At 42.4% G+C, this 115,029-nt stretch overlaps 2 protein-coding genes across 2 annotated transcripts; one reads left to right on the top strand and one right to left on the bottom strand.

Annotated features, from left to right (window-relative positions):
• Positions 1-17,570: 17,570 nt before the first annotated feature.
• On the bottom strand, positions 17,571-89,944 carry LOC138805554 (inter-alpha-trypsin inhibitor heavy chain H5-like). Its single transcript, XM_069990311.1, has 14 exons — positions 89,796-89,944; positions 80,281-80,325; positions 68,399-68,562; positions 66,986-67,087; positions 63,355-63,605; positions 51,500-51,669; positions 50,182-50,298; positions 33,588-33,756; positions 30,764-31,073; positions 28,742-29,301; positions 26,961-27,014; positions 24,704-24,820; positions 23,433-23,810; positions 17,571-22,254 (listed from the first exon to the last, which is right to left on the bottom strand). The coding sequence occupies exons 1-14, from the start codon at positions 89,883-89,885 to the stop codon at positions 21,923-21,925; spliced, it is 2,859 nt and encodes a 952-aa protein (XP_069846412.1). The 5' UTR covers positions 89,886-89,944; the 3' UTR covers positions 17,571-21,922.
• Positions 89,945-101,995: 12,051 nt separating this feature from the next.
• Positions 101,996-104,571, top strand: LOC138805535 (golgin subfamily A member 2-like). The gene is given in 4 exon segments (XM_069990295.1): positions 101,996-102,445; positions 102,448-102,594; positions 102,626-103,189; positions 103,381-104,571. Coding segments are annotated over 4 exon segments (2,352 nt in total).
• The last annotated feature ends 10,458 nt before the right edge of the window (positions 104,572-115,029 follow it).

A 115,029-nucleotide genomic window follows, 5' to 3' on the forward strand; every position in this document is an offset into this window, starting at 1 on the left:
ACTACTGGAATTCTCAAGGGCTTGAAAAAGCATTCCATTGGTCTTCCTTGGGGTAAACTTTGCATGAAGTCTGTTTGTTTTTTAATTTTAATTTTTATTCTAGTCTCTACCAAAGGAGTGTGTCTATCATGTTGACCCTATGAGAAGCTGTAGAGCCTGTACCCAATTATCTCATTTGATTGAGGCTTGGCTGAAGTTGTGATTGACTTTCTGACATCCATGGGTACCCATGTACTCTTTGTCCTTCTGGCTTCAAAGGGTTTTAAAGTGAACTTCTGAAAAGTTATAAAAGTCCTATGGAAGTTTCAATGGTTCTTTTCCAATCCAAAGCAACCTTCACTAATGATGAGTTTTTAGTGTAGAACAGGTTCTGGGCCTATCAGGTGGCATTTTCTTTTGAGTTTCACAACACTTCAGTTATATATATTATATACTATACTATATGTACTATAATATATTTCTATGTAATATAAATACATAATAAGTTATAATTGTATGTTATATGATATAAAATACATAATATAATAGAAATATATATAATTATAATTACTTAATTATATATAATTACATAGTATATAATTATAATATATAATAGTTTGTAATATATAAATTTATAATTGTATATAATTATAATATGTAACAGTAAACCAGCAAATTTATTGAAAGTGAAAATGTGACTCTCCTTACAGAAGGGTCCCTGAACCTCAAGTCCCTTATTTCCATCTTGAAGATGAAGAAAGACAGGCTCTTCCAGACTTAGACATATGGCCAGAGTTACAACACAAGGGGTCCAGACTTCATGGCCCTAATTCTAACCACTGTGCCATTGTTTCCAATTTAGACTTTTACTTGAAAACTATTAGTTCAAGCTCCTTTTGAGTTTGTGGCCCTTTATGTTATTATGAAAAACAAAAAGATAACAGAGTGCTCTAGAGAGTGCCTGTAGATTCACTGCATCCTGCAGTAGATAGTATGCAGGAATTCTCATTAGTTTCAGGTAGGCACTAAATACCTGTCTGCATAGGAGTTGTCTTCTTACCTTAGGTGTTGAGCATTCCTGTTTCTTACATTTTAGCTTCTGCTTTTCTATCTTTCAAGGTTCAGCCCCATCATTCTTAGACTTTCACTGGCTGCATTAGTTCACAATATTCTTTTCCTTCTCTGAACTTTTTTTTTATTGGGGGGGAGGTCTGGTCATGGGACCTGAACTCTGGGCCTGGGCGCTGTCCCTCAGCTCTTCAGCTCAAGGCTAACACTCTACCACTTGAGCCATAGCGCCACTTCCGGCTTTTTTCTTTTTGCTTATGTGGTGCTGGGGAATTGAACCCAGGGCCTCAGGCATGGAAGGCAAGTGCTGTACCACTGAGCCACCTTCCCAGCCCCAACCTTCTCTGAACTTTTATGTACTTTTATTTATTTACTGATGGAGCCCTACGTAGACACTTTCACCTATTACAAGTTGTTTTCTTTTGTGTATGTTTGCCTCTCAACTGGTTAATAAGCCCTAGGTATTTTTCCCAGTGCCTTCCACAGAGTGGCATTCACTACATGGCTCTTGATTAGATTATACATTCATGACATCACCATACAATTAGTCTTCCTGGGTTACATACCAATACGGAAGGAACCTGCAGCCCTATGATTTATTATAAGAATGTCACAGCTCACTTAAGTGATCTGTTGCCCTTCAAAACCAGACAATAAATGTCAGATTTGTCTTGGTGTTTTGATCTTCATGCAGTTGTAGCATTGTACCTCTGGGGATTCGAAGAATTGGATTGTTTCATAATTGCTTAGAGGTAGACATACAACACTGTGGCATGTAACTCTGTGGAGGGTTTTTAAAAAGGGAAAGAATTGGGGAGGGAGAGGATGAATGGAATCTGGTTGGATGCTAGTTATTTGCTCCCTGTGTGGGAGAGCACAGATGGTGGAAGGGTAGATGAAATGACTATTTCAAGTTGCTCTAAAAACTGGGAGTGGGTGGGAATAAAGTCACCATCCGGTCAAGTAAATGCTGCTCAGAGTTAGCCAAGCAAATGAGGGTGAACCTTGGCATTTAGTTCTTTGGATGGAGTTTAAAAATCCTCCCAACAAAGCACTCCAGCTCCCTCTAATTCAATGCTTATGATTTGTCACAGACAATTTCCGTTAACTTACTGAAGCTCCATTTTCTCTGTGGATTGAAGGTTATATCTTTCTAACTCAGGATAGTCTATTGTGGAGAGAATGTGTTTGTTCTCCCATTTCTTTGTTGTAGAACCCTGTTCTCCAGCTGGCTTCAATAACGCCCCATTACTACCCTACTACTACAGTGTTTAAAGAATAGGCCCTGATCAGATGTGCATAGGAACCAGAACCTGGTGTTTGGCAGCCAGGGGCCTTTGTAGACAAACAGGGAAAGGACTGAACACCTGAGTGGTTGTTGCTACTCTTGAGTCATAGAGGAATGGAACCGCAAGATCATTTATCCAAAAGAGTTGACGATCCAGCATGTACTTCCTTTTGGTTTAAAATGTGATGTGTTGATTTCTTGTTCAGATTATGTTTTATTTGGAATTACAATGTCTGTGCATTGTCTAAAGCTTACACTAATTTTTTTGCCAGTAAGTGTGTGAGGGAGAGATACAAGATTTTACCTTCAGCAACTGGCCATCATGTACCTACCTATCCATACACAGTATGTGTTTTTATATCTGTAATTGGTAAATAACAATTATATTATTTATGTGAAGATGAGAATTTTTTTATTCTTGCATGAGATGAACACTCTTTCATTCCCTCCACATTTTTTTTTTTTGGTGTGTCAGTATGAGGGATTGAACTCGGGGCCCTGTGCCCTCACTTGGCTTCTTCTATTCAAGGTTGACTCTCTACCACTGGAGCCACACTCCACTTCTGGTACTTTACTGATTAAATGGAGATAAAAATTTTAAAAAGATTTTCTGCCTGGGCTGGTTTCAACCGACGATCTTCAGATCTCAGCTTCCTGAGTAGCTAGGATTATAGGCATTAGCCCCCAGTGTCCATGCTCCATATTTTAATTTTTTAATTTTTGTTTATTTATTTATTTATTTGTCGGTTGTGGGGCTTGAACTCTGGGCCTGGGCGCTGTTCTTAGCTCTTCAGCTCAAGGCGAGCGCTCTACCGCTTGAACCACAGCGCCACTTCCCATGCTCCATATTTTTAAAGGTAAGATTATGGTTCAAGGAGAAGCTCCATTGGATATTTTTCAATTTTTTTTTTTGCATTTTGTATTGGGGATTTGAACTCAGCCTCGTACTTGCTAGACATGTACTCTACTCAATTTTTTTTTTTTTTTGGCATTTGGTATTGGGGATTTGAACTCAGCCTAACACTTGCTAGACATGTACTCTACCACTTGACCATGTCTCCAGTTCTTGTTGCATTTTGTTCCTTTTTATAGTCTAACAACAACTTGCCCAGCCTGGTACCAAATTATCCTCTTTTTACCCCTACCTCCCTAGTAGTTGGGATTATAGGCATATGCCACCATTCTGGGTGATATTTTATACCTCTACAGACAAACTCATTGAAGTCAGAGATGGTGATGTCTGATTAGAAAGCTCCATGGCATGTCATACAATGTCACACTTACTTAGCAAGTCCGTGAGTGGCAGTGACTCGATAATGTCACATGCAAGGAACAAGAAGACAGTTTGACATAGATTCTTTTCCTTATCTAAAAGACAAATCTATATATTTAGTTCAGTCAGACAGAACTGGATGAAGCTATGGCTCTCACTCTTTTTTATTTCCTATGGCTGTGTCTATGGATACAGCCCTTGGCATCTGCAGAAAACAAAGGACACAGAGGGCCACTCCATGCGTGTGCCTGGCCCTTTGCAGTCACGTCCTGTGCACACACAGCTGCAGGGGGGAGGGTGCTGTCCATGTGTTGCTATGGCACTGAGCTGTGTTTACATAACACAGTCTTCCCACATGTTTGCAACCCGCTTGGATGGTTTACCCTGCACGATGCTAGTCAAGCTGGAAAGTGATCAAGGCCCTTTGGGACTGATATGCTGAGTTGGGTGTGTGTGAAAGTTTAGCCCTGGCTAAAATCAAGCATGAGCACAAGCACAGACCCAAGATCTAAGGAGGGAAGTACTGCCCACGCTCTAACTCCTTTCTACTCTATTCTATTGGGCTTTTGTGAGTTTGCTGGGTGTTCTGTTGCTTGGGCTGCAGATTCCTGTGTCTGTGGGATCTAAGTAGATACAGGGAGTGGAAAGGAAGAGAGGAAGCACTACACTCATGGAGAGTGGACTGGCAAGAGCTAACTTGCGTGGTTCTAGATTTTAGAAAGTGGCTTTAAATTTCAGAAGGAGCATGGCCTCCTTGATTTCAAACTTGGGCCACTAGAGATTGTTGTCTAAGTAAGACAATAAATCTCTGTTATCTTAAGCCCACACTTTTTTTTGTACTTAGTAATAATGTAAGCATATCTAAATATACATAATGTGTCATAACTATATACATAGATATACAAACATATACAAATATATTCAAACATATGTATACACACATATAAGACATTTTTATTCTTTGGGTCTATTGCTTATTATTGAGACATAGTGTTTGTTCTGATGATTAGTAATGATTTAATGATGAGTAAGTCCTGTCTAGAAGGAGATATTAAACATTAACATTGTTCCAAATGGGAAGTTTTTGAAATAACATTGGGAATCTTAGTACTGAAAGTGAAAAATTAAAAACTGTTATGTATTGTGAGAATTCTGAGACTTTCCTAGGACGCTGTTTCCACCTATCACTTCCCGATTCCTAGCACTGAGATTCTGCCCTCTGTGGCATATGCACGAAAGGTTTTGCATCCCAGCAGCCACGTCTCTCCCTAATTGATGGGGGCTTGTGAAACTTAGTGGGATATAATTGGGGATAAATAAACTCCATCATGGTTAGAGTCGTGGGCCACATTAGGGTAAAAGATAGCCTTCATTCATTGACTTGTGGCAATGTGTGGAGGGGCCTTGAAGGACGGTGGGTGGAGTTGGAAAGGGAAAGTGCCCGTGCCATGTTCTATTTCACTTGAGTAAATCAAACAAGGCTAAAATAGTGAATGACAATCCAGAAGCCAGGAAGCTTCCTAGGGGAGGTGATGGTGGTCCCATGGGCTTAGCATGAGGCCTCACTCTGGAGTGTAAATAGGGATGCATTTCATAGTAGCTAAGCGTCAGGAAATGTGCTTTTAATTATCACTTAAGATGCCACCTGTCAGAGGTGTTAGTATCACTTGTGTTTAATGAAAATTGATTTTCAGATTACATTACCCAGGAACCCAAGGATAATGGAAAGCTCTGGTTCTTTCCTGAAATCTCTAGTCACCACATGTGTCTCTGTGCGTATGCTCACCGCCTCAGCAGCCATCGGATATCTGATCTGCCCACATGTGGCCCAGGCAGAGGCCTGCCTAGCCTTAAAGTGATTTCTGATGAATGAGATTCCTTAGAGCCGAGCGGGGGCTTAGAGGTTTCATTGCACAATGAGAGAGCCCCAGGGACAGCTAAGGAGGGGTTGAATTTTTTCCTCCAAGGCCCCCTAGGCTGGCCTTGTCAGTGCGGAAACTCTAGGTTGATGGGAGAAGCATCTGTTTCAGCAGTGCCCACCACTGGCTTGTCCTTTCTGAAACAGTGAAACAGCCCATGAAGAGCCAGGTGGGAGTACTTGGATGCACAAGGAACACAATGATGTGTGATAGTTAAATGTGTCCTAAACTTAAGTCATGGTTAGATCGTTAGTGCTTCCTTGTCTGTTTGTTTTGGCAATAATCTCATAAAACCTTGACAATGATGTGCTCAATATTTTCCTCAAAGCTGACTTGTTTAACTTTGTGACTTTGTTTTTCACATTTAAATCACTATAGTAAACAGGTTAGTCTTACTGATTGGAAGGTACCACGTCTTTCAGTGGGGTTTTATTGAAGCTTCAGCTGTTAGATCAACACTAAGGTAAAAGTTCAGTGTCTTCATTTATGCAAAAGAGAGGGTTGAGGTATGCGCACCCCAAGGTAGACATAGGGGATGGGGTACATTTCCCCACTCAAGCTTTGCCTTCTTAGCCACTCTTTTCAGAGCTAGATAGATTTTTTTAACCTCTGCTGATTGGCAGGCAAAAGGCTTACTCAGTCCTATCACTGGATCTCAGTTTCTCCTGCTGTCAACAACAATATCATCTGGAACAATATGTGGGGATAGAGTATCTTCCACGGCTCTCGGTATAGCAGGAAGATATGTGTTTCCATTCTCTCGAGAGGCACATTCCAACTCTTTCTGGCATAGGGACCTGGGAGTCTCACCCTTCCCACTCAGCAGAGCAGAAAGATAGGTATATAGGATGAGTCTTACTCCATGCACCCACAATTTGCACAGCCCCCCATTTCCTAAGAGGCTGATAGCCTGGGATAGGCAGGCTCATGGCATCAGATGCCAAATCAAAACAAAACAAATGGCTACTCAGGAAAGAACGTATCACCCCTTGTTATTATATACTTTCAGGAAAGGAAAGCCTCATTATCCAGAGGCTTTGGTCATGACTCAATACCTTCCACACATTTGCTTTGGACAGAAATCCAGCTCATTGAACATGTGTTGGCTAGAGAGCCATCTTTTTTTGAACACTTAGTATATGGTAAATCAGGCTCCCTCCTTACATTAATTCACTGATTTTTCTGTACAAGCAGGGAACAGCCAGTGGCATCTGCATTTTACAGATGAGGAGTACTGCTTTCAAGGTGTTTCATGACTTTCCCAGGCCAAGTAGTCAGATATTGTTCAGATAGGACCACGAAGCTGTCTGCCATTGCTCAGTGAGTGCTCTTATCAATATGATGCCACATTGTCTAGTTTGAGGGCTAGACATTCAGTAGTGAGGTCCTGGACCCAGATTTCTGTAATAAGGAGACAATCCAATCATATTGGACTACTGGGATTTCAATCTCTTTCTCAATGTTGGCTAAATCTCACTTTTTTCCTGCAGTACTGAGGAGTGAACCCAGGAGATCACTCAAGCTAGGAAAGCCACTGAGCTCCACCCCCACCCTGAATCTCACTTCTGAGAAGACTTTTCTTTGCCATTTACTGGCTTGGATTACTCAAACTGTCAGATGAGGTGTTCTATTTCTTGTAGATAATCCCTTGGAAATGGATCTCTATTGAAAACAAGTTTTCCTTGTAAAGCACCTAAAATATTCTTTTGAATCAAGTGAAAAATAAAAAAGAAATCTATTCCCGCTGTCTTCTTTATCTTTTCCAAGATTTTCATTTTTTAAACAAAGAATATGTATTTTTGCTGTTGGAAACAAACTGTGCTTTGTGTGTGTAGTGAAAAATGGAAGGCTATCAGCCCAGCTTCAAATGAAAGAGAGCAAATTCCTTTCCAGCAGTTAGTTGTTGAAATACACAAATAGGAATCTGAACACATCTATAATTTTAGAAGAAACTTTTGAATCTCATCTCATAGACTTACTTGGACCCAGGATCATCTCAGTTATCTTATTAAAATGAAAAATAAAGACAGGGGGACTATTTGGGGTGTATGTGAAAACATTAGGAGAATGGAAGATGAATGTTAAGGATGATGAGGGGGGAGCAAGTGAGATCAAAGTAATTCACATGCATGTGTGAAAATAGAATAATGAAACCTATTTAAATTGTTTTTTAAAGGCATAGGATAAGAATGAGTAAAAGAGAGTGTGAGTTTATATGCACATATGGAAAGATCACAAAGAAACATCTTTGTACAATACACACATATGTATGCATATATATGTATATAGAGAGAAATGTTATAATTCCCTATATGCCTGTACTAGGTTATATCATGTCCCCTAAATTAATGTATTAAAAGTCCTAAGTCCTAGTACCTTAGAATGTGACTGTATTTGGAAAAAGGGCCTTCAGAGATTATATAGGTAGGCTATATGTGACCAGTGTCCTTAATAATAAGATATTAGGACACAACCAACATAGATTGAGGGACAGCCATGTGGTCACATGTTGAAAAGGAGACCACCTGTAATCATGTAAACCTGGCCTCAACCACTAATGGGTGCTAGTGGTTCACACCTATAATCCTAGCTATTCAAGATGTTGAGATTTGAAGATCATGGTTTGAAGCAATTCCATGCAGGAAAATCCTTGATACCTTTATCTCCAATTAACCACTCAACAGCTGGAAGTGAGACTGTGGCTCAGGTGGTAAAGCACTAGCCTTAAGAAAAAGCCTAGGGACAGTGCCCAGGCCATGAGTTCAAGCCTCAGAACTGACACCAAAAAAAAAAAAGGAGGAAAAGAAAAGGGGAAAGGAGAGGTAGAGGGAGAGGGAGAGGAGGATTAAACCTTCCAGTACATTAGTCTTAGAATTCCAGCCCCAGAAACTGAGAGAATATTGTCTTGATTAAGAAAATAAGAAATAAATGAAAAGAAGGAAGGAAAGAACAGAAGAAGAAAGGAAGGAAAAGAAAGGAAGGAAGGAAATAAGGAAGGATAGGAGGGAGAATGGTGATGGAAAATACATTATTCTCAAAACCTGACAAGTTGAATTTTATAGCTATTTAGGGAAAATAAAAAAGAGAAAATCATAAATAGAAGGGGTAAGAGAAAGAAAGGAAAGAACCCAAAGATATAAAATGGGAGAGACACTGATTTGAACAATGAATGGTTTGTTTTGACTATATTGAATGATGACAAAGACCAGCCACTGGAAAGCTTTTTCCTCCAGGTTTAGATTTTGCCATGTGTTTGCAGACAGTGAAAGAAAGTCCCAGGAACCCATCAACAAAGACCCATTGGAACTTTTGCTTCACTTAAACATGTTGGTGCAGGTGCTCTTTAGACATGATCAGAAAAGTGGGAATCTAAAACAGGATCCTCCATGGCATATGTGCCAGCATTCAAGTGACTTATCTAAAAGGATAGTGACAATGTGACATGGAGTAATGATTAGAGGAGAAGGAGAGGAGAGACATCCACCTCATCCCACAGAGAAGCTAGGTGCTTCCTTCTATGATCTGAAGAGGAGTTTCAGCTCTGTAATGCATTTGTATGTTTTCATTTCACCCCTACCTTTCAAGGAAGTGTTCAACATTACCTCTATTTAAAGCTCAAGGCCCCAAGCTGAGGAAGTGGGGTCCTCCTTCATTCACACACAGTCTGGACAAATGGTCCCTGCTTCTGGGCCAAGCTAAACCCTGAGCCTCAACCTCAATGGCCTGAGAGTCCCTGGGACTCTCCCTGCCCACTCACTGCTGGAGAGGCTGGGTGGTCCTGGAAATACAGCCCAGGTCATGGTCCTGCCCTCCATACCCAGCCCTCCCCTCTTTACTCTCCATACTGCTCAGCTCTGGGGATTTCCTCTGAGTAAAGAACTCAGAGGATATAAACAAATCCAAAACAAAAAAAATCGTGGTAAAATCTGCACAACATTAATGGACTTTAGTCATTTTATGTATTATTTTGAACGTTGGTAGAGTATGTTAAGTAATATTTAATTTAAAAATTTGCATCCATGCTCATAAATAAGTTTAATCTATCATTTTATCGTTGGGTAATTTATGAGGCTTGATTTTTGCTGTTACTCTCAATTCCCTCACTTTTTTTTTTTTGGTTGGTCGTGAGCTGTGCACTAGTGGCTCACTCCTGCAATCCTGCCTACTGAGGAAGCTAAGATCTGAGGATTGAGGTTTGAAGCTAGTGGAGGCAGGAAAGTCCTTGAGACTCTTATTTCCAATTAATCATCAAAAAGCCAGAAGTATAATGTAAAAATAAACCACTTTCTGTGTGTATGTGTGTGTGTGTGTGTGTGTGTGTGTGTGTGTGTGTGTGTGTGTGCGCGCGTGTGCATGTGCATGTGTGCTGGTACTGGGGCTTAAACTTGGCACATATTCTCATTTGAAGGTAAGTAAGCAAAGTAACAGGATCAAACCATAGATCTCTAGAATTTGCTCATCTTGCAAGGCAAAAGCTCTGTACCCACTAAACAACTCCCCTTTCCCTTCCCATAATTCCTGGCAAACCACCACTCTATTTCCTTGTCTGTCTTACCGCTTGGGGATAGATGGGAAGTCAGTCATTCAGTGATTGTCTTTGTGCAACTGGCTGATTCTACTTAGCCTTCTCACCTCAAGATTTGTCAAATGTTGTAGTGTGTTGTCATGGTGTCCTCTGCTTCTATGTATGCAACACATCTGGTTTATCCATTTACCCATGGATTGACTTTGGGTTGTTTCTACCTCCAGGTTTTTGCAATACTCTTGTTATCAATATATATGACATACAGACATTTCTCTAACAAGCCGCCTCAACTACCCTTCAGTGTGCAGTTCAGTTACATTAAGCATAGTTACAACCTTGCTCCTAGACAGCGATGGAGACTTACCCCAGAAATCTGAATACCACGAAGGGTGCGCTCTCAAACACCCGAAATTGCACAGGGAAAACTCAAAAGAGTATTTGTAAGGCTGCTGACTAGGCTAGCCCAAGCGAGGGCTCTCTCTAGCTGATCTTGGCAGCCAAGTGTCCCAGGATGGTGGTCAATCCACAGCCCCTTCCCTGTGGGCCCTTCCTGAGCCCTACAGGACAGGACCCCTGTTAGGTCAGACCCCCCGCGGGGCCCTGCACTAGCAGGCTGGCCTCTCTCTCTCTCTCTCTCTCTCTCTCTCTCTCTCTCTCTCTCTCTCTCTCTCTCTCTCTCTCTCTCTCTCTCTCTCTCTCTCTCTCTCTCCCCCTTGCCAACGCTATCTTCTCACACAGCTCCTCCTGTGCCCTCCCCAGTCCCCGGGGTGCTAAAGTTTCCGGCCTGCATGAGGGGTGTTGCAAAGTGCCCCCCACCTCCCCCAGCTTTATCAGAGCTCATCTGGACTGTCTAACAGCAGGCGCCGGGCTGCCAGCATCGCCTCGACTTGAATTTCAACCCGTTTTCTCTGCTTAACACCTCTCGGCCCCCCTCTCTACCCTCTACATAATAAGCTCCATTCTTTCTCAGCAAGCAGACCAGCGACAGCCACCTGGGGCCTACCGTGTGGGGACAGGAATGGGTTTCTTACTTAACCTGCTGGGGTTTGCTCTCCCTTTCTTACCCAGGGCACCGAGCTGTAATTCTAGTCATCCAGACTAAAGAGGGGCGCCAAGGTGTTTACTTCTAGGAGAAACCATCCAAATGGAGCTGGGAACTGGTTGTGTGGCCAAGTGGGGGTCACTGCGGGGGAGGGGGGGAAGGGGAGCTCCCACTGTGACCCTATAAATGAGAAAGAAGAGGCTCACCTCCCCTGACCTCACAGGGAGGTCTTGAGAATGGTGGCGGCTTAAATGCTAAAGTGTTGGGGAGGGAAGTAATTGAAGAATTGTAGGGGAAAAAAAGGAGACAAACCCAGAAACAATCCTAGGTATTGTGCCTAGAATGAGGCTCTGCTTGCTAAAAGGGACTGGTATGTGGGGGCACCATGGTTGGCGAGGGTTATTCAAGGGCTCTGCTGTATGAATTAGGGTTACATCTTGACGCAGGGCTATGAAGCCGCCCTCTGAGTTCGGCTGCTTCTGGAATGTGCTGTGGGTAGTTTTGGTAAAAAGATGGCATGGTGAAAGTCCTTCACCTGGAGGTTAGCTTGTACTTTGGAAGGAGAAAATCTCTAGATTTGGTTTGAGATGTTTAGGGTATATGAGATTTGAAGCATCCGGTGTCAACGTTCTTTTCTGCCACTTTGAACAACAGCTGATTAGTGACCTTAGTTGTTGTGATGCTGGAGTTCTTTGAACTCAGCATCTTGTACTTGCTAAGCGGGTATTCTGTCTCTTGAACCAAAACTGCCCACCAATTTTGCTTTCATTAATTTTCAAATATGGTCTTACACTTACGGTCCATCTAGCCTGGACCATGATCCACTTATTTATGATTCTCGAGTAGCAGGTGGGGGGGGAGAGGGTATGACAGGCATATGCTCTCAGGCATAGCTGACCTTGGGTTTTGCGAATGGTTTCTGAGCTATGATCCTCCTGATCTCTGCCTCCCAAGTAGATAGGACTATAGACATGAGCTACCATGCCTAGCTGTCTACTTGCTTCTTTCATTAACTTCCCCTTCCACGGCAAACTCCTGAACCAAATCACCAGGAGTGGAAGCAGCCAGAATTACTGGACTCGAATGAGCAAACCAACAGAGCAATTGAACCTGCCCTCTCCCAGGAAAGAGATATGGAGCAAGGGACTAGAATCCACCTACTTTCCCTGGGAAATCATAATCAGGGACCTTCAGCAGATCCTCAGAAATGGGTTACCTTTCCTAAATCTGGGGATTCCCAATCTGATTTTGTACCACTCATCTGAGTGAGCTCTGGTGATCGAGCCCATGCCAGGGAGATTGACATTTAGGAACTTATTTCTTCAACTATTTTCCTTTGAGTTTTCATCTTCTCTGCAGCCATTGGCACTCACTCTCATTACCTGTGGCTCCATCTCAAGTCTATATTCACCTCCTACTTTTCCTACTCCCTTCAACACTTCTACAGACTAGCCAGATGTGGTAGTACACACATATATTCCCAACACTGCAGAGGTGAAGGCAGAAGGAGTTTCAGGACACAGCCTGAAAAGGTAAGGAGATGGTGTTTCAGCAAAAACTCCTAAGACTTGTCCAAAGGAGGACATGTTCCCTGGCTCAGCAGCCAGTCTGTGACAGGGAAAAAGGAAGTTCTGCCTGCCTTCACCTCCTGAACCTGATTCTGTCTCCATCAGGTGCTCTGAGGCTTTCCAGCTGGCTCATTAATCTTGTCACTAGCTGCATTGTCTTTTGTTTTGTTTTGTTTTTTTTGCTTTTTGCTTATGTGGTGCTGAGGAATCGAACCCAGGGCCTCATGCATGCAAGGCAAGCACTCTAGCACTGAGCCACCTTCCCAGCCCTACTAGCTGCATTGTCTAGGCCTCTCCCAAGAAGAAAAGTGACATTTAAAATTCACTCATTACACATATGAGTTTTGTCTCTGTTTCTATGTTTAACCTCCAGTTGACTTTATAACCTGCATCCCAGCTCTGTTAAGTGTTTCCACATCCTTTTTTGCTATTGTTGTTGTTGTTGGTGGTGGTGGTGGTGGTGGTGATCATGGGGCTAGAACTCTGGGCCTGGGCGCTGTCCCTAAGCTCTTCAGCTCAAGGTAAGTGTTCTACCACTGGAGCCACAGTGCCACTTCTGGTTTTCTGGTGGTTAATTAGAGATAAGAGTCTCACAGACCTTCCTGCCCAAGTTGGCTTTGAACCATGATCCTCAAATCTCAGCCTCCTGAGTAGCTAGGATTATAGGCATGAACCACAGGCGCTCAGTTGTACCTCCTTCTTAAAGAGATCGGTTTCAGGAAGCTACTGAGTTCAAGATGTTTCCTAAGATGTCCTCCCTCCCATCTTCCTTCCTTCTTTCCCACTCCCTCTCTCCTTCCTTCCTCCCTCCCTTCCTTCCTTCCTTCCTTCCTCCCTCCCTCCCTCCCTCCCTCCCTCCTTCCCTTCCTTCCTTTCTTCCTTCCTTCCTTCCTTCCTTCCTTCCTTCCTTCCTTCCTTCCTTCCTTCCTTCTCTCCTTCTCTCCTGCCTTCTCTCCTTCCCTCCATCCCTCTCTCTTTTTGTACTGGTACTGGAGCATGAACTCAGGGCTTTGCGCTCTCCCTTGGTTCTTTTGATCATTGCTGGCATTCTACCATTTAAGCTATGCTTCCAGTTCCAATTTTTAATTTGAGATAAAAATCTTTCAGATTTATTTGCCCAGGCTGGCTTTGAATTTCAACCCTCAGATTTCATCCTCTTGAGTAGCTATGATTATAGGTGTGAGCTGCTGGTTCCTGGATTTAGGATGTTATTCCTAAGGAAAAAACAAACAGAAAGAAAACTTGGAGTAGGCCCGTGGTCTCCAGGCCTCCTGTGAGATGCAATTGTTTCTAAGATGATTTATAGATGATATTCTAAGATATTTATAAGATGATTTCTTTGTTGCTTTTTATGTCCCTCCACCAAGGTATACCCCTGCTTTCACTGTATTTGATGTTGGTATAATTTGTGGAGGGGAAGGGAAAAAACAAATTGTTTAAATAGGGATACAGGTGGACCCATTGCAACAATGAGATGTACAAATCGTTATGTGGAAAAACGAACTTTACAACTTTGGTGGGAGGGGGGAGGTGTGGCGGGAGGGGTGGGGGAGATGGGAAGGGATGGGAAGGGGAAACAAAGGAAGAGGCAACAACGCTTGATAAGAAATGTACTCACTATCTTGCCCATGTAATTGTAACCCCTCTGTATGGTATTTTCACAATAAAAAAAGAAAGGACATCTTATCATCTTCACATACTTAATGCTCATTAAATATTACTCTTCAGGGGATGGTCCTGGGATGTTAAACTCAGGATCTTTACACTTGCTAGCCAGCTAGCCAATCACTCTCCTCCACTTGAGACACACCTTCATCCTTTATTAATCTTAGTTGTTTTCAGATAAGGTCTTGCATGTTTCAGCCCTGGCCAGTCAGGAACTATGATCTTGCTACCTCTGTCTCCCAAGCAGCTAGTATTTTAGATGTGTGTCATCATTCCCAGCCCTAAATAATTACTCTTGAAGAATAAGTTAATGTGTCTGTTTTGTTATACTTCCTCTATCATGAAAACTGTGTGAATGACAGATGCTCTTGTCCTTCAATAATGAATAAAGTTTTATTTTATGATTTCTTTATAAGTTCTAAAAATATTCTACCTTGATTTTTCAGATAGGTGGATGAAAAAAAATGAAAGGGTAAGTAAGTGCCTAAAAGTTCTAGGACTTTTAGTTTTTAGATTTTTCCTAGGCTGTAGCCTACACTGTCTTAAATTATTTTTGCCTTTCAGTGGAAAAGTTTGTTTCTTCTGTAACTTTCCATATGGACCTTCAGAATTGAAGCTGGACTTCAGCATTGGTGATCTTCTGTTTACTTTTGCTTACTTTTTAACATTTATAGAATCTTGTTAACTCTGTGCCCAAAAGATCAGAGACTGTAAAACAGAGCTCCATTAACAAAATACATGGGTATGTGGTTACCCATTCAAGGCTTCACTGATGCTCAAGAATCTGAAGTGTTGTATTTTTTACCTTGCTTGTATACATTTCCTATAAATTTTATTTCAAAAGCACACTAAAAAGCCAGGTGCTGGTAGCTCACATCTCAGATCTCAGGAGGCTGAGATCTGAGGATCACAGTTCAAAGTCAGCCTGGGCAGGAAAGTCCATGAGACTCTTATCTCCAATTAACCACCAGAAAACTGGAATGGGAACTGTGGCTCAAAGTAGTAGAGTGCTAACCTTGAACTGCAAAGCTTAGAAACATAGCCCAGACCCTGAGTTCAAGCCCAATACCGACAGTAAGAAAAAAAAAGAAAAGCACACTAAATTATAACTTACAATAAAATTCACACTCAGAGTTCAAGATAATTTGTGTGTGTGTGTGTGTGTGTGTGTGTGTGTGTGTGTGTGTGTGTGTGTGTGTGTGTGTGTGTGTGTGTGTGTGTGTGTACTAGTTCTGGGCTTGAACTCAGGGCTGGTCCCTGTTAGCTTCTTTTACTCAAAGCTAGCATTCTACTTGAGCCATAGTGCTGCTTGGCTTTTGGGGGGTAGTTTTTTGGAGATAAGAATCTATGGACTTTTTTGCCCCAGCTGGCTTGGAACTGCAATCCTCAGATCTCAGCCTCCTGAGTAGCTAGGATTATAGACATATGCCAACAGCTCAATCATATTATTTAATGAGCATACCAATAAAGTGAGCACATTGGGTCTTCTTTTGCACAAACACAGCTGTTGTTTTGAAAAAAAATAATGCAATTAATTAAGACTTTTCAAGAACAACATTGAATCAATAAAAATTAATTGGAAGTTGGCTTTCTGTGAAATAGATTCCCCCTCCCCCCACACACATACTTTCAACTTTACTTGTAACATCAAAAATAAGCTAGGCTTGGTGGTGTAGGCCTGTGATCCCAGCTATGAAGTAGCAGAAGAATCAAGAGTTTGAGGCCTGCCTGAGACTGTACTTCAAAACCAAAATTCTGGGTGGTATAGTTCAAGTGGTACAGTTCTTGGCTAGCCAGCTTGAGACACTGGGTTTCAATTTCAAACCCTAGCAAAGAACAAAGGATAGGATTGGAATTTCTCCTTCCTTTCCTCCCAGATCTCCAGTCTCAAATACCCATATCTGTGTAGATACTTTAATGATAGGAAGTTTGCTCAATTCCCAAGTATAAGGCCAGAAAGACATGTCCACACATAGGAGCCACCTTTGTATGCAGAGGTCCTCCTGGAAACCATGAAGTGAGCAAGGTTACTAAGGAAGGGATGATAGAAGAGAAGAGCTTCAATCCAGGAGTTAGTGAGAAGAAACTCATCAAAGGAGAATAAATAAGAATCATCAAAAGGAAGTAAAAGGACCCATTATTATTATTATTATTATTATTATTATTATTATTATTATTGTTATTTTGTCAGTCATGGGACTTGAACCCAGGAACTGGGCACTGTCCTTGAGCTTTTTTGCTCAAGGCTAGCATTGTACCACTTTGAACCACAGCTCCACTTCTGTTTTCCTGGTGGTTAATGGTAGATAAGAGCCTCACAGACTTTCCTGCCTGGGCTGTCTTTGAATTATGAGCCTCAGATGTCAGCCTCCTGAGTAGCTAGGATTACAGACCTAAGCCACCAGCCCCAAGCTAATATAACATTTTATTTTAAAAAAAATAGAAAAAGGAAGAGGCCACCAGAGTCTACAGTAGAGGCTGTAAACAGGCAGCCAGAATTGAACATGGGGATGTAAGGCATTGTCTAAAATATGGTTCCATGCACGTGGTAAAGACAAGCTGAGTCTGACTCCAGCAGTGGACTAGTCTAAAGTGGCAACAAAGGAAGGGTCAGAATATATGCCTGAGAAAAACTTTCACACTGAAAAACTCACCAAGCAAGACGACAGGCAATGTGTGCAAACGAGTGATCCAGTAAGAAAGTGATAGAAGTTTGGCTTCCAGAGTCCCTACATACTAATGCATCAGGGCTCAGGACTTTTCCATATATTACATATATATCTATAAGGGCACAGACAATGGGTGCTGAAAATCTGCTGTTTTCTGCCATATTTTCTTCCTTTAATACTGGTCTCCAAGTATGCTGCTTACAAATCATCTTACGTCCATCCTGTGTTTATTAACCATGGCATGCACCGGAGAAACTAGCTATAAGGTGGGTTTGTCATTGTGTGAACATAATAGAGATACATAGGCAAACCTAGCCAGTACTGTTTATTATTATACATGGTGCTACATAGAATATCCTGTTATGTCTAGAATACAACCTTGTACCATTGTAACATGCTGTTTGTTGTCTGTAGACCTATCTAAACATTTTTAGAAATACAGCCAAAAATACTAGGCAGCAGAAAAATTTCAGCTCCATTATAATTTTATGGGACCACATATATCTGGTCCATTGTGAAAGAATGTAGTTATGCAGTTCAAGACTGAAACTCATAAATTCCTACAAACAAGCAATGCCATTCGAATCATCAAGTTTTATTCTCAGTAGCCCCGATTCCATTTTCTCTCAAGAAATAAACATACCACATTGTTTGTTTTTAGACAGCATTTTCTTACAAACTTTTGTTTAAGAAAGATGTCTCTTGAAACATGAACTCTCTTGCACTCTACTTACTATTTAAAACAAATATTTGAAGTTACATGTCTCAGTATTTGGTTAGCTGTGTTGTTTCTTTATTTTGTTGTTTATCTTAGCTGGATTGTGTTTCTTAGGGTTCCAAGAGTCCTTGAAATTTGAATAACAACATTGCCTGTATATATTCTGGGAAAATGAAAGAAAGGAAGAAGAGTTCATAGTTGGAATGATTTTGTGTCTTAATCAGCCTGATATAGTTAGACTATCATAAACTAGGGACATAAACAACAAACATTTATTTCTCACAGGTCTGGAGGTTGGGAAGGTCAGGATCAAGATGAGAACAGATTTGGTGTCTGTTACCAGTTCCTGGTTCACACATGGCTATCTCCTGTGCTTACACAGCAGAGAGAAGAGAGTTTAGTTTATCATTGCCCTGATTCTGCTCTAAGGGTTCTAATCCATTTAAGTAAACTCTGTCCTCAGGACCAAAAGGTCCCACTCTCCCATTGGGAATTTAGGCTTTAATGTGAATTTTGGGAGGATACGAATTAGGAACAGTTCTGTTCCTAGCCCACTTCTAAAATACCCATTCAAGTACATATTGACTATTAATCCTGATGGGAAAGAAAAAGGCACTCTTGTCCAATTCCTGGTTCCCTTCATCCTCAGGATGGCTGCCTGGCTCTGACAGAGAACTGGAATGATTAATTCTCCCAATTGCCCCCCTCTCTGTGGCTTGAATGGTAAATTATCAAAGAGTCAGATGGTGGGAGACAAAGCACCTTACAGGGGTGTGTGGGGACTGTTTATATTATTTGTGGAAACATGAAGCTTGTAATGAGTAGACATTTAAAGGTGACCTACTCAAAGGCTTTTCTTCATCGGACAGGGAGGTGTTTGGAAGCCAGAGAAATGGCTAGCTCAAGATCCCAGTTAGTCCCTTATGACACATTAGCATTAGCTATGATGATACCAATGAGATTTAGTGACTCTAATTTCAAATTGTTTTCTTAATTCCTTTCAATTACTCATTTAGTGTATATACACTAAATGTGTGTGTGTGTGTGTGTGTGTGTGTGTGTGTGTGTGTGTGTGTGTGTGTGTGTGTGTGTGGTATATATGCTTAAGGAAAATAAATGATTAACCAGATGGTAAAATGTCAAAGCTACATGATGAATCCTACTGATTTATCTTAGCTCTGCTCTAATCCTTTTATGAAATTTAGGGACATCACTCAATTGCCCTGTGCCTCACTTTCCCCACTGAGAATTCTTTCTTGTGCATTTGCTTTAGACAGCTTACTAGCCAGAACACACAGGACTGATTAAAAAAAAACACCACTCCATTTTTCAGTCAATGAAAATGTCTCTAGTATAACATTGGAATGGGACTCAGTATTCACAGATATGTTTACAACTAAAACAGAAAATTTAACAATTTTTTTGAAAAGTGAGAGAGCAAAGGGTTGGAGAGGAGATTTACAACCACAGGACAGGTAAAAGAAAAGTAGTCTATGCCTTAAGTAAACACAGAACTTATTAAAATAAAACATCGTCTTTGATACTTTTTTGGTTCACTTTTTTTCTGAATTTAAGAGCTATTAATGGATACCCTATTGAAGTAGAAGTGGAATCATAGTAACTAATTTTGACTAATAATATCCTTCTCCCACAGAGCAAGGCCAACACCTGGAACAACATATCCTTGCTTCAAGTGTGCCTTAGAGGACTGGCCTCTCAGCTGCAGGGCTGCCTATCTGCCCAGCTGAGATTTATATAATAGGAATGACCCAGGGAGCCAGACCAGGCCCAGAACTGGCTATCTCTGGATCCATTTCCTCCTTTCTCTGAGCCCTAAAATATGGAACATCTGTCAGCAGTATGGGATGGTCATCTTCGAACTTTTGGCATGAAAACAGACAACTGAGATTGGGAGGACAGGATGGGCTGATGGGCCATGTCCTGGTGGCTTCACCCAGTAAACAGAGATGGAGACTCAGAAAGATTCCACAGACATCCAGCCCTAACTGGCTTCCCAAGCTGCTGGGTCCAGCAAGAACATGTGGAGGTCATTCACTGCTCCCATGCTTCCCACGGGAAGGTAAGCATGATAAACAATTCTCTCAGTGCCGATCTCTCTCCAAGTGCTAAGCATGCCTTCTCATTCCATGGAGAAGCTGCCTGGCATTTTGCAAGGGTAAAAGCTACAAGTGAGGACAGCTCGAAAGCCTTCCTCTCTGGCCCACATCAGAATACTCTTCCGCTGACCACACTCTTGCTTTTCCTGCTGCTTGGCCCCACCAAACCCGGGGTCCATCTGCTTCCTACCAGGCACCTCACACATGGCTTTGAGAAGACACAGCAAAGCAGTGACCAGGAAAGAGGGCGAGAATGGAGGCCGAGGGACCATCAGCAGCCTCATTTTAAAAAATAAAGTCATCATTCATTGACTTTTTGAAGCCCTCTCCCTCCCCTTTATTTTCATCTTTTCCTAACAGATCAGATTTGTGCAAGTTCCAGAACCAAAGCCCTTTGCTCACTCTGATTTCCTGGCTTTTGGGCATCTGAGATGTGGGAAGTCTTTTTAGATTTTCATTTATTTATTTATTTTTGGGTCCGGTCGTGGAGCCTGAACTCTGGGCCTGGGCGCTGTCCCTCAGCTCTTCAGCTCAAGGCTAGCGCTCTACCATTTGAGCCACAGTGCCACTTTCGGCTTTTTTCTTTTTGCTTATGTGGTGCTAAGGAATCGAACCCAGGGCCTCAGGCATGCAAGGCAAGCGCTCTACCACTGAGCCACCTTCCTAGCCCTCTTTTTAGATTTTCTATGCATAAGCAGTCTCCTTGCTGAAAATAAACAAGTGGGTTCAAAATTCCTATAGGTAGGTTGATGGGCTCACTTGTGCACCCTACCTCCCATATCAACACTGTGGTCAGCCATTTCCTGGAGAAAGTTATGGGAAAGGCTTTAGAACATCTTGCTTAAGATTTGTCATTCAGTTTGGCTTGCTCTCAAGCACCAAGACCAGGCAGTATGGCCATCCACATGGGGTGACTTTCATTAAAAACACTTAGCTTGGGCTGAGAAATTGGCTCAGTGGTAGAGTGCTTGCTTTGCATGCATGAGCCCCTGGGTTTGATTCCTTAGCACCACATAAATAAAAAAAAAAGGCCGGAAGTGGCACTGTGGTTCAATGGTAGGGTGCTAGCCTTGAGCTGAAGAAATGGGGGACAGTGCCCAGGCCCAGAGTTCAGGCCCTACAACCGACAAAAATAAAACAAAAAACAAACACTTAGCTTATTGAAATCAATTGGAGAACAATTACCAGCAAAGTCAAGTGTTCTACAAAGCCTCTTAGAAAAGACATTGGTATCTAGGATGTAGTTTTCTATTTTTAACCAATATTTCTAAAGGAAAAAATAAGTTTTGGGGGTCTGTTTGTGGGGCCTGAACTCTGGGCTTGGGTGCTGTCCCTCAGCTCTTCAACTCAAGGCTAGTGCTCTACCATTTGAGCCACAGTGCCATTTCCAGCTTTTTTTTTTTGCTTATGTGGTGCTGAGGAATCGAACCCAGGGTCTCAGGCATGCAAGGCAAGCACTCTACCACTGAGCCACCTTCCCAGGCCAGGAAAAAATAATTTTTAAGGACATGATTCCACAGCAGAAAAAAAAATCCTCTTCTAAGAAAAGAGCCAATCATTTGCAATGACCCAATTTATATGCTGTTTGCATGACCAGTGGCCTGGACTCCAGGGAAGGGTCCTTGAAGGAAGAGGTTGGCCACACATCTGGAAAATGAAACAGTACTAGAAAGAGAGATTGCTATGTGTGGGCATAAGGCACAAAACAGAACATCCAAACTTGGCCATTTCTACAGAGCAAATTTCGCAGCAAGCTTGATTCACCAGGAAGAATTCTAATCAGCTATGAGATGGGCAAGCCAGATGTTTGAAGATATAAATTCTCTTGCTTTTAACTATGAGCTTTCTTTCCTTGGCATTATCATTTTTCTCTACCATAAATGGGGAACTGAGGGAAGAGAGGAAGAGGAAGAAGAAAGAGAAGGAAATAGATTCACTCAAACTTTCTGCTCCTACTCCATGCTCAAGCAGACATTAGATCTCCTCTCCACCACGGGAAGGCTATGCAGTGCCTCTTAATGCAGAGCTGAGGCATACCCAAGCAACAAGAAGAGCTGTATGCACTGCAGTGTCCCCAAAGTCACCTCCCTTTCATGGACTCCCATCCTTATGGCTGCCAGTTTCAGATCTCCTGGACATCCCCAATGTCGTTTCTGTGTCAAATGGATGAGCTGCCAAGTAGTCTTTATAGTCCCCATCGATCAGCTTGGCTGCATTGTTCTTGGCAAACCAGCAGTCTATCTGCTCTTCCCCATTGTAAATCTTCCTTTGTTTCCAGACTACTGGGACATGGTGCCCTTTCACCTTTAGAACAGTTTCGGATGTTCCTCCTCCTGCCTGAGGGTGGAGAGGATTGACGGTATGATTTCTGCTGTATGCTGTAGATTCCTCTGTGAGTTTGGCCTCCTGGTTCAGGAATTGACCTGGCAGGATCAAAAAAGACATTGGTGTTAAAGACAGATGATTGCAATCTAGCGTCAATGGTATCGATGCTGTGAAGGCTTTGCACTAATACAGTCTGGCTGGGATTCTTTCTGGAGGCACAGAGGCATTCATACATCTTTCAGCCCAGTGATGGACCCTGGGCATGGCAAGAGGAGAGAGCTGAGCTTCTCACAATGGTGCAGCACTTCTGGAAACCACTTCTTCCTCATTGCTAATACAGGGCATTCCCCTAATCAACAAATGGAAACCACTGCAGTCTTCTACTGACCCAGGACAACAGGGCACAGATGACTAGAGCTTAGGGTCAGGTGTTTCCCCTCTCCTCCCTGGTTATGGGTACTCTTCACACAATCTAGGTGATGTGTCTACCAGGGTGGGGTATGGAAAGCAGTTGTTTCCCTTCATTCCTAATGCTCAGCCCCAGATTTCTCCAGGCTAAGTGAGGACATTGCTCAGGTCAAAGGAGCACAGATGTACAGCTATAAAATGGAGCTCGTGCTTGGCAGTCAGGCAGACAAGATGTACCTAGGTCAAGTGCCAGGAAATCCTGCCTTCTAAATAGAGCCCTGGCAATGACTTGCTGGCTACTTCTGGGCGAGGCGCCCACATGAAATTGCATGTTAAAAAAAGTCAGCCAGCGTGGCCTGCCTGCTGGTCACAGCAATGCAGATGTCTTGTAGGAAAGGTATCCACTTGTTTGGGTGCTAGGCTTCAGACATCAGCCTTTAATAGCCACAGATTCTGTATCTGTGGGGTCAGGAAATTGCAGATTGAAAATACTTGGGGGAAAATTTACCTCTACTGATTATATACAGAATTGTTTCCTTGACATTATTCCCTAAACAGTAACAGTATAAGAGTAATTTGCAGAGTATTGACATGGTACCAGGTATGAAAGTACCCCCAAAGGATGTATGTAGCATTTTTTCCCAAAAGCTACATCATTTTGTCTTAGTCATAAGTATCCTTAGATTTTGGTATTTTTCAGGGATCCTGGGACCACAGCTCCAGCAGATACTGAGGGATGATTGTACATGTAAGGACCACATTCCTGCTGAGTTTTTCAGTCAAGCAAATAACAATGGCAGTGCGGGGTTTCATGTTGGAAAATCTCATCTTGTCATCTAAATTCAAGGTGAGGGTGAGAGCTGCCTACCCAGCAGTCCATGGCAGTTTCTGGAAAGGCCTTTACTGTTGGAGATGTAGAAGCCCAGGTGGTTTCGCTGGAAGGGTGCTGGCTTTTTGTAGAGGTGAATAAGGATGACAAAGGCAATGGTGCTCTGGATCGTGATGGTGATGTTGGCATTGGCAGACACAGACACCTCCAGCCCCCGGCTCCCCACCACCACACTCTGGTTACAGGGGAGGACCAGCCTGTCTCCACCATCCAAAATGACCCTGTTTGGTGTGATCTCCAGGTAAGACCTCTGTGGCTTGTTGATGAGAATGGTGATGGTACGGAAGTAAGTCCGTTGTTTCTTGTGACCATTTGGAGGAGCCGGGGCCCCAATCAACTCTCCATTGACTGTCACTCCTCAGAGGGCAAAAGGGAAAAAAACAGTAGTTATTAAAACGGCACTTTCTGGCTAAAGGTTTCTGTCATGGTTAGAACCAGGGAGGGCCACAGTTAAGTCTCTAGTCTTTTCTATACCCTTGGAAATTAGAAACATTTGCAAGAGAACAATATGGTTGATTCTGGAGATCCTAGGATCAAACCTCATATAATAACATCATCCATCCATACATGTCACCCACTGAGTCAGTCTCTGCAACCTGACCCTCTTAGCACGGAGACATACCAGAAGGTCTCCTCCAAAGCTATCCTCACAGCTGTGCTGTGTGTTTGTCCATACATGGTCCCCCATCAGTGATACCTGCATTGGACTTCAAGAGCATTTTCTGTCTTCAATCTTTTCCTCCTCTTCTCCCCCCATACAGACCCACAGGACCAAGCTCCTTTTGTACATATTCATGGCATGTAGAGCTGTATGGTTAACATCTGAGCTTTTCATCTGAGTCACAAAGTAACTGAGATCCCAAACTTAGGATTCTGGCTCTCTACTGGATGGAAGGACAGTGACAATATGTCATGAATATCTATAGCACTGGGTGCTTATGAAACTTTTCCATGTTCATTCCTTATTTTAATGGATATAGCCCTATGAGACCAACAGAATCATCCTCATTACTACCTCTGTTTCTCACGAGAGCACTATAGTTCCTAAGGTATGTGCCCAAGCCACACAAATTATAAGGCATGGGTCTGAATGTGTCTGTCTGACCCCAGGTCCAGGAACCATTTGGTGTCCTCTCAGTCATTACTTAGAATCTTCTCTGAGCATCTAGGACACATCTCTAATGAACTGACCATTCATTTGCAGGGCAGAGGATGGCATAACTCCTCCCGGGTCCTCATTCAGAACTTACCAGAGTCCATATGATCAGAGACTAGCTGTAGGATGTCCCCGGGCTCTCCATCAATGTTAAAGCAGACAGTGAGTTTGTTCGAGGGGAAGTCCACAACAAAATGAGGATCTCCATCCACTGATGGGAAGGGAAAGGAAAGGAGAGAAAAAGACACGTATTGATTGGCTGCCTTCTAAGTGTAAGTACTGATTTCTATTTTCACATGGATTATTTATTGAATTCTAACCACAATCCCATAGGAATTGTATCCCTGATTTTTAAATGCAGAAGATGTGTGGAAGTTACATGGTAAAGTAAATGTTGACTTCAGGTCTTCTAAATTCAAGGACAATGGTCTTTTCATCAAAACAAAATTAAACATTTGACACCTAAGCTTTGAGAGGCAAGAGGTATATAAAAAGGGAAGAGAAATACCACCAAATGCTCTCAACTACCACTGAGTCCACAATTTTCTATTTTCTACGTGGTTTCTCCATGTCATTGACTCTGTCTTTTAACTAGAGGACAAGCCAGGAATATGCCTGTAATTCCAGATACTTGGAAAGAGATAGGAGGACTATGGGTCAAAGCTGACCTGCAGAAAAGTAAAAGGGAATGAGAATCCCTCCACAATCTCCAAAAACAAGCTAGATATATGGTTCATGACTGTAATCTCAAGCTACTCAGGAGACTGAGATAGGTAGATCATAGTCTGAGACCCTATCTGAAAAATAACTTAAAGCAAAAGTGCTGGGACATGACCTGGGTGGTAGAGCACTTGCTTATCAAGCATGAGACCCTGAGTCTAATTCCCAGTACTACTGAAAAATAGAGAATGAGGATTCCTACTTTGTTCCCAGGAAACCATAGACAGTCTCACAAACATTCATAGCAGCAGCCATATGCAGTCCTCATTCAGCCACTAATGATCATTCCTATTTCAAGGCAGCAACAAGCAGGACATAAAAATTACTAGAAAATCATGTAGCACAATCAATGATGACATGGGCCCTTTGTGTCATACCAACTATTGGTTTCCATTTTCCAACACAGATGAGACCATGAAATTCATCTGGCCCTGATTCTGTCTCTTCTCTGATAAAGAAGGACAGCTTCACCTCTTTCTACATACACCAGATATTTCCCAATATTTCACTTCCATTTTGTTATTAGATGGGAGGTTTACATGCCAAACAGAACAAGTTCCAGAATGCCTCTAATGTATAAATATGTCTGTGCAGAAGTGTGGGGTGGGGAGCGTTGGGTCAGGAGAAACTCCATTTGCTCAGTTTGCTCAAGCTAATTCATGTCTTGTAATTGCTGAAACCACTGATTACTCCTGGAGTCTCTTGGAAGAACACCTTAGCTCCACAAGTTCCCTGTGAATGAAGAAATATAATACAATCTGTCTTTTGGTGATAGGGGGAAAGATAACACCCAGGGGAGACAAAGTTCTCATCTATAGTTTTGGCTCTCTGAATAATTTATCTGACAGTTCTCCGAGAATTACTAACCACACCACTTCTGCTCAAATCATCCACATATTTTACAAGGGAAAATGTTGCTTTTTCCAGAACTGTGAAGTACAGTCCAAAAGTCATTACTGCGGGAAGTATCCAAAAGGAAGGTTGGCTTGCATTCCACAAAGCACATGTGGAGAAAGAAATCACATTCTGACCATGGAGACTGAGTCCCCGCCTCCCCACCATGGCTCATCCCAAGAACATTCCCTTTATGAACTTACTGTACAGTACATCAAGAGACAGGCAACACTAAACACTTAGAAGGGAAGATGCAGATACTGGAAGAATAAAACCCAGCCCCTGTACGTTGCTTTTCCAGCCAGATTTTAACGATAATCCCAGGAGGATTTTTAACCTGATTTTTCCTTCTTCAAGTCAAGAACTCAAAAACAACCAAAATGAAAAATCCAGCCTGTCACTCCAGATACTTGTGTTTCCTAACACCACTTAAGAAAATGTGACACCAGATACTGGGATCCTATAACATCTTTTTTAAGCTCAATACTGTTCCAAGTATGCTTGCACCCTATCTCTTCTTGTCCCAGGTTCTTTCCAGGCTGCTTGGGGGTGTTGTCTCCACAGTGTAGATGCACTAGCTTAGCGATGATCTTCCTAGCACAGGAATATATATGCCAGGAATGTGACACTTTTTTTTTTCTGAGAGATATATTTGAACTGGTTTCAGCTAAGTCTTGATCATTTCCTCCCCCAATACCCCTTTCTTCCCATTCTTACAGCCATATGCCTCTAATTACCTGAGGTTTTAGAGATTTTAATTCTTGGGTCATGTGGCTTCTTGAGTGAAGGTTCTAAAAAGGAGAAGGAAGAGGACACTGTTGTTATTGAAGAGGAGGATCAAGTTGACATGAGTGGGTTATAGATGCTTTTAGAAATATTGTACTAACTTGAAGAATCAAAAAACCTTCAACAATTTCAAAGGACGATTAAAACATCATCAGAGCTTAAAGAAAGCCAAGAATTATCTTGTGTGATCACTGATGCTTCAGGAAAATCTTATTTCAGAAAACTCCTTTCATGTGTGGGACACACTTGTAATTCCAGCTGAAGCAAAAGTTTGAGGCTAGCCTGAGCTTTACAGTGAGGCTCTCTGTCTCAAAACAAAACATGAAAACACAAAACCCAAACCAAAAAGCTCATTTGAGCAATCAATGAGTTATTTACTTGTCTTTGGGTCTTATATCATTTGTGTTGGATCTGTCCTAGCATTAGAGTTGAATTGTGGACATATAATCAAGACATTTCTCAAAAAGTCACTTATTCCTGGATGTTGCGTGGATTTGAGACGGGAAGGAACAGCCTCCTGCAGCTTGATTTTAACCAGAATGAAAGCCCCCTGGCTTTGCCAAGTCAAGCTCTACTCTCTTTAAAAACACCAAGGGATTGTGTGCCCCCTCTACATTAGGGTCTGAACTTGTCGATGCATTTCCAGGTCTAACCTCTCATAGGTCAGAGAGGACATCTGATAATTGTAGGATTCTTGGTATTGCCTAAGACTGCATATTTGACTGGAGGAGAGAGGTGCGCAGGCAGGGTAGGAACGACCCACACAGCATTTGTGTGAAGTTGGCCTAGAAGACCCGGCTGCTCCAGTCCCCTGCTCTAGGAAATGGACACTTCACAGAACCCCCTAGCAGTGCTACACACAAACCCTTGCTACTATCCACACATGCATACTGAGAACCAAAGACTCTGCTTTGTCACAGCTGCCATTCTCCTGTCCCTTTCCCAGATGGTTCTCCTGTCAGGTGTCACTGAGACTGGGACTGCTTCTCAAGGCTCCATAAATCCAGAATCTGCTCCTCACACCCTTCCTCTAGCATGCACGCACAGCAATGCAATTCTGAAAAAGTTAAAATATAAGAAACTGAAAAGCGAACATGTGTGTTTATTCATCTCTGCATCCTCTATTGTGGCTGAAGTTGATTGGATGTGCCTACTTCACTGGGCAACATTTCTCAGCCAGCTTCCATTTTTGTCATTGTTCTTGAGAGCTAGTTTATAACAAGTGTAATAATCTAAGAGAGTTCCAGAAGGCTATGCACTGCCTCTAGGGTTCCTGTTTATAAAAAATAATAGTCCTTGCCTGTCAGGGACTCACTGACAGTGAATGTGAAAATGTGGATTTCTTTTAAATATGATTGTTTTAAAACCCTATTTCTCTAAATAAAGAAGTATACACTTAAAAATAATAATATAAGAAGCTGAGATCTGAGTATCATGATTCAAAGCCAGCCCACATAGGAATGTCCATAAGTCTCTAATTAACCACCAAAAAGCCGGAAGGGAAGTTGTGGTTCAAGTGGTAGAGCACCAGCCTTGAGTGAAAAACTTATGGGACAGTGCCCAGGCCCTTAATACAAGCCCTAGTATTAACACATAATAATAATAATGATGATGATGATGATGATGATATAATAGTAGTAGTAGTAGTAGTAGTAATACATCTTCCTGCTACCATGGCCTTAGAAGGCATTAAACCCGACAGCAAGGCTCACTGGCATCAGGTCCGCATTACCTGGCTGCATGCCCGTTCCCTGCAGGCTCTGCACCACCGTTTCAGGCCCTGTCGCTGCAGACATGCCTCGGGGGTCATCCAGTGTGTCTGTGTGAAGGTCTGGCTTCCTCAGCCTCATGGAGGTGAAGGGGGTGAGGAAGCGGTAGCTCATGGCCAGAGCCTGGGCCTTCTGCCTTAGTTGTTCCTTCTCCTGCCTGTTATTGCTCTGCAACCAGGAGCTCAGCAGCTCCTTCACAGTGAGGTAGCTCCAGAGACGCTCGATGTGGTTGGAGTCCTCTTCACCGTCACCCTTGGGCCTAGGGCTTCCTGTGATGTCATTCCCTACCTTCTGAGGCTCCACAGGCACGTCTGTCTTCAGGATGAGGAATTTCTTACTGTTGCTGGCAGTGACTTCCACATGCAACTGATCCAACTTCCTGTCCACCAGCTTCCCAGCAATGACAATCTCAGAGCCATTGAAGTAGTTGGGGAACAGGGTTTTGGTAGCATGCTCTACTAAGGCAGGGGGATAGTCAATGTGGATGTCGGAAAGCAGGGGCGTCCTGATCTCATCATAGAACCTGAAGTAGAAGGAGAAAGAGAGAATGAGGTCCTGGCCAGGCTGGGAGTGGGGAAGTCCTCAAGGGATCTTATTCTCACAGGGGTGGCTCTGTCTGTAGAAGTGATCAAGTCCAACACTACACTTAGAAGAATACTTGGATGTGAGGTCAGAGCAACTGGAATCCCTTTGGGGAGAGACCCTCGCTTTCCCACAAGGCAATAAAATAACGTAATGTGGACCCCTGAATGACTTCATGGAGCTGAAACCTAACTAGTACAGGAAGGAGAAATAAGCAGTTACCTTAGTGCAGTCCTTGCACTCAGAAATCTCACAGTATGCCACTTAGCTTCTATCTGAACACACCTGTATCCCAGAATTTTGTTGTTGTTGTTGTTGGTCTTGGGGCTTGAACTCTGGGCCTGGGCACTGTACCTGCGCTCTTCAGCTCAAGGCTAGCACTCTATCACTTTGGCTTTCTAATGGTTTATTGGAGATAAGAGTCTCATGGACTTTCCTGCCTGGGCTGGCTTTGAACCGTGATCCTCAGCTCTCAGCCTCCTGAGTAGCTATGATTACAGGCATGAGCCACTGGCGCCCAGCTTTGTTTTCTTTTTTGGTGTAGTGGGGCTTGAATTTCAAGCCTTGGGCCTGTTAGGCTGGACCTCTACCACTTGAGCCACACCTCCAGCTCTTCTCTTAGAACATTTATGAAGTTCAAATAAAGCAATGGTAGAAATGGTCTGGCATATTCACAATTCTCAGTAATGTCAGATATTGATAATATTTTTGATAAAATTACAGTAGAGTTGATTTATTTCCATGGAAGTTAATTGCTTTTTCTTGTAAAGCTCTTATTGTATCTCAAGTGTGTTTTCACTTAAATCTTTCATAAAAGTCCTGGGAGAGCAATGGTGGGAATTTCATGGGTACCATACCACCTGTCTTCTTAGAAGCCTTTGGTGAAGTCGACCATTGACTATACATTGACTATACATGATTATACTTTCCTTGAAGGAAACTATACCTGTTGTAGAAGACCTAAGTTGTAGTTTCTTCTCTACCTCAAACTAATCATCTGAGTCTTTCCCCTTATAGTGGGCATTTTGCTTCACAATCACAACATTGTCATTTATCTGGTACTCCACATACCAAGAAGTCAGTTATAAGAGCTCACTGTGTATCTATAGCCATTGTGCCACTAGTTCACATAGGTTTTCGCGTTAGTCTGTTGACCAAACACAATTCTCATTTTAAAGATCAGGAAACTAGGCAGCCTTAAAATCTCACTCAGAGTCACAAAGCAAGACTAGAATTTGAACCCTCAAATGCCGGGTTGCAAAACACATCATAACATCTGCCTGTGTAATGAGTTAGCATCATTGCCAGCAAATCTGAGGGTAAGACAGCCTCAGCTCTTGGCTTCTCACCAAATCCAGCCCTCAGCCCCCCTGTGCTTAGCCTCTGCTGAGCAAACAACAAACCCAATGAGCTGTGCGCCTGCATTCTCCTCCTCGCGGACCCGCCGGGTGAGGCCACAATTCTCCAGTGAGAGTTTCTCCAGTAGTTTGTAGTCCACATCGTTGCCAATGCCAACTGTGAAGATGCAGATCTGACCTTGGGTGGCCTCCTTGGTGTTGCTGAGAATCTTTGGGGTGCTGGTCTCCCCAAAGGTGGGCTTCCCATCTGTGAGAAAGACGACGAGGGACACGCTCCTGTCTTCAATGTCGTTGTGGGTCACATAGTCATTGAGCAGCCTGATGGCCGTCTGAAGAGCCCCATTGATGTCTGTGCCTGTGGGAATCACATATGAAAGCTCATTAGCATTTGTGCCAACCTTCCAACCCAGAATGCACATCCCAGCTTCAATACCCTTCAAATGTGCAGGCATTGATAGGAATGAATGTGTGGGAGCAGTCACTTGCACATGTCACATGGCCTGTCTGGAGCCCTGACAGGTGTTGGCTAGATGAATATAAGTGACACAGAATGATCCCACTACAGAACCCTTCTTCTGAAGGTATCTAAGTGATATCTAAGCTAGGATTCCACCCTGCTTTAGCCTTGCTCACCTCTATACCCTGAAAATAGCTTTGAATCACACAGAAAGGAATGGAATACAGGAATCTGAAAGGAGAGAGGGACTGTGGTAAGAAAGGCACACAGAATGAGGAGATGAAGGGCAAAAGGCGCCATGGAGCCCCATGTTGCCTAGGTTGAATAATGCTGTTCAGAGAACTAGTTAGTTAGCTTCACTATCTCTACTTTGCTTGCCTGCTATCTCTTCAGGGTTATCACTACTGGTCAGAGCTCACAAAGAGAGAAGTTGTTACAATGTGCATCTTCTGGCCCAGCCTGCCATTTCTCCTCAGAGTAGCACTTGTCATCATCAGTTGTGATTAAGTGGGGCGACGGTGCTTGTGGCAGGCACTTGTTCCCTGTTCCTAGGTCTTTTCACTTTCATTAGCTTTTGAATAGGGTCTCATAGTTATGACCAGGCCAACCTGGACTATGGTCCTCCTATTTATATTTCCTGTGCAACTGGGATCACAATGGCTTGCCACCATGTCCAGTTTTTTTTTATTGGTTGAGATGAGTGTCCACAAATAATTTGTCCAGATTGACCTCCAGTTGAGATCCTCCAAATCCAGGCTTCTCAAATATATAGGCCTAAGTCACCATCCCTGGCCTAAAAAATGGTCAGAGTTCTTAATATAGCTTAACTTATATTTCATTTAGCTATTTTTTTCCTAATGGTTTGAGATAAATTTTACATATACAAAACATTTCCCATTCTAAGCATCCAATTCATTATTTTTAGTAGATGAGAGTTTGGTAACCTACCTTCCAGACTCCTGCCTAGAGGAATTTTTAGCTACTTGTAAAATGTACTATGTTTGAGACACCCAGAATATTTCTCCCATTGCTTTATGTGATCCAGAATGTTTCTAAAATTTTTATTATTAAGTACTTGTACAGAGAGGCTACAATTCCCTGTCAGGTCATGAGTACAATGTATCTTGATCAGGATCATCCCTTCCAGTGTTCTCTCCTGTTATTCCTCCTCCCACCCTTACCCTCAAGGTCCATAGTTCCAATAAAGCAAAAATAAAGGCCAGATCTGATGCTTAAGGAAGCTTTCCTAGATGTCAGGACCACAGTCCTCACCTGTAGTATTTTAACTTATTTCAGGACCACAGTCCTCACCTGTAGTATTTTAACTTATTTCAGTCCAATAACAATTCTACTCTATCACTGCCATTTTACAGAGAGGACATTGAGACATAGAGACATTAAGTGGCTAATAGAAAGCAAAGCTAGCTTCAAACCAGACAGTCCGGCTTTAGAAACGATGATGTCAAACCCAGTTACATTTCTTATAAAGGAGCAGATTAATCTGCTGTTTACTGGTAGAGGTTGGAGTCTTGAAGTGTTGAGAAAAAAAGTAAAATAAAACCAATAGAACACCTGAGATTTAAATTCCAAATGAACAGCCACCTACTTCATCCTCCTCTTCCACTTTCTCCTTTAGCTCTTTTTCTTTTTTCAATACTGGAGATGAAACTCAGTATCTTGCTTTTGAGCCATGCCCATGGACCTTTTTTATTTATTTATTTATTTATTTATTTATTTATTTATTTATTTATTTATTTATTTATTGTGAAAATGCTGTACAGAGGGGTTACAATTACATGGGCAAGATAGTGAGTACATTTCTTATCAAGCATTGTTGCCTCCTTCTTTCCTTCCCATCCCTTCTCATCTCCACCCCCTCTACCTCCCCTTCTCCCCTCCTCTTCCCTCCCCTCCCTCCCCCCCCCCCCCCCGGCCAAAGTTGTAAAGTTTGTTTTTCAACATAACGACTTGTACATCTCATTGTTGCAATGGGTCCACCTGTATCCCTATTTATTTATTTTCTTTTTATTTACAGCAGATCTCATGCTGACTTTTCATAAGCCCATCTTGGACCTGAATCCTCCCAAACAGCTGGAGGTATATACATGAGCTCCCATGCCTGGATTCGCACCTGTTTTCTAAAGCCGTTTATCACATCCTCTAACACACAAACGCACATCTTTCTGATTCTAAGCAATACTATCGAGCATAAACTTCGTTTAACAAATATTCATTGGTATGAGTTACATCAGGCACCATGCTAAGGATTAGGGGCTACACAGAAGAGGAATCTCTCCCTTCCCATAATTCCTTTCCTTCACTTGCTTCTGGCACCTTCAGTGTTCACATGCTCACTTCATGGCAGAAGATGAGCTTTTCTGAGATGTTGTAAAAGGAAGGACCCATTCTTACCTCCTGTGGGTGACAGATGAAAAATGTAGAGCTTGCCGTCCCTGACATTCTCAGGAGTAACTGGTATCAATCTGTCCTTCCACACTTTAATCCGATTGGAAAACCCAATGATATTAAAACGGTCCTGGGGTCGGAGGTCATGGAGAATTGTGACCAGGGCTTCTCTGGTCTAGGCAAAGATAAAACCAAGACTAGTCACATCCAAGGACATTGTCCACTCATTCCCTAACTCAGATTCTGCTTACCAAGATCAGATCCAGTTGCTGCTATGTAAAGGGCACTTAGCACAATGCCCAGGAAATTGTCACCTAGCTGGTAGAATGGCATAAATAGGTTATGATTGCACGAAGACACGAATAAATACTTTCATGCGTCATAGGCCACATGGTGCTACTGGCTATGGCATAGCAGGCCCCTGTATCTTCAGAACTGCCATTCTCTTGTGAAATGTTTCCCTTGTTCATTACCTCATTTTCCTCTGACCCCAATCCAAAGGCATAGGCCAAATGCTCTGTGAAACTTTCTCCCCCTTCTCCAGAGAGAACAGAGAATTCCCTCCATGAAGCTGACCCTTTCTTCCCCTGAAGTTCACATCAGAGGGATGATGATGGCGCATGTCACTTCCCCTTACTAGATTTTAAACTCTCTGTATGTGTCTCATCCATCCAGAGATTGTAATTCAAGTTTTTTTTCTTTTACTCTTGTTCTTAATTGTAAAAAGATCATAAGAAAAACATAATGCTCACATAGGTACATTTTATGAGAGACAACCAATATTAAATGCTAGTGTAACTCTTACACCTTCAGAAATTGTGTATGTGTGTGATTTTAAAGTAAATGAATTCAGTTCATATGTATAGTATGCTGTAGAATTTTTATTTAATATATCATACAAATCTTGGCAACAGATGAACAGATGCCACATCATTTTGACAGTGGCACAATAGTCTTCTGTATGTTATGGCACATTTTAATATTTATGAGTATTTAAGCCATGGTGTTATATTTATGAAGCCCATTAGTCACACATCTTTTGTGCCCATGACTTTTTCCTTAAGATAAATTTCCATAAATGGAATGAAAGTAACACAGACAGAGCTTGCATTTCTGGAAGGTCTTAGTTTGTCTTCATCTTGCTGCCAAGGTTAGATTTTTTTTTAACCTTCCTCAATTAACCTTTTCTGGCTCTTTACTGCTGTTGGCATAAAGTTCAAACTCTTTTCTCTCTCTCTTTTTAAACAAGATTCTCCATAAAAATAAATGGCTCTAATTTACCTTTCATAAATTTATTTTCTTCTATTCCCATCTCCACCATAAGCACCAAGGACTAATTTTCCCTTACACCCAGCTTTTCTGAACATCTCTGCTTTTCATAAGTTCCCATGTGCACAAAATCTTCCCTTCTCTTCCCTCATCTTCCCTTGTCTTCCCTCCTCTGCCCTCTCTCTCAACAGATTCTCCTTCTGGACCCACTTGACATGTCACTTCTTGGTAAAACCATTTCAATCTTCACCATGAAGACAGTAATGGCTCCATCAGCTGGTCTACCACTTGATACCCACATTCACAGCTTTTTGTGTCCTTTAAACAGGATTTCTTCTCCAACCTTAGATCCACAGCACACTCAGTCTACATAGCCACTAGTACCCCCTTCCTTTAGTGCTGAAAATTCGTATTTTCTCCTTAGACAGTCCTCCTTGTCCCTCCACCCCACTCCAGTGCACTCTAAATCATGGCCTCTGTGCTCTCCACACCAAAGAGAATTCAGTTCCCTTCTCCATCTGCCTCAAGTCTGCACTTTTGATCGCAGGAACTTTGCATATATCTTTTCATTCTATCTTTAATTCAATAGCGCCTAGTTTTATATGTGTAAACGATACCTAATAAATGTTTTCTATAAACGGTGGTGGACAAATTGTCTGCCTGTCCCGTTAGATTGGGAGCACTTCAAGACTGTTGCCTTCTGGCTTGACCTTACCCACCAACAGAATATTTTGTGGATTTTATGTGTATTGTATATCTGTTGTATTAGTATATTGTTAGTTATAGTACAGTGTCTTTTATTTTGGAAAATAACATACAGAGAGACAGAGAAAAACAGAGACAGAGGTAGATGACTGAGAGAAAAGAGAGGAGGGAGAGGAGGCTCAGAGAAAGAGAGAAGGAGGTATGATTCTGTTATATGAAGATGTAGGAATATTTTTGGTTCCCAAGGACAAATGACTCTGAGACAGACTAGGTTCAGGAAGCTCATGGCTGCTGTAGGAATCTGTAGTTAAGATCCTGTGCTCATCAGATGTCAGTGAGGAACTCTAGGACCCATACAGTGGCCTGAGCTAGTGGCCTGAAACATTGCGTTTATTACCCTTCCATCCCCAAGGAGAGAGCACATCCCCTGTGTGCATCAGACAGGCTTATGCTCATTCTGGGTGTCAAAGCATCCAGAAGGTCTGTCTACAGACCCTCAGCTGAGGACAACAGCAAGCGATGGCTTCTGAGGAGCTGATCCCAGCTCTAGGGCTTGGCTGGGCCCAGAGCCCAATGTAGTAGGGTGGAACCCTTGTCTGAGATGGCTGCTTATTTAATTGCTGGCATTCCCAGGGCCCCTTAAGTAGTTTGCTATAGACCTTCAGAGGGATAGGCCTGCTTCCTTGGCTGGTAGGTTTCCCACTGTGATAGATAATTGTGTTGTAGGAATAATTTCTCCCTCCGCCCTCTTCTCCTCAGCCCAGGGACAACAGATTCCTTATGACCTTGTAAGGCCTCAGCTGAGATTTATCCTTGAGCGCACTGAGGGGAAGCCTGCCAGCAGCTCCCAGTTACTCCATTCCCAGTTGCATTAGTGCTGCCTGAAGACTCTTCCATTCTCACCCTTCCTGCAGGCACTCCCCACCCTCCATCAATCCCGACTGTCTCCTCCCCTACCCTTTTTGGGGCTGGTCATCTTCAGAGTTCTGCCCTCCATACAAGGCTGGAGAGGGAGCAGAAGGTGAGTGGCTTAGAGCAGAGTTAATACAAGTGGGCTTACACAGATTTTTCTGAACAGAGTGTTTATATACTAAAGATTAAAAGAGACCTAATCAGGCTCTGTCCAAGAGTATAGTCCAGAAGCCAGAGTGGTACATTCCAGGAAGATGAGAGAAGACCCAGAAAGGCAGAGAATGTGTAATCCAAGCTTGTCTCCAGGCCTACACTGCCTGAAGGCAAAGGGGGCTGGCCCAGGTAACAATACCAGGGCCCCTCTCAAATAAGACGAGTTTAGACTCTTCTAGTACAGGAGGATGGGCAAGGTGAGTTAACGCCCACCCCCCAATTCCCTTCCAGCTGAGGTGGCCTGAATAAAAGTAGGGGAGACCTTTGGGAGCCATGTACCTTGGACTGCTCTCTCTATCCTTAAAACTCGCTCTCTTTCTATACACATTGGAGAAAGGCTAAGGAACCCTGAAACATGCTAGTTGCCCCAAATTAGTTTATTAACAGGTGACCACAAGGGACAGTAGAGATTATAAATCAATAGTTCTATGTATTCCATAGAATTTTCACGGTGAATAATATTGGTGGTGTCAGTTGTCTGATTAGTGATGGGTGCTAAAACTCCAACATCAGCAATAGAGAATATCTGGATTTGGGGGATATAAAACTAGTTGTCAACAAGTCATTGGCCTCATTCATCGTTATGTTCCTGGACAGGACAAGGTCTTATTTGGAGTAACAGCAGAGCGGAGTGAGGCTCAGTCAAGCCTAGCAACGACAAGGCTGTGAGCAGGTAGGAGGGGCCCAGGAAAGCCCCAGGGGAGTGGGAGAAAATCAAACCCTGTGCTTAGATAAACAACGAGGAGTATACTATAGGCCTGCTGAAGAGCAATGAGCATTCTTCAAAAGATCGACGTGCAAGAGGTTCACTGGGATTTCCCAAGAACACCCATTCATGTGAATGAAAAATGCATGCCGGAATGATCATGCATGCATTCTAATCCATACGTAGTGTTATCCATAAAGAAGAGATCTTGAAAATTCCAAATTGCGTTTGGACAAAAGGGAGATAGAAAGGTCTACAAGGACTATAATCAGTAAATGTGAGTATAAAGGAATGTTATTTCTTTGGGTAGTGCAGACGTTGCTTGGCCTGGATGCAGGCATTACACAAGATCGCTTCTAATCCTAGCTAGTTAGAATCACAAAGGATAGGGATCATTCTCTACTTAAGACTATTTTATGGTGATGGATTCCTCATCTTTTGTGGACTTTTCTTGGATTAAAAGAAGAAAGAATTATTTACTTAAAAAAACAAACAAACACAATTTTAGAAGTCTATTCCAGTTCTGCCTTAAGTTTAATCTCACCCACTGAAATTCCCCCAGGCACAAGGTAGGACATAGATAAATGAAAATCTCTGCTTCGCATTCCCCCAGGCATTCAATATGACTAGCAACAATCCTCCTTGTTCCAGTTATCTTTAGAAAGAAAATTTTCAACACCTTCCAATGATGGCTCTGCAGCCCCAGACCCCTCCATGTATGGTCCTTGTTCATTTTTCACTCCTGGGAAAGGACATGTCCAGGGGATAGCTCTTCCCTGTGTACTTTGGGTCCTGAATTAAGCTACACTAGGGACAAAGGATGCAACCTCTCCTCTCTTCTTCATGTCCCCTAAAACACTGCAGCTGTAGGCTCTTGGCACAGCCCTCAAAGAAACGTACGAGCATTCCACTGTACTAATTACCATGTCATGAATAATAAGTCAGTGTTTTCCAACTAGGAAAGAGTTGTCTAGTGAGATACTCAGCAAGAGGAGTCAGCAGAGCTCAAGAAAATTCTAGCCATTGCTCATTCCTCCCCACTGCTTCTATCAGAAGAGCTGTTGACACAGCTTTGCTCAAAAAAATCTGTGTCTATCAAACTACACCCAACAGGAACTAACTATGACACAGAAGGCTTTGTCCTCCAAACCCTAGCATTGGGCATGAGATGAGGGGATCCCATGACATCACCGATGCATCCAAGTTCAAGGGAATTAGTTACTAGCCATCCCATGTTTTCAGCACAATGGCCGTGCTATTCTTCCCCCTGGTCCCATCACTCTCCCCATTCTAAAATGTTTACCAAGAAGTTGACATTTTCTTTCTAGTTCCACACAATCCTTTTGAATGAAGATCTCCTGAGGGGAAAAAAAAATAACCCAACAAAGAAATCAAAGACTTTCTGAAAGTCTAATTAGAGTCATGGAAGAGGACAGATACTATGAAAACATTCCTGTGTTTCTAAGAAGTAACTTTGGAAAATAGAATATGCCCAAGACAGACTGTGGCTGTGGGTAAGCCTTCAGCCTTTCAGAGGGCGCCAGGGATGATCACCTCCAGAATGGAGAGAGGAAACCATGTCTATAAGACTTATTTCCCCTTAGCCTGTTAGTCCTTCTCTGTCTTCCAGGCAGAAAGGAAGTTCTTAGGGCTCAGGACATCCTGACCTTTCAGTGGAGAACTGTCATGGAATTGAAGGGTACACAAACCTGAAAAATAGCCTGTGATTCCAGGAGAGTTTGCAAATTTTTGGACTGCAATCTTAAGGTGTATCCAAGGCTTCAGTGAGGAGAATGGAAATGCCCTCTGTGTTCTGTCAGCCTTCCTGCCAAGCTACCACACACGTTGCCTCAGTGCTGTGTTAGGTAATTGATTTGGAATATCAACATAAACATACATGGCCTAAATTGGAATAATTGGTAAACATATTAAATTGGGACTAAATTCAGCCTTAATCCTTTTTTGAATAAAGATCTTAGGGATGAATAGATTTAGATATCAGATTGTTTTTTTGGGGTCTGAACTCTGGGTCTAGGCGCTGTCCCTCAGCTCTTCAGTTCAAGGCTAGCGCTCTACCACCTGAGCCACAGGGCCACTTCTGGCTTTTTTTCTTTTTGCTTATGTGGTGCTGAAGAATCGAACCCAGGGCCTCAGGCATGCAAGGCAAGCCCTCTACCACTGAGCCACCTTCCCAGCCCCTCAGATTGTTTTTTATGAAAAGTAAACATAAGTAAATCTCATTAGTATGATTGCTTGTCTGCTATTATTCCATTTTGAGAAGCAAACTGTGTCTCATCTTCACCTTCTGGCTCATGTTAAGATTATTAGTACCAACTGTTTTGATTTTGTTTTGACAAATGTATCAAACATACACCTAATAATAATGTCATGGCACATTTTTCTCTAACCATCTTTGCCAATAGTTCTTTGATTCTTCACAATATAATGGGTGCATCCATTCATCATACTTAATGTGCAAACAACTGAAGCTGAAAACAGCTTTCTTCTTTTTTTTTCACTTCTTTTCATGTGGAGGATTAGAACCTTTGCTGATCTCATCTTTCTCATTCTATCCACGATTACAACTTTACCATATGACCTCAGTTGCCGTACCAAGAATACAGACTAGGTCTTTTGTGGAGTTTAGGTGGTTCCAGTTATGGCTTCTTGTTTCAATAGGAAAGAGAGGGTACTGACCAAGAGAAGTTCCTTAGTGTACAGGTATCCCTATGACTGATACCCTTCACCCATTGTTCTGACACACTTCATGGCTAAAATTGTGGTGTTTTTGGTCCTCAGTGTCGGGTGCAAATCCTGAAGTTTATATTGACCAACTGCACATCTGGAATCTGGAGTCTTTCCTTTTCCATTCTACAGATTTTTGGTGTCTGACTCGCTGATTGCCTTTGACACCATTCCACTGGCCTTTAATCCATTCAACTTTCCCTTCAGTCTGAGTTCTCATGATTCCTGTTTCCCTGGCCTATTCTTACCCTTTGATTTTAAGTCACCAGGATGCATCATGACAAGTTATCAAGAACTCAAACATTGAAATACAGGGAGGCTGTGAAAAAGCCGGGCTAAATCTATAATTACAGAACAATCATGTAAGAAGTAAAAACAGTTTAGTAACAATGTAGATTGCAAACAAAACATTTAGAAGAAACAGTCTTCTCCATCAGGCAGAGTTGCATGTGACTAGATAGTGAGATTTTTTTTGTTGCAGATGGGAAGGGATTATAAAACCAGATGAAGTTAATTTGGAGGAATGGGTTAGTTTTTCTCACCTTCCCTATTTGTGTTAGGAAATTTAATCCAGATAGCTAGAAGGCCCAGAGTAGAGAAGGCAGGGATTTCCTCAGACATAGAGGGAAGGAGGGCCATGTGAAACTGTGTATCATTTCCTATGTTGTCTGGCTCAGTGAACCCAGGTGGGACAAACATCAAGGCAAATTTCTGAGTAGTAATTCAAGTTAGCCACCAGCGGAAGTCTGGAATAGTCTACAAATCCCAGAAACCTGAGCTGGTGGACAGGATGCTAAGGGATGAATAGTTCTAATATCTTTAACTTAATCTGACTTCTGAAACCCCATTCTCCCACTCGGCCTGCCAAACCCAGTTCTATTTTCTTCCCAACTAACAATTTTCTCAAATCACCCTAAGCTCCTTCTGACTATTTCAGAGTCCTCTGTTCCTTATACCTTCGCGCTGGCTTCCACCTAACACACGCTTAGCACTCCAAATACAGCCCAGGTTCTTTCCCCTGGGTGTCTATCTTATTTACTTGGCCTTGTAGCCTTTCTGTTCTAGTGGTAAATCGAAAAGGAAATGGGGAAATCAGCTGACTTAACATTTAGTTCATCAAATCATTTTCTTGTTACTTAAGAATTTAACACAGCCTGGGCATATGCAATTCACTAAATATTCGTGTTTTCCGAATTGTTGCATTATGATCATACCCAAGCCATAGCAAGATTTTAGAGAATTAAAGAAATAGTGTCAAAAATCAGTCATTATGAAAACTCCCTCTCCTTTACCCCAGCTCAGAGAAAGGGCCAGCCTAAATAGGGGGCGGGAGGCCTTGGAAATGAAGAATACCAAATGCCAAGCACGTGTCCAGGGAATTGGCAGCTTTGTTTGCACAGAAGGAGATTTTCCCAAGCCATACTCAAAAAAAGGATTGTTCCATGATTGTTAACTCATAATGTGACTGCTCTAGGAATGGGTGGAGACCCTGACTTCGCCATACCTGGCTCTCTTCACTTGAAGATGGTGATCTACCACTTAGAAACTCAGAACCTGATTCCCAGCAGGGATCGCTAAGTTTTCTCCTCTTGCCCTCTCCCTAGCACTAGGTATGTAGCCAGCAGACACCATCTCACTCAGGTGCTGGATACCAGTAAATCTTGTGCCACAAATTCCCTGCAGTGTACAGAGGTGGCCTTTAGGGGTCCTGAGGTGATCACATGGAGGGTGGTCCCCCCTGTGCTGGGGATGGCCATACACAGGCTGACCACCACTATCACATGGAAGCTTTACTTGGCAGAAGGGAATTTAACTCTTGTGCTAAATCCTTTCAGTGAACTCTTTCTTCACTGCTTGTAGAATTGTCCCATGTATATCTCGCCTTGTACCTCCTACCTGAATCTGGTATACTTGGGGGCTTCCTCCTTGCTGCCTTATTCCCTGTCTCTTCCATTTAGTTGTATGAGTTGTGGGTTGTGAATGCCATCTCAAAGAGCCTACATCATGCACAGCCTGAACTTACAACCATGTTCCTGGCTAAGTACTTCTGGAATAATACTAGCCCAGAACTCTGGTATGGGTAGGTTATCAGAAAATTTCTCAATCACCTAGTTGTATAAATTCAATCACCAACCTAATGTCTTCTATTTTATTTGAGTCACATGGTGATAAGGAAAGTGTTCCCCACCCATGCTCAGGCCCATAGATGCCCACCATGAACAAACTTCATGCTCTCTTCCCACAATAATGCTCTTCTTTCACTGAGGAGGTGAGCTGTCAAAACAGCCTGCTCTGGGCTAGTCTCAAGCTCAACTTCCCACCTTGCAGGACCCCATGTGGCATCTGTGCTTCTCACAGGGGCACTAAAGCCTCAAGCATAGCAGTCATCAGCTCACTCAGGTGCTTGCTTTTCACCTCCTGCTTCTTCTGCCATTTAAATGGATTGATTGATGTGTTGATTTATTTGTCTTATTTTTGATGCATGGAGGAATTTCACAGAAAAGGGTTTCACTGTGATATTTTCATCCAAGCATCTAATTTACTTGGATCATCTTCACCCTCTCTCCTGCCTCACTCCCTCAATCTTGATGTTCCTCTCCTGAGTACCAGCTCAGCTATACACTTGAGAGACTATTTTTATTTTTTACCTGCCTTTCTATATGTTCATATCAAGAAAGTCTTCAAGTCTTCTAATCCAGATATCCATAACCTTCAGACTATAACATATTCATGTTTCTTTAGGACCTTTATTCAGGTTTCTCCCCAACTAAGAATTCAGTCATTAAAAAATATTTATAAAGTTTATTAAGTAGTTGTACAAAGAAGTTACAGTCCCCTATCTCAGGTTATGAGGATAATGCATCTTGATCAATATCACCCTTTCCAGAGTTCTCCCCCATTTTCCCCTCCCATCTCTACCTTCAAGTTATATTGTTCAATTTTTGCCTAATATAGATTGGAAATAATGACTGCCTTTGCTCACCAAGCAGGGAACCCAGGGGAAAAATCAGGTGTCTATGCAAGACAAAAGGGGGTGGTTATGCTTCTTTTTCTGCCAAAAAATGATATTTCATCTCCAAGAACAAGATCTTTCCATTCTAGCTCCATCATTAACCTTTAGTTGCTACAGCGTTTTCTTATCCTGGAAATTCCACTTACTTCCATGACAGGATAGATTTGAACAAGCTGTGATTATCTCGTGCTTATTTTCCCAGTGAAATCTTAACATCCTTTATTAGTGATTTACCTAGGATGCTTGTTTTCATTTAAAAACCATGATGGGCAAGTCACTAATTTTGCACATGCTATCCATCACTGTGTTGGCATGGATTCTCTTCTCTCACTCATTCCATCTACTCTACTAATTTCTAAGACACCTAGACTCACTCAACTATGTCCTCCTGTGTGTTGCTCATCTTCCACCCCCTCATGCAAATGACCCTTCATGCATCTCTATCACATAGAGCACTTTACATACAATTTTTATATGACTCCCATTGTCTTCCCTGAGCTTCTGGAGAGAAAAGGCTAGGTCTTATTTATCTTTGTATTCTCTTCTCCATGCCACACGCTTCTCCCATGACATGCATTCAATCCTTGTTTCACTCTAGGGGACTCTGAAGTCTAGAGTCAATGCCAAGAAGGGAACATGAGGAAGAGTCAGATGTCTGAACAAGAGAAAGGGGGTGGTTGTGCTATCTGGCGTTGGCAGCTCTTCAGCATTTTACCCAGTTGTAATTCCAGTCAGGCGGCCAAGGCAATGCTATTCTCAGAGTAACAAAGCTTTCTAACATCCTGATAAGCACTTCCACATTTGTTATCTCATTTAATTCATTCTAACTTGCAGGGTTTATCACACGGTCACTCGTAGCAAAGTTTCCTTCCAGCATCTATCTAGCTTTTTCCAGAAAAACTTCGCCAATCTGAGACATGAGAGCAAAATCAACAAGCCAGAAAGGGAGAAGCCAAGCTTTTCAGTTACTTAAAGATGCCATGCTTCTAGATTTGACCACAGCCTGCAACCTAAGCAGGTAACACAGGAGTGTTCAACGCTCTACGTTGTCAAGAATTTCCTTATATGACAGCCATATGGTTTAAAATGACTTCATATGCATAAATCTTTTTTTTTTGTAGGTTGTGGGGCTTGAATTCAGGGCCTGGGCACTGTTCCTTAGCTCTTTTGATCTAGGCTAGTACTCTACCACTTTGAGTCAGTTCTACTTCCAGGTTTTGAGTGGGTAACTGGAGAAAAGAGGGTCACAAGGACTTTTCTGCCAGGGCTAGGTTTGAACCACAATCTGATCCTCAGATCTTAGCCTCTGGAGTAGCTAGGATCATAGGTATGAGCCACCAGGGCCCAGCTTTATAGGTAATCTTAAGTGCCTCAACAACAAATTAATGAGTGTTTTCATTTTATTTAAAAATGATCTAGATTGTCATTGTGAGAGAGCATATTTTTCTTAAAATCCAAGTTCTCACTCATGGCCTAGAGGAAAACATCCTGCCCTCTGCCCATCATTTGTTAATCATACTGTGAGTCAGAGATTTTAAAAAAAAGACCAGTTTTCCCTAATGTCTCCTGTACCTTACCCCATGTCCTAGATCTTTGTTTTGAAATATATTCTTGAAACACATGTCTACTAGTGCTGATGGTTTGATAGAGGGAGCTCATTAGACAGAAGATTGCCAACTAAAATGACCTCTAGTCACATGCCAGTTGGTCACTGCCTTCATGAGTCACCCTACCACTTGGGCCATGACCCTAGACCTCTTTTAGTTTGTTTTTCAAATAGGGTTTTCCGCTAACTTTATTGGGGCTGGTTTGGATGGCGATCCTCCTACCTGTGCCTCCCAAGTAGCTCAGTCTACAAGAGCACACCACCACACTCAGCTTGATTCTTTGGAGATAAAAGTCTTGCTAACTTTTACCTGGGTTCGCCTCAACACATGATTCTCCTCTCCGCACCTCCTGACTAGCTGATATTAAAGGTCTATGCCACCCTTGGCCCAAGGAAGTTTCATTGGAACACAGCAGCACCTAACATTGTGACCCATAAAAATGAGTGAAGTAGTTATAACAGAGACTCCCTAGCCTGAAAATAGTGTTTGTTTCTTTACAGAAAATTTGCCAACCCTACTTTAAAAAAAAATCAGAGAGACAGGCTTCAATTGTTTGTTATTTCCTGGGGCCATGTTACAACAATTTCCCAGACTTACATAGGCAATGTAGGTGCACCCCAAAGCTTAAAAAATTTATTTTTGCATGACTAACATATATAGTGCTTATCTTTTTGTTGTAGTGCTTCTCTTGTAATCCCCCCTTCTTCCTCCCCACCCCCAGCTTTCAAACTGCTCTCACTTGGTCTGCCTGCATCCCTCCTCCCTTTGTTCAGAGAGCTCTATCCTCCTGACCAGGCCTCAAGTGTGGGAAGCCCTTCCAGACTCACTGCCCATGCTTTACATTCTGCATTCTTTCTCATAACGGTGGGGACCCCACGCTACCTCCCTCCATTACTATCGCCTTACACCTACTTTTTCCATAGCCTAGCATCTTGCAGAATCCCCCATTAGAAATATGGCAGGTCCTTGTGTTCACGAAGACAACTGCTCTACACTATGGGACCTCGCTGGACTTCACAGTCACCCACATTTCCTCTCTCTCACCTCTGTTGTTGGATTCAACCTGCCTCACCCCAATCGTGACAGGGAAAGAAGCCCACATTCCCATACATGCCAAGGTGGGCCTCGTTCAAATAATAAAAAGTTACTCACTAGTCCTCTGGATCAGAGCAGAAAAGCTCCTCATCTATGTTTCACATCACCTGGCTGCTGGCTGAAGCCTCAGGGCAAGTGACTTCTGTTTGCTCACCTGAGCTACTCCAGCATCCTACAGCACAGGATTTGGCCCCAAGAGTGGGTAGAGACTCAAAAGCTTGAGACATAATTTGAAGTTGGATCATCATTCATGACTAATGGCATAGTGAGGAGCTTCAGTCTTGACTTGAATCCTAAGTTTCTGTGCACAGTTTTGTGTATTTCAGTACAGTTCCAACACTTTCCTGCCCTTCACATCCCACCTCTGAAAAACAAATAGCCATATCTATCTGCTTCATTGGATGGATGAAAGCAGGAATGTGGGGGGCTAGGAAGGTGGCTCAGTGGTAGAGCACTTGCCTTGCATGCATGAGGCCCTGGGTTCGATTCCTTAGCACCACATATGCAGAAAAAGCTGTAAGTGGTGCTGTGGCCCAAGTGGTAGAGTGCTAGCCTTGGGCTGAAGAGCTGAGGGACAGTGCCCAGGCCCAGAGTTCAGGCCCCATAACAAAAAAAGAAAGAAGGAAGGAAAGAAAAGAAAGAAAGAAAGAAAGAAAGAAAGAAAGAAAGAAAGAAAGAAAGAAAGAAAGAAAGAAAGAAAGAAAGAAAGAACGCAGGCAGGCAGGCAGGCAAGAAAGAGGGAATGGAATGTACCAGTAAGTCAGTTGTATTTACTGCACCTTCAATGATGCAAGGTAAATTCTTGTTTGTGTGCTGGTGGATTTTCAGCAAAAATATTATTATTTGCTGAAAACATCAGGTATTGTGCTGAAATCTGGAGATATATAGCGTAATGATCAAATACAGGATTCCTACTTTATCCACCCCCAAATCTATGCACCTGTAAGGTTACATTTAAAATATTGAAATGGCTCCTGGGAATCCAATTTTCAACAGTAAAGAAGAAACTGATGTCCTAAAGCACAAAATAATCCCACAAAGAAAGCAAAAGCAGCATGAGGATCACTGTCCTGCAGTCTATCCATTCAATTTGCTTTCATGTTAATTTCCCAGTGACAGGTAATAAACACTGTCTTTGATTTTTAACCCTTACTGTTGTTGGCCAAATTTAATGGAGAAAGGAGAACAAGCTACACAGAAATACAGGATTTGCAGAGAGTAGTAAGATTGTCAAAGAATGAGTGTGGGCCCAAGTCTGGAGAAGTCATGAAGACACACCCAGGAAATGACTCTTTTGTTGTCAAAGAAGTCCATAAGCCAAGCACATTAACACAGAAGGGAAAGTAGTAGATCTAATTATATAGATTAAGGAAAAGAACAAGCGGGCTTTGATCCAGCAAAAATGTATTTAGTGGACCAAGTATTATCATTCATGTTCACAACAACATGCATATTGGCAAATGCTCATGCCTTAAGCATGGAACTAACCAGAAAACAACTGTATTGTGATCCCACTTCATTCCTTTCTGTTCCTCATCTTGGCTCCCATGCTCACTGAGTTCTACAAGCTCAAACCGCAAAGCTGAAGTCTTTCCTGAGCCAGCATCAGAACCATCTCTCAATGTATTCATCTATGAAGTATGTGGGAGTGAAACAGCCAGGTGCCAGCAGCCAACGAAGGCCCTGTGGCTGCTCCCAGACTGGGAGAGACCTGGCTGCCAGATTTTCAGCCCCATCAGTTGAGACAAGAGCCAGAAAATACCAGATGCAGGCAGCTTTCATGGCTCTTGAATGCTGATGCAGCCTTTATTGACTATGCTCTTTTTTTTTTTTTCTGGTGGCACTGGGTTTGAACTTAGGGCCAAGTGCTAGTGCTTTCTAAGAAAGCTGCCTATACCACTTTAGCCATACTCCGTTTTTTTCTTTTCTTTTCCTCTTATTATTTTGAAAATAAGGCTGGATCGTGGTCCTCCTATTTATGGTTCCTAATCAAATGAGATGAGGCAAATGCCACTATATCCAGTTTTGTTTTGCTTTTTTAATTGAGAGAGGTTCTTGCAAACTTTGGGCCTGGCTGGCCTTGTACCATAACTTCTTAATCTGTCCCTCCTGAGTAGTTACAATTACAGGCCTGAGCACCATTACTGACTCTGAGTATGCATTTTAAGGTTGAATGATCATTACATCCCCTTACAAATCATCATTAATGCAATTATTGAATATCAACTGTATGCCTAACATTGTGAGAAGAAGAACAGAACTATTCAGCCTGGCAAAGACCAGGGAGGCCAAAACTATTCAGAACTACAGAGAATGACTCTTTCAGGATCCAAAGGGACCTGTGAAAAATGTCACCTATTTACAAGCTATTGTTACTAGTGAAAGCCTGTGCTGAGGGGTGATTGCCTGCTCCACTTATTGACACAGCATCATCTTCGAGTCTGTGAAGAGCCAGCCACTCTTCATCCAGTGCTGGGGCTTTCAGGAGGCTGCAAACTGCTCAAATAGCAACAGCGTTCAAAACCACTCAAGACAGAAAGGGACTATAGAAATTGTTCAAACATGGCTTTGGCTGGTCCAGGGTGGTTCTCCTGGAAAGAGGCCATAGTGTAGCTGAGAAGCCAGCAGAATGCATGCCAAACTCTCACTGACTCTCAAAGAATGGGATTTTAATAACCAGGAATGAAGGAAGAGGGGAAACAGCAAACGGCCCCACATCTGTCATTACACTGCTCTGGCATAAAGCAAGGAAACCCAGCCTTCAGCACTGCAGGCCTTCTCAACTCAACGCGTGAGTTCCCATCTTTCCTTCTCTCAGCTGCATACAAGAGTGCTGACTTATCACACTGCTTCTTACTTGGAGATGTCATACCATCGTGGTTTGGTGCAGGGGCTTCAGATTTGGAGCTGAAGCCTGGCTCTGCCATTGACTCTGCTGAGTTATCTAATGCTGCAAATCTTTAGTTTTGCCATCATTAAAATGGGACAACAACCAGATGGTTAAAAAGGCTAAGTATCCCAATATTACATAATTTGTGCAGTGCCCTTAGGACAATAAATAGCATGTTGAAAATGCTCCCTGCTCTATTTTTAAGAGGTACTCAAATCATCTTATGATAAATTAAGGAGCACCTGTTTTACTTTATTGGTTATCTTCTTCTATATAGTTTAGGACAAGATCTGTCTTCCTTGAGGTTATAATCTTTTATCAACTTTTTAAAATTTGCAATAGATATTAACATTTTTATGTATCTAAATTTATTGAAATTTTTCCTTTTAATTATTTCCATTACTTTTAGACTTAGAAAGATTGTTATCTGTCAAAACTAGTTAAGCATGTGTCTACATTTTCTTACATATCTTTGAATATGGTTCACTGATTATACTAATCTATTTGGAAAACCTACTCTAGCAACCAGTTATATGTTAAAAATTGAAACAGACTTTCCAGGAAATGCTTTTGTAGTAAGTAACAACCCCACAAATAAATTGGGATACTTCTAACTTTAGAAAATGACTGGACAAATAGTCAAGTTTTTCTACATGAAGACAGACATATAATAACAGAAAAAAAGGCCAATAGCCAGATAATGATGACTCATGCCTCTCTTCCTAGCTCCCCAGGAGGCTGAGATCTGAGGATCACAGTTCAAAGTCAGTCCAGGTTGACAAATATAATATTTTCAGCCTAATGTCCTTTCCAGCTTGGAATTTTAAGGCTCATTGTAAATTCTATGAGAACGTCGGGACTGAATTATTAGTACCTGAACTTTTGTTCTAAGGATATTCCAATCTTCCTCCTCCATAGTTCTCAAAGGAATTATCATTGGGCAGAATTGTTGTTGAAAGTAATACCACTGAGTGCACTGTGTGTTTGTATGTATCTGTCTTAGTCGTTATCCACTCTAGTGTCCATTGTGAGGACATTTCTATTCTATCTGTTCCCTTAAAACCACCAAGGTAAGCCTAGTGCCAATGGCTCACTCCTGTAATCCTAGCTACTTAGGAGGCTGAGATCTGAGGATTATGGTTAGAACCCAGTCCGGGCAGGAAAGTCTGTGAAATTCTTATTTTCTACTTAACCACCAAAAAGGTGGAAATTGAGCTGTGACTCAAAAGGGAGAGCACTAATCTTGAGCCTTGAGCCAAACCAAACCAAAACTCACCAAGCTAAAATGATAGTTTCGATCAGTAAAACAAATCAATCAGGGATACTTTCTTTTTATTGGAAGAGTTGGGCGATATGTTGTCATTTGGCATTAATTGAATGTTATTCACAAGCTAGATCATTGTCCCAGGCAAAAGCAAGAGGGAGAAATGAGCATTGGCCCTTACCTGCCGAAGTTTGGCTCCCACCATAGAGGCACTGATGTCTAGCACAAAGACCACATTCTTGGGTAAAGGAGGAAGGTCTTTAGGAGCAAAGTAGTGCACAAAATAACCATTTAGAACCTGGAGTGGGGAAAACCAAGGAAAAAGGAGAGAAGTGATCTCAAGAGGACAGCCCATAGAACTTCTAAAACTCAGAGACAGTATATTTCTGGTACATTTAACAGACCTATATGGTCCTGATACCTCTAAGAGAATTAGTTGCTAATTTATCTAAAGTAGAGGTTTTGGAGGATGTGTGTGTGTGTGTGTGTGTGTGTGTGTGTGTGTGTGTGTGTGTGTGTGTGTGTGTGTGTGTGTGTGTGTGTGTGTGTGTGTGTGTGTGTGTGTGTGTGTGTGCCAGTACTGGGACTAAAACTCTGAGGTCTGGCATTGTTGCTTGACTTTTTCACTCAAGCCACACCTTTCTATTATCTGTTATAGACAGAAACATTAAAATATATTGATCATCAGCTGAGGGTGTAGCTCTGTGATAGAGTGCTTGCCTGGTATGCATGAGATACTGATGTCAATCTCAGTACTATATATGTATGTGTGTGTGTGTATGTATATATATATATATATATATACACACATATGGCGTATGTGTATATATATGTACCATATGAATATGCATACTATATATGTGATATATATACATATATAGCATATAAAATATATAAAGTATATATTGTATATGTATATTTTTACATATGTATACATTTTATATGTATGTTATATACCTATATATTACAAATATACATATATTTTCCATATATATGTTGCTTATGACAAGAAATTCAACTTTAATGACCCATCCCCCTCTGACCTTGCTAATTAAAAATCCTGCCACTTTTATTATCTAGTTTTTGCCAAGCATCTTCCATGTTAAGATACCAAGATTATCTACACTCTAGATGTACATTAATATATTATTCCCACCTTGTCTCTGGAATAATAAAACCTTAAGGGAAATAGGCTATGGAACCATCTCTTTTAATTAAAAATTGAAGATAGACTAAAATTTTAACCTCATCTAAAACACCACAGGGCAATATATTATGGATTTAATTTGCTGTCCAGATTATTGAAGCAGGAAATAGGTACCCTCATTGGCTAGCAAGGGAGCATCACTGGTCCCTTTGATGACATATTTTGGGTTAAAATAAACTTACAAAGAAGCAGAAACATCTTTCACCCTTAGGTAAATACTGTAACCCACAGTTCTGACTCCACTGATAAATACTAAGCTACCAATATGAAACAGCAAGCCAGGACCCATTACCTGGATGTCTCCAATACTCTGCTCCCTCTTGACATCATACCGGATGATGAAATCTCCTAGAATTCCATTCTGGGCAATCTTGGCTTGTTGTACCACACTGGGCTTAAAAACAATGTTGGCAAAAGTTTCATTTTTGTTGATAACAGTAGAAGGAGGAGGCCCAGAATCATCTGAAAATAAGATATTAACATAATAGCTGAATGAATAAATATTCTGAAAAGAAATCAGAACTCTAGCCAGGATTACCAGAATTTTGAGACCTGCAAGCTTTCAGAGGGAATATGACAATAAAAATAAGAATTCTTAATTTTAAGTTTATATGGAGGCTTTTCATCTAAATATTGAATCAAAGTCAGGTTTTAAATTGCTACAGATCATCTGAATCTATCCAAGCTGATAGCATGAATTAAGGGCCAGTAATTTCTCAGATCTAATTATAAGAATGAAAAGGAAATGAGACATAAAACAGTAATCAATATTTAGAAATAAACTTCTTTCTGCTGAGGGTTTTCTAGATACTAGAGCAAGAGGGGGTTTAAACATTTTCTTCAGCAGAACAGTTATTTCCAAACACAATTTAGGTGTGACCTTTAACAGGAACCACAGGATACATGGATTTTTCAAGTATTTGCACATAAAAAAAGGGCAGGAGTTTTGGAAGTAATCAATGAACTTACAAACTAGAAAACTTTATTTCTGCAGAATGTCAGCTTCTACCTGATCGCCTCATATGAAGGAACTGAGAAAATTAAGATGGTGCATTGATGGCTATCATGGTCCAGTTCACCAGTATGGGTGAAGAAATCTTGGAACCATTAGACAGGATGAAGAAAAAGAGGGCTGGAAATAGAATGGTCATTGAAAACAGGAAACTCCTCCATCATTGAGCTGCCCCCACCCCCCGGACTCCGCTGCCTCTGCCTTGAGCCTTCTTGCTTCCCCCCTCTCCATCCCCTCCATTTGCCTGCCTTCTCCCACAGGCTGTTGAGGAAATGGAATCATACTGAATATCTGTTATCTAGAACCTCCACTTTTTCAACCCCTTTACTGATGCAAGTAAGGGTAATGCCCTGCTTCCTGCTGGCACTGAGAATTAGAACCACTTAAGAACTCAACATAGCTAAGATATGGAACCAACCCAGATGCCCCTCCATAGATGAATGGACCAAGAAAATGTGGTATAGATACACAATGGAATTCTAAGCTTCCATCAGAAAGAATGACATTGCCCCATTCTTAAGGAAATGGAAAGACTTGGAAATTTTATATTAAATGAAGCAAGCCAGGCCCAAAGAAACATGGGCTGCATGTTTTCCCTCATTTGTAATAACTAGAATGTGTCTAGGATATTCTTAGCAGAGGATCACAATAGCTCAATAGCTATGTGCATATGGCTATATAAAATAATGGTTATCGAAATGAGCTCCCAAGAAATGAAATTGAGAGGGATTTTTTTAAGTGTCCTTTTGCAGTTCTTTCTTTCTTCTTTCTTTTTTTCCCTTTAGTTTATTTTCTGTTGCTCCAAGATCAAGCACAAGGTTTCCATGGAGAAATAGATAGAGCAATTTGGTTCCTTTGGTGGCTGGGTACTGACAGAAAGGACACAAAGGAAAGTGGAGGAAATGTCCTATTTCTATATGGAAGATAGTTGGTTGGGATATTTAAATGTAAATACTCATCAAGATATACACATAAGGTTTGTACACTTTATTCTGCGCATACACTAATTTTTTTAAATTCACACTTGGGAGTTGGAGAACAGAGTAGGCAGGATTGGCACTCTCTGGCATGAAGCATAGTGATATATTTTGCCAAACTGGCCACTATCTCTTCTTTCCTTTGGGATACGTGGATTTGTGTAGGAATTTATATGGGGCTTAAGTATATCCAGAATGATTCCAGCAGGCAGAATTAGCCCAAGGATAGAGTTACTGGGAAGTACTTTTAAGAAAGATGTTCTGCTGTACTGGTAGCTTTTCCCAAGTCCTCTTGTTACAAGTGTTCAAGCAAGCCCCAGATTAGTCACCTGCAGGATAGTGTGGGTAAGAGCCTCACAGTGTGGCCTTGGTACTAGCAGCATTAGCATCACTTGAGAACTTTCTAGACTTACCCATTCTCAGGCCCACCCCAGACATCCCAAGTCAGAAACTCTGGGGTCCAACACAGCAACATGTACTTTAAAAATTGATTTTTGCCCACAGAAACTGAAAATGTGCCACATATGTGGTGTGTGTGCCTTACATCTAGGAAAGAGTAAAGAAAATTGGTTGTATATAATTAGGCAGCACTTAGATTATCTCTTAAGCTACTCCCATAATCAGATTTGATTCTTTGTTGTTGTTGTTATTGTTGTTGTTTTGTTGGAGGTAGGTCTTGAACTCTGGGCCTGGGCACTTTCCCTCAGCTCTTCAGCTCAAGGCTAGCACTCTACCACTTGAGCCACAACACCACTTCCAGTTTCCTGGTGGTTAATTGGAGATCAGAGTCTCATAGACTTTCCTGCCCGGGCTGGCTTTGAACCGTGATCCTCAGATCTCAGCCTCCTGAGTAGCTAGGATTACAGGCGTGAGCCACTGGTGGACAGCTAGATTTGATTCTTTTTAGTCTGTTAGCATCTACCTACTTTGTTTTGCTTCAAATAACTCTTATGAAAATGCTTTTTTACAGCTGCCGTGAGTGACTGTATTCATGGTCAAAGGAAAGAACTGGGGGTGAAAAAGTATAATTTCCATCTGTATCCTTTACTTGACTAGGTTTTTTGATATGGACCATGAGAAAGGATAGGGTATTGTTATCTTGGCTTCCTATTGACCCTGTGTGTATTTGTTCTTGATGAAAATTCATGAGAGTCTTCTAAATGGACTTCTTTTACATGCCCACAGAGGGAATTCCTTCTCCATTTGGTTCCTCATCAGGAAGCCAAGTTCCTGGTCCTGGTTTCTACCCACTATGTGCCAGACAGTTAATAGTAACCCCATGAATTAAAAAGAAAAAGAAAAAAATCTATGGGGAACAATTCCAGAGAGTAAAATCATCTTTTCATTAGAGGAGAAGAACAAATCTGCCAGTCAGGTTAATATGGGCTATTTCAAATCTACTAACCAAAATCCCAAAGCAGAATAATGCTTCTTAGTTTTCCTTACTGTGAGCTGGGGCTCAGACTGTATTGGGAGGGTCATCCACTATTTCATAAGCCCATTGAGCTGTATCAGCAGGCCCTTGGTCATGTGATGTGTTCTAAAGACAATGAAGACTTTGGGAGCTGACCAGAGGAAGGAAGCATCTGACCTACTTTTCTAATGAGAGCCCACGTCTCTTTTTCTCCTCTCTGTTTTCGTTCCTTCTTGCCCTCTTGGATAGGGGGAAGGCATGAGCTGTGGAGCTGCTCCAGCTGGGGGAGACTGAGACTTCTGTCTGAACTGAGGCATTGCTGGACTTACAGAAGATTCACACAATTGCTTCTAGTGCACACTTAGGGCCATTTACTAGCTGCTTTCTCTACCCATTGAGGCCTGGACCCCACACTTCTCAGGCCACCAGCTGAATTCTACACTGCTCAGTCTTTTCAAGGAAGAGACTCTGTGTTGCCTTTGGAAGCCACACAATACCAAAGAAAGGGTTCTAGAGTTTGACAAACTTAAAATGACTGGCTTCTTTCTGAGTCTCAGTTCATTTCAGCAGTACAATAGTGCCACAATCATCAGACCACTGTAAGTATTTAGTGGAACCACACTGTCAGGATTTAGTGAGCATGGTGTCTGGCACATAGTAGGTAGTCAGTTTATATTTATCCCCAACCCTCCTTCCCCTCAGAACTTGCTTCTTGTACTCCTCTAAGGAACAGATATTTTTGGAGAACACACAGTTTGCATTTGTCATCATGGTTTTCTACATATCACTGAGAGTTTGATAGAAATAAAATCATTATTTGAAAAGGGAACAGATATCACAATGGACATCATCATAGGGAATTCAAGAGTGTTTATATGAAGAACCCTCTTAATAACAAAGTCAGCTTCTGCCTGAAAGCCTCCCGAAACAATATGCAGAATCATGCATTCAGATGCAAGTATACATTTACCTTTTTCTCAAGAGAGAGGCTCCACCTTTTTTCTCTATTTTCCAGGAGTCTAAAGAAACTTAAGAACTAAAAGCTATTACATAAGTGTTCCTTTGTTTCTTTTCTCAAAATGGCAAAGCAATAGATGTACTGATCATGAAAAGGTGAGAGAAAAGAAACATATCTGTAGTTTCAGGCTACAGCACACAGGTTATTCGCAAATAAACATTCTCCTAGCCAACTGCTTTGCAAAAACGTTTCAAGGTGGGCAGGTTTAGGAATAGAGAATTAGGTTCAAGGACATCAGCTGGAAGCTATTCCCTGTGCCTCATGGACAGAGGGATTTCCTGGCCTCTGCTTCCTGTGGGCCTTAGGTTTGGCTATAGTCAACCTACAAGCAGCCAATACTTGGGGCTGTTACAAAAGGGTTTCCAAACAAACACTGCTTGCTCATTTCCCCTTGCAAAGGGGATAAATGTTCTTTGCCTGTTTATATAACCTGTTTTTCTGTGATCCAAGGCTGTTTTTTTTAAATTTAGTGCAGACAAAAATACTGTGAGCCAGGTACTGGTAGCTCATGCTTGTAATCCTAGCTATTGGGAAGCTGAGGTCAGGAATATCACAATTCCAGGAGAGCCTAACCAGAAAATTCTCAATGGAGGAACCTGAGCGCTGCAGCCGGCATCTGGCACACCAGCTACCACAGAAAGCCTAAAGTAGGCCAAACATGGTCCAGGAAACAAGAACCTAGCTCAAACATAACCAGTGCCAACAAATAGCAGGGCAGCTCAGTGGAAGAACCTCTGCTTATCACACATGAATCCCTGAGTTCAAAACCCAGTACCACCAAAAACAAAAACAAAAATATTGTAATTGGGCCACTACCCATAAATTTGGAAGGAAAAAAACTGCTAAAGCTGAGACAGTGAGGAGAAAGTGTATGGACATATTTATAAATCTTCATTACATAATTTTCTTCTGGGAAAGGGTTTTCTCACTTATATTGATGTCTGTTATTTAAATACTTGGGGGAAGCAGCATCCTATTGATAAAATAGCAACCTATGGCATAGGATAACAATGCAAGTGTATGGCTGAAGGGGCTCAGATTCAGTTTTATTAAAGGGATGTTTGTCCGGATTTCTTAGCAAACTTGCTTGCTTAACACTCATGCAATGATGTTTCTTCCTAAAGTAACAAATTACCTTGTATCAGCTTTCCATATTTGATCAACTTCCCTGAACACAAATGCAGCAGCTACCTCCGCATCATGCATATTTCCTTACAAGTTAGGTCCTAAACTTGCATGTTACCCTTTGCTGATATCATCTATGTCTTCTGAAAACCCCAGATACAAGCTGCTCTAAAGATTATTCACAATAACTAGTATAAGTTTAGGACAAGCAGAAAAGGTCAAAAGCTATGTACATATGACCATATAAGAGGACGTTAAGTGAAATGAACCCCAAGATAGGGACACAAATGGTTCTTTTCTTTCTTGCTATTGTTTTTTAATGTATTTATAATGTACTATGTGATTTTTTTTTGTATGTTACTCCCCCATGGTATAGCTCCTGTTTTCACTGTATTTGATTCTGGTGCCCTGCATCTTATATATACATTTTTCTAATTTGGGGAGGGGAAGGGAAAAAAAAACAAAATGCTTAAACAGGGATACAGCTTGACCCATTGTAACAATGAGATATAAAGACACTATATTGAAAATGAACTTTACAACTTTGGCCCCAGGGGTGGGGGCAATGGTAGTTGGGGAGGTGGGGAAGGAAGGGATGGTAGGGGGAAAACAAAGGAGGAGGCAACAATGCTAAAAAAGTACTCATTATCTTACTCATGTAACTGTAACCCCTCTGTACAGTATTTTTACAATAAAAAAGTCTTTAAAAAATATTTAATGTGGGGCCACAGGAAAGCCCACCAGAAGCAGTAATAGTACTGAGCAATAGGAGAGCGGGATATTTGTGCTAAATTCCTTTACATTGTCCTCTTGCAGGAGGAAGATCAGTACCTAATCATCATTAATTTGGAAAAACCGGGTAGCATATTATAGATTCAATCCTTTGGTTCTAGAAGACTCTGGTTCTAAAAGTCTACAATGGAGCATTCTGTCCTGCGATTTCCTAAATCTGGTATCTCTCCCTTACCAAAGGGTTGTGCATTGTGACTATGATTTATTACAAAGCCCCCCAGATCTACATTCTTCCCCCAGTCCCAGTCTTCATTCAGCAGCTGGAAGGACATGGCCTTGTTTGGCCTCTGAGGAATCTCTGAACATTGGCCAGGAAACGATCCAGTTGTTATGTGAGGGTTTCCAGCATTGTTCAGCACAGAAGTGACTCAGGTGTGAGTCATATGGCCCCTGGGTTGGATTTGTTTTGTTTCTTCATGCCAAGATGGAAACCCCACAGGAGCTTATTTGTTCTGAAATTGATGGTAGTTTGATTGGGGTCTTGGTGGGGCAGGATGGTGGAGGAGACCCAAGAGAGTGCATCAGGCTTCAACATTCCATCAGGACTGAGAGTGGGGATGGTCTTGGTCCGTGGTGTGAGATGGCTGTCCTCTGGGTGTCTGACACTGTTCACACAGCTGTGGCTGGGACTAGCGGTGGGTGCACAGATGTGGCGCAGGCTGCCAAAAGCATCTGTCACAGCTGCCCAAACACTTTCAGGATGAAGCTCTTCAGTTCCATTTGGATTTCAGGAAAATAACGAATAACCTATCAGTGTGTCTCAACTATTGAATGGCACATTTTTTTAAGTCTGAAATTCAGATAAGTGGGAAATCCAATATTTTATCCAGATGATTTATCCAGATCTGGGGGACTGAAGTCTTCTAGAACCAAAGGTGAATTATTAATTCTCTCTTAACCCATTTGTAACAAAGTAAGCCATAGAGACAAAATCTGGCCTAAGTTACCAAGATCAGCCAGGAATGTGTTGATAACCTAACAGCACTTTGATTGCCAACTGTTATTTATTCCTTAATTATTGAGCATCTGCTGCGTGCCAGGTACTGCTCCAGGGCCAAAGAACACAGCACCAAGAGCAAAAGACAAAGTCAGGAGGTTAATCCACCAAAGAAAAACATAATTAAAAATTTAAAGCAGATGCCATACAGTTCCTCGTGTACTGAAACACAGAGCTGGTCTCAAGCCAATGATGACTCCATCTTGCAGAGTCCATGACTGCTCACTCATTTCTTTGACAAGAGAGGAACACCAGGGAGAATGAAGTTGTATTCTGGGAGCATGTCATCTTTCCAATTAAGTTTTCTCACATCTTAGAATTACTTGAAAGTCAACATTTTATAGGAGTTGAGGTAAAATGATGGAAGGGGTAACACTGATCAAGATGTACTGTACACATAAATGGTCATGTTGCATCAAAACCCCTTTGTATGATTATTTAAAGATAATTTTTAAATGACAGAAGGCTTTCCTCAGGGCAGTGTGATTAAAAACACAAGCTATCAAAATATCAATTTCCACCTAAATCCATCTTTTGCTTTCTCCAACTCCAGCTCCTCTGGCAAAGAGCCACAAAGCTGGGCATGAGAAGAGTTATATCTATGGGGTGTGCAAGTAATTCTGTGCCAACAGCAAAGTCCTGTCGAGGTAAAGATGAACAAGAAACACTTCAATAAGGATCTAAAGTCAACATATTCTGAGGGTCCCATGAAATACAGGAACAATCTTGTCTAACTCCAAAGATGCTTCTGAAGGCCAAAGTCTTCACACATTAAGATCTCTAGGTTCTGATGGGCTGTCCAAAGGATAGTTCACATGCTAGTATGCTTTTAAAAGGACAAGTGTTCAAAGCCCATATAGATATATTGGGTATAGATTAGTGGTGTGTCAATTAAACCTCAACTAAAATGTGTTTTTGAGTCCAAATAATACATTGAATAAAAATATCAACTTCAACAAATGCCTAATTGAACAAAAAAATGTTCAGCATTCATTTCTCATTTGACTAACAACTACAAATTTTTAAAACACTCATCAGTTTTTACTTTTCATATAAATTAACAGAAGGCTAAAAAATAAAATATAAGTTGTAAATTTATAGGAGGATGCTATACTAATATATATATATATATATTGAAATTTTATGGAAGGGTACTATACTAAAATATAGATGGCTTCTTACACTGTAGTTATTTTCAGTAACTTATAATGCACTTGACTTGGGCAGGATTCAGCCATCGGGATTTCTCTTTCAATGACTCAAGTTACTATGGGACATGAGTCAGGTTTGAGAGTCACTGATATAAAGCCAAAGGGGGAATGACACAGGGTGGCTATGTTCTTGCTCACGTTAGCTCATTTTGTTGTACCACTTGCCATCAAGGATCTTGCCATAAATAAAAATTTTCTGCACTTTCAAAAGTAGGGATCAGCTGGAGACTGGGGGTTTGTGCCTGCAATCCTAGTTACCCAGGAGGCTGAGATCTAAGGATTGCAGTTTGAAGCCAGCCTAGGCAGGAAAGTGCATGGAGACTCTTACCTCTGATAAACTACTCAGAAAAGGCCAAAAGTGGTGCTGTGGCTCAAGTGGTAAAGTGCTAGCCTTGAGTCAAAGAAACTCAGGGACAGTGCCCAGGCCCTAAATTCAAGCCCTAAAACTGGCACAAAAAAAAAGTAAGAATTATCTAGTTGTCATGGACCAGAAGTAAGCTTATGAGAGAAAAATAATCATAAACCCAAAGAATGGAATATTCAGTCTTGAGCACAGGAATAGCTGGTCTACCTGCAGTGGCCTGTCTGAACAATCACACAGCCTATTGGTGATCTGGGAAAGGCCTTATTTCAAATACAGCCAGTTATCCCATAATGATATTTTGGTCAATGATGGGCCACATGGATGACAATGATTACTAGAGATTTAATAGCTGAAACATTCCTATCATCTTGTATGGGCTTAGCTGTCCTAACTCCTTACTCCATTGCTGGTATAAATATACCTACCATGTCACCAGTCACATAAAAGTCTAGCCCATACAATTATGTACAGTTTGTAACATTTGATAATGAAAATGAATGACCGTTACTAGCCTGTGCATTGATTCTTGTATCTTTGTCATTTTTTAAGAGTGAGTTCTTCCTTCTTACAAAAGAAAAAGGTTTCTATAAAATATAGCTGCTTCCCTGGGCAGCAGTTTCTTATATATCTCTTCAATGCATCAAGGCCAGTCGACCTGTGCCACTCAAAGATGCTCTGTGCTGTTTGAAAATGATGAAATCACCTACTGTCACAGATCTCACGAGGAGTCCTGGTTGCTAAGTGACACCTGACTGTATATACTCTGCTCCACTGAACCCACAGAGCAGCAGCTTTAAGGGAGATAAAGTAAAGGAGCAGACAGCAGGGAGCCACAGGAAACACAAGAGTCTTTTTTCTTTGCTGTATACCAACAGACAGGCCTTTAGATTCTGAACCACGTTCATGTGTTGACTATTTTATTAATCCAGAATTATAGTGCTCTAGCCACTAACTTATATCGCATGGAATGAGCTTTAACATTAGGAAGGAGCCCATTAATGAACAATTCAATAGGTGGTGTCCCATTTTGACCTACCAGACAAGTAAACTGAGGCAAAGGTAGATTATATTGCTTTTAACTTTCTTTTCATTTTTATATTTAACCATCTATTTTTATATTTAACTCATCTATTTAATGAGAAAGTAGGAGAGCATAGTGGTGCAGAGCAGAAATTTGGAGTCAGATGGATCTATACTAACACTGTTTCTATTGGTAAGACTTTGTCCATATCAGGATGTCTCTATAAACCTTGTTTGTTTTTTTGCCAATACTAGGACTTGAACTCAGAGCCTGGGTACTCTCCCTTAGCTTTTTTGCTGTACCATTTGAGCCACAGTTCTACTTTTGGGTAGTTAAATGGAGATAAGAGACTTGCAGATGTTCTTGCTCAGGCTGGCTTTGAACTGTAAACATCAGATTTCAGCTGGCTTTTAGCTAGGATCACAGGCACAAGCTTAAACCTGGCTTAAACCTGGCTTTTTCATAAGTAAAATGAGGGCTGAAAAATGTGATCTGCAAAGGTTATTATAAAGACTGAAAGAGAAAACACTCTATTCAAAGTGGTTAGTCTGTCACCTAATACATACTAATCCTTGCTCTTAATTTATCTGACCCTCAAGATAAAAATGGGGCCATCAGACAACTCACAGCCATTTAATTTCTTAACCATAGCCACATCTGTCAAAGCCTGTCTGTCCATAGGCCACATGCTCCAGTTATGGCTTGCATTCTGGTGTAAGCCCAAATCTCATTTGATCTTAATGGTGTCCAGACAAAATCACAGCACCGTGTACCTCTTACCGGCTAGGGCTGCCACATTGCAGAATGTAAGGACTGAGCTCGTAAAGCTGGAATGGAAGAATGGTCAGAATGGTCTCTTGCACCTGACTCTGGGAAAGGCTTGTGAAATCCCCATGCTCTGGGAGGCCAACCAGCTGCTTTGGGGCAAAGAGCTAGGAAAACAACCTTCTTAAAACTAAACAGATCCCAAGAGATCAATGGTCTGGAAAAATTCCTCTGTGCTATTAACAAGCCCTGACTGTAAACAGTAACCAACTTTCCAGCTAATTCTAATCATGTCCAAACACACAAAACACACACACACACACACACCCTACAACACGTCCATCACACACACACACACACACACACACACACACACACACACACACACACACCCTACAACACGTCCATCATTCTGAAGAGCCACTGTGGTCCTGAAAATGAGGCAATGCATGGACATCTCAGTACCACCGCACCACTGCCCTCTGAAATTCCTTCAGACACATTTTCAAACCTCGTGTGTCTTCACAGACTCTTGCCCTCGCTGCCATCTCAAGACTTCTTCTCCTTTAATGAAAATTTCATCCGTGCAGTTGCACAGAGAAAAATTCCCCCAAGTTATAACTAGAGGTTCTTGGTTATTATTCTTGGTTATTTCTGTGTTTGTTTTTCTTCTCTGCTGTGAAGCCATTTAGTTAGTGGTGTGCTACTTAAAGGAGGTATTGGAGCTGGGCAACAGTGTAACAGCTGTAATCCTAGCAACTCCAGAGGCTGGAATCTGAGGAACTTGGGTTGAAGCCAGTCTAAGCAGACACATTGAAGAAATTCTTGTTATCTCCAATTAGACAGCAAAAAGACAGAAGTGGAGGTGTGGCTCAAGTGGTAGAGCATCAGCCTTGAGCAAGACAGCTGAATGAGAGTTCAGGGCTCTGAGTTCAAGCCTCAGTATTGGAACATCCCCCTGACACACACACACACACACACACACACACACACACACACACACACACACACACACACACACACACACACACACACACAGGCATTGGGTTAAATCCTTCAGAGACAGAAGTTAATAAAACACAGACCCATCATCAATGGTACTTAGAATCTTATGAGATTTGTGGAGAAAAAGAATAAATAGAAGGTTATAATCATCATCATTGTCATTATCATGACAGTAACAATTATTAAGCATTTACAGGGCTGTAAATGTCATTTTGCCAATATTTTAGATGTTGTATCTCAAATCAGTTCCCAAAAGTGCGATTTTGTATTCCAAGAATCTTAAACATTGCATTAATCTCCTAAGAGACCTAGTTCTTTAAAAAAAAAAAAAAGCACAATTTTTGTGTTGTGACTATTTTTCCAATTTCCACAAAGTTTAATTTTGTACAAAAGGTGTTTTGCTAATTTCTCGGCGTTACCTCAGATTTATCTGGGAAAGTACTTACCTTCCCCCTTCCCACTGCCCTTTTGCCTGCTGTTGAGAAGAGGAAGCACCTCCAAGGATGTCAGGCCCGACCTCTCCAGGATATTCACGTCCACAGTCAGCCTCCCGGCAAGCTGCTGGGGTCTCACACTGATGACATGTTCATATTTCCCAAGCCGTCTCTGCAGGAGTTCTTCATAACTTAGGAAGAAGGCAGCCTTGTCCTTGCTAGGAATCACCAAGGAAGCTCTGAATGTGTCAGTCCCCTTCTCCCTACCAGGAAGACAAAAAAGAGGCCACAGGGAATGTTCAGCTGAAAAAAAATCAGGTTTCCTCAGTCCCCTCAAGACACCTACCCTGTGCTTGTAACAGCAATCTAGGGAGAGTGGTGGGCAGGGACGGGTGAGCCCCTTGGGAAGAAAATAAAAAAGCAAAAATTACTTTTGGAAGAAGTGAAGACTTGCACTTGAAGAAGAAGACAAACTTTAGGTGACAGAAGGAGGTTTTAACTAGGTAACCTGCTAGGAGATAGAGCCTTGGAGTCAAATTGAGAACTGTGTCCTCCCCCTTACTGGGAGGGCCAAATAAAGCTGACATTTTACCTGAAGAGCTAATTCATTAGGTTCTTGTACCTTGGTAAAAATCTGGTGGAAATAAAGAACTTTCAATGTTCATAAAGATGCAAACCACTCTGAATGCATTGAGTCCCTGGAGTGAGGGTTCTCAGATTCAACATGGCAGACTGTCTGAGCCAGATACGATGGATGATGTCTGTAATCTACTTACTAAGAAAGCTGAGATTAGAATCCTTGTGGTTCAAGACCACCATGGGTAATACAGTAAAGCTTACAAAAGCCCCATCTCAGCAGGAAGAAAAATAAATGGGTATGGTCATGTACATCTGCCATTCCAGTTATTCAGGAAATGTAAATATGAGGATCACAGTCCAGATTAGCCCAGGCAAAAAGAGGGTAAATGTTCTGTGACAAAGCCACAAAACAGTAACTGTTTCATGCATCTAGAGATGTTGCCTTTTAATAGACTATAAATGGCTCTGAAATCAGAATGTCTGCTGATCTGAGAAGTTTTTCCGTTGCTGTTGGCCAGGCATCAGGGGTGACATGCACGTCGCTCTTGGCAGAAACATTTTGTCCTCATTTCAAATGAATTATGTGGCTTGCTATATGTTTATAATGATAGAACTAAATTCTATGTCATAAAAGAGAGGCAACTTAAAAACTCCCAGAACTGACATGTTAGAATCCAACTAACCTAAATGGCAGCATGATTCTGAGCAATTCTGATAGAGACAAGTTGGAACCCGGCTATAGCTCAAGAAATTGAGGCGTTAATAACTTGCTGCACACAGGGAGACGGCATTCCAGAGGCACTGCAGGCATCTCTCCAAACAAAGGAAGACACGGGGTTATTACAGGATTGGGGGAAGGGTGGACTGTAGGTAAAAGTTCAGTGAAGCAGTGTTTGGACAGCAAAGGAAGTATGTTGTGTGTAAAGCCATTAAAATCAGCTTGGACTGAGAAGACTCAAGCAAAGGAAAGAATAAGATGTTGCATCCTCACTACTCACTACAGGATTTCCAACAACAAAAGTTCCCACTGTCCATGACTGTAGAGAGCTACCTGTCTCAAAGCCATACTCATTCATTCATTCATTCATTCATCTATTCATTTTGCCAGTATGAGGGCTTGGATTTTGGGTCCTTCCCTCTGGCCTATCTTTTTAGGACTCACACTCAGGCATGGCTTTTTTAACTATGGCTAGCTCTCTATCACTTGAGCCACGCCTCCACTTCTGACTTTTTGCAGATTAGTTAAGAGATAAAAATCTTGAAATTTGTCTGCCAACTCAGCTTCAACCTGAGATTCTTAGATGTCAGCCCCCTAAGTAGCTCAGATTATAGTTGTCAGGTACTTGGTGCCCAGTTATGTCCAGTTATTAATGGACGTGGTTGGGTTTACAAGGTCCCACTTTATTATATGAATACTAAAATCACTTTTCTGCAAAGGGAATGGAGACCTTCACCTTCAACTTGCCCCTGGGAGAAGTTCAGTCTTTGAGTACTTGATGACTGGACATTTAAAAAGCCAATTCTATATATGGGTTTTTCAATGCATAGATTCAGTATAGACAAAATAAAGAGTTCAAGTGTCATGACAGACCAGAATTTAAATAGTTGATAAATACGATAATGTGAAAGTAAATGATTACAGAAAGACAGGTACATAAATAAATAAGGAGAGCCAGTGTAAAGAGTAAGTAAGCAATAGTACCATTTAAGATGGAAACCATAGTCTCAGACTTTATTTAGAAGTATAATAGGATACAACTTTAATAGTGCTGCAAAAACTTAGAATCAAAGAGAAAGTAGGGCAGGGTGCCAGTGGCTCACACCTATAATCCTAGCTACTCAGGAGGCTGAGATCTGAGGATTGTGGTTCAGATTGCAGTTCAAAGCCAGTCCAAGCAGGAAAGTCTATGAGACTCTTATCTCCAATTAACCACCAGAAAACTGGAAGTGGCGCTGTGGCTCAAGTGGTAGAGTTGAGCTGAAGAGCTGCGGGATAGCACCCAGGCCCAGAGTTAAAGCCCCATGGCCAACAGAGAGAGAAAGAAAGTGAGAGAGAGAGAGAGAGAGAGAGAGAGAGAGAGAGAGAGAGAGAGAGAGAGAGAGAGAGAGAGAGAGAGAGAGAGGAAGTAGTATTGTCATCACTGTGATAGCTCTTTTTGCATAACAGATTATTGTAAGGTCCGGCTCCTGGATGGTGAGCAGACTCCACCCTCCTCACAGCAAAGTCTCCACCCAGTACCTGCATTACCTAGGCAACTGGGACACCTGGAAGAGGTCACATCTGCATCCGCTGAGGTCACATCTGAATTTGATGTGGTCACACCTTTCTCCGCCCATACCCTAGATAAGGCCTAGCGCAGGCCCAGACGCTCTCTCTCTCTCTCTCTCTCTCTCTCTCTCTCTCTCTGTTCTTTTCTTGCTCTCTCTGCTCTTTTCTCTCTCTTTCCTCTCTCTCTTTCCTCTCTTTTCCAGCTCTTTTCTTTCCAGAGCCGTGTGGAGTGCCAACCTTGCCTGGTCCCAGCAGGACTACTGAATAAACCTACCCCTTACCTGAATACCACATGCGTGGTGCAGTTCTTACTTGGCTACCTCTTTTAAAAACCTAACAATTATCATCAGGTTCTCTTCTTTGTATTAAGAAACAGAAAAATCATGGAAAATGTCATGGCAAAATCCATTATTTTGTATGTACTAAAGAGATTTTTTTTAATTAAAAAAGGAAATCAAGAGAAATCAATATCATCATTAGGGAAGTATCTACCAAGAAAACTAAAAAAATAGAAATATTAGTAGAGATTTCTAGGAAGAGCTGAGGAACAAGTATAGTAAAATCTTTTTATTATAAGTGCTTCCTTAAGATATAAATCAGACTTTTTAAAAAATTTTTTCCCCAGGGCTGAGGACTGAACCCAGGGCCTTGCGCGTGCCAGGCGCCCTTCCGCTGGACTAAACCCCCAGCCCCTCAGACATATTTATTAGTTTGCTAAAAAAAACAAGGGGGAAGAAGCAAAATGTGGCATTTATTTAAATGAATTTCTTAATTCCTTATTTAAACAATACTTACTCATTATTGTCTGTGGTGGTATTCCTTTTTTCATTTATTCTATCTCTACTTTTCTTTTCTTTCTCTGTAATTTCACCTTGATACACGTTGTCTCCAACAATCCTAAATCACAAGAGACAGCTGTGTTACCACGCTTGCAGTTCCAAGACAAATTAAATCGTGGATAGCAGAACCATGACAACCCTAGAAAATATTTTTGTTTGCCTTTTGGATATGCAGATCGAGTGCATTCCAAACTAGTGCACCAGCCCTGAATCATTCATTTCATCCTAGGGCAATTTTCAACAGGTCCAAAGGTAAGATCCAATCCAAGGTGTCTCTGTTTCTCCAGGAAAAAAATCTCAAGACCTGATCAAACTTCCATGAAGGTTTACCAACTGAATTTTAACCAGAGCAAAAATTAAATCCAGGAAGTGGAGCCAGTGGGTCAAGTGATAAACTGCTAACCTTGAAAAAAAAGCAGCTCCGTCACACCACCCAGGCCCTGAGTTCATGCCCCAGCACCAGCATAAACACACACACACAAATTAAACCCAAGAAACTACCCTGTTTTGTTTTAAATATCTTTAACTTTGGATCAGAAAAATGAAATACATTCCATCTTGTATATTAAATGTTTCATGCTGTCTCTATCACATCTCAGTCACAGCCGACTTGAAACTACCTCTCTGATTTCTCTACCTAAGGAAGTCCCTTTTCCAGGATGTGGTAGTGAATGCATGTAATTCCAGCACTCAGGAGGCTAAGGAAGGAGGATTGTGCGTTCAAGGCCAGCCTGGGATGCATAGCAAAAACTCTGTCTCAAAAAAAAAAAAAACCCTTCTTAGTCTTCATGCTGTAACATTTACAACTATCTAAAATGATCTTATTCATTATTTTGTTATTTATTGACTGCTTCTTTTCCCTGGACTTCCTGGAGAAGACATCTTTTGGAGCAATGCTCTCTTTTTTTCATAGAACTATATCAATGCCTCAAAGAATGTTTGGCCCAGTGTGGATCAGGAAGGAAAGAAATGAAAAGAAAGAAAAGGAAGGAGGAAGAAGAGAGAATGGAAAAGAGGGGAGAAGGGAAGAAAGTGGAAGAAGAGAGGGAGGCAATAAAGGAGGGAGGAAGGAAGGGAAAGGAGGAGGAGAGAGGGATGGAGGGAGGAAGGAAGGTAGGAAGGGAGGAAGAGTGGAAGAAGGAAGGGAGGGAAGGGAGGGAGGGTGGAAGGAAGGAAGGAAGGAAGGAAGGAAGGAAGGAATGAAGGAAGGAAGGAAGGAAGGAAAGAAGGAAAGAAGGAAACTTCTGATGCATGTACTGCTTAACGGGATGAAACTTCTCCCAATAAAAGGCCGTGGCCTTCACAGCAGCTCAGGCTCCACCCTGACTACCCCAGAGAAAGCTGCATTTCTGAACAGAAGGTGACATACATGGTAAAGTTGGTGATGAATGCTGCTGCTGGAATCTGCATCTGGAACTCGATATCTTGATCCTCAGAAGCTCTGTTCAGCATCCTACAGGAAACCGTGGTAAAGGCATAGCGGGAAATAATGGTGGACTTCACTGAAAACTCTGTCATCAAAGGTTTGGTTTTCTGTTGGAATGAGAACACGAAAGCGTGATTCAAGCCTTGTGGAGTAGGTATGGTTCTGTCTTCATATTGGAAATTGGACTTCAAGCCTTTGGTGAAACTGCTTTCTTGGTTGTTCTTCATTTTGAGTTCCTTCCTTTGTTTAAAACAAAACAAGTTATGACATAGAAACAATTTTTTTCTCAGCTACTTAAGTGGCTGAGATAGGAAGATTGCAGTTCAAAGCCAGTCTAGGAAAAGGTAGTACAAAGCTATCTGAAAAAGCAAACTAAAAAGCAAAAGGACTTGGGGAGAACTCCATAAAAGTTTCCAAGTTAACAGGAAAGTCACATGGCTGAAAGAGCTCGGAAATTATTGAAATTTTCAAAGCACATAGTGGGATCTCTGAATGGGTCATAACATCAGAATGCACCTAAAGATATTCAAGACACCCTCAAGTTTTCAAATCCACTTCAGTGCCCTCTAGAAGAATGGCCGTGCAATGCCCATTGCATCTTGCCTACAGTCATGTTATTGCAAAAGGGAGGAAAGGAATTCATACTATTTGGGGAATTAGTACTTGCCTGTCCCCCTCAACCCAAAAAAATAGCCTAAATCTGTGCTAATCAAATTTGCCCATAAAGCCTCTGATAGGGGCAGTAGCCAATGGTGCTCTTTTAAAGAGTTCAGTAAAACTTTTTGCTGTTATTTCCAGTGTTACACAGTGCTACATCTGGTGGCACAAAGCCCAAAAAAGGAAGGAGAAATCCAGGAAGAAAGCTACTATGAACATTGATGCTCTAACTCTAGAAATGAAGTAAGCTCACGATGTGAGATTATTGTGCCTCTCTTCCAAATTCATTCCCTGAAGCCCTAATCCTTACTGCTGATATTATTTAAGGTCTGCCTTTGAGAGTAACTCGAATTAGAGAAGGCCTTGAGGATAGGGATCTTGTGATGGGATTCGTGGACTTGGAAGAGAAGACACTGGACATCTAGCTCCCACCTGTGTCTCTCCACATACACATACCGAGTATGCTCCTACACAGCAAGGAGGTGGCATTGCAAACCAGGATGACCAAACACTGCTAGACCTTGATAGTGGATCTTACCAACCTCCACAACAATGAGGTACCCAATCTATGGTATTCTGTTATGGGAGCCCAAGCAGATGAAAACCAGACAGTCAAGTCTTGGAACATACACATACAATACACACCTCATTCTTATATTATAGATGGCACAAGTCAGGCTCAGTGAGGGTATATACTGGTTTATGTTAGCAAGTAACAGAAATGGATCTTACCCTAAAGTCTACATTTGTGAGGCTACCTGGAAGCTCTGTGGACAGGCCCCATTCATCTTTGTGAAATCAAATTCCAGCCTGATCTTTGGCACACAGCAGGGTCTCAATGAACATTGAATGGAACTGGCTTACTGAGAGGTGATTAGCCAAAACCTGGCAACTCCACCCTCATTTGCATCATTAATCTATTCATTTATAGCCCTATGCTCATTTTATTTTATTTTATATTTTTGTTGGTCGTGGGGCTTGAATTCAGGGTCTCGGCGCTGTCCCTGTGCTCCTTTGCTCAAGGCTAACACTACCACTTTGAGCCAGGGCATCACTTCCAGTAGTTAATTGGAGATAAGAATCTCAGGACTTTCCTGCCCAGTCTGGCATTGAACTCCATCCCTCAGATCTCAGCCTCCTGATTACCTAGGATTACAGGTCCTATGCTTATTTTAAAAGTGCACACATCATGATCTGTTAATGTCCAGATATAAAATGTGATCGTAAAACTGATTCTAAAGGGTTCCCATAAAGTTATTCTATTTAAACCAATAATTACTCAAAACCATTGAGTCAAGTAATGCTCGGCAGATCAAACACAGAAAGTTCAAAAGGCATTTTCAAAGATGTGTTAGAGAAACAGATAGAAACACACAGCACACCAAGGGCATGCTCAACGCCCACGGGAGCATGCACAGCACGGAGCAGAGTCAAGTACACAAGCAAAACAGCAAGCTGGAAAGTTCTCCCTGCCAGAGTGACAGGGTTATTCATGGCTTGGGATGGTTTGTGGCAGAATTCCAATCTCAGTGACTCCAGAAAACTGAAGACCAGATGGAAAGGACTGAGGGAAAAATGTGAGGGGTATGAGTGTGCCTTTCTTAGGAAGTTGCAAGAGGTTAATGTATAGAGTTCAGTTAAGTAATGATCGAGTTTAAAATGAGCAAATCTAAAAGATTTTGGACTAAGAGAGGTAAAGAATCTGAAGTATGGACTAAAGAGGACTGGTTTCAAAATAGTGCTTCTCAAAGTATGGTTCCTAGATCAGTAGCATTAGAAATTTGTTAAAAAAGGAGATTGACTCCATCACAATGCCACATAATCAGAAACTTGTATTTTAGTAAGTCTAAGTGAGTCTGATACATACTCAAGTTTGAGAACCACCAGGGTTTTGTTTTTGATTTTTGTTTTGTGTGTGTGTGTCTGTGCTCGTCCTGGGGCTTGAACTCTGGACGTGGGTGCTATTCCTTAGCTTTTTCACTCAGGGCTCACACTCTGCCACTCGAGCCATAGCTCCCATTCTGGCTTTTTGATGGTTGACTGGATATAAGAGTGTCATGGGCTTTCCTGCCTGGGCTGACTTTGAGCTGTGATCCTCAGATCTCAGCCTCCTAAGTAGCTAAACAGCATGGTCTTCCTCCTCCTCCTCCTCCTCCTCCTCCTCCTCTTCCTCCTCCTCCTCCTCCTCCTCCTCTTCTTTTCTTCTTCTTCTTCTTCTTCTTCTTCTTCTTCTTCTTCTTCTTCTTCTTCTTCTTCTTCTTCTTCTTCTTCTTCTTCTTCTTCTCCTCCTCCTCCTCCTCCTCCTCCTCCTCCTCCTCCTCCTCCTCCTCCTCCTCCTCCTCCTCCTCCTCCTCTTCTTTTCTTCTTCTTCTTCTCCTCCTCGTCCTCCTCCTCGTCCTCCTCCTCGTCCTCGTCCTCCTCCTCCTCCTCCTTCTCCTCCTCCTCCTCCTCCTCCTCCTCCTCCTCCTCCTCCTCCTCCTCCTCCTCCTCCTCCTCCTCCTCCTCCTCCTCCTTCTCTTTTGGTGCTGGTCATGGGGCTTGAACTGGTGGGTGCTGTCCCTGAGCTTCTTTTTCTCAAAGCTAGTGTTCTACCACTTTAGCCACAGAATCATTTTCAGCTTTTTTTTTTTTTTTGGTAGTTTATTGGAGAATAAGCATCTCATGAGCTTTCCTTCCTGGGCTGGCTTCAAACTGCAGTCCTCAGATCTCAGCCTCCTAAGTAGCTAGGATTATAGGCATAAGTCACTGGCACCCAGCAACCATCTTTCAAAAATATAATCCACCACTAAACAAAATTATCTGTCTTGTTATTTCATAAATAGTTACATACTGTAAAGCTATTTTGTGGGTATTACAATTGAATTAACGGGTCCTCCTTCATCCATGCATCCTTTATACTTTTTCATAATGGCTTGAAACGCTTATCAGATGTTCCTGCTCTCTGGTTAACTGACAATCAGTGGACCACCTCTAGCAGGAAGTCCCCATGCTATGGTAAATAAAACTACTGGTGCTCTCTATGGCTGCTTGCGTGCTACCATGGCAGAGCAGTTCAGTAGTTACTTACATTGCTCTAATAGATACTATTAGGTCTACTGGGCCTAAAGTATTTACTACTTGTTCCCTTAAGAAATAGTTTGCCATCCCTAGTCTCATCTATTAAAACATGGCACAGCCTCAATATCAGCTATTGACATAGCATTGCTGACGAATGTGCTTTAGGAAGAGCTGTCAAATGGCAGAGCGCATCAACATCTTAGCTGACTCCTAGGCTTATATTGTTTTTCAAGTTTAGAAAACAGCATTTAAAAATGGGGTGGTTTTACATGAAAGTCCATAATGCCCATCTCTGTTGGAAAGGAATGTGGCTTACATACCCCACAGTACCACCATCTATCTACCAGCAGAGATGGTGCTATTCCTCCATAGCAGCCACATATCCTGTAGCCCCTCCTCCCAGCTCATCCCAGGCTACACCAATCACCACAGTCTTCTAGAAGCTTAGGGTAGCTAACTTCTCTGAATTTTCACTAGGATTTTTCTTATCTCTGCCTTCTTTCACTATGTCCTCTAGACTAAAAATGGCCATTTGTACCCCATGTTTAGAGCAGCATTATTCAGCCACTTGGTGGAAACAACCCTAGTGTCTACTAATCAATGGCTTAATGGATAATCCACATCTGATATATGATACAATGTAAGACTATTCACCTTTAAAAAAGAAAGAAAATCCTGTCATAAACTTTAATTTGGATAAAGCTTAAAGGTATCATGCTAAGTGAAATATGCCAGACACAGAAAGACAAACACTATTTTATTCTGTCTGCTATCATGGTAGCTAATTAGTCCAAGAGCAAGGGAGGGATGGAGATTTATTACACATTAAGTATAGAGTTTCCTTGTTTCAAGATCAAAGAATTATAGATGTGAATGTTGATGATAGTTGATCAAGGATATAAATGTACTTTGTGAAAAGTCAGCTCTGTTCTTCAAAAGGGTTAACATAGTGATGCTATATATTTTACCAGAATGAAAAAAATTAAAAGGAAAAAAATTCATTTAAAAAATAATAGTCATAACTTATTTGCTCCTCCTCCCATTGGAAGGCAAAGTTGAATTCATTCCCCCTTGAATCTGGCCTCATTGGTTTCTATCACTTATGATACACAAGTTCTATAATATCACATTAGGATATTCCAAAACATCACACGTGAGGTGATATTCTGCTACTAGAAGAAGTGGTCCAGGTTTTTTGGAATGCTCCTATGTGAGTCCTGAATTACCAGGGAAGATGTAAACCACCCCAGCATCGCCATAATAGACATCACAGTCAACAGTAGCTTGGCCCTGCCAAGCCCACATGGACGGTGCAGTACTGACCCCTGCAGATCATCCATGAGCCCACTGGACCCCACTGAGCAGCTTCTGTGGACACCTGTCCACCAGGAGATTCCCTCAAACAAGCTCTGCTCCAAATCCTGCCCTGCACAATCAGAGAATAAAACCACTGTTGCTCTAAGCCACTGGAGTTTGGTGGCAATTTTCAAGCAGTCAAAGAAAATGGAAACACCTGCCTGGATTCTGTAGCCATTTGAGTTTGCATAGGAGTAGAGCTTAAGTCACTTGTTATGTAGAACTCTATGCCATTTCTAATTCATGGGCATTTGTTTCTCATGCTTTGTGAACTAGACTTCTGTAGATGGAGATCAAAAATGCCCTTGAAATCTTTATGGAAAAGGTTACAGCATAAAGACAAAATGTAAAAGAAAAGAGACTCTCAGATCCCATTCCTTTGCCAATAGAGGCCCAAGTTATTTACTACATGACTTAACCCAAGGTGGCAGTCAGAAGCCCCTGATCCAATTCTGCCTCTCATAAAAAAAAAAAAAATTCCAGAGGCAGCACAGCTACCCCAGGCTAGCACACTCATAGTTGTTAGATAACCAAAAAATATAGCTCTCCAAAAGCAAGCTAAATATAACTTAGTCTTTGTTACTGATTCAAAAGTTACTTGTGATGCTCAATTATCACCCATTATATAAACATTAAACATGGGACATGAAACAATCTGCGCCATGCTGCTGTCACATTCTGACATTTTATACAACTTATCACTTCACTCTTTTACATAAAGTAAAGCACTCACAGGGTAGGCAGGCTGAGGGCCTATTAAATTCGCATCTCAGTTAAACAAACAGAAGTTTATGGCTCTAACTGCATAACATTTTTTTAAAATAGCTCCTTCAGCAGCAAGTTCTTGCCCGATATTATTTTTATAATTAAATTTTTCTCCCTATGGTACACTGGGACTATTTTTGAAATATTGATTTGTTCTTATTTATGAGATAAGAGATAAATTTGTCGGCTTTATAATGTGAAAATTAGAAGGCACTTGACAAACTATATTAAGCATATTGTAATACCTTTTCAGGCCTTGAGATTATAGTTGTACTCGTTTTCCACACTACTACATCACCAATATGAAGCATGGTTTATGAGCCCAAAGTACAAGCCAAAAAGAGTTTCATAAAGCTATTTTAGTTTTACTGCTCTGCCTAGACACCATTTTCCCAGGAGTCCTTGCCATTCCTTCCACAGCACAGTCTTGTCCTTTTGCTACAGATCTTGGAGCCTAGAATCCACCAGAATCAATTATCTAAAAGCTTTGACAGTGCCAGCTTCCAGTCTTTTACTTCTGTACTTTCTCTATTACAAACACATAGAGAACAGCAACCAGAACTTGTTTCCTTAATCCATCGCTCCCAGCAGAGAAAACAACTTAAAACACACTGCTGGAATTCAGTTGACTTTTCTGAATCTCGAACAATTGAAAAAAAAAATAAGAAAAGGTTGGTTCACACCTATAATCCTAGCAACCTAGGAGAGTCTGAGATCTGAGGATTATGGTTCACAGCCAACTAAAGCAAACAAATCCAAAACTCTTATCTCCAATTAATTAGCAAAAAGTTGGAAGTAGCACTCAAGTGGTAGAATGCCAGCCTTGAGCAGAAAGCAAGAATATGAGGCCCTGAGTTCAACTCCAGTACCAGCAAGGGAAGATTTTTAAGTGGATGCAGAATAGAAAAAATGTTGTAAGAACACCCAAGACAGGGATCATGGTACAGCCATTGACAGTGAATAGAATAGTGAAATTAGAAAGGAGGGCACAGGGTAAGAAGCAAGCTAGTTAGCAACATAAAGCAAATGACATTGAAAAAAATAAACAAAACCCAGAACTTTGAATGGCCAAGTTCATGAAAATTTGTCATGAAAGGAAGAAAATAAAATAGTTGCTGCCTTTTTTTCTCAGCACAGTTCTTAAAAATCCAACCTGGTTTCTATAATTATATTTAAGTAACCATTTTGCTTAAGATGTCAACTGGAAAATGGGAAGCAAATAAAACCCTTCCTGTGACATAATGAAATCTCTTCATTATTTTTTTCCTACAAAGGCAAAAACAGATGGAAAAGTAGTTTGGGGCAGGGAGTGTCTTAATTAGCAGCCGGAGGGACCGAAAGTTTTTGCATGACTCATGTGTGTCGTTTGAAGATCAAGTCACCCAGAGGATGTCCTAAATCACCCTCAGTTGCCATCTGGAAAAGTGACTGAGGATAGAAGTTGCCAGTAACCCTGCCCCAAGGCTTCTTCCTAGAAAATTAGCCTTTGGTTGCTTTGTTGTGGTCTAACCATTCTGTAATGTCCGATGGAAGAAATAATTTAGAAACCATCATACTCTACTACCCCTAGCTTTATAGAAGAGAAGGCTGGGGAATGTGACTCTGGATGTGAAGATCTTTGCTGCTTAGCAAAGATCCACGCCACTGCTCCTTGATGGAGCACACGGAATGTGAGTATATGAAGCAGAAGCCAGGGCTCGTCCTTGAATATTGGGTTCACCAGAGGAGGAAATTAAATTCACCTCTCTTCAGACAGGAGAATGGCCTATGAGAAGTGCTATGGTCCGCTCAGCAACAGTTCCGTCTATTTAGACACAAAAGGGAAAATAAAATGCAACTATCTTTTTAAAAAATAAAAAACATCTCTTCTATACATCTCCTGAAAATGAGACACCATGATGGTGAGAGTTGGGGATGGGGAGACAGAGGCACACTTAGAGGGTCTCAGTGAGGTAAGAGTGGTGGAAGTGATCCCATCAGTTCCCTTGGCAGTTGGTACACTGGCATTTGCAGCTATGATCCTGGGGAGACCACCTGTCCCAGGGAAGCTCACTTCTAAGTAGCAGACAACTGGCAGATCGCTGCTTTGCTGGCGTGCAAACACCTCCTCTGTCCAACTCTCACACAGCAAAGCAACCCTGCTACTACCCTTCATCACCACAGGGCAGAATGCCAGACACCTAGGGACACCTCACCCAGCCCAGAACCTGCCAAAATGACTCACACTCTCCAATCCTAAATTTGCTGCACATACCCACGCCACTCTTTCCCACAAGAGAATCTTTGTAAGTGCTCTGGCCATGCTTAGTTGCTGTCTCCTGACTGACCCTGGTGCTTCCCTAATGACCCTGCCTGTGATCCAGGCTCCTGTCTGTAAAGAGCTGCAAGGGTAAACTTCTTCCTTCCCAGCAAGCATTTCATGTCAGACTGTCCTGAAAAAAAAATTCTGGGTACCAATCACAGAATCTCTGCTCTTGAAGGAGCCCCCAAGACAGGGCCCCTGCTCCCAGGAAAAGGGACAGCAGAGAGCTGTTGGAGGGAAACAAGGTCAGCATCTGTAAAGCACCATGGAAACTCACACACAAAGACATCCTGCTTTGCAGAAATGTCAATATCTGCGTGGGAGGAGGGAGACCGGGAGCTTGGTAGAAGGGCTGTCTAATTAATTCAAACAAATCCCTGTGGGGTCAGCAATGGGGGTGGGGGGTCCATCTGATGTCTCCGTGTTCTATTCAGGAGCTGAAGGGTGAAAAACTCAGAGAACCCCAAACTAGTATGAGATGGCTTAAAGTGGAGAATGTGAGGAGATATATGTAGAGGGATGGACCAAGACTCATTTGCAAGCGGGAGCAGATCCACACTCTTGTAGGTGTTCAGCATTTATCTCATAGGAAATCCTTGAAGACACTGGCAAGAAAGCAGGGTGCCAGGTCCACTGTTGAGAAAATAATTCTGGTTCCAGTTGCAGGGCTAAAACTTACATTTGAATTTATGATACATATGCTAAAAAATACGCATGATGTGAAAAATCTAAGGAAAAAATCTAAGTGATGATTTTTTGATATATGTTTTTATTGTAAAGATACTATACAGAGGAGCTATAGTCACATGAGTAAGGTAATGAGTCCATTTCCTATCGAGCATTGTTACCTCCTCCTTTGTTTTTCCCCTACCCTCCCTTCCCTCACCTCCCCAACTTCTCCTTCTACTCTGAAGATGTAAAGTTTGTTTTCCTCGTAGTGTCTTGTCATTGTTACAATGGGTCAACCTATATCCTTATTTCATCATTTTGTTATTTCCCTTTCCCTCCCCAAATTAGAAAAATGTATATACAAGATGCAGGGCACCCGAATCAAATACAGTGACATCAGGGGTTATACCATGGGGGAAGAACATACAAAAAAAAAACAAAAAATAAGTGATGATTTAAACTGTTAGAGGGCCAAGAAAATCTTTGTAAACAAGAACAAAAACTCAAAGGCTATTTTTTTTAAAAAGATAAACGCATTTATTACTTAGGAAATTAGGATCTTATGTGACCTCTTGTCTGTAGCTCAGTGGTAGAGTGCTTGCCTAACTTATGCAAGGTCCTGGGTTCCATCCCCAGCACAGTAAGATAAACAAACTTTCAGTTTGGGGGATGGAACTGAGGCATTCATCCATGCTGGGCAAGGGTTCTGTCACTGGGCTACCCCCATCAACCAAAGCAAACCTTTTACATGACAAATACACTATCAACAGTTAGACAAACGAGACATTTGTAGGGGAAATCGTCCAGTTCAGAAGACAGAGGAGATCTGATAACTGACAAGTAGTAGGATAAAAAACACACACTCAACACACTGATGAGTAAAAGACCTGAACAAGGCATGTCAGAGATGAGCCACTTTTAGTAGCCAGCAAATTTAATTTCAAAGGTCCCAATTCGATGTCTTTGGGGAAGTGTAAGCTGAAGGAACAATGCGATGTCACTTTATATCTAAGAGGCTGGAAAATGACAAAGAGGAGTTCTGTAGATTGCTGGCAGAACCGCTGGCACATTCATCATTTGCTGATAGAAATGGAATTAACACGGATAGTACTAAGAGGAGTAATAGCATTCCAAAAGTAATCTTACAACCCCAAAGTGAAAAAAAAAAAAGAATATCCACTTTGAATCAGTAATCTTGATGAAGCTCCAAGTTAAGAGTATGGACCTGAGCTAAGCATGGCAGCACACACCTATAATCCAGCTCCTAGGGAGGCAGAGGGAGGAGGATCACAGTTCATGCTTAATCCAAGGTCCCATCTGAAAAGTAAGCTTGTTATGGTGTTCCATGATTATGGTCCCAGCTCTTCAGGAAATGGAGAAGACAGATTTCAGTCTGAGGGAGGCTGAATCAAAAGCATGAGACCCTATCTGGAAAGCAAACTAAAGGCAAAAGCACAGGAGGTGTGGCTCAAGTGGTGCAAGACCATGAGTTCAGTCCTCAGTACTGTCAAACAAGAGGAAGGGCTCAAAAGCCTAAGATTATTGGGACTCAATCCTGGCTCTATCATCTCCAGGTTTTGTCCATATAGCCCTAATGAAATAGCCAAGCCTCTTTCTTTTTTTTTTAAATTTAATTTTATTTTATTTGTGAACATACTGTACAGAGGGGTTACAATTACATGGGCAGGATAATGCGTACATTTCTTACCAAGCATTGCAGCCTCCTCCTTTGTTTACCCTTCACATCCCTTCCCAGCCTCCCCCCTCCCCCCCAATCCCAATCCTTCTCCTTCCCCCTCCTCCCCCCCCCCCCCCCGCACCGACGTTGTAAAGCTCGTTTTGGACATGACAACTTGTACTTCTCATTGTTGCAACAGGTCCACCTGTATCCTTAAACAACTGGTTTTTCCCCATCTCCTCCACAAGTTATACTGACATCAAATATAGTGAAAGCAGGGGTTATACTGTGGGGGAGGGACATACAAAGCAACTAAGAGATAATCTTATAAATGCGTTAGAAACACATGCATGAAAGAAAATAACATTAAAATACATATCTAAGGGTTCATTTTCCTGACATCACATTATCTGACCTTTTCCGCTTGACTCATACATATACTAGATATTGCAAATAAGGGAAACCATGGGACCTATGTTTCTTTGGGCCTGGCTTACTTCACTTAATATAATTTTTTAGTAATCAGAACAGCTTGGTATTGGCATAAGAACAGACCTCAGGACCAATGGAATAGAATTGAAAACCCAGAAATGAACCCACAGACCTATAGCCATCTAATCTTCGATAAGGGAGCTAAAACAATAGAATGGAAGAAAGACAGCCTCTTCAGTAAATGGTGCTGGCAAAATTGGTTAACTACATGTAGAAAACTAAAGCTAGATCCTTATATATCACCCTGCACCAGAATCAACTCCAAATGGATCAAAGACCTTGAAGTCAAAGCAGACACTCTGAAAACATTACAGGATGGAATAGGAGAAACCCTAGGTCTCCTTGGCTCAGGCCGAATTTTTTTGAATAGAGACCTGGAAACACAACAAATCAAAGAAAGGTTGGACAAATGGGATTGCATAAAGTTGCAGAGCTTTTGCAGGGCAAATGACATAGCTAGCAAGATCAATAGAAAGCCCACGGATTGGGAGAAGATCTTTACTAGCCATACAACGGACAAGGGTCTCATATCTCAAATATACTTGGAACTCAAAAAAATACCAAGCCTCTTTCAAAACAGAAAGGAAATAAATGAAAATAAGCTATGCCACTTCATGCTAAAATTCTTCTACAGGCAACTTTATAAATTTATGCAGGGTGGGGGGGAGGGCTTATATGCAAAGCAGACAGGTTCAGAAAGTAGAAACAGAAGTTAGAGCTACAGCATAGTTCAGGTGGTAGGGCTACTCCTAGCAAGCACAAGGTCTTGAGTTCCAATCCCAGTGCTGCCAAAAAAAAGCAGCCTGTCTAAAGGATTTGGCTTCTGAAATATACCAAGAATATACATACCAGCCTTTGTAATAGTCGGAGCTGCCTGGGGACCCGGAGTCCGATCTACGAAACAAAAGAAGAGACAAAACAAAATAATGTGGAGGTGTTCTTCAAATGAATTTTATGATGAGATTAAAATCCAATGAAATTTGGCAGAGGGAATATCTATCCTGAAAAGTAGTGTTGGCTTTTGTTTTATCTGAACATTAGTTTCCAGGCTAGAATTAGAATCCATCCCTCTTTCCCTCTTAACTAATGAAGTCATACTCTTTGCACACCTGTAACAGGTACAAAGGAAATGACACAAACAGAGATCACTAGCCTAGGAGAAGTATTGTTTGATTCAGTTTGGACCTGAGTTGAAGCTCCTTCCTATTGTGACCAGGACAATGAGTAAAATTACTCAGCTTTATGAAGGAGAGCTCCTTGTTCAACTCCAAACTCCAGGAAACCCAGAAAGCAAAACTAAACTTACCTTGAGCTTGCTTGTTTTCTTTTTCTCTGAATATACAAGGAGGGACATGAAAAGGTAGCAATGTCATTCCTTTTTTTTCTTTTTTTCTTTTTTTTTTTTTGTCAGTTGCAGGGTTTTGAACCCAAGGCCTGAGCGCTGTCCCTGGGCTCTTTTGCTCAAGGCTAGCACTCTACCATTTGAGCCACAGTGCCACTTCTGGGTTCTGAGTGGTTAATTTGAGATTGGAATCTCACGGGGACTTTCCTACCCAGGCTGGTTTTGAACCCCAGTCCTCAGATCTCAGCCTCCTGGTAGCTAGGATTACAGGTGTGAGCCACTGGCACATGGCTCTTTTTTTTTTTTTTTTTTTTGTCGGTTGTAGGGCTTGAACTTGGCCTGGGCGCTGTCCCTCAGCTCTTCAGCTCAAGGCGAGTGCTCTACCACTTGAGCAACAGTGCCACTTCTGGTTTTTTAGTGGTTTATTGGAGATAAGTCTCATGGACTTTCCTGCCCGGGCTGGCTTTGAACCGCAATCCTCAGATCTCAGCCTCCTGAGTAGCTAGGATTACAGGCATAATTCACCGGCGCCCAAAGCTCAATTTTTTTTTAAAGAGGAAAATCACTGGGACAATTAACCAGCCTCTCTGATTTTAGAATGTTAACTAGTCCAAATTTCTCATGTTAAATATCTGTTGGAATAAGAAGAATGTAAATGGTTCCTGTGATAAGTAATCAAGTTCCCTTTCTGGAAACTGGACACTGAGGAGCCAGAACTTGGAAAATACCCCCTGACTTCATGCATATTTTAAACAGCTTAGGAGGCATAAGTTACACACAAAAGCATTCATTTTGTGTACAAGTTAATGCTTTTTGGTATATTCATAGAGTTGTGCAACCACCACCACGAGTTACAGCTTGTTTTCTATTATCCTAAAAATTAATCCTCCACCTTTGAACCCTTACCTCTATATCTCCCAGGTCTCCCAGCCCTTGGCCACCATTAATCTCTTTTGAATGGTTTTCCCATTCTGATCCTTTCATAAAAATGGAATCACACAATATGTAGTCTTTCCTGTTTGTCATTCTCAGCTCAATGTTTTCAAGGTTCATACACAGCTAGAAGCAGTGCTATATTCCTTTTCATGTCTCAATAATCTATTGTAGGAATGTATATACATTTTATTTATTTGCTCATCATCTGATGAATATATGGGTTATTTCTACTTAGGGGCTACTAGGCATCATTCAGAACATGAATTAACATTGGATAATCACTCAGGCAATTCTTTATGTTAGAGGTACATTTTTATTTTCCTAAGAGTAGAATTTCTAAGTCATGTAGTAAATTTAACTTTTTAAGAAACTGCCAAGGCTGTTTTCCAAAGTGGTTGTAATATTTTATATTCTCATCTATATGCATGTAGTTCCATGTATGGAAGGGTATCATAAAAGGGAAAAATGAATGTGCAGGAAATATTTTTGTAACTTTCATAGTTGGGAATAGCCTAAAATCTCTTAAGAAATTGGTTTGGTTAAGTATATCATGATTAATTGTAAAACATCTATTGAAAATAATGATGTGGATCTATATTTATGAACAATAAATGCCCATGTTACTAGACTTTAATACTGTTCATCAAGTATTATTAACACCTGTAGGTAGGTGGGGTCATGTGACTCTAGCCAACAAATTATGAATATAAATAATACCTTTCACTTCTGGGCCAGGTGTTAAATTACAGACATTTGATCCTTCAGACCTCCCCTAATTCCTCTGATGCAGTAATGGCAATACATGGGTGGGAAGCCCAAGTTCACTAGTGACCCCAACTTGCATTTTCTCTCCACTACCAGTCCAAGATGGACAAGTTGTATAAGAAGGAATACATGCCTGTTTTTTAAGACACTAAGAGTATGCAGTTGTTCATTACCAAGTACAACCTACCTTATCCTGACTGATACAGTCATCACACATTTTTAAGTATTCATGCACACAACAAACCATGACATTTAATATGAGCCATTTTTTGGTAAACATAAATGTTCTCATAGGTGGCACATGCACCAAAATTCTTTTGGAAGGCTAAGTTGGGTTTTTTTTTTTGCATTTTTCTGTATTTCTTCCATTCTCTTCCATTTTTGACAAATCACTGTACAGAGGCAAACAATAAAGATAGTTCCATTTTAAAACTAAAATGATAACAAAAACAGTTTTCACACTATGTGTGTGCATATGATTGTAAAGTAAAGCTAGAAGCAATTATGCAGCCTCCTGTTCAACAGACTATCAAGAAGACTTAAGTCAACTACATCCTGACTCCAAATGCTGACCAAACAATTCTTAAGAGGATGTTGGTTTATGAGGTCTCGAATGAGATGGGGTGGGTGAGGGACATCAGAAAGACCATAATCAGAGTCCAAAGCAAGTTATTCGCCAGTGTTACACATTTTTCTCAGTCATTTTTATTCCTGAAATGGTAGAATAGGCCAGGGACCACTTAAAATAACTAACATCCAAAGGAACGCCCAGTCCCTCTTGGGGATTAAGTCCTCTGCTTGATCTAAAGTGCCTTCTTTGAAATTTCCTTCTTTTGTCAAAGGGGCTTTCTGAGAAAATAAGCAAGCTTTAAGAAGAACAAGACTCGTTCAGGTTTCATTTTTGAGATGACTATCTGTCATCTCCAGGGATCAAGATGGGTGCATTCAGTTCAAGTTCAAAGCCACATTGATCCAGAATCCAAACTTCCCAGTACAGATAGATGCCTGGATCCAGTGAGCACTGGAAGTGGAAATGACACCGATGTCAGTGTCATTGTTTGAAGTTAGGCAGTCCTGAGCCATCTCTTGTTTGACTATTGTTCCATGGTCTTGGAAGAATTTCTGGGTGGAAATTAAATAACTTCCAGCTTCACGGCAAGAACTCCTGGAAATAGTAACCTTAGAGTTCCCATCAATGTGTGCCCTCAAATTGTAGACTTCAGAGATGGCTTGTTGGACGCTCATAGCTCACACCTGTAATCCTAGCCACTGAAGATGCTGAGATTGGAAGGATTAGAAGCTACCTGAGCAGAAGAGTCTGTGAGATTCCATCTCCAAAATAACCAGCAAAAAACAGGCTGAAAGGGTGGCCCAAATGGTAGAGAAAGCAAGCTAAGCTACCTTGGAGCTCTGAGTTCAATTCCCAGCACTCCAAAAAGCAGCTACACCCTAGTTCTAGCCAACCTCCACCATAAAACCCTCTATAATAGGGCTTTTCACTCAAGAGCATAATGGGCTCACAAAAACAGCTTGTTAGACAGGTAGCTGGGGGTTTTTCAGCTTGTTTTTCAGATAGAATCTTGTGCTTTGCCTAAACCAACCTCAGACCTCAATCCTCCTCTCTCCACCTCCCAAGTAACTGGTATAATAAGTTTGAACCACAATCCCAGGTTATTTGCTAAAATAGTCTTACTAACTTTTGTCCCAGCTGGCCTTAAACTGGCAGGCTTCCTATTCCCACTTCCTAAGTAGCTGGGATTACAGGCCCAACTAGAAGAAGAAAATTAAAGATAATTCTAATTCATAGTGTAATACAGGAGACAATCAGCTTTAGCTGAGCACTAGTGTCTCACACCTACAATCCTAGTTATTCAGAAGGCAAAGATCATGTGGATCAAGGCTTGAGGTAACCTGTGAGGGGGTAGTGGGGGAATCCATGAAATCCCATCAGAACAGAAAAACCTGACCATGGTGGCATGCACCTGTCATCTCCATTACTTTAGGCTATGTAAACAGGAAGTATGTGGTCCAGGACAGTCCAGGCAGGCAGAAAAGTAAGAGTCTACCTCAAACAGAGAGCACTGCATAAAGGGCTGGGCCTGGCCTAACCAGTAGAGTTCCTTTATGGCACATACAAAGCTCTGTTAAAATTGAGAGGAAGGGGAGAGACGGAGGGAGGGAAGAAAGGAGGGAGAAGAAGAAGCAACAAGGAGGAGAAAAAAGGAGGAGGAGGAGGAAGAAGAACGGAGGGAGGGAGGGGAAAAAAAGAAAAGGAAAGGAAAGGAAAAGGAAAAGAAAACACTCAGCTTCAAAGATCCCTAATACCTCTTCAACTCTCATTGGAGCAAGGCAGCATTCACAACAAGGAAACTGAAGGATAAAGGTCCTCCACACATGACCCCATCTTTCTCAATCAATCTTGATGTCACTTGCATGCGGAGACATTGCTGCCACATTGACTGCATGAAAGAGCTCCTTACATGTGAGCATTCAAGACTTTGGAAAAGTGCTAACAGGAACATGAAGTCACACACAGCTCCTCTCCCAGTTCGCAGGACTCCCCGCCCTTCCTTTCCACCCCTAAGAAATGCAATGTGGCTGGTTTGGGCGTGAGCAAATATCTGGACTTTCTCCCACCATGTCATCCTTCCCCCATTCACTTCTGCAATTCCGTCTCCTCAGTCAGAGCCAGGCACACAAGGGACTCATTATTGGGAGGTCCACAGCTTGCAAACTTTTGACTGGCTTTACTTTTCAGAGAGTTACAAGGGAAATAAAAATAAAAGATGAAGAAGAATTGCCTGATTCTCTTGTTTCATCCTCCAAGGCAAAGCTATGGTTGTAAGGAGGATTCACCCAAAAATGTAAACATTCAGAATGTGTCTAACGACAGGGAATTTGAAATGTGTCACCATGGTAGATGTCTGAATTATGACCAGCATGTATTTAACACTCTCTCTGAGCCAAGAGCCATAAATTAAAATCACATGTAAAAGGAAAGTAAATCATCAATAGAAACGTGGCCTGCTATCTGGAGGGTTTATTAGGAGCAGCAGGCTCTGGCATTCAGCATACCTGGGCTCTGATCCAGACTGGCATGGAGTAGTTTGGGTCTGTCACTTCCCCTGGGTGGCCTTCTTGCTTATCCTTTGTAAAGCAGATACACTCACTCAGAGCAGTGGTACCAAGAGGTTTAACCAGGCCTTCTATGAAAACCCCAAACTGCTAATGTTCCCCAGGGCTTACCATAAAATGTCTTGCCTGAATTAACTGAATCCTCACAAACACCCAAACCAGCATATGGTATGGGGCCAGGAAGGGGGGGGCAGATTTTGATTTAATTTATAATTGTTATTTTGTTGTGCTGGAAATCAAATGCAGAGCCTTGTGTATGTTAGGCAAGTACAAGATCAGATTATCTTGTTGTTTAGAAACCAAGAGAACAAAAGTTGGGTGCTCTGTCACTTGTAACAGGTTCTTACTACTAATACTTGTGGTGTTTATGAGATGACAAAATATATAATTTGTTGTGTTTTATCTTTTTTTTTTTTTGATGGTTGTGGGCTCTGAACTCTATGCCTGGGTGCTGTCCCTCAGCTTTTCAGCTCAAGGCTAGTTCTCTACCCTTTGAGCCCCAGTGCCACTTCCAGTTTTTCTGCTTAAGTGGTACTGAGGAATAGTACCCAGGGCCTCATGCATGCAAGGTAATCACTCTACCACTGAGCCATCTTCCCAGTCCTGTGTTTTATCATTTTAAATACATGGCTACTTTTGCATCTCATTTTGTAGTCATTTGGTATTATTTCTTGTAAATAAGGCCCTTGATAACTTGTGTGATCTTTACTTCTCTCCCCAAACCTAGACTTACCCCCAGAGAGGAATTGTCTGGAAGCTCAAGCTTACAGAAAACAAAATTAAGATCCAGAGAGGCTGAGTTGCTTGCCCAAATATGCACAGCTGGAAAATGATGGATTCCAGATTCAAACTCACAGAGTAAGCTCCATTTGGGGTACTTTTAATCATTATAGTTTATTGATTATTACTTTTTCTAAGGAGTCAAGCAAACTTTCTGAGATTTTGATGAGCACTCAACTGGTAGTATCCGTTATTATTTTATAAATTTGAAATTGTTTATTTTTGGGGGGGGGGGCGGGTCCGGTCCTGGGGCCTGAACTCTGGGCCTGGGCACTGTCTCTCAGCTCTTCAGCTCAAGGCTAGCGCTCTACCACTTGAGCCACAGTGATACTTCCGGCGGCTTTTTTTCTTTTTGCTTATGTGGTGCTGAGGAATCGAACCCAGGGCCTCATGCTTGCAAGGAAAGCACTCTACCATTGAGCCACCTTTCCAGCCTCCTGAAATTATATTTGTAATCATGAGAATACAGCCTTATTCTTATTTAAATAGACCATATACATTGGAAAGGTACCAAGCATAACACAGTAAAAGGTAGCAGACTGCCTTTATCTAAGAGACTTTAAAAAAATACTAGTTTTCTGAAAGAGCCTTTGAGAGTAGTGTTATTCAAAGTATAGTCCTGGACCACCTGCGTTAGAATCACCTGCCACTCCTCCACATAGCAGATCTACTGGTGGGAGGGAAGTACAGAAAGAGGGTATGTAGTGGATTCTCCAAGAGACTTTTCTGCACACAGAAAGTTGGGAATTGCTGTTGTTACACTTCTATACGTAGTACAGCTTACAGAAGCAGTAAGGGGCGGAAGAAAGAACTCCTCCAATTTACAATGCTATTAGTTTTTTTCCACATAAAGGTCAATGACCAGCCAGAATTACAAGAATAGTCCCTCAAGTTGAGCATGCTTATTAACATTCAAATTTGCATCAAATGTATATGTCTGTTACACAATTTTGGTGGCCATATTTTTTGAGAACATATTCCTAGGTTTTGTTCTACTGTCTTTATCATTTCTGTTTTGTTTGTTTGTGTTCTTGTTTTTGCTTTTGGTTTTGGTGGTACTTCATGAAGGTTGAACTCAGCTCCTCACTTGCTAGGAAGATGCTCTACCACAGAAGACACGCCTCTAGCCCTTCTGGCTCTAGAAACTTGGGAGCTAGGGTCTTACTTGGCCGGGCTGGTCCTCACCTTGATCGTTCTTTCTTTATTTTGTCAGTTGTGGGCTTGAACTCAAGGCCTGGGTGCTGTCCCTGTGTTCTTTTGCTCAAGGCTAGCACTCTACCACTTGGAGCCACAGCTTTACTTCCATTTTTTGAGTGGTTGATAGGAGATAAGAGTCTCACAGACTTTCATGTCAGGACTGGCTTTGAACCATGATCCTCAGATCTTAGCCTCCTGAGTAGCTGTGATTTCAGGCATGAACCACTGGCACCCAGCTCACTTTTTTGCTGTTTATGCTTTTGGCATAGCTGGATGACAGATGCACTCCACCATACCAACTACTTACTAGTTGAGATGTGGGGGGGGGGGTGTCTCACCAGTAGCTTTGGAGCTGGCCTCAAACTGTCCTTTTCCTGATCTCCACTTGCCCAGCTCCAGATTAAAATATGCTTATTCTTTCATACTTTAATTAAGTAACCTTATCATTCATGTCATTGTCATTCAGAGACAGAGATTCAGTTAAATTTCAACATGTACAGATGGGGATTTTAACTCAGAAAGTCTAGTTTTAGACCCTGTCTCTTGAACTTTTTTGTTTTCCTTTTAGCCATTCTGGGGCTCAAACCTATGGACATGTACAGTACAGGTACACCTAGGTCTGTGTCTGTCTCTTAAACCCTGCATCACAAAAAAAACCCCACTAGATTTTAAAAATGGAGCAAATACAAAAGGAAAAACTGAAAATTCTCATATAACTTTATACCGTTAGGTGACTTTTTTCTAATGTAGTAATTTTAAAACACAAATATTATTATCCTAGATTGAAGACAGTATGAAATTACCAAAATGGGTTAAATCCCTATTTCTCCCAGAAGGAAGGTTTGGCCACTGCTAACTTTCCTTGGACTGATCGACATCAGAGCATCAGTAAATCCTTCTAGTGCATAAACAGACTCTTTGTTTCATTCCTTCCAGCATTCTCCTCCTTCCACCCCCTAAAAATGTCTCAAGATCTTTACCCTGAATTCCTCTCCTCAGCATTTCTGCCCTACAAGCCAGCCAGCAATTTCAGACACTAAAAACCAAGCCTGCTTTAAGCATTTTCCTAAATATTAGCTCATCCAAGCTCCACAACTGTATTATTTCTTCACATTTTTTTTTTTTAGAAGAGAAAAGTGAGTCACTGAGTATATCTACCCACACTTATGGGGCTGGACACAGGTCAGAACTCAAACCAGACTAATCAGGTACTAAATCATCTATGTATTGAGTGCCTGCTCTAAATCATGGGGTTGTTTTTGTTTGTTTGTGGGTTTTATTTTGTTTTTGGTGTCAGTACTGGAGCTTCAACTCAGAGCCTGTGCTTCTATGTTCAAGGCTTGTACTCTACTACTTGAGCCACAGCTCCACTTTCAAGTTTTTGGTGGTTAATTGGAGACGGGAGTCTCGTGGACTGGGTTGGCTTCGAACCTTGATCCTCAGGTCTCAGTCTCCCGATGAGCTGGGATCACAGGAGTGAGCCACCAGTGCCGGGCTTATCTTACTGAACACAAGCACACGCAAACAGAATTGCATTCCTTGAGGAAAGACACAGCTGGAAACGGAGGTGGGGAGGACCTGTCTCTGGACCCTAAGTCTGCTCTTTTCCCCTACACCACAAAGCCTGTTGGGATACTTTGTTTCCTCCACGGGTTATTATTTCTCCTGACAATCCCTGGAGATAACTGCCATCTCTTCAAGCTACTGATCAAGACTTTCTTAACGACAGAGCCCCATCTCCAGACAGACCCGTCTTCTCAGCGGTGATCTGCAGGACCAGGAGCAGGAGGAGGGAAGGGGAGGTCTACCTGCTCAGGCGGCCAGCGCGCGCGTGCGCACAGTTTGGCCCCCGTCAGCCTGACAGTCACTTGCAGGAGGTCTGAGGGTGCCAGCCCTCGACGTGTCGCCCGGGACCCTCGGGAACGCTAGGGACCGCCAGGGACGCAGGCTGAGCGTCACTTAGCTTCGTTAACTTCAGTGAGCGCCCAGTGGGAGTCTGGGCCTCCCCGTTTGCAGGTGGACACGCTTCTTCGGGGATGGTAAAGGAGAGGGGCAGAGGGAGCCCGCCGTCGGGCGGTGCACACGTTCCGGGGAGAGGGCCGGTGGGAAAGGACGCGGAGCCAGGGCATGCCCCCTCCCACCGCGCCCGGGGGTGCGGGGACGGTGGCCGCACCCCGGCCCCCCTGGGTCCCCGCAGCTCACCACTTACCTGCTCCGCAGTGTCACCCCAGCTCTGCGCCTCCTCCTGCGAGCCCGCGAAGAGGGGCAGCGCCAAGCACAGTCCCAGGAGCCGGAGCATGGTGGGGCCAGACCACCGCGACCGCGACGGGACCGGGCGGGACGCGCTGGGACCGGGCGGGAAGCGATGGGACCGGGCGGGACGCGCTGCGGGCTCACAGGGATCTGGACCCCCGCCCCCCGGCAGGCCCCGCCCCAAACAGGGCTGACCCCGCCTACTCTCCTCTCAGCCACGCCCTTGCCCGCTAGGCCACGCCTGACCCCGCCCACCATCCCTCTCAGCCACGCCCTTGCCCTCTGGGCCACGCCTCCCACAGCCCTCGCCTCCAGGCCCCGCCTCCCCGCGCCATCACCATCCCCCGCCCCGGCCACGCCTACCCGTGTTCAGTCCCAACTGGGTCCCCAAGGCTCCAAAGCCAAAGTACTGCTCCTACCTCCTTGCAAGCTTGGTGAGGAGCACTGTCCATGCTCTTCTGGTCCGCTCCCCTGCTTCTCACCTGTGCTGTGGCCTGTTTCAGGGCCCTTCTCCTCCTTTCCACCTGCCAGCACTCCCCTCTGCCCACGACTCTTTCTCTCCTTCCCTCCGGGTCCCCCTTGCTTCTTTGCAGAATTGCCTAAGTCCTATTGCCTGAAGAAGCAGGAGAGCCGGCCTGGCTCCCCACTTCTGGCCTTCCTCTTTGCACCTGCAAAGATACTTAGGGGTCAAGATGGAAAGATGCTAATTGGTAGTCTAGTCCTCAGGAGGTTGGCCCAGTGTTAAGTGGGGGGAGGGGGGAGAGAGGACAGAATTGACATTGTAAGGACGTTACACCACATTTGGGGGTTGTAAGCATGAAAACTAATGTCATGTCTATAAACTTGGTTATATCTCCATCCTTCTACTGTTATCTTCCAACCATCCTTAATGGCCAACCTTTTACAGTTTGGGAGTCATCTCTCTATCCAGTGGACAGGTTATATTGTTGGGGCTATATAACTCATTTTTTTAAAGGCAAAAATGTCTCATTTTCTGTCTGTAACAAGACCATTTAAAAGATGAGGCAAAGACAAACAGGTCATAGAGCATTTCCTGTGGAATGCTTTGTGGCTATTAAATAATAATGGAAAGGTCTGTAGAAACATGGAAGGTGGGGCTGGGAAAATGGCTCAGTGGTAGAGTGCTTGCCTTGAATGCATGAGGCCCTGGGTTCGATTCCTCAGTACCACATAAGCAGAAAAAGGTGCTCAGCACCACATAAGCAGAAAAAGCCGGAAGTGGTGCTGTGGCTCAAGTGGTAGGGTGCTAGCCTTGAGCTGAAGAGCTGAGGGACAGTGACCAGGCCCAGAGTTCAGGCCCTACAACCGAAAAAGAAAGAAAGAAAGAAAGAAAGAAAGAAAGAAAGAAAGAAAGAAAGAAAGAAAGAAAGAAAGAAAGAAAGAAAGAAAGAAAGAAAGAAAGAAAGAAAGAAAGAAAGAAAGATGGAAGGTATTGCTAGTATAATGTGAAGGAGAAAACCAGATCACAAAATTAGATCCATGGTCTGACTAATTAGGTAAAAATACTTCTGAAAAAAACTAGCATAGGGGCCTCAGGTCTGTCATCCGAGCTTCATGGCATGCTGAGATTGGGAAGATCAAAGTTCCAGGCCAACCAGGGAAGAAATACCCCAAATACTCTATCTTAAAGGCCTAGGTAGCTGTAGACTGTGATCCCAGCAATGACAGGAAGACTGAAATAGGCAGATCTTGGTGCTCATCCCAACAGGAAATGAGGCCCTATAAAATAACCAGCACAAAACAGGTCTAGAGACATGGCTTAGCAATGGAGCACCTTCCTAGCAAGCACAAGGCCCTGAATTCAAAGCCACTACCACCAAAAAACCATAGGAAGGGACTAAAAAAAAGAAAAACAACTATTTAAAAATGAAAACTAAAAATTGCAGGTTGTTGCTTTGAATGATTATTTCCTCTTAAAACATTGTGTGTGTGTGTGTGTGTGTGTGTGTGTGTGTGTGTGTGTGTGTGTGTGTGTGTGTGTGTGTATCTATACTAGGTTTAAACTCAAGAGCTTGAGCACTGTCCCCTAGCTTTTTTCACTCAAGGCTGGCACTCCACCACTTGAACTACAGCTTCTAGCTTTCTGATGGTTCATGGGAGATAAGAGTCTCATATTTGTCTGCCCAAGCTAGATTTGAACCTCAATCCTCAGATCTCAGCCTACTCAATAGCTAGGAATTACAGACATGAGCCATTGGCACTCGGCTTTTAAAACACTTCATTTGCTCTTGTTCAGATGCTGTTTAGTCAACTAAGAAATTAGGAGACGTTAAAACAAACTTGCTCCTACTGTGAAATAAATGAAAGACATTAGCCATTAATCATTTAATCATCCAACCAGTGACTATTTATAAGGCACACAATCAAGAGGAAATTAAAGTCGCTACTCCAGCATGTCTTCCACAACAAAACTGCATGGAAGCCTTACAGCATACAAGTTGGACACACACCCTGTCCTCATTCTTAACTAAGGAAGATAATCACAAGTCTGGAAGCCGTTTGCTTGTGTATTTCCCCCTAGGGAAAGCTATCTATCTGAGAACTGAAAGTCATGTCTGACAAAGCCACATGATTTGAACGAGGAGAGTAAGAACTAGTACCATTTCACTATTGCAACAGATCAAGAGCTGCTTCTTCACCCTATCTTTCCTACCTTTCCTGGGTCCAGAAATACTTCCGCTCTCCCCACACCGGAAGTTATACTAAATGGGATTTGTAGCAACAAATTTAAGAGACAGGAGGTTAGCCCATCACAGTGGCTCATTCCTGTAACCCTAGCTACTCGGGAAACTGAGATGAGGAGGATCATGATTCAAGGCCCATCTGAGCAAAAAATTCAAAAACCCCTACAGAAATTTAGATGAAGTTGGCAATACTAGTGCCATGACATGAGCCTTAAAGACCAAGTCATTCAGGTCTCTGGAAATGATGATGGCAAATTTTAATGTTGGGAAGCTTTTTATAAGACTTGACTACCATAACTAATTCTAAGAACTTAATGAAGCTTCAAAATGTTAATACATTGCATGTGATCTTTTATGAAGAATAAAAAAAAGAAAGCCTTCATCTCAATCAATAAAAAAAATATCTGCATGTGGTGGTATATGCACGTAATCCCAGATACACAGGAAGTGTCAATTAGATTGTAATCCAGGCCAATCCAGGCAGAAAGTGAGATCTTAGATGAAAAGCAATGAATAACTGCCAGCATGGCTCAAGTGGTAGAGTATATGCCTACCAATTTCAAGGCACCAAGTTCAAATCCCACTCCTGCCAAAAATAAAAAGAAAAAAGAAGAGAAGAGAAGAGAGAGAGAAAAAAGAAGCAGAATTATTTACATATTTATTACCTTATTTTTCTCAGGCTGGCAGACTCTGGACCATGTGCTGTTACTTTTTCATCCAGTTTCAACAACTGGATTATAAGTTCTTTAAGGACAGAATTATTCACAACTTCTAGCTTTGTGCTAAACATATATTCACCTCTTATAGCCCTATGGGTAGATGGAATTAAGTAACAGGAAGTCTAGAAGTAAAGGACAGGGACCTGCTATGCTGGAGAAAAAAAGCATGCTGGCCTGTGGTCCAAACGTGGCCACTTAATAGCTACATGATTTGGGCAAGTTTCTGAACTATCCATGACATACACTTCTCAATTTATGATATTTCTACTGAACAACTTTCCAACTTTATAATGGTGCAAAAGCAATATGCAAATTGGGTATGGTAGTGCACACCTATAATCCCAGCTACTCAACAGGTAGGTGCAAGATGATCTTCACTTTGAGGTCATCCTGGACAAAGTTAGCAAGACCCTATCTCAAAAACAAAACCAGACTATTCTCTCCAATTAGCCAACAAAAAGGCTGGAAGCAGAAGTGTGGCTCAAATGGTAGAGGGCCAGCTTTGAGCAAAAGGTAAGCAAGAAATCAAGGTCCCAGTGCTGGCACACATACACACAGAGAGAAAAAAAAAAGGAAAAGAAAAGAAAAAGCAAGTAAAAAGGCTGCATTTACAGCTCAAATGGTAGAGTATTGGCCTGGTGAGTGTCCTGGAGACCTAACACACCCTCAACACTCACCACAGTGTATATTTACTTTCTTTTTCTCTACCTTGAATTTCTACCTAGTCCCCCCCACCCCATTGTCCCTCCACCCACTGGCAGTAAGACTCTCAGTCTAGCCCAGTGCCATGGGCTCAGCCCTCTAGGACCACCCTGCTTTGGAGTGTCTGTAAGGCCATTGTTGTGTTCTGAGCCATCTCTGTCTCCCCCTGCTTAGTCTGTACCTTTTTGGTTATCTACTTATATGGTCTTGTGTTTATTTCTCTTGGACTTCTGACAACTCCTCCTGAAGTGTTCCAGTCTCTTATGAACTTGGCTTCTTTCCCTCTTGATGGAAGCCACTGCAAGGAGTGGTTCTTTCTGGCACTGGGGCGGTGATATCTCAGGAGCCCCAAATACCAGGAGAGCCTTGTGATATCTACTTTACATCTGTTTTACAAATCATGGGGACTTGTGAAAGATGAAATAGAGAATGCAGTTTGCTAATCAATAATGGGTGATTGGCTGAGTTAATCAGCTATTCCCAGAATATGACATTTGTCTTATTTCAATTATCTGCCTGTAGATTTAAGACTCAAATTAGACTCTGATGTTCTCCTGGGAAAGGGTTGTATCATGCTCAGTCTTATAAGCCTAGTATCTGGCACATGGCAGGGTACATAGTAGACATGTAATATGTTTGATGAATCAATTAACAAACATGTATCTGCTAGTTGTGTGTGATACGATGTGAGCTTTAAATATAGGCCATGACCTAGGAGAATTTACTACTTGGTTCTGAATATGGACCTAATAAAGACAGCCACGCTGGGAAGAGACAAAGATAATTGTGCACTAGAAAACTGCATTAAGGAATAAAAAATTGATCTTGGTAAATACTAGACATGGAAATCTAAATAAGTGGAGAAGAAAGAACACTAAGGTGACAGAGGACAAAATGTAGAAAAAACTTGGAGATGGGAGAAATGCTAATATAAAATATTACTGGAAAAGTTCAGATTGGAGCTGTTACCTGGAGAAAATGTTGAGCTGAGATATGAGAAAATATAACACAAGATTCCCCAAACACAAATCTCTGAAGCAGCACAGACACCTGCCATTTTCCTCAGCTCCTTCCCTAAATGGAAAGATGAAATCATTGTGGTGTAGTTTTGCATAAAGCTAATGTTTGTTCATTTTGTTTTGTCTTTGAAGAACAGTGGCTCTTGCGGATCATCTCTGCTACTCAAGACTCAGAGATTGAGAGGATCACATTTTGAGATCAGCCCCACAAAAAGTAAGAACCCATTTGAAGCTAGGTGCAGTGGTGTGTGCCTGTGGTCCCAGCTACTCAGGATTGAAGTAAGGCTGGCTGAGGGTAAAAACAACTATAACTAAAACAAAAAAGGACTGGGGATGTGGCTCAATTGGTAGCATACTCACCTAGCAAGTGTGAGGCCCTGAGTTCAAAACCCAGTACTTCTTCCTTCACACAACAAAAAAGAGAACTATCATTTTCTCGGTGCTAAAGTTTCTTGGTTCCATCCATCAATAACAGAGTCTCAACGTGAGCTCTTGGGCATGCAATTGTGGAAAACACTGCTGTCCAGAGGAGGTTGCTGTGTTGGGGGAGTGGAGGGGATGAAAAGCCAGACTTTGAAAGCAGTGGCAGAAATATGTCTTGGGAGGTGGGGGGAACTCTCCCTAATGTTTTGGGAATGTGGCCCACACATCCAACAAATAGCGTAGCAGCCACAGAATATTATGTAGAACTCTAATCTCTCTGACCCATGCTCCTTCTGGTGATCAGCACTATTAAGTGAGCAACTAAGCACAAATTTTTTTCAGTGACACTGGGACCAAAGGCTCTCTAATCAGTACTCATCTAGACTGGGCCAGTGCACAGTCTTCTGTAAGAGGGCAACAGGATCATGTGATATGACTAATAACAAAGGTGGCTCAGTGGTAGAGTGCTTGCCTTGCATGCCTGAGCCCTGGGTTCAATTCCTCAGCACCACATAAGCAAAAAGAAAAAAGCCGGAAGTGGCGCTGTGGCTCAAGTGGTAGAGTGCTAGCCTTTAGCTGAAGAGCTGAGGGACAGTGCCCAGGCCCAGATTTCAGGCCCCACAACTGGACCAAAAAAAAAAAAAAAAGCCAAAGAAATGCAAGCCTCTGGCAGGAATCCCCATGACATTTGTACATTAAGTTAACTGCTCTCCTCATCCAGCCCACTGCAGGGAAGTTATACACGGAAACAAAAAACGATAGAAACACACAATTATTCATTACGGCTAAATGCACCACACCCAGAAGATGGAAGCAATTTAGACGTTCCTTACAGAGCACAATTCAATAGGATATGATACTCTGTGGCTCTATAAAATGATGAGGGACTTTTCTATGTATTGAGATGGAAAGACAGGCAACATTATATGAGCTTAAAACACAAAAAAACTAAGCGTGGCCTTCATGCTGCCTTTTTCCTTTAAGAAGAATGCTTTACAAAAATTCCAAAAAGTGACTGGGTGAGGTGGCTCATGCCTGTAATCCCAGCAATGAGGGAGACAGAGCCTTCATCCTCCTGAGCCGTTCTTTTTGCTTTCCCCCTATTTTGAACACCCTGTGTGGAACCTGAGCTCGAGAAATGTTTGTGCAATGACGAAAGAAGACTCAGTTAGAATGCATGCTTTCCATGTTGCACATCTCATGTAAAACCCAGCTGTTAGAAGAAATAGTTCCCTTTTCTGGAAGGCAGATGTTCAAAAAGAGGTCACACAGTGAGCTCTCTGTTGCCCAAAGTAGTGTAGCATGCAGATATGCCTCCTTATTATTTACTGACATTCATTTATGGGAGTTATGATTATAAGAACTAAGCAAAGATAACATCATCAATGTATTGTGTCAGATCTTTCATTTTACAGCATTAGATTCTTCACAGTCTGGAATTCTACATAGTGAAAGAAGTTCAAATGGTTTCTTTTCTCCACTCCTTCCCTCCTTCAAGAATGCCCCTCCCCAAAGAAAGGTTGGACAAATGGGATTGCATGAAAATGCAGAGCTTCTGCATGGCAAAGGACATAGCTAGCAAGATCAATAGAAAGCCCATAGATAGGGAGAAGATCTTCACTAGCCATATGATGGACAAGGGTCTCATATCTAAAATATACCTGGAACTCAAAAAATTAAATCCCCAACAACAAATCTTCAAAGAAACAACTGCCCAATAAATAAGTGGGATAAAGACTTAAACAGAAACTTCTCTGAAGAGGAAAGAAGGATGGCCAAGAGACACATGAAGAAATGCTCAACCTCCTTAGTCATAAAAGAAATGCAAATCAAAACAACATTGAGATACCACCTCACCCCAGTTAGAATAGCTAGAATCAAGAACTCTAATAACAACAGATGCTGGAGGAGATGTGGACAGAAGGGAACCTTACTGCATTGTTGGTGGGAGTGTAAACTTGTTCAACCACTTTGGAAAGCAGTATGGAGTTTCCTCAAAAGATTCCACAGAGAGCTCCCCTATGACCCAACAATCCCACTTTTGGGCATTTACCCAAATGATCACAAACAAGACCACACTAAAGCTACCAGCACAACTATGTTTATTGCAGCATTATTTACCATAGCTAAGATATGGAACCAACCCAGATGCCCCTCAGTAGATGAATGGAGCAAGAAAATGTGGTATATATACACAATGGAATTTTATGCCTCCATCAGAAAGAATGACATTGCCCCATTTGTTAGGAAATGGAAAGACTTGGAAAAAATTATATTAAGTGAAGTAAGCCAGGCCCAAAGACACTTAGGTCCCATGGTTTCCCTTATTTGCAATATCTAGTATATGTCTGAGTCAAGTAGAAAAGGTCAGATTAGGTGATGTTAGGGAAATGAACCCTAAGATATGTATTAAAATGTTTTTTTTTCTTTCAGGTGATTGTTTCTAACACATTTATAAGATTATTTCTTTGTTGCTTTGTATGTACCTCCCCCAGAGTATAACCCCTGCTTTCACTGTATTTGAGGTTGGTATAATTTGTGGAAGGGAAGGGAAAAAACAAATCGTTTAAATAGGGATACAGGTGGACCCATTGCAATAATGAGATGTACAAGACATTATGTGGAAAAATGAACTTTACAATTCTGATGGGGGTGAGGATTGGGTGGGGGGGGCAGGGAGAAAATGGAAAGGGATGGGAAGGGGAAACAAAAGAGGAGGCTAAAATGCTTGATAAGAAATGTACTCATTATCTTGCCCATGTAATTGTAACCCCTCTGTACAGTATTTTCACAATAAAAAAATAAAGAATGCCCCTCCCCTCAGAAAACCTACTCCCAGAAATCACTACAACTTTCTCCAGATACTCACACTAGAAAGATTCCTCTCTCTTAAAAATAAATGTGGTTGTTGATTGGTTTGGGGGTTTTAGGGGGGGGGTTCCGGTCGTGGGGCCTGAACTCTGGGCCTGGGCACTGTCCCTCAGCTCTTCAGCTCAAGGCTAGCACTCTACCACTTGAGCCACAGCACCACTTCCGGCTTTTTTTTCTTTTTGCTTATGTGATGATGAGGAATCGAACCCAGGGCCTCAGGCATGCAAGGCAAGTGCTGTACCACTGAGCCACCTTCCCAGCCCTGGGTTTTTTTTAACACTGGGATTGAACTCAGGGCCTCTCCCTTAAGTATGCTATCACTTGACACACTCCACCAGTTCTTTTGCTTTTAGATGTTGTTGTTGTTTTATCCCAACCAGCATCTCATCTCTCACTTTTATTTAGGCTGGCCTCCAACCTTCCTCCAACTCCTTATCTCTGCTTGATGAGTAGCTGGGATTATAGGTGTGTTTCCTCACACCTGATCACATTATGTGGAAAAATGAACTTTACAACTCTGATGGGGGTGAGGATTGGGTGGGGGGGGCAGGGAGAGAATGGAAAGGGATGTTCCTATTTTTTAAAAATTTAGTTTATTGTTATTTTGAAGTTGATGTACAGAGGGATTACAATTACATGAGTCAGGTAATGAGGACATTAACTTTCCTACAGTGTCTTCCCTTCCTTCACTCTCTCCCAGTCCCTCCATATCTCTAATTTTTAACATCATATTTATAATAAATAGTTCTATATTTTTACATATGCTGAAATCATCAAAAAGCAATTAGCACTACTTTTGAATACTTCCCAAAGGTCTACAAAATCAAATAAATACAATCAGAATCTCTGCTTTGCTGGTTGGCACGAACTGTAAGTAGCTGTTCTTTGTGTGCATTGTTTTAGAAATCACAACCAAGGAAATGGTTCTGCAGAAAGACTTACCAGTTGAGAAAAGATTACTCTCTACAGAACTAATTAAATATTCTAAAATAAGATATAAAGAATGAAAAAAAAACATCTTTTCTTTTGGAATGATACCTAGAACATCCCGTGGTGTGCCTGTAATCACAAAAGATTTTGGAAGAGCACAACAGCAGACCCGCTGCGGGGTAGGATGGAGGCTTCGTTCCACCGGCCTCCACACCCACAATGGGTTCCACACCCTGGCGCCTTCTTTGACTCCAAGGCCTGAAGACGGAGATGCCAGCAAAACCTGAAGTCAATCCACGGGGAGTGTTTGCAACCAGAAGAGCTGCCAGATGCCTTTTGGCCAAATGTGAAAATCTCCAGGGAGTGTGGACTGCAAGCCACAGGTATGTCCCTGCAAGGGGTTTGGCTAATCTCAAGCGGTGTTGGTTCTGTGGTTGATGCCAAGAGGTAGTTATCAAGTCAGCATCACTGGGTTCTCTGGGCAGAGCTGATGGGCCCGTGGCCTGCTGGCAGAAGAGTGCTAAGGGGCCATGCAGGCTGTGCAGGTCTGTACAGGTAAAACTTACAGCGTCAAGTGTGTTCTCCTTTCTTTTCCTCCATCCCAGGGCTAACTCCATCCTCACATCCCATCTCCTGGTGGAATGAGCTTGCCCATTCAGAAGAATGTGTGTGCATGCATGCACCTGTGTGTGTATGTGCGTGTGTGTGTGTGTGTGTGTGCGTGCGTGCATATGCATATGCACATGCCAGTACTGAGGCTTGAATCAGGGCCAGGACAAAGTTCTCTACCACTTAAGTCACAGTGCCACTTCCGTATTTTTGGTGGTTAATTGCAGACAAGGCTCTCATGGACTTTCAGACCTAGGATGGCTTTGAATCCTGATCATTTTCCTGCTATACTGACACCTACATATTCTAGCAGCTGTGTGCGTGAGAGATCTTCTACATTCTCTATATGATTGCCATTTTACTTTTGTTCTGTCTAGTTTATAAAAAAAATGGAGACTAAAGCAAGCCAATACTTCCTAATCTCTTCTGTCAATTAGGCATTACATAACCATGTAGTGGGGTTTCTTCTCCCCCATCCCCTGCCCCTCTGAAACAGAATCTTGCTAGGCACCCAGGCTGGATTTGAACTTAAGGTACTCCTGTCTCAGCATGCGAGTGTTGGAATTTCCATGCCGAATCTGTGGCTTTCTGAAATGAAGAAGGTTCTTTGGTGGAACAAAATTTTCAGAGCTTTGAGATTTTTTTTTTGTCATTCCTTCATATGTGCCCAAATTTCCATGTAAATCTGTCACCCTACTTAGCAAGCGTACATGCCTTGTGGATGAAAAACATCTTAAGAGTTACAGAAACCGTAAGACAGGTCTGTAGAGCTTCCCCAGGCATTTCATGGCAGTTAATTGTCTTCAATGATGTGCATAATACAGATTAAATGCAGCGAGAGTTGACAAACCATCATTAGCAAACACTGTATCCCAAGTGCTATCCTTACTAAACCAACACCAATCCCACAGTGACATTACAAGGTAGAAGCCTGAGAGATAAGCAAAGACAGAGGACAAGAACATTCCCGAGACAATTCCCAGGTACATCCCCAGTCTGAGGGTCTGCTGCCCAGCCTAGCCTTGAGGTTCCCATGTAGCTCAGGCTTGTTTTGAACCTGTGACTCTCCCGCTAGAATTACAGGGGTGTACCACAACCAGCACAAAATGTTCACTGGTAGGAAAATCTGATCACACAACATGAGTTCATGCATCACTAGAGGACAACCAATAGCACTCCAGAGGTTGTGCAGTGGTACAGGGCTCTCCCAGAACCTGGACTCTTCACATACTGGGCATCATTTGGGTGTGGCTGGTTACTTGACTTCTCGGCTAACAGACTGACTCTGTTCTGGAGCAGCATTCCTCCCTTGATTGTGTTTCTGAATCCTCTGAGATCATCAGCCAAAGTGTGTGCAGCATGTACTGTGGTCAGATTCAGGGATATGTCTAAAGGAGATGGATTTGCACTGCCTCAAATTCCCTTCAGTCTACGAAATCTTTGCTCTGCCTGGTCTAGGTGTGCTGGAGGCAGCAAGGCCAATATTCATGCAGGGAAGCCCTGGGCCCTTGGTGCTCTTGCTCCGGTCCCAGAGGGACTGAAGAACACCAGATCCAAGCCATTAGGAATCTCAGCGGCTCCTTGATCAGAAGACAAGTGTCAGCAAATGTGATCAGAACAAGAGAGTTCATTCTGCTTGGAGTGAAGACCTGAAGACATGAAATATCGGCAGAGAGCTGTATTTCCTGGTCCTACTTCCTGAAGGCCAGTTGGAAGCCTGGTATGAAGTGGCAACCAGAATTGTGTGATGGAAGCCAGGAAGGGGACCTGGGAAACTCTTCAGCTATCCAGCTAGAGCTGGTCTCCCCGCACCCCTAACCAAAGGACAGGGTTGGATGTTGGAGGGCATGCTGGTGCAGCTCTCCTCTTGACTCCACCCACTCTGCCTGGCCCCCAACATTCTGACCACGCCCCTAGGCTTCCTGTGTGTCTCTCTGGCCAATGGGATGCAAGAACTGAGGCCATGCCCACACGATCAGCCACCTAGTAACCAGGGTATTCGCTCTGTTGACTGGCACCACTCCAAGCAGTTGAGGGAGGTAGAGGTGCAGAGCGGTGCGCAGGCGAATCCACGAGATTCAAGCGAATCAAGCCAGCGACCTGGTGAAGGTCAAAAGAGAGGCGATCTCAGAGAGCCTGGGAATGTGGCAGCCCCACCTTCCACATCCCAGTGCCGAGATGTCTAAGAAAACAAGTCGAAACCCAAGAGCTACCGACAAGAAGCTACTGCATGAATACCAGCAGACTAATTGTCCTGGTGGACCTGCAGAATCCAAGGAAAAGGACAAAACGAAAACTGGAAGGAACCCCAAGGTAAACACCACTGGGGACTGCATTTCAACTGAGGGTGTGGTCAAAGATCACACCGGCCCTGAGCCTCCCCCACCTTTGGGCACAATGAGAGCTGCTAGCGTCAAGAGCATCACAGGCCCCCACAGCATTGAAGACTTTGAAAAGCACTACCAATGCCTGCTGCTGGCCCTGCATGCCAGCCGAACACAGAACCAGCAGCTCTGCAGTGAGGTGCAACACCTGAAGCAGGAGAAGAAAGCCCTACAGGGTCAATCGGGGAAAGAGAAGGAGGAGATGGCCTGTGTGCAGGAAGCACTGAAAACAGAGCTGGAAATCCACAATCTCTTCAGACCTTAGCTTCCGAAGAACACGATTTACAATCTGCTCTGGCCCACATGCAGCAGGCAGCCGAAGAAAGAGCACTGGAACTGGAGCAGGTCACCAGCTACCTGGAGGCTGCCAAGAAGCATGCGATTGAGCTGGAGGTGAAACTCTGTGAAACTCTCCGCCTCCCAGGAGGAGACTAAGGACAACATAGAGCTTACAAAAACCCTGAACTGCATGCAGCTGCAGCTCCAGGAAAAGGCCAGAAGCTACGAAGACCTGGAGGGAGAGAACGCGAAGCTGCAGGAGAGGCTGGACGTGCTCCTGACACACAAGGCTGATATGAAGGTCAAGATGCAAGAGTTGAATGACATAAAAGAACTGTTGACAGAATTCAAGTTGGAGAGACACACCTTGGAGGAGGACTTGAAGGTGAAGAGCTCCCAGTGGAATGAGAAGGTCCAGCAGTTCCTGGGACAAGTAAAACAACTGAGAGCAGAAGAGAAAGAGCGAGGGGCGAGGCAAGTGTTGGAGCTAGAGAGTGATCTAGTGGCACTGAGAGAGCAGCTGACAGAGCTGCCACCCGCCCAGCCTCCTGCGGGACCATCTCAGGCTGAGGCCCAGGCCCTGCCACCGCAGAAGGAGCTCAAGAACCTGGAAGAACAACTTCAGACCGCGGACAAAGAAACCCAGAGCCTCGATCTTCAGAATCTGGAGCAACAGCAGCAGCTGTGGCTACTGGAGAAGAACGCTGAGGTATGGGAGGAGGACGCCCAGCATCGGCTCAAGATGCTGGAGACAATGGAGAAGGAGCACAAGACCATGCAATGCTCACTGGTGGCACACAACCGAGAACTGCCAGCTCAGCTGGCCCTGCTGCAGGAGACCTGCCACAGGCTGAGCGCTGAGAAGGAGGAACTCGCCAGCCTCCTGCACTCGAGCAACAGGGGAAGAAACATATGCAGGAGAAGCTGCAGCAGCGAGAGGAGAAGATGGAAGAGTGGAAAGCAATGGCTGAGTTCAAGGACCAAGTGGCTCTGGATCTTCAGGAGCTGCATGAGCGGTCCCTGGCCCAGCTGCAGGAGCTTAGAGCCACCTGTGAGCAGTACCTGGCTGCCAATGAGCAGCTGAGCACGGAGAAGGAGGCCCTGCAGCAGCACCTGCAGAGGCAGACCCAACTGCTGCAGCAGCTGCAGCAGGAGCAGGTGCAGAATCAGCTGACGATCCAGACTGTACCCCAAAAGTTACAGGCCACCCTGAGTTGCCTGGAAGCCACACGACAGGAAAACAAGCAGCTGCGGGCCCAGCTGAGCTGCCTGGCCTTCCTGAGGGAAGGGGAAGCCGTGACCAAAGAAGAGAAGGGTGAGGAGGCCACTCCCGCTGCTGTGACTGTCCCAGCGGACATCGACAACCCACCACCCATGTGGGATTTTTACCGTGTAGCCCTCTCAGTGGCTGAATCAAAGAAGCTGAAGCTCAGCCAGCAGCTGTGGGAGCAACAGGCCCGCTGCAAGTGCCTGCACCACCTGACAGCCCAATGCCAGAAAAAGCTGGAGCGCCAGGGCCTCCTCCCCAAGATCTGGAACCACGGCACATCTGGGAAGATAAAGCAGGGCACACGGGTGCCGGAGAAGAAGCTGAAGATCTGCTTTACCTACAACCCGCCTGTGCCTGACAAGCTGGACCACCAGCATCAAGTGGATGACCTCCAACGTCAGTGCAGCCAGCTGTCGGAACAGATCAGCCCCATGGAAGACTCCATAGTCTTCTACAAGGAACAGCTGCAAGTCCTGGATGAACTCTATCGGGAAAAAGATGAGGGTGTCAACCAGCTGTCCCAGGACAAGAGGCAGAAGAAGCAAGAGCTGCAGGAGCTCCTGTTGTGTCTTGCAGGGAAAGACATAGAGGGCCAGGACAAGACGCTGGCAGCGCCCCACAGCCCTGCTACTGAGGCCGTGTCACCCCTCGCAGGCCCCACCAAGATGGACATTTCAGAGGATCAGCAAGGTTTTGAAGAAGTGTACCTTGAAGACTGCCCAAGTGGAAGCTGGTCCCCTGGAGAACCCCACGACAGAGCAGATGGTGCTGCCGCTGCCCTATGTCCAGCACCACCAAGAACTTGCAGGCCCACGTCCTGAGCCCTCCTACCCTGTCTTCTCCAGACTGATGCGAATGTTGAACTTGCAGTATTGACTCTAGAAAGGCCTGACAGCCACTGCCTAGATCAGTAGGCTCCTGTTCTCTGGCTTGAACTTGGGGACATGGCCGCTGGGTGGCTTGCTCTTGGGCCCTGTTATAATGGGAAGGGGGAACCGTAGCCAGGACAGCCAGAGGCTGCTGGGAGTGGCCTAATAGTAGTAGTCCATCGGTTGCCAGGGAATGGAGCCACATGAGGGTTATGACAAAGAGTAAAACCTTTGCCAAGGAAAATGGGGTGTGTTGGCACCATTTTCCATTAGCATATTACACTGGTGATATTGTTTTATCAATAACTTCCATATTAGCACACGTTACCTTATTTGGATGCTGATTGAAGGAGAAATTTCCATGAATCTGTAGGTTTTTTTTTTTTTAGGAAAAAAATTTGTACCCTAAAGTGAAGTATTTTATTTTATAACAATATATGTTGGTGCATTCCTGCATTTTTCAAAATCTAACTCTGTACCGGCAATGCTGAATTTTCTTGTGTATAATTTCATATACTATGATGGTAGTATACTGAGATGGACAAACAGCACAAAATATGAAATATAAGAAATGATCATTAAAATGGACAGTTTAGGGGCAAACAGATTAAGAGAACAAATAGAGGCATCCTGTATTGACAAAACATGCAGCAAAGTAGTACAGGCATGCTGTGAAGAATAATATAATGCACAGCAGCAAAGCGTCCATAGGGAGACTATCAAGCATCTCATGTTTTACTTATGAATTGTTCAAGTCACAAATGTGGCACCCTGTTCATTGACTCAAATAAAATGTTTATTGAAGCTGAAAACATCTGAGCTCATACGGTGTGTGTCAGTCAGCTTCCCATCGCTGGGGCAAAATACCTGAGCTAATCCACATTCCTCCTTGAGGATTTGCTCTAGCTCCTCCTGTCAGAGCTGCTCGGCCCTGCTGCTTTGAACCTGTGGTGTGGTCCAGGATGTCCCATCCCGGCGGGGAAGATATCACCTCCTGGAGGCCAGGAAGCAAGCAAAAGGGAAGGCGTGGGTGTTCTGATATCCCCTTCAATGGCACAATCCCCAGTAACTCCCCCATCCTGAAAGTCCACTGCCTCATAGGCTTGGGGACTGAGTCTTCAGCACCCAACCTTTAAGAACATGTAAGAGCCACAGCACAACCATCACCTGTGGGCTCATTTCATTTCTCTAGTCTTCTGGAAAGACTAACCCCAAGGGTTTAATCATGTCAAATGTGGGTGTAAGAGTGAGTGTTATCTGTGTATGAAAGTGTGTGTGTGTATGTGTGAGTGTGTTTCCAAGTATGTTCATTGGCTTCTTGTCCTCAGCATGCTCACGATCATGGCTGTTGCCAGCATCCTCCTCCTTGCTCCCTCATGTTTCTGTTGATGGTGTGATCCTACATCTTCCTAGAGTTTCTGGGGGTCCACAAGGGAGGAACCACACCTTTCCATCCTCATAAACATCCTTTGTGGTTTTTATTTAAAATATATGTTTAGCTGATACTCAAAAACATTAGGTACGTAGGAATGTATGGCGTTTCATGAGTAAGCACGTCTCCTCTTACATGCATCCTTTCTGGTTTGGTTGTGAGACCATTTCACACTGGGGCCAAGCTAGACCTGTACTCTCAGTCTTCCCCAACCTCCTATGTGCTACAGGATTACAGGATTACTCTTACTCTAGCTCCCCTTATTTCTTTATGTCAGAAACATTGAGAATCCTTTCTTTCAGCTGTGTTAAATGTGTACTATCATCATTTGACTGTGCAACAGCACACCAGGACTGCTTGCTGCCATCGAACTGTAACACAGTATCTGCCGACCAGTCGCCTCTTCCCTTCCTCCTCCTGCTCTCCCCAGCCTCTGCTCACCACCACTCTATTCTCAATCACTACGAGGGCAGCTTTGTATAACCCTTGTATGAATGAAATCTCACAGCAGTTATCTTTAGTAGCAGCGTATCTCACTTCACATCATGACCTCCAGCTCTCTTTGATTTCCCCAGTGATCAGCACACTGTCTAGGACATAACAGACAGAGAAACTTTAGTTCAGTTTAACCCCATAATGAAAACTCTTAAGATAAAGAACTGTGCCCATCACACTTACGTAGAATAACACTGCTCAGTACTTTCCTACTACTGACTCTGCAGAGTGACACTGTACACTTCCCTACTACTTACCCTGCAAAGAAACACTATACAGTATTTTCTTTCTACTTACCCTGTAGAGTAATGCTATATAAAACTTCCCTAGTATTTTCTCTGAGTAACACTGTGTAGTATTTTCCTAGTACTTAACACATGGAGTAACGCTGCATAATAGTTTCCTAGTTCCTAACCTGTAGAGTAATATGGTAGAGTACTTTCCTAGTAACTGCTCTGTCCAGGCTATGTTTGAAGTATTTTACAAAGGTTGACTCTATATTAACCCTGTGAGGTAGATATTATCTCCATCTGACAGATAAAGAAACTAAGGCCTAAGGCAATGACCTGGGAACTGTACTCTAGATCATAGCTAATGAGGGGAAGAAAATCAGGATTTAACCCCAGCTGTCTGGCCTCAAAAGCTGCTTTTTCCTCAACACTGAACTGTCTTATGCATCATATAAAGTCTGACCATGCGTGCTAAATACCAAATAATTCAGTGAATACCAATGTTGATTGACTTGTTCCATATAAATAATTTTTACATCACCTGTTTTGTAAGTACAGTTTCTGAATAATACTATAATAATACCTTATATTAATTATAGATAGGTAGGTAGGTAGGTAGATAGATAGATAAATGATATATTTCATGTCAGAATCAAGCTATAAAAATTTGGTGGGGAGGGGCTGGGAAGGTGGCTCAGTGGTAGAGCGCTTGCCTTGCATGCCTGAGGCCTTGGGTTTGATTCCTCAGCACCACATAGGCAAAAAGAAAAAAGCCGGAAGTGGTGCTGTGGCTCAAATGGTAGAGCGCTAGCCTTGAGCTGAAGAGCTGAAGGACAGAGCTCAGGCCCAGAGTTCAGGCCCCACGACCAGACCCAAAAAAAAAAAAAAATTGGTGGGGATTGGTTGGCAGAACTGGGGTTTGAACTCAGGGCCTTGAACTTGCCAAGCAGGCTTTCTATCAGCTTTGCCACGCCCCTGAGGCCCTTTGGATTTGTTGTTAAATATAATCTTACATTTATGCCCAGGCTTACCTGGACTGTGATGCCCCTATTTATGTTTCTCAAGTTGCTAGAATGATGGTCATGTGGTGTGTGCTATCATACCAGCTTTTTATTGATTGAAACAGAATTTTGTGAACTTTTTCCCAGGTTGGCTTTGAACCACACCAGTCTCTGTCTCCCTCATAGCTACAAGAATTCCCAGCCTGAGTCTCATGCTCTTTCTCTCCGAGCCTACTACAGACCATGATGCATCTAACTATGGCTCCTACATAGCTAGTAGCTTGTTCAATGGGATGGGGACATGCTGACTTTGTGACCTGATTGGATTTGAACTTCAGTCTTCCTGCCACTGGGTAGTCAGGATTGCAGGTGTAATCCATTACACCTGGCCTATAATAATAGGTTTAATATGTGAATATTAATTTTGGAGAAGAAATATAATATAATTTTGGAGAAGAAAACTACATAATGGCTCTAATAGGTGTGCATTTATTTAGGAATATTGTAGTAAAGTTCTTCTTACATTATTATTCTGATATGACAGTCCTTTGTATCCGTGTCTATTGTTCCTAGATGGAGGCACTATTTTACTTTCAAGTTCTTCCTCTAGCCCATAGGACAAGTCCATCTGCTGCAAATAGGTGAGCACTTTCCGCCACCTACTGGAGATTTTTTTTAAACACTTCAAGTGCATCTCTCCTCCTCCTCCCCTCCCCCTTCTCTTCCTCCTCCTCTCCTCCTTCTCCTTTTCTTCCTCCTCCCCTTCTCCTCCTCCTCTTCTTCATCTTTCCTTCCCTCCCTCCCTCCCTCTTCTTTCTCTCTTTGTCTCTGTCTGTCTGTCTGTCTGTCTGTCTATCTGTCTGTCTGTCTGTCTGTCTGTCTGTCTGTCTGTCTGTCTGTCTCTCTCTCTCTCTCTCTCTCTCTCTCTCTCTCTCTCTCTCTCTCTCTCTCTCTCTCTCTCTCTCTCTCTCTCTCTCTCTCTCTCTCTCTCTCTCTCTCTCACTTGCTTGCTTTTTCTTTTCTTTGCAGGTCCTGGGGATTGAATGTAGATCTGGGCACTGTTCCTGAGCTTTTGTGCTCAATGATAGCTCTCTACCACTGAAGCCACAGCTGTATTTCTGATTTTTTTTGATGGTTAACTAGAGATGAGTTTCATGAGCTGTCCTTACCCAGATGGCTATAAATCAGATCCTCTGATCTCAACTTCCTGAGTAGCTAGGATTACAAACATGAGACATGGGCATCTTAGTTTGAAATTCTTAGCTCTTGGAGGCTCATATTGATACCATCCAAAAGCCATATGTAAATCTATGGATGGAAACACAGAAATTGTTGTTTTGTAGCACTAAGTTATGCAGCAGATAAATAGGATATTCAAGGTACTGCCCTCAGGAAGTGCAGTGATTAATCCCACTGGTAGAATAGTTTAGTCAACTTAAAAATCATGTCTTTCTCCTTCATAACCGAAGGTCAAATAAAAACCTTCCATAGCAAAGAAAAACTGAAACAATATATCTCCACCAAACCATCCCTACAAAAGATACTTAAAGATGTCCTACACTTAGAAAACCAACTAGACCACAATAAAGGCCAAGAAACCGCACCCAAACTGAGAATCCAAGAACCATGGGAAGAACCCAGTTGCTGCAGCCCCCAAGAAGATGGATAACATGGCAGGAACTCCCAAATATCTCTCAGTCCTAGCTCTTAATATTAACAGACTTAACTCTCCAATTAAGTGACATAGACTGTCTAGTTGTATTAAAAAGCAAGACCCATCTATCTGCTGTCTTCAGGAGTTACACCTTGCCCATAAAAACAAACAGCTTTTGAAAGTGAAAGGCTGAAACAAAATCTAACAAGCAAGGGCTGGGAATGTGGCTCAGTGGTAGAGCACTTACATTGCATGCATGAGGACCTGGGTTCATTTCCTCAGCACTACATAAGCAAAAAGAAAAAAGCCGGAAGTGGTGCTGTGGCTCAAGTGGTAGAGCGCTAGCCTTGAGCTGAAGAGCTGAGGGACAGCGTCCAGGCCCACAGTTCAGGCCCACGACCGGACCCAAAAAAAAAATTTACCAAGCAAATGGCCCCCATAAACAGCCGGGAGTTGCAATCCTAATATCAGATAAAATAAACTTCAAATTAAAATTAGAAGAGATAAAGAAGGCTGCTACATACTAATTAGGGGATATCTCCTCCAGGAGGATATTACAGTTCTAAATATCTATTTGCCAAACAATGGAGCACCCAAATTTATCCAAGAAATACTACTTTCCCTCAAATCTCACATAGATCCAAAGACATTAATTGCTGGGGACTTTAGCATACCAATAACCCTACTAGATAGATCACTCAGCAAAAACTCAACAGAGAAACCACAGATCTAAACAACTGCATAGATCAACCAGATTTAACAGACATCTACTGAATATTTCACCCAGCAGAATCAGAATATACGTTCTCCTCAGCAGCACACAGAACATTTTCCAAAATACACTACATTTTAGGACATAAAGCAAGCTTGTCCAAATTCAGAAACATTGAAGTTATACCATACATTCTCTCAGACCACAGGGAATAAAATTAGAACTCAACACCAAAAGCCACAAAAGAAAGTCCTGTAACACATGGAGGCTGAACAACACACTGTTGAATCACCAATGGATCATGGAAGAGATTAGAAAGGAAATTCAAATGTTCATGCTATTCAACAAAAATGAACACACAAATTACCAGCTCCTCTGGGACACAGCAAAGGCAGTACTCAGAGGCAAGTTTATAGCTCTGAGTTCCTACATCAACAAATTGGAGAGATCTGAAACCAACAATTTAATGAGACATCTGAACTTCCTTGAAAAAGAGCAGCAAGACAAACCCCAATCCAGTAGACAGAAATAATTAAAATTAAATCAGAATTAAATGAATTAGAATCCAAAAAAAACATAGAAAGAATCAATAGAACAAAGAGTTGGTTCTTAAAAAAAATTAACAAAATTGACAGACCCTTAGCAAATCGTATCAGAAAAAGAAGAGAACACACCCAAATAAACTCAGGGATGGGAATGGAAACATCACCACAGAAACAACCAAGATTCAGAACATTATAAGGAAATACTTCTCAAACTTTTATACTAATAAGTTTGAGAACTTGGTAGAAATGGGCCTTTTCCTAGCAGATCTTGACATGCCAAAACTAAACCAAGATGAATTAAACCATCTTAATAGGCCCATATCAAGCACTGAAAGAGAAACAGCAATAAGAGACCTTCCATCTAAGAAAAGCCTAGAACCAAATGGTTTTACAGCGGAATTCTACAAGGCCTTCAAAGCAAAGCTCACAGCAATACTCCTCCAATTCTTCAATGAAATTGAAAGAGAAAGTTCACTACCAAACTCATTCTATGAAGCCATCATAACCTTTATCCCAAAACCAGGCAGGACCTCATCAAAGAAAGAGAACTATAGACCCATTTCTTTGATGAATATTGATGCAAAACTTCTCAACAAAATTTTGGCCAATCGACTTCAACAATTCATCCAAAAAATCATACACCAGGATCAAACAGGATTCATTTCAGGGATGCAAAGCTGGTTCAATATACGCAAATCAATTAATATTATTCATCACATCAACAAGAGCAAGGATAAGAACCACATGGTATCTCAATAGTTGCAAAAAAAGCATTTGACAAGATCCAACATCACTTTATGATGAAGGTTCTGGAAAAATTAGGAATCCAGGGAACATTCCTCAATACAATAAAGGCTGTATATGACAAACTTACAGCCAGTATTATACTTAATGGTGAAAAACTAAAGCCATTTCCTCTTAACTCAGGAATGAGACAAGGATGTCCACTCTCTCCAGTTCTCTTCAATTGTCTTATTGCTACAGCAATAAGACAAGATGCAAACATAAAAGGGATCCAAATAGGGAAAGATGAAGTAAAACTTTCCCTCTTTGCAGATGACATGATCTTGTATTTAAAGAATCCCACGGACTCCACTCCCAAATTACTCAAGCTGATTCAAAACTTTGGCAAAGTAGCAGTGTATAAAATTAACCCTCAAAAATCAATGGCTTTTCTGTATGCAACAATGAGAAAAGTGTGGCTGAAATCAGGAAAGCAACTCCATTTGTAATAGCCCCACAAAAAATAAAAGACCTAGTAATTAACTTAACCAAAGAAGTAAAGGACCTCTATGATGAAAACTTTAAAAAACCTCTATGATGAAAACTTTAAAAATCAAAACAGAACTTAGAAAGTAGAAAAACCTCCCATGCTCCTGGATTGGAAGGATCAACATTGTGAAAATGGCAATACTTCCCAAGGCTATCTAGAAATTCAAGTTGATATCTATCAATATTCCAACCTCACTCTTCAAGGAAATAGAAGAGGCAATCCAAAACTTCATATGGAACAATAAAAGATACCAAATAACAAAAACTCCTTAACAGAAAGAACACTGCTGCTGGGGCTGGGAAGGTGGCTCAGTGGTAGAACGCTTGCCTTGCATGCATGAGGCCCTGGGTTCGATTCCTCAGCACCACATAAGCAAAAAGAAAAGAGCCGGAAGTGGTGCTGTGGCTCAAGTGGTAGAGGGCTAGCCTTGAGCTGAAGAGCTGAGGGACAGTGCCCAGGCCCAGAGTTCAGGCCCCATGACCGGACCCCCCCCCAAAAGAAAGAAAGAAAGAAAGAACAGTGCTGGAAAAATATCAATACCAAATTTCAATAATCAAAACAGCTTAGTACTGGCACAAGAAGAGACCTCAGGACCAATGGAATAGAATTGAAAACCCAGAAATGAACCCACAGACCTATAGCCATCTAATCTTTGATAAGGGAGCTTAAAAAAATAGAATGGAAGAAAGACAGCCTCTTCAGTAAATGGTGATGGCAAAATTGGGTAATCACTTGTAGAAAACTAAAGCTAGATCCTTATATATCACCCTGCACCAGAATCAACTCCAAATGGATCAAAGACCTCGGAGTCAAAGCAGACACTCTGAAAAACATTACAGGATGGAATAGGAGAAACCCTAGGTGTCCTTGGCACAGGTCGAAATTTTCCTAATAGAGACCCAGAAACACAAGAAATCAAAGAAAGGTTGGACAAGTGGTATTGCATGAAATTGCAGAGCTTCTGCATGGCTAAGGATATAGCTAGCAAGATCAATAGAAAGCCCACAGATTGGGAGCCATACAATGGACAAGGGTCTCATATCTAAAATATAACTGGAATTCAAAAAATTAAATCCCCAACAACAAATCTTCAAAGAAACAACTGCCCAACTGGGCTAAAGACTTAAAGAGAAACTTCTCTGAAGAGGAAAGAAGGATGGCCAATATACACATAAAGAAATGGTCAACATCCCTAGCCATAAAAGAAATGCAAATCAAAACAACATTGAGATACCACCTCACCCCAGTTAGAATAGCTAGAATCAAGAACTCTAATAACAACAGATGCTGGAGGGGATGTGGACAGAAGGGAACCTTACTTCATTGTTGGTGGGAGTGTAAACTTGTTCAACCACTTTGGAAAGTAGTATGGAGGTTCCTCAAAAGACTCCACATAGAACTCCCCTATGACCCAGCAATCCCACTTTTGGGCATTTACCCAAATGATCACAAACAAGACTATACTAAAGCTACCAGCACAACTATGTTTATTGCAGCATTATTTACCATAGTTAAGATATGTAACCAACCCAGATGCCCCTTAGTAGATGAATGGATCAAGAAAATGTGGTATATATACACAATAGAATTCTATGCCTCCATCAGAAAGAATGACATTGCCCCGTTTGTTAGGAAATGGAAAGGCTTGGAAAAAATTATATTAAGTGAAGTAAGTCAGGCCCAAAGAAATATAGGTCCCATGGTTTCCCTTATTTGCAATAACTAGTATATGTCTGAGACAAACAGAAAAGGTCAGATAACTTGATATTAGGCAAAAATGAACCCCAAGATAAGGATTCAAATGTTTTTTTTTCTTTCTTGCGATTGTTTCCAACATATTTATAAGATGATTTCTTTGTTGCTTTGTATGTACCTCCCCCAAAGTATAAGCCCTGCTTTCACTGTATTTGATGTTGATATAATTTGTGGAGGGGAAGGGAAAAAAACAAACTGTTTAAATAGGGTTACAGGTGGACACATTACAACAATGAGATGTACAAGACGTTATGTTGAAAAACGAACTTTACAACTTTGGCAGGGTGGGGGGTGAGGGAGTGGGGGGGTGTTAGGGGGTGTGGGGGTGGAGAGGGGAAGGGATGGTAAGGGGAAACAGAGGAGGAGGCAACAATGCTTGATAACAAATGTACTCACTATCTTGCCCATGTAATTGTAACCCCTCTGTATGGTATTTTCACAATAATAAAAAAAAATCATGTCTTGATCCAGCAAATGCTGCCAAACTGTCCCTCAAAGGGGTGTGCTAACAGGTGCTTAATTCCATCCATTAGAGCTCTCTCTGTGCTGCCTCTGTGCTGTACAATATTGGCCCTGGCTAATTCTTCTGCCCTGAAGACTGCCTACTTGCCCAGCTTCTTCCAACTTTGGGTTTCTTTTCCTGGATTCTGACTTTGTTCCTCCATTTGGAGTCTCCACCGATTAAGAGCTCCTTAAATAACTTCCTCTTCAGTCTCATGCTTGCATATCATCATGTTCACCCCAGATTCTCATTGCTGGAAGTCATGGTAATATTAGTGTTTTAGGCTGGAGTTGGGGTGGATGGTGAAACTCTGGAACCAGACTGGTCAGCTCCGATCCCATTTCACTACACTCCTGTACCCTTCCCTTGGCCCTACACCACTGCTCTATCCACTACCTGGCTGGATAGCTCTAGCCACATGATTCAGCTACCCCAAGCCTCACTTCGTCATCTTTTAATCCAGAGAATACATTAAGTCTAACATTCCTTGTGGCTTAGATGTCACACTATTGATGCCTTGCAGGTAGCCTCCAATCACTTAGGAAGCTGCCTTCCTCTCATTAAACATGGATTATGCAAGGCGGTTCTTAGTGTCAAAGTTAATTGATTCCCATGTGTTACCTGTTCCTCGTCCAAAATACCCAGACACCCTGGGAAGAACATCAGAAGCTGTCACATTGGAATTAACCTAGGGTAGCTGCTCACCTGGGAAGCCCGTGCCCAGCCGCCTCTCCTCTGACAATGGATCTAAATTCTGACTTGAGACATGGAGAACACAGAATGGAAAAAGAGTTGCAATGACTCAGTAGCA

This window comes from Dipodomys merriami, unplaced genomic scaffold (genome assembly GCF_024711535.1).
Source record: "Dipodomys merriami isolate MVZ:Mamm:240054 unplaced genomic scaffold, mDipMer1.0.p SCAF_4, whole genome shotgun sequence".
Taxonomy (NCBI): Eukaryota; Metazoa; Chordata; class Mammalia; order Rodentia; family Heteromyidae; genus Dipodomys; species Dipodomys merriami.

Excerpts from the sequence above, each read along its gene's own strand:
- LOC138805554 (XM_069990311.1), bottom strand. The coding sequence starts at position 89,885 with ATGCTCCGGCTCCTGGGACTGTGCTTGGCGCTGCCCCTCTTCGCGGGC. Across the intron at positions 80,326-89,795 it reads GGGGTGACACTGCGGAGCAG|ATCGGACTCCGGGTCCCCAG; the intron begins GTAAGTGGTGAG and ends TTTGTTTCGTAG. Across the intron at positions 29,302-30,763 it reads GCAGGCGCACAGCTCATTGG|GTTCTATGATGAGATCAGGA; the intron begins GTTTGTTGTTTG and ends CTTCTACTTCAG.